Source organism: Phyllobates terribilis, unplaced genomic scaffold, assembly GCF_046119375.1.
Source record: "Phyllobates terribilis strain yellow unplaced genomic scaffold, ASM4611937v1 Scaffold_11__3_contigs__length_659146591, whole genome shotgun sequence".
Lineage (NCBI taxonomy): Eukaryota > Metazoa > Chordata > Amphibia > Anura > Dendrobatidae > Phyllobates > Phyllobates terribilis.
In genome coordinates, this window is record NW_027362771.1 from 440,962,946 (window position 1) to 441,107,124 (window position 144,179).

General features: G+C 44.3%; 1 protein-coding gene across 2 annotated transcripts; it reads left to right on the forward strand.

The window, feature by feature from the left end:
• The first annotated feature begins 19,781 nt into the window (after positions 1-19,781).
• RLBP1 (retinaldehyde binding protein 1) lies at positions 19,782-115,536 on the forward strand. 2 transcript variants are annotated; one of them, XM_073653263.1, is made up of 8 exons: positions 19,782-19,884; positions 26,535-26,574; positions 29,819-29,947; positions 33,504-33,708; positions 106,614-106,792; positions 106,945-107,103; positions 108,625-108,735; positions 112,339-115,536. In XM_073653263.1, exons 2-8 carry the CDS (start codon positions 26,563-26,565, stop codon positions 112,495-112,497), a joined length of 954 nt encoding a protein of 317 aa, XP_073509364.1. In that variant the 5' UTR covers positions 19,782-19,884; positions 26,535-26,562; the 3' UTR covers positions 112,498-115,536. The 2 variants fall into 2 exon arrangements, with proteins under 2 accessions (XP_073509364.1, XP_073509363.1); XM_073653262.1 differs by lacking the exon at positions 19,782-19,884 and adding an exon at positions 20,624-20,863.
• Positions 115,537-144,179: the final 28,643 nt, after the last annotated feature.

The window sequence follows — 144,179 nt, forward strand, 5'->3', positions numbered from 1 at the left end:
TTCTAATTTACTGAGATAATGACTTTTGTGTTTTCATTGGCTGTAAGCCATAATCATCAACATTAACAGAAATAAACACTTGAAATAGAACACTCTGTTTGTAATGACTCTATATAATATATGAGTTTCACTTTTTGTATTGAAGAACTGAAAAAAATTAACTTTTTGATGATATTTTAATTTAGTGAGATGCACCTGTATATTGTAGGCGAGTAGAAGACAAACAAATATTACATGAATAATATGAACTCTTGGATGTTTTACAAGATTCATAGACTCATTATATATATCAGACACATTTTGCTCCTTAATCCTTTAAGGACCAGGGAGTTTTCCATTTTTGCTTTTTCATTCTTTCCTCACCTTTTTCCAAGAGGCATACATTTTTTATTTTTCCATCGAAATATGAGGACCCGATTTTTGCGAGACAAGCTGTGGTTTTGAATGACACCATTCATTTTGCCATATAACGTGCCGAAAAGAGAAAAGAGATCCAAGTGGGATGAAATTGTGAAAAACATGCAATTCCACCATTGTTTTTGGGTTTTGATTTTTGTGTTCATTATGCGCTATAAATTACCTGAAAACCTGATTCTCCAGGTAAGTACAATTATGGTTATACCAAACTTGCATTGTTTTTTTTTCTATTTACAGTGTTTACCACAGAGGTCAAGTAATTTTAGATTTTGATAGATTGGACTTTTACAGACTCAGCTATATCAAATGTGTTTATTTTTTTCCTTTATTTATAACAGGGGAAAAGGAAGATGATTTGAATTTTCTTATATTTTTTAAACCTTTTTTTAACATTATTTTTAAGTCTCTGCTGTATTTCAGTATATAGTGGAAATCATGGTCTCCTATGGAGCTCAGCCAATGACTGGGCTTTATATAAGTACCAAGATGGTAGCAATGGGGGCTTTCAGCAGGCCCCCAGCTTCCATGGTATCCCACTGATTGCAGGTGGCCAATGGGAGTCGATGCACTTGAGCACCAATGCAAGCTCCATTGAAATACCACTGGAAGAGATTGTCAGCAGCATCTAAATAATTAACAGCAGCGGCCAAAGCTCAGCAATTAGGCCGGGGTCACACGAGCATATAACATGACCGAGTTTTATTGGATAGCACTTGGCCCAATTTTATACTATGGGGCAGCGCTGACCAGCGAATCAGCATGAGAAAATAATTGCAGCATTCTGCGATTGGCAGCGAGACTTGGCTCACACGCACCCGTACAAGTCTATATGTGCGTGTGCAACCCGATATACGCCAAGTCAGGCAATGGAGGAGATGGAGAAATTACTCTCTCCATCTCCTTCGCACCGAAGCTGCGATTCTCATGCGAGGTAATCAGAGCACAGAGCACTGACACTCGGATCACGCTCGCAGCAGAGCTGGAGCCGAGTGTCATTAGCATATCGAATCCGATGATCTCGCTTCGGGTGTAATACCAGCCTTACAGACAGATTCTCACTATAATAAAGCTGACATCAGTTGAGTGTGGAGGGAGCTGAGCTCCAGAGAGTCCTCTACACATATGGACCCCTTTCAAGGATGTTTAGTTAAAATCCTAATATAGGAAGGAGTTAATGGACAGTGCCTACAAAAGGCATGTGGTTTAACCCCTTAACAACATCTGATGTACTAATACGCGTCTGTGCCCTGGGACTTAAGAGCCAGACCCGTATTAGTACGTCATGGCGATCGCGCGCGCACACAGGCTGTGCGGGTGCGATCGCCGCCGGGTGTCAGCTGATTGTCACAGCTGACACCCGGTACTATGTGCAGGGAGCGGTCCTGCACCGCTCCCAGCACATTAACCCCCACAATGCTGCGATCGAAGTCGATCGAAGTCGATTGCAGCATTGCGGGGGCAAGGGGAGATGATCGCAGATACCTCCTCTTCCGGCTTCCAGCGCTGTCTGCAAAGGCTTCCCGGGTGTTGCCATGACGACCCGATGTCGTCATGACAACATCCGGGTCACCAGACAGCAGGAAGATTGTTTGGACATGCGCAGTGCATCTCCAAACAATCTTCTCCCTGTCCAGCGCTGACAGCCTGCATGACACAGGGATGGTGCTGCATTCCTGTGCCATGCAGGCGATCAGAGAAAAAAAAGTGAAAGTCCCAGAGTGGGACAAAGTAATAAAGTATATAAACTTTCAGAAAGTGAAAAAAAAAAAAAATTGCAAAAATATAAAAAAAATAAATAAATAAATAATCCACCAAAAATAAAAATATAATGTACCCATCAATAAATATTATTATAAAAAAACAACAAAAAAAAACAATAAAAGTGCACATATTTGGTATCGCTGCTTCCGGAACAACCTGACCTATAAAACTGTCCCACTAGTTAACCCCTTCAGTGAACACGGTAAAAAAAAAAAAAAATGAAGCAAAAAACAATCCTTTATCACCATACTGCCAAACAAAAAATGGAATAACACGCGATCAAAAAGACAAATATAAATAAAAATGGTACCGCTGAAAACGTCATCTCGTCCCGCAAAAAACAAGCCAACATACAGCTCCATCAGCCGAAAAATAAAAAAGTTATAGCTCTCAGAATAAAGCTATGCTAAAAAATATTTTTTTCTATAAAATTGCTTTTATGTAAAAGTGCAAAACATAGAAAAACGATATAAATGTGGTACCGCTGTAAACGTACTGACCCGAAGAATAAAGCTGCCTTATCAATTTTTCCCACACGCGGAACAGAATAAAAAAAAACAAAAAAAACAATTCCTGAATTGTTGTTTTTTGTTTATTCTGCCTCCCAAAAATCGGAATGGAAAGCGATCAAAAAATGTCACGTGCCTGAAAATGGCACCAATAACAACGTCAATTCATCCCGCAAAAAACGAGCCGTCACATGACTATCTGCCAAAATCTGGAAAAATTATAGCTCTCAAAATATGGCGATGCAAAAACTAGATTTTACAAAAAATGCGTCTTTTAGTGTGTGACAGCTGTCAGTCATAAAAACCCCATAAGATTCTGGTATTGCTGTAATCACACCGACCCGAAGAATAAAGTCGTCTAATCACTTATACCGCACGAGGAACGGCGTCAAAAATAAACTCTTGGGTTAGGATTGGGCTAGGGTTAGGGCTGGGTTTGCGGTTAGGGTTGTGCTTGGATTAGGGTTGTGCTAGGGTTAGGGTTGTGCTAGGGTTAGGGTTGTGCTAGGGTTAGGGCTGGGGTTGGGGTTAGGGTTGGGGTTAGGGTTGTGATGGGGTTGGGATTTTTTTCAAAAGTAAGAAAAAAAGATGACGATATGGTGACTAGTGTTGAGCGCAAGTGCTCGCTACTTGAGTTTGCATCGGGTGCTCTGGTATGCATTGAGTATCGTGGGTATTTGAGTGACATGCTCGAGTCTCTGCCCCATATGCTTCACGGCCAAAAAAACTTTACGGGGATTGCCTGCCATGCACGAGCGATCCCCGCATGTTTTTTTTTGGGTGTCTAATAACCGTGAAACATGCGGAGCAGGGACTCGAGCATGTCACTCGAGCACACGCTGTACATGGTGCATACCTGAGTACCCGATGCAAACTCAAGTAGCGAGCACTTGCGCTCAAGACTAATGAGAACTTATTCAATATGATGACCTAATGTAAACAAATTCTGTGTCGTACCTCTGGGTTCAAAATGTTCACTATACACCTTAATAAAATCCTTGAGGGGTATAGTTTCCAAAATGGGGTCACTTGTGGGGGAGCTCCACTGTTTGGGCACACAGGGGCTCTCCAAACGCAACATGGTGTCCGCTAACAATTTGAGCCGATTTTCCATTCAATTTGGTAGCGGATACCATGTTGCATTTGGAGAGTCCCTGTGTGCCCAAACATTGGAGCTCCCCCACAAGTGACCCCATTTTGGAAACTAGACCCCCCCCCCAAGGCACCTATCTAGATGCATAGTGAGCACTTGGAACCCCTAGGTGCTTCACAAATTGATTCGTAAAAATGAAAAAATTTAAAAAAAAACACTTTTTCATTTTTACGAATCAATTTGTGAAGCACCTAGGGGGTTCCAAGTGCTCACTATGCATCTAAATAGGTGCCTTGGGGGGTCTAGTTTCCAAAATGGGGTCACTTGTGGGGGAGCTCCAATGTTTGGGCACACAGGGGCTCTCCAAACGCAACATGGTGTCCGCTAACAATTTGAGCCGACAATTTGTTAGCGGATACCATGTTGCATTTGGAGAGTCCCTGTGTGCCCAAACATTGGAGCTCCCCCACAAATGACCCCATTTTGGAAACTAGACCTCCCAAGGCACCTATCTAGATGCATAGTGAGCACTTGAAACCCCCAGGTGCTTCACAAATTGATTCATAAAAATTAAAAAGTGTTTTTTTTTTCACTTTTTCATTTTTACAAATCAATTTGTGAAGTACCTGTCACGCTGTCTCTGTATACTGGAGGTAGGGGGCCTAAGCTGACCCTAAGCTGGGGCCCTGACTAATCCCTCAACCTGGAGGTACTGTTAAAGGTACAGAGGTCCAGGCCGCCAGCGTAACCCCTACCTCCTGAGGATCCCTGCACCTAAGTAATCTAGTCCTGAGAAGGACCCCGATCACAACAAAAGGGGACAAGTAATAATATGCCCACACACAGTACTTAGACGAACGAGACAGTACAAGGGAAAAACCAAAACCACCTTGCATACAAAAACTACACAACTACAACAGAGGGAACACCAACGGGAAAGGAGATAAATGATAAAGCGAGGAAGGGAAAAAACACTCCAAATACACTTATCACTGAAACTCCAAATACCACGATCTGCTCTGTTAGTCTGCATGAAATGCTTTCACCGACACTTCCCTAACAGACCAGCAGGCATTTGAAGGAGTCTCACTACAGCAGCATTGATTGCAGCTGGGCGAGGCTGGACCTCGTCTAGCACAGAGAGAGAGAGAATTAACTCCCTCACTGCCGAAAAACACAAAGCACCAAAAAGTCAGCTGCGAGAAGTCAGGCTGTGTAATCGTGACGATCTTCGTGGCGACACACCCGTGACAGTACCCCCCCTTCTACGAGGGGCCTCCGGACCCTCAGGGCCAGGTTTATCCGGGTGAGTCGTGTGGAAGGCCCGAACTAATCGGTCTGCGTTAATATCCGACGCAGGAACCCACATCCTCTCCTCAGGACCATACCCTTTCCAATGAACCAGGTACTGAAGGGACCGGCGATTAAAGCGTGAATCGATGACCCTCGATACCTGGAACTCCAAGTTACCCTTGACCACCACTGGAGGGGGAGGTAAAGGTGACGGTACCACCGGCGCCACATACCTCTTAAGCAACGATCTGTGGAACACGTTGTGAATTTTAAACGTAGGGGGGAGGTCAAGACGGAATGCCACCGGATTAATAATAGAACTGATTCTGTACGGCCCGATGAACCTGGGACCCAGTTTCCAGGAGGGAACCTTAAGTTTTATATTCCTGGTAGACAACCATACCCGATCGTTCACACTTAGGTCCGGACCAGACACTCTCCTCCTATCAGCCATACGTTTGTATCGGTTCCCCATAGTATTCAGATTCTTCAGCACCCCTCTCCATACTGAAGCGAGTGATGAGGAAAATCGTTCCTCCTCAGGAACCCCCGAAGAGCCCCCCCTACTGAAAGTACAAAACTGGGGGTGAAAACCATATGCCCCAAAAAACGGGGACTTACCAGTGGACTCGCTCCGCCTATTATTAAGAGCAAATTCTGCCAGAGGTAAGAAAGAAGCCCAGTCCTCCTGGTTCTCTGACACAAAACACCGGAGATATGTCTCCAAGCTCTTGATCATACGTTCCGTCTGACCATTGGTCTGAGGATGAAAAGCCGATGAGAACGACAAATGCATCCCCCGCCGTGCACAAAACGCCTTCCAGAACTTGGACACAAACTGAGACCCCCGATCAGACACCACCTCGGAGGGTACCCCGTGAAGCCTCACAATCTCCCCAATGAACACCTGCGCAAGAGTTTTAGCATTAGGGAGAGCCGGAAGAGCGATAAAATGTGCCATCTTGCTGAACCTGTCCACTACAACGAGTATGACCGTTTTACCCGAAGACGGAGGGAGGTCCGTAATAAAGTCCATAGACAGATGAGTCCAAGGACGCTCCGGGATCTTCAAAGGTAAGAGGGCCCCAGACGGCCGGGTATGTGAGGTCTTAGAGCGCGCACAAACCCCACAGGACGCGACAAAAGTTACTACCTCCTTATGTAAGTTAGGCCACCAAAACCGACGCGAGAGGAGATCCACAGTTGCTCTACTCCCCGGGTGTCCTGCAAAAACTGAGTTATGGTGTGCCTCGATCACCTTTTGTCGCAACTGATCTGGAACAAACAGTCTCCCCGGAGGTCCAACAGGGGCGTCCCCCTGAGCCTCCAATACCTCCTCCTCCAGCTCAGAGCATACTGCCGAAACCACCACCCCCTCCTGAAGGATAGGAATCGGGTCGTCCGTATTCCCGGCCCCAGGGAAACTACGAGATAAGGCATCCGCCTTTACATTTTTTGACCCAGGACGATATGTAACGACAAAATTAAACCTGGTAAAAAACAATGACCACCTAGCTTGTCTGGGATTCAGACGTTTCGCGGACTCCAGATATAGCAGGTTCTTGTGATCGGTGATGACGGTGACCGGATGGACTGCCCCCTCCAAAAAATGGCGCCACTCCTCAAAAGCTAACTTAATGGCCAAGAGTTCCCTATTGCCGACATCGTAATTCCTCTCAGCGGACGACAATTTTTTAGAGAAAAAGGCGCACGGATGCCACTTACCAGGGGACGAACCTTGTGACAATACTGCTCCCACCCCTACCTCGGAAGCGTCTACCTCTACAATGAATGGCTGTGACGCATCAGGTTGAATGAGTATGGGTGCCGAGGCAAAACATTTTTTCAAGGAGGAGAATGCTTGACAAGCCTTGTCAGACCACCTAGAAAAATCCGTCCCCTTTTTAGTCATGTCTGTGAGAGGCTTAACCATGGACGAGAAATTACGAATGAACTTCCGGTAATAATTAGCAAACCCCAGGAAACGTTGTAGTGCCTTAAGATTCTCTGGCCGATCCCACTCAAGAACTGCCCGCACTTTCCCAGGGTCCATACGAAAACCAGACGCTGAAACCAGGAAGCCTAAAAACTGAAGTTCCTGTACGGCGAACACACACTTTTCCCATTTGGCATACAGTTTATTATCCCGCAAGATCTGTAACATCTGCCTAACGTGCTCCTGATGAGACACCAGATCCGGCGAGTAAATTAAGATATCATCCAGATATATGACAACAAACTGTCCCACCAGGCGGCGAAAAATGTCATTAACAAAGTGTTGGAACACCGCCGGGGCATTAGTCAGACCGAATGGCATGACAAGGTTCTCATAATGCCCCTCCGGAGTGTTAAACGCCGTCTTCCACTCATCCCCCTCCTTCATCCTAATCAGATTGTACGCCCCCCTGAGATCCAACTTAGAGAACCATTTGGCGCCCACGATCTGATTAAAGAGATCGGGAATAAGTGGGAGCGGATACGGATCTCGGACCGTAATCCGATTAAGTTCACGGAAATCCAGGCAAGGGCGTAGGCCTCCATCTTTCTTCTTAACAAAGAAGAACCCCGCAGCCACCGGTGAAGATGAAGGTCTAATATGCCCCTTAGCCAGACTTTCTGAAATATAATCCTTCATGGCCTGCCTCTCAGGACCAGAAAGGTTATACAACCTAGCTTTAGGTAACTTGGCCTCAGGGAGCAGTTTTACAGAACAGTCATACTCGCGATGAGGAGGTAGTTCCTGACACCCTTTCTCCGAGAATACATCCTCAAAGTCCGCCAGAAATGGAGGTAAGACCCAAGGAGTAACCGCACCGATGACCGTGTTCATGCAGTTTTTATTACAGAATTTACTCCATTGGCTTATCTCTCTGGTTTGCCAATTAATAACCGGGTTATGCTTAGTTAACCAAGGAAGGCCCAACACTATAGGAGTGGGAAGACCCTCCAACACGTAGCAAGACAACAGTTCTTTATGTATCGCCCCCACTTGAAGTTTTACGTCATGCACAGCTTGCAAAAAACTTCCCTGACCGAGAGGCCTGGCATCGATCGAGAATATGGGGATGGGTTTAGCCAACTCACTCAATCGCATACCTTGAACCCGGGCAAACCGAGCATCAACCAGATTAGCCCCGGCCCCACTATCCAGAAGAACAGATATCCTCTCAGTTCTCGTACCCACCACCACCTCCGCCGGTACGAGAAACTGAGACGAACCTAGGGACGAAATACCTACTCCCAGATTGCCGTCCACCACACAACCTGGGATCAACAGTTTTCTGACGACTCTTCACTCTGCAAGGGACGGGATGGACACCCCCCAATAAAATGTCCCTTTCTCCCGCAGAAGAAACACCTTCCTGTCTTATGGCGCACCACCGGTCCCCTCCCCCGAAATGATGTCCCTCCTAATTGCATAGGCTCCTCTGGACTGACCAGGGGAACCACCATATGAGGGGACCTTGTAGGAGGTGGAGTCATCACAGGGGGTAGAGTTATCCCGCACCTCTCCCGAAGCCGTCTGTCAATGCGAATAGCAAGGGCCATAGCGGCTTCCAGTGACGCGGGAGAGTCATACTGTGCCAACACATCCTGTAATTTGTCGGATAAACCTTGACAAAACTGGCTCCTAAGAGCCGGGTCATTCCACTGGGTGTCTGTGGCCCACCTACGGAACTCCGAACAGAATTCCTCCGCCGGACGATCTCCCTGCTGGATCCTACGTAACTTAGACTCAGCAAGGGAGATCTGATCTGGGTCATCATATACGAGTCCCAGAGCAGCGAAAAACCTATCCACTGACTGGAGAGCCGGAGAGCCCGGGGGAAGAGAGAACGCCCAAGATTGTGGGTCCCCTTGTAGGAGCGAGATGACAATTCCCACCCTTTGTTCTTCACTCCCCGATGACCGAGGCCGCAGCCGAAAGTACAACTTGCATGCCTCCCGGAAAACAAAAAACTTGTCCCGCCCCCCAGTGAACCTGTCAGGGAGAGCTACTTTAGGTTCTGGTCCGGCTTGCTCCCGAGGATACAAAACCTTGGACCTAACGTCTGCCAGCTCCATGGACAAACTCTGCAACTGCCGAGCTAGACCGGCTACTGGATCCATGGTAGCTGGAGAAAAACTAAGTGGGTCGGTGAAAATGTCACGCTGTCTCTGTATACTGGAGGTAGGGGGCCTAAGCTGACCCTAAGCTGGGGCCCTGACTAATCCCTCAACCTGGAGGTTCTGTTAAAGGTACAGAGGTCCAGGCCGCCAGCGTAACCCCTACCTCCTGAGGATCCCTGCACCTAAGTAATCTAGTCCTGAGAAGGACCCCGATCACAACAAAAGGGGACAAGTAATAATATGCCCACACACAGTACTTAGATGAACGAGACAGTACAAGGGAAAAACCAAAACCACCTTGCATACAAAAACTACACAACTACAACAGAGGGAACACCAACGGGAAAGGAGATAAATGATAAAGCGAGGAAGGGAAAAAACACTCCAAATACACTTATCTCTGAAACTCCAAATACCACGATCCGCTCTGTTAGTCTGCATGAAATGCTTTCACCGACACTTCCCTAACAGACCAGCAGGCATTTGAAGGAGTCTCACTACAGCAGCATTTATTGCAGCTGGGCGAGGCTGGACCTCGTCTAGCACAGAGAGAGAGAGAATTAACTTCCTCACTGCCGAAAAACACAAAGCACCAAAAAGTCAGCTGCGAGAAGTCAGGCTGTGTAATCGTGACGATCTTCGTGGCGACACACCCGTGACAGTACCTGGGGGTTCCAAGTGATCACTATGCATCTAGATAGGTGCCTTGGGGGGTCTAGTTTCCAAAATGGGGTCACTTGTGGGGGAGTTCCAATGTTTGGGCACACAGGGCTCTCCAAACGCAACATGGTGTCCGCAAACAATTTGAGCCGATTTTATATTCAATTTGTTAGCGGATACCATGTTGAATTTGGAGAGTCCCTGTGTGCCCAAACATTGGAGCTCCCCCACAAGTGACCCCATTTTGGAAACTAGACCTCCCAAGGCACCTATCTAGATGCATAGTGAGCACTTGGAACCCCTAGGTGCTTCACAAATTGATTCGTAAAAATGAAAAAGTGAAAAAAAAAACACTTTTTCATTTTTACGAATCAATTTGTGAAGCACCTGGGGGTTCCAAGTGCTCACTATGCATCTAGATAGGTGCCTTTGGGGGTCTAGTTTCCAAAATGGGGTCACTTGTGGGGGAGCTCCAATGTTTGGGCACACAGGGGCTCTCCAAACACAACATGGTGTCCGCTAATTATTCAAGCAAATTTTACAATCAAAAAGTCAAATGGCGCTCCTTCCCTTCCGAGCCCTGCCGTGTGCCCAAACAGTGTTTTTTCCCCACATATTGCGTATCTGCGTGCCCTTGGAAATTGCACAACAAATTTTGGGGTCTATTTTTTCTTGTTACCCCTGTGAAAATAAAAAAAATTGGGTCTAAAGTAACATTTTTGTGAAAAAAGTTAAATGTTTATTTTTTTCTTCCACATTCAAAAAATTCCTGTGAAGCACCTGAAGGGTTAATAAAGTTCTTGAATGTGGTTTTGAGCACCTTGAGGGGTGCAGTTTTTAGAATGGTGTCACTTTTGGGTATTTTCTGTCATAAAGACCTCTCAAAGTGACTTCAAATGTGATGTGGTCCCTAAAATTGGTTTTGTAAATTTTGTTGGAAAAATTAGAAATCGCTGGTCAACTTTTAACCCTTATGCACCCTAAGAAAAAAAAAATTTGGTTCCAAAATTGTGCTGATGTAAAGTAGACATGTGGGAAATGTTATTTATTAACTCTTTTGTGTGACATATCTCTCTGATTTAAGGGCATAAAAATTCAAATTTTGAAAATTGCAAAATTTTCAAAATTTTTGACAAATTTCCATTTTTTTCACAAATAAACACAAGTGATATCGAAGAAATTTTACCACAATCATGAAGTACAATATGTCATGAAAAAACAATCTCAGAATCAGGGGGATCCGTTGAAGCGTTCCAGAGTAATTACCTCATAAAGTGACAGTGGTCAGAATTGTAAAAATTGGCCTGGTCATTAACGTGCAAACCACCCTCGGGGCTTAAAGGGTTAAAATGCACCAAAATTGCATCAAAATATTAGAGCAAAATATTGGCACTAAAAAGACTACCAAAAGGTAGTATAAAGAAAAGTGTCCAAACTGTCAGGCAAAATGCACCAATTTATCACCCATCACTACTGCCTGGTTTCGTTTTATAGGGTGATTTGGGTCAGGTTTAAATTAGATAGCAAATGTAACACTGGGAATTCTAATAGTCTGTAATGTACACATTGTTAGAACTCTTCTCCGTTTCTCTCTCTCTCTCATTTGCAAATCGGTCCGAGGAAAAAAATGGACATCCTTTTCATCTTGCCCATTTTAAAATAGTTTTCTATTTTTATAAATGCGACTGCTGCAGCCAATCACTCGTCTTAGCCGCAGTGGTGAGATAGATGGCACAGGGCTGCTGAGTCGAGTGACTGACTGCAGCAGTCATGTGTTGCAGACAGGATGTCATTGCTGCAATCCTGTAAATAAAGACTGGTGGGGACAAAGCATAAGCAGCATTGCTTTTTTTATTTGTTAAACTGGACAACCCATTTAATTGGTAACCAGGAAATATCCAGATGGGTGAGGACATATGGGATTTTGCTAGGTGGAACAGTAAAATTTCCCCAAATCTATCTCACCAGATAATTAGATAGATAGATAGATAGATAGATAGATAGATAGTACCATGTTCCATGACTTGGAAATCATACAATATTGTATTGCCATTGTATTTTTGCTGTCACACTGCTATGTAATCATTTTGCCTTTTTGAAGTTTGGTCCTCTCGCTCTCCCTGTAGCCCAGCTCCTATTTAAATTCTGATGTCAGTAACCCCTCCCTCCTCCTTCCCCAGATAGTGTACGTCAGCCATGTTGGAAGTTCATATCTATACAGCTCTGGTTCAGAATCGTCTTTTACCTACTGCTACCAAAATTGTGCATATTTACAAGAATTCAGCTTGAACATACACCATCCCATGGAATCTTCATATATGCCTCCTGCAGTCAAATCAAGCTATCTGATGAAATCTCTTTGTGTGAGTACTGGTTCATACAGACATCCATTGAAACGGTGTCTCAAGATCCCCACACTCGCAGCCTAGTTATGGAGTTAGAATAGATAGATTTCATTGATAGATAAATAAAGTAACAAATGGAGGCAGAACACCAAACAATATGGCAAAAACCTATGGTTTATATATACCATAGTGGCATTGGTACTATGGGCTTATAAACCACAGTTTTTTTGCCATATTGTTTGGTGTGCTGCCTCCATTTGTTACTTTTTATATGGATGGTTTGGGTTTTGCCAGGGACGCTCAGCACCCACTTTACCCTGGTGCTGCTCCTGCTTTTCTATTTTTAGATAGATATATATTATAAGGGTTCACGCACACATGACCATATTTTCGATCCGAGTGCTGTCTGTTAAAAAAGAAAAGGATCGCACTCATGCTAATGTTATTCAATGGGGCAGTGCAGATGAATGATTTTTTTCACTGACCGAATTGGCTTCTGAAGGAAATAAGGAAATCACACCATGCATGATTTCACTCCGTATCGGATGAGACTCACCCATTTAAGTGTATGGGTGTGCAAAAAAAATTTTGATGCCATAAGATAGCATCTGATTTTTACGGATACATTGCAATTCTGTAACATAGGAAACAGTAAATGGTTCTGTAAATGATTAATAGCTGCTGCTGTAAAAAAAAAAGATTGTATACGGGACTGGACACAGATGACAAGTGAGAAAAAAAATTGCCCCAGTTTTCTGGATGAAACTCTAAACCTACCCTACTGGAAAACGTATATGTTAGCTTATGTTTGCAAACATAACTTTTGATTTTTAATGGTTTTATTTTGTAAAAGCATTGTTTTGTTTTTCTCAGAGTCATAAAGAGAAGCATTATCGTTGAGCCAATTAGTTGAAGTTTCCCTTATCTTCTTACTGAGAGAACAGATACAAATGAGGATTCTGGAATTCGTCATATAGAGACAACTATTGTTCCCCTTGAATAAAGCTTCTAATCAAACAGGGTTATTTACAGAAATTGAATAGAAAAGAATTTCTTTTTGGGAACACACAAGGCCAGAGAAAGTGCTGCTAAGCTCAAAATGTATAAAATCACGTTACAATGTTTCTTTACATACTTTCCTAATGAACTGTTAACAGTTATACAACAAACACTACGACTAATAACTATGAACCAATTATTTATTGTATGAGGCTCAATTAGCAACTTTGTGAGTTTTTACTATCAGCATAAAAACAAAAACAATGGGCTCACAATTCAGTCCCTTACATGACACGCTAGAGTAGGGGTCTCAAACACGTGGCTCGCGGGCCGCATGGGGCCCCTGAGGCTGCTTTATATCTGCGTGTCGGCGCAGCGAGTATGATGTCATTGCCATACGCAGATATCAGCTGCTGGCCTCTGATTGGCCGGCGTCTGGCATTGGAAATGCTGTGCTGGGAGACAGTCTCTGTGCGGCAATGCAGCGCTGCTGTCAGCGGCTCCTCCTGGACCAGGTCGGGATCGTCAAGGGGTCGGACTCTGTGGTGCCTGTGGGCCACATCTGCAGGAAGGCCGCCGAGGGAACGGAGGACAGGTGAGAATCATCTTTTTTTTTCTATTTTATGTGTGTGAAGAACAGCACAGGGGGCACATAGCCACAAGATGGGGACCTGGATGGGGCACATAGCCACAGGATGGGGACCTGGATGGGGCACAGAGCCACAACATGGGGACCTGGATGGGGCACATAGCCACAGGATGGGGACCTGGATGGGGCACATAGCCTCAAGATGTGGACCTGGATGGGGCACAGAGCCACAAGATGGGGACCAGAGCCACAAGATGGGGACCTGGATGGGGCACATAGCCACAAGATGGGGACCTGGATGGGGCACATAGCCACAAGATGGGGACCTGGATGGGGCTCATAGCCACAAGATGGGGACCTGGATGGGGCACATAGCCACAAGATGGGGACCAGGATGGGGCACATAGCCACAAGATGGGGACCAGGATGGGGCACAGAGCCACAAGATGGGGACCTGGATGGGGCACATAGCCACAAGATGGGGACCTGGATGGGGCACAGAGCCACAAGATGGGTACCTGGTTGGCGCACATAGCCACAAGATGGGGACTTGGATGGGGAACATTGCCACAAGATGGGGACCTGGATGGGGCACAGAGCCACAAGATGGGGACCTGGATGGGGCACAGAGCCACAAGATGGGGACCTGGATGGGGCACAGAGTCACAAGATGGGGACCTGGATGGGGCACAGAGCCACAAGATGGGGACCTGGTTGGGGCACATAGCCACAAGATGGGGACTTGGATGGGGAACATTGCCACAGGATGGGGACCTGGATGGGCTACATAGCCACAAGATGTGGACCTGGATGGGGCACATAGCCACAAAATGGAGACCTGGATGAGGCACATTAGTACACGATGGGGGCCAGGATTGATTTTTAATGGTTTTATTTTGTAAAAGCATTGTTTTGTTTTTCTCAGAGTCATAAAGAGAAGCATTATCGTTGAGCCAATTAGTTGAAGTTTCCCTTATCTTCTTACTGAGAGAACAGATACAAATGAGGATTCTGGAATTCGTCATATAGAGACAACTATTGTTCCCCTTGAATAAAGCTTCTAATCAAACAGGGTTATTTACAGAAATTGAATAGAAGAGAATTTCTTTTTGGGAACACACAAGGCCAGAGAAAGTGCTGCTAAGCTCAAAATGTATAAAATCACGTTACAATGTTTCTTTACATACTTTCCTAATGAACTGTTAACAGTTATACAACAAACACTACGACTAATAACTATGAACCAATTATTTATTGTATGAGGCTCAATTAGCAACTTTGTGAGTTTTTACTATCAGCATAAAAACAAAAACAATGGGCTCACAATTCAGTCCCTTACATGACACGCTAGAGTAGGGGTCTCAAACACGTGGCTCGCGGGCCGCATGGGGCCCCTGAGGCTGCTTTATATCTGCGTGTCGGCGCAGCGAGTATGATGTCATTGCCATACGCAGATATCAGCTGCTGGCCTCTGATTGGCCAGCGTCTGGCATTGGAAATGCTGTGCTGGGAGACAGTCTCTGTGCGGCAATGCAGCGCTGCTGTCAGCGGCTCCTCCTGGACCAGGTCGGGATCGTCAAGGGGTCTGACTCTGTGGTGCCTGTGGGCCACATCTGCAGGAAGGCCGCCGAGGGAACGGAGGACAGGTGAGAATCATCTTTTTTTTTCTATTTTATGTGTGTGAAGAACAGCACAGTGGGCACAGAGCCACAACATGGGGACCGGGATGGGGCACAGAGCCACAAGAGGGGACCTGGATGGGGCACATAGCCACAAGATGGGGACCTGGATGGGGCACATAGCCACAGGATGGGGACCTGGATGGGGCACATAGCCACAAGATGTGGACCTGGATGGGGCACATAGCCACAACATGGGGACCTGGATGGGGCACAGAGCCACAACATGGGGACCTGGATGGGGCACAGAGCCACAACATGGGGACCTGGATGGGGCACATAGCCACAGGATGGGGACCTGGATGGGGCACATAGCCTCAAGATGTGGACCTGGATGGGGCACAGAGCCACAAGATGGGGACCAGAGCCACAAGATGGGGACCTGGATGGGGCACATAGCCACAAGATGGGGACCTGGATGGGGCACATAGCCACAAGATGGGGACCTGGATGGGGCTCATAGCCACAAGATGGGGACCTGGATGGGGCACATAGCCACAAGATGGGGACCAGGATGGGGCACATAGCCACAAGATGGGGACCAGGATGGGGCACAGAGCCACAAGATGGGGACCTGGATGGGGCACATAGCCACAAGATGGGGACCTGGATGGGGCACAGAGCCACAAGATGGGTACCTGGTTGGCGCACATAGCCACAAGATGGGGACTTGGATGGGGAACATTGCCACAAGATGGGGACCTGGATGGGGCACAGAGCCACAAGATGGGGACCTGGATGGGGCACAGAGCCACAAGATGGGGACCTGGATGGGGCACAGAGCCACAAGATGGGGACCTGGATGGGGCACAGAGCCACAAGATAGGGACCTGGTTGGGGCACATAGCCACAAGATGGGGACTTGGATGGGGAACATTGCCACAGGATGGGGACCTGGATGGGCTACATAGCCACAAGATGGGGACCTGGATGGGGCACATAGCCACAAAATGGAGACCTGGATGAGGCACATTAGTACACGATGGGGGCCAGGATTGATTTTTAATGGTTTTATTTTGTAAAAGCATTGTTTTGTTTTTCTCAGAGTCATAAAGAGAAGCATTATCGTTGAGCCAATTAGTTGAAGTTTCCCTTATCTTCTTACTGAGAGAACAGATACAAATGAGGATTCTGGAATTCGTCATATAGAGACAACTATTGTTCCCCTTGAATAAAGCTTCTAATCAAACAGGGTTATTTACAGAAATTGAATAGAAGAGAATTTCTTTTTGGGAACACACAAGGCCAGAGAAAGTGCTGCTAAGCTCAAAATGTATAAAATCACGTTACAATGTTTCTTTACATACTTTCCTAATGAACTGTTAACAGTTATACAACAAACACTACGACTAATAACTATGAACCAATTATTTATTGTATGAGGCTCAATTAGCAACTTTGTGAGTTTTTACTATCAGCATAAAAACAAAAACAATGGGCTCACAATTCAGTCCCTTACATGACACGCTAGAGTAGGGGTCTCAAACACGTGGCTCGCGGGCCGCATGGGGCCCCTGAGGCCCCTGAGGCTGCTTTATATCTGCGTGTCGGCGCAGCGAGTATGATGTCATTGCCATACGCAGATATCAGCTCCTGGCCTCTGATTGGCCGGCGTCTGGCATTGGAAATGCTGTGCTGGGAGACAGTCTCTGTGCGGCAATGCAGCGCTGCTGTCAGCGACTCCTCCTGGACCAGGTCGGGATCGTCAAGGGGTCTGACTCTGTGGTGCCTGTGGGCCACATCTGCAGGAAGGCCGCCGAGGGAACGGAGGACAGGTGAGAATCATCTTTTTTTTTCTATTTTATGTGTGTGAAGAACAGCACAGGGGGCACATAGCCACAAGATGGGGACCTGGATGGGGCACATAGCCACAGGATGGGGACCTGGATGGGGCACAGAGCCACAACATGGGGACCTGGATGGGGCACAGAGCCACAACATGGGGACCTGGATGGGGCACAGAGCCACAAGATGGGGACCAGAGCCACAAGATGGGGACCTGGATGGGGCACATAGCCACAAGATGGGGACCTGGATGGGGCTCATAGCCACAAGATGGGGACCTGGATGGGGCACATAGCCACAAGATGGGGACCAGGATGGGGCACATAGCCACAAGATGGGGACCAGGATGGGGCACAGAGCCACAAGATGGGGACCTGGATGGGGCACATAGCCACAAGATGGGGACCTGGATGGGGCACAGAGCCACAAGATGGGTACCTGGTTGGCGCACATAGCCACAAGATGGGGACTTGGATGGGGAACATTGCCACAAGATGGGGACCTGGATGGGGCACAGAGCCACAAGATGGGGACCTGGATGGGGCACAGAGCCACAAGATGGGGACCTGGATGGGGCACATAGCCACAAGATGGGGACCTGTATGGGGCACAGAGCCACAAGATGGGGACCTGGATGGGGCACATTAGTACAAGATGGGGACTTGGATGGGGAAAATTACTACAAGATGTTTGCCATTATTACTATATGATGCTAATTGTAAGACAATATTACTGTATGCGGCCAATTGGGGGAAACAAAATTGTAAAAATCAAAAAAAATAAAATAAAGCATGAAAAAATATTGGGCACTAAAAATGCTGTTTTATATGTAAACTAAAGTAAACACAAAAAAAGTGCATGTTTATTATCGCCACATCCATAACGACCCAAGCTATAAAAAAATAAACACGGCAAAAATGTTCAGAAGGATTATACAAAAAAAAAATAGTATCACTAAAAATGTCACATTGAACAAAGAATGCGGCCCCCCAAATTCAATTTTTTTCCATGTGCGGCCCATATACCCAGCCGGGTTTGAGACCCCTGCGCTAGAGCATGTTTATGAGACATTCACAGATCTGCTTTCCAATTATTTATATTGCATTTGTTAGAATATTGAGAATATAAGAATTAGCTGTGAATTCTGGTGACCAAACACATAAAGATAACAGCTAAAGAAGCAAAAATTATGATCATTAATAATCATTTACTACTCATCTTCTCCACTTAAAAAGCTTGTTTTACAACCTTCACCATGTCTCTCTGCTATTACTAGTATGTCAACACTGCTATTATATCATTTACTTCACAATTGCATCAGGAAAATATGTGTGGTACATAGAAAAGGTACAATATTTGCCATCGTGAGTCATTTTTCCATTGGGAAAACATTCATACTGTAGATAGTATCTTTTAACATTTCTCTTTGCATGTTTAGCAACAATTGTTGAAATGCTTATTGTTCTAATGCCCTAAGTTTTTCATATATGGAAAGCTTTAAAGGGAATCTGTCACCGGGTTTTTAGTACCCCATGTGAGATCCGCATAATGTTGGGCAGAGGTCCTGATTCCAGCGATGTATCGCTTACTCTACTGCGTGCTGCAGTTTTGATTGAAAAAAATGTATCTGCTGCAGATCTACCCGTTCTCTGAATGCTGAGCTCTGAATAACCCCGCCCACACCACTGATTGGCCACTTTCTGTGTACAATGTGCATAGGCAGACAGCTGCCAATCAGTGGTGGGAGGGCGTGGTTGGACTACATGACAGCAGGTTTACTAGTCCTCTAGTGATTATCTCCTGTTGATAAGACTATAATTTTATGAAAACTACAGCAAGCAGCCCAGTAAGTGACATATCATTGGAATCAGGGTCTTTGTCTCTACATTATGTTGCTCTCAGATTAGGTATCATAAAATAGCGACAGATTTTCTTTAACCTAGGCCAAACATCAATTTTTGATAGTGGCCCCTGATTTACTGAATAGATAATACCCTGAATTTATTTTCTTGATAAATGTGCTAAGAAGAACAGGGGTGGAGATGTTAAGCAGAAAATTCCGTTTATTACCAACTAAGTGTTAAAGGTTTTATACTGTACCATAAGGATTTTTTTTTATTGTTCTAGAGCATCTATGATAAATGAAGCAACTTTGTGAACAGTGCTCACTAAAAATGTTCACCACACCAATATACCAAGGGATCAGACTACACATGGTTCATTTGTTGTCTGTTACTATGGAAACACATACGTCTGCATAGAAGCAGTAGCCAACAAATAGTGAGTAATTTTGAATAAAGAATTTAACAAAGTTGCTTCATATTTTTTAAGATTGAATTAAAAAAAAACTTGCTGCAAAGGTGGATGTAGCTTTAACAAGTCCATAAACCAAGCAGCAACAGCACCCAATCACATAACTTTCATAGGGTTGTCCATCTCCTCTTTTGTTGTTCTGTCTGCAATAGACAGTGGATGACACCAAGCTCATTTGAATCGCACAGTGTCCGCCAGACCCCTTTTATTCCTACCCATGTTTTTCAGATTGGCAGAGGGTTGTCCAATGGCAATAAACAGCAAGTCAATGCGACAAAAAGCAGTGAAAAGACTTTGGAGGAATTTCCAGACTGTGTGGACACTAGATAAGGTAAGTGAACCACAATATTTCTCTTTTTTTGGTAGAGTTATCTTTTAACTTCAGACTTTATTTTTGAACTTTTTATTGTTGTAGTGCGTCTATAATGATAAATGAAGCAGCTTTGTAAATAGTGTTCATTACAGACGTTCTATCTGTCCACCACTCCCTTCTGCTATAGTAAATGTAAAGGATCTGACTGCAAGTGCTTTATTTTTGCACACCATTACTATATATTTAATGTCAAGCAGTCTTTGGAAGAGCAAAATTGATGTCAGGCCTGGCAATTGATGACTCCTGACTTCAGTCTATTGCTTCCGAATACTGTACAGATCAGTGCTCAAGTTAATGCTCAAAGTTCAAAATTTTTTTAGATAAATTCCACCTCTGTAATAATAATTATATATGACCTGCACAATTTCTATCTGCAGTGCAATTACAGGTCTAATGTGCCCAATTGTACCCATATAACTCCACATGGTTTATATCAATGAAGATTAAGAAATATAATTTTTGCTTTTACAACCTTGGGTTTCTGCTGTAAATCACTTAAGACTGGTATTGTGAATTCTTCGATTTGTCTCACATTCATTTTTAAACACTATTTTAAATACTAAAGACTGGAATTGTTAATATATTCTGTGCCAGATAAACTGCCAGCACAGCTCAGTAACTGCGGTACTAAGGGACACCCAGGAATCCAGGGAACCAGCCAAAGGGTTATTGTTCCAAGCCCCACTCAACCAGTTACGTTTTCTCCTCATTTTCTGTAACATCTAATGGCATCTCCTGAATGTTCTGCGCTGATTTAATTAATAAGCCTGACTGAGTACTGCCTTGTGACGCCTAATCCCAACCCGGTGACTATACAAGCTTTGGGCTGGCGTCCTCTGTGCAGAAAAATTGTGATTACAATCCATGCATCCAAACAGAACTTTTCAAGATTTCCAACACTGACTTACTTTGCTGTCTTACTTACCTCTGTTCATCGGTGAGTATGATGGGTATCATGTACTGACTCTGGTATGTGTGCCCCTCTTATTTAATCATCAGGAGACCAATTTCCAAAGTGCCCATTATCAATGGTAATAATGATAGTTTGCAGATCAAGAAACAGATGCTTTTCTGCATGTAGATAACATAACATACTGATCAGTTGGGGTTATAAGTGGAACTTGCGTTCTGTTGAAGTTGGTAGATTGTGCATTGTTTTCTATACATTATAAATATACATATATTTATAGATATTTATATATATACATATATATATATATATATATATATCACTTTATCTGTCATTGTCTTTATTTTTCTATGTGTTTCATCCATAGTGTCTGGGGTTCTAGTGTGGATGATTGTCTTACATAGAGACATAGAGAGTCACAGTGCCTGTATTACATTTGTAAGAGAACTGCAGTGCTGTTACATCATTAGTGGGGTCAGTATAGAATATATAGTTCGATGTTTGTGGAGCATTTTTACAATATTCAGTGGCTACTTTCAGATGCAGCTTGTTCATCACTATGTCTGCATTTGTTATATTCATATTCTAAAGACTTACGACTGTACTCAATGTCTACTGAACTCAATGTTCTGTAGACTTTGTATCCCAGGAATACGATATAACAGCATTATGAAGCCACATTGAGCCCAATTGTCATAGGACAGATGGATGTTAAGTGGACTGAAAGGACAAATATAAAAAAAACAAAAAAATGTTGCATGCATTTTAAGTTCTCAAATTATCAAGAAAACAAAGCAGTTTAGTAGGGCTGACATTTTAAGGACTTTATTTACCCCTGGAACTTGTTATGGTGTTTACTATCTGCAGCTACATGTTTTCCTGCAAATATGGTAGCACAGTAAAAAGTATAATCAGATCTTTTAATCTGATGTGTTCTGAGAAATATAGAATATACAGTTAGGTCCATATAAATTTTGACAGAGACAACATTTTTCTATTTTTTGCTTCTAGACATTACCACAATGAATTTTAAACAAAACAGTTCAGATGCAGTTGAAGTTCAGACTTTCAGCTTTCATTTGAGGGTATCCACATTAAAATTGGATGAAGGGTTTAGGAGTTTCAGCTCCTTAACATGTGCCACCCTGTTTTTAAAAGGACCAAAAGTAATTGGACAGATTAAATATTTGTAAATAAAATGTTCATTTCTAGTACTTGGTTGAAAACCCTTTGTTGGCAATGACTGCCTGAAGTCTTGAACTCATGGACATCACCAGACGCTGTGTTTCCTCCTTTTTGATGCTCTGCCAGGCCTTCACTGCGGTGGTTTTCAGTTGCTGTTTGTTTGTGGGCCTTTCTGTCTGAAGTTTAGTCTTTAACTAGTGAAATGCATGTTCAATTGGGTTGAGATCGGGTGACTGACTTGGCCATTCAAGAATATTCCACTTCTTTGCTTTAATAAACTCCTGGGTTGCTTTGGCGTTATGTTTTGGGTCATTGACCATCTGTAGTATGAAATGACGACCAATCAGTTTGGCTGCATTTGTCTGGATCTGAGCACACAGTATGGCTCTGAATACATCAGAATTCATTCGGCTGCTTCTGTCCTGTGTCACATCATCAATAAACACTAGTGACCCAGTGCCACTGGCAGCCATGCATCCCCAAGCCATCACACTGCCTCCGCCATGTTTTACAGATGATGTGGTATGCTTTGGATCATGAGCTGTACCACGCCTTCGCCATACTTTTCTCTTTCCATCATTCTGGTAGAGGTTGATCTTGGTTTCATCTGTCCAAAGAATGTTCTTCCTGAACTGTGCTGGCTTTTTTAGATGTTTTTTAGCAAAGTCCAGTATAGCCTTTTTATTCTTGATGCTTATGAGTGGCTTGCACCATGCAGTGAACCCTCTGTATTTACTTTCATGCAGTCTTCTCTTTATGGTAGATTTGGATATTGATACGCCTACCTCCTGGAGAGTGTTGTTCACTTGGTTGGGGTTTCTCTTCACCATGGAGATTATTATGCGATCATCCACCATTGTTGTCTTCCGTGGGCGCCCAGGTCTTTTTGCATTGATGAGTTCACCAGTGCTTTCTTTCTTTCTCAGGATGTACCAAACTGTAGATTTGGCCACTCCTAATATTGTAGCAATTTCTCGGATCGTTTTTTTCTGTTTTTGCAGCTTAAGGATGGTTTGTTTCACCTGCATGGAGAGCTCCTTTGACCGCATGTTTACGTCACAGCAAAACCTTCCAAATGCAAGCACCACACCTCAAATCAACTCCAGGCCTTTTATCTGCTTAATTGAAAATGACATAACGAAGGGATTGCCCACACCTGTCCATGAAATAGCCTTGGAGTCAATTGTCCAATTACTTTTGGTCCCTTTAAAAACAGGGTGGCACATGTTAAGGAGCTTAAACTCCTAAACCCTTCATCCAATTTTAGTGTGGATACCCTCAAATGAAAGCTGAAAGTCTGAACTTCAACTGCATCTGAATTGTTTTGTTTAAAATTCATTGTGGTAATGTCTAGAACCAAAACTAGAAAAATGTTGTCTCTGTCCAAATATATATGGACCTAACTGTATTGGTGTATTATTAGTGTATGAATGAGTGCTGCCTCATGGGTCTCCCAGTATCTGCTGGTAGGAGATAGGTGGGAATTGGATGTTTCGCCCCCAGCAGTTCGCCCCCGGGTACATTTCGCCCCCGCACATTTCGTCCCCAGCATTTGGCCCCCAGGATGTTGTGCCCCCGCACATATCACCCCCAGTTCGCCCCCGGATGTTTCGCCCCCAGCAGTTCGCCCCCGGATGTTTCGCCCCCAGCAGTTAAAACATGTTCTATCTTCCTGACGATTACCGCTGCGGTTTTAAACTGTCGCGGTAATCGCCAGGAAAACAGCAAGTCTGAAAGAGACATCAATGTGCTCCCTATGATGTATACAGGGCTGCTGGTTCACAGCCCCCTGCAAAGCTCCCCAACTCCCCATGTTCTCAGTCCTTTACTGGCTTTACACAGGGGGGGGAGCCCTCCTCTTGTCCAGGATGAAGCACATGAGGGGAGGGGGAAGGGGAACTTTCCAGAGGGCTGTGAACGAGCAGCCCTGAATGTATCACAGGAAGCCTGAATCCATCCAAGATTTCTGCTACCAAGGGGGCCCAACTTCCTTAGTAACCACTGAAATCCTGCAACACATAGAGCCTGCTGCTGTATCTTGGATGGGACCTTCCACACAAAACTAAATAAAATTTAGAAAAAAATTATATTTAAAAAAAAAAAAAAAAAAAAAAAAAGCTGCTGGAATGGGTCTCCATTGGAAAAGATCAGTGCCACAGGTACTATAACATATCAAAAAAATTTTTTTTTTTTTTTTTTGAGTTATCCTTTAAATATATTGTTCTGCAATGTTGGTTGGTTTGACCAATTGTTAATATTTTTCTGTCTGTAAAGTTACTTATCTAGAAAATTTAAAGTTTTGGAATTAAAAAAAAAACGTAACTTGACCACATTTATACATCTTAGACCCAAAATATGATTAGTGAGAAGTGAACCTGCTAAAGTTCAGTTCAGGCAGTTCTGTCCCAAACACACAAGAAAATCCGGGTTTGGGTTCAGCACCCCCAAACTATCATCTCCATTGAACTCAATTGGTATGGAGATTCAGAGGAGATTCAGAGGAGTGGAGGATCTGTCCACCACATCCTCATCACTGACCAAATAGTAAAAAGAAAATATATATATTGCTACTTACCCCATGCACTTCCACATTGTGTGAATATGTCATCGTACCCAAGGGAATCCCTTTCAGGATTCCTAGCTAGGGATCCCCTTGGTCAAGAAGACTCTCCACGCAGGTCGGGACCTTAGCAAAGGGGAGAGAAGCGATTTTTATTTTCTGATGAGCAAACTCCGAACATTGCCTGTTTGGGGTTGGTGTGGTTGAACCCGAGCAGACAATGTTTGATACGAACTCTGAACTTTCCAGATCGGGTTTGCTCATCACTAGATACAGTATGATATGTAATGGATGACAAAAAGAAGCCATTAAATGTAACACCAGATCTCATCGCGGCACTGCGCATGCGCAGCCGTGTCTTGGTGAGAGGAGAGGCATCCTGCCTCCAGGATTGACTGATAAATGGGGCAGGAGTGACGTCATGTCAGTGAGCGGCCGGAAGACATGCTTCATGGATCAGTGATCCAGGCAAGATGAAAAGACAGCCGGAAGCAGGAGAAGACGTCACAGGGAACTGCTAGACAGCACTCCGGGACCCAAGGAGCTGCAGCTGCGACAGGTAAGTATGTCAGGTTTTTTGTGTTCTAGGGTGATAATACTCCTTTAAGGCCAGCCAGAAGAGACACTGGGTGAGCGAGCTGCTGAAAAGGCAGCCACAGGTTCCACTGGAGCACAATTCTACAGCCTGCCACTGCTACTCACCGAGCCCAGGTTTTAGAAAGTTTCTTACCCAGCAATTGTGGTCCTGTATATTTTACCCCCAGGTATGTTCAGCCCTAGATGTTTTGTTCCATGCATGTTGACCCCAAAAGCTGAGGGTGAAACATCTGGGGTCAAGGAAAGACTAGAAGCAATGGGATGAAACTAAATGGGAGGAGACACAGATTAGATATTAGAAAAAACTTTTTGACAGTTAGGGTGATTAATGAGTGGAACAGGCTGCCACGAGAGGTGGTGAGTTCCCCTTCAATGGACGTCTTCAAACAGAGGCTGGACAGACATCTGTCTGAGATGATTTAGTGAATCCTGCTTTGAGCAGGGGGTTGGACCAGATGACCCAGGAGGTCCCTTCCAACTCTACCATTCTATGATTCTATGAAAATGCTAGGGGCGAAACATCAGATGGCCACACATCCAGGGACAAAATGCTGTAGGTGAAACATCCGGGGGCGAAACATCCGAAACGTGAGGGGGTGAAATGCTAGGGTGCGAAACATCCGGGCGAAAAGTGCAGGGTGAAACGTGCGGGAGGGAAACATACGGGGGCGAAAAGTGCGGGTGTGAAACATGCGGGGGCGAAATGCTGGGGGTGATACACTGGGGGCGAAACATCCGGGGGCGAAACGTGCGGGGGCGAAATGTGTGGGGCGAATCTTCCTGGGGGCGAAATGATAGGAGTGAAATGTGCGGGGTGAAATGTACCTGGGGGCGAACTGCTGGGGGCAAATTGCTGGGGGCGAAACTTCCTATAACCGAGATACGCTGAAGGGTGACAACTGATGATCTACCCCAGAAATATAATCAGCAGTTGTCACTTCTCTATCTGCAGATAGGAATAGATGAGGTAGATGGTGCATTACACCAGATTCATCATGGAGCATTTAGCACAAAAGCGTAACCCTCATTCCCTATGACACATGCCTGCTGACTGCATCCACATGTAAATTTTGATTACATGCAATATACTGGCTGTTTCTATAACATTCTGCCAATCAATATGGCCAATATGTGGTTATTAAAGATTTGAGTTATTCTATGAACACATGCTATGATTTCCAGCATTGAGTGATAATTTCATGGAAATATCCAGTTATGTTGAACCATTATATAGGAACTCAGCTGATATTTGTGGTTCCACAATTTCCACAGATTTCCATCCTTGAATTTACTAAAACTAAATGTCATTCTCACTGGGATTTTATATACTTTTATCCACTTTCATTATTTCCCCAGCTTCTTGCGTGGACAAAGAAGAAGTGAAATGTCAGACATTGTAAGTATCACCTTGTGCTCGGCCAATTGGATCAGAGAGTTTATAACATTTTAGTTGCTAATTAAATATCTAATGTGTAGTAAAATTGGCTTCCCATATCCTGAGGTACTGGCCTTTTTGGATAGGTGGTCATATGGTGAATGTACCTGGTCATAGAGTTCTACTACAGATAGGAAGTTTGTGTGGTAAGAAAAGCAATGATCATTGTAAGAGGACTGAGGCTCATAATTAGAGAGGTATTTTTTTCTTCTAGGGAGCCTTTCAGTACCAAATGACCGTTCAAGCCAAGCACAGGCACTCAGTGCACACTTAGCATCATACAGTGCACCCTCCCACATACTTGATTCCCATATATCCCTGTCCCCTCCTCCTGGATTGACAGCTCTGGTTTTACAGAAGCCAGAAAAGGACGAAATTCTTCTACACACAGCTGCAGCATACAGATTAAGACATTGTCTTTTGTTAGTGAAGTAGCCTTAGTTATGTGCCTTTCCAGTGTTCGTCCTCGTCCTGTCCTGAGACCCACCATCTTCCACTTCCTCTGCGACCCAGCTGAGAATCTCCCCATGAGGGATACAGAGGCCTGCTTCTCAGTACCTCTTGCAGGCTTTAAGCCCAGGACTGTGCCGGCGTCCAGATCGAGTATCAAACGTGTCCTCATTCTGTTCAGAAAACTTGCTCTGATAAAACACTTTCTCAACCGCTGTATCTGCTGCTGAAACCTGTCTCCCTGTCCGTTCAGCCTTCCTTCTACACTCCAGTCTCGCTCACATAGGACCTGCACCGGTCCCGTCCCATAAGGGTCGTGGACGCAGAACTCGGGTGTCCGTGTCATGGACTGCACCCTGACCAACTCCCTGACTAACTCCCTAACTCACTGTCTGCAACCCGGAAATAGTTTTCTATAAGCTGTTTTAACCCCTCCCAACTGATAATCTAAACCCTGAGTTAACTATCTAATGTCTAAGTAATGTAATGTAAACTACACTGCTAAAAAAAATAAAGGGAACACTCAAATAACACATCCTAGATCTGAATGAATGAAATATTCTCATTGAATACTTTGTTCTGTACAAAGTTGAATGTGCTGACAACAAAATCACACAAAAATCATCAATGGAAATCAAATTTATTAACCAACGGAGGCCTGGATTTGGAGTCACCCTCAAAATTAAAGTGGAAAAACACACTACAGGCTGATCCAACTTTGATGTAATGTCCTTAAAACAAGTCAAAATGAGGCTCAGTATTGTGAGTGGCCTCCACGTGCCTGTATGACCTCCCTACAATGCCTGGGCATGCTCCTGATGAGGTTGCGGATGGTCTCCTGTGGTATCTCCTCCCAGACCTGGACCAAAGCATCCGCCAACTCCTGGACAGTCTGTGGTGCAATGTGATGTTGGTGGATGGAGTGAGACATGATGTCCCAGATGTGCTCAATCGAATTCAGGTCTGGGGAACGGGTGGGCCAGTCCATAGCTTCAATGCCTTCATCTTGCAGGAACTGCTGACACACTCCAGCCACGAGGTCAGGCATTGTCCTGCATTAAGAGGAACCCAGGGCCAACCGCACCAGCATATGGTCTCACAAGGGGTCTGAGGATCTCATCTTGGTACCTAATGGCAGTCAGGCTACCTCTGGCGAGCAGATGGAGGGCTGTGCGGCCCTCCAAAGAAATGCCACCCCACAACATTACTGACCCACTGCCAAACCGGTCATGCTGAAGGATGTTGCAGGCAGCAGATTGCTCTCCATGGCATCTCCAGACTCTGTCACGTCTGTCACATGTGCTCAGTGTGAACCTGCTTTCATCTGTTAAGAGCACAGGGCGCCAGTGGCGACTTTGCCAATCCTGGTGTTCTTTGGCAAATGACAAGCGTCCTGCACAGTGTTGGGCTGTGAGCACAACCCCCATCTGTGGACGTCGGGCCCTCATACCACCCTCATGGAGTCAGTTTCTAACCATTTGTGCAGACACATGCACATTTGTGGCCTGCTGGAGGTCATTTTGCAGGGCTCTGGCAGTGCTCCTCCTGTTCCTCCTTGCACAAAGACGGAGGTAGCGGTCCTGCTACTGGGTTGTTGCCCTCCTACAGCCCCCTCCGTGTCTCCTGGTGTACTGGCCTGTCTCCTGGTAGCGCCTCCAGCCTCTGGACACTACTCTGACAGACACAGCAAACCTTCTTGCCACAGCTCGCATTGATGTGCCATCCTGGATGAGCTGCATTACCTGAGCAACTTCTGTGGGTTGTAGAGTCCGTTTCATGCTACCACGAGTGTGAAAGTACAACCAACATTCAAAAGTGACCAAAACATCAGCCAGAAAGCATTGGTACTGAGATGTGGTCGGTGGTCCCCACCTGCAGAACCACTCCTTTATTGAGGGTGTCTTGATAATTGCCAATAATTTCCATCTATTGTCTATTCCATTTGCACAACAGCATGTGAAATTGATTGTCAATCAGTGTTGCTTCCTAAGTGGACAGATTGATTTCACAGAAGTTTGATTTACTTGGAGTTATATTCTGTTGTTTAAGTGTTCCCTTTATTTTTTTGAGCAGTGTATATCCCTACCTATTGTATGGTTCCCCTAGTGGACAGATCTCCCGCATTCCCAGAGACGGCTTTAGGTAGAGCCTGTTGGAGAATCGACATACAATAATGGCCATAGGGATAGAACACAGCAAACAACTTTATCACATAACTCATAACATACACATTCAACATAATACTTTAACTCTAACAACCCACCGTTGACACGGCGTCTTTGTCAGCCCACCACCCTCTTACTCATACACTGCCACGTTGTCATCGGAGTTCATGTCAGTACCCAGTTCTCGAGATAGATGCAGATAACAGTGGTGGTACCCGCGTCCAATGGACATTTATGGCATTTCATTTAAGTATGCCATAAATGTTCCAGAGGGAGTATTTTTTTGCAATGAATGCAAGTTAGCTGTCTCCGAGAATGAAAAGAAATCTACCTTGTTAATGCCATCTATTGGAGGTAACTGCACTGTGAGTCATTGATGACCCTTTACTGAGCCTTTACTTCTGGGAGAGTGCAAATTTGTATAAAATGGGATTTAGTTTTCCGAGAAAAAAACAAACTGTAAATGTCTATTTTTGTATTTACTATAGTTTTAAACCTAATCCTTTTATGTTTATTATGTTTGTTAAAGAATTGATCATGGTATTTGGAATCCATCTTCAGTAACGCTTGTGGGTTTTGGTTTGTTTTAGACAGGAACATATCGTATTGTTTCAGAAGAGGAGCAGTCACTCCGTGCCAAGCTAGAGCGTCTGACAACCAAAGACCATGGACCCGTGTTTGGCCAATGTGACAACCTGCCAGATCACACAGTACAGAAGGTAATTCTAAAATATAAGCAGGGATGTCAAACTTAAACCCACGGAGGGCCAAAATGAAAACCTTGGGCAAAGTCGCAGGCCAACCAGTATAAAGTATAATGGGCCCCACATAGTCCTCCATACAGAATAATGGGCCTCACATAGTCCTCCATACAGAATAATGCACCTCACTGTCCTCCATACAGAATAATGGGCTTCAAATAGTCCTCTATACAGAATAATAGGCTCCACATAGTCCTCCATACAAAATAATGGGCCCCACATAGTCCTCCATAAAGTATAATGGGTCCCACATAGTCCTCCATGAAGTATAATGGGCCCCACATAGTCCTCCATACTGTGTAATGAGCCCCACATAGTCCTCCATACAGTATAATGGGCCCCACATAGTTCTCCATACAGTATAATGGGCACCACATAGTTCAACATACAGAATAATGGGCCCCACATAGTCCTCCATACAGTGTAATGGGCCCCACATAGTTCTCCATACAGTATAATGGGCACCACATAGTTCTCCATACAGTATAATGGGCCTCACATAATGCTCCATAAAGAATAATGACCCCACATAGGGATGGCATTTCTGGTGTCGGGGGTGAAATACAACCACCCAGGGGCCAGATTTGGCCCACGGGCCGGAGTTTGACATGTGTGATCTGTAGAGAGATAACTGTGTCTGTATGTACTACTAGAGCACTAAGTTCCCCTTCATCATTTGCTTTTCTTTCCTGCTTTCCAGTTACATCACCATGTCTATCCACAGGTTACTCCTAATTCTGCAGGCAGAGGGAACCAGTCAGGAGAAATTTCTATACAAAAATAAACATATGGCTTTATAGGTGCTGTAACCCTGGCCCGTGCGTTAGACTGACAGGTTAGTCCAGTCTTTGTCATCGGCCTCCCCTCTTGGTACTAACACTGATGCTTACATGAGATTTCGGTAAGAGGAAGTAGATAACAAAGGCTGGAATAACTAACTGTCAATCAAATGCAGGCGCCGAGCAGGGAATAAGGACTCAGTGCCGGAGAGCTGGAAGTGCTTTTATGTGTCCCAGAGCACTTGCAGCTAATCTGCATATAACATCAGCAGCAGATTTCTACTGTAATGGTATCGATTTACTAAGGGTAACAGCACCTATGCAGTCATATCTTTACTTTTAGGTACAAATTCCTCCTGACAGGTTCTCTATAATGTGATATGAGCTGAGCTGCGATGTCAGAGAGAAAGGCAAATCAAAGTAGTCAAAGGGGTAATGTGCCCTGGAACAGGATAAAGGTAGCCATACATCTTTAATTGTTGTCAGAAGGGCGAGAGTTCAGCCAAAAGCCATCCTTTCTGAATTGTGCACATTATATATTTATACATGACACTGAAACTTTAGAAATGCTCTTAAAGGCAATCTGTCAGTAAGGTCAAGCACCCCCCCCCACACACACCCGAAACCGCACATTTGGGCATGCAGATCTTGAAATGTAAATCCATTAACTATTTAATATCTTATAAAAATAATAATAATAATTTTTATTTATATAGCGCCAACATATTCCGCAGCACTTTACAATTAAGTAGGGATATGTACAGACAATATAAACCATACAATGAATCACATTTCAACAGTTACAGGAGGAGTGAGGGACCGGCCCGCAAGGTTACAATCTATATGGAAATGGGGGGACACAATAGGTAGAACACGGTCATCAGCCAGTATCTGTCTAAGAGCAGTTACCGTGTGGTATTTGGTGCATGGAGGATGTGGAGACAGATGAATAGGCAGCGGCAGATTAAGATTAACATTGAGGTTGGTGAGTTGAGGTGATAGGCTTGTCTAATCAGATGTGTTTTTAAAGCACGTTTGAAGACATGGGGACTAGATATCAGTCGGATCGTTTGGGGCAGTACATTCCAGAAAACTGGCGCGGCACGAGAGAAGTCTTACAGACGGAGGTGTGAGGTTCGGATTAAGGAGGATGTTAGTCTTAGATCAGTTGCAGAATGGAGGGCACGGGAGGGGTGATAGACAGAAATGAGCGATGAGATATAGGGTGGTGCAGAACTGTGGAGAGATGAGTTTGTATTGTATTCTGTGGTGAATGGGTAACCAGTGCAATGACTGGCATAGGGTAGAGGCGTCGTTGAAGCAGCCTGATAGAAATACGACCCTGGCTGCATTCAGAATGGATTGGAGAGGAGAAAGTTTGTTTAGAGGGAGACCGATCAGAAGAGAGTTAAAGAAGTCCAGATGAGAGTGAATAAGAGCGACAGTAAGAGTTTTTGCAGTATCAAAGGTGAGAAAAGGTCGGATTCTGGAGATGTTTTTAAGGTGCAGGTGACATGAGCGAGTGAGTGATTCTGCATTCTCCAGTAATTAGTGCTTTGATTCATGTGCAAATGAGGCATTAAGTGCTCTAGGGGTGACAGAGCACTTCCCTGGTCTCTGCCTCCCATGGTTGCTTCCCTGTCCAGCACGGGTCTCTTTAGCCTGATTGATAGCTCACGGTCTGATTTCCTTGCCTGGTGCCTGAGGTCACACAGACAGGGGGATAACAAGAGATATCAATCAAGCTAAAGGGGCTGGTGCTGTGTGACGGAATGGGGGAGGCTAACAACCTCAGGGGGCATTGGCTTGTTAAGACTCTGTGGCATCCAAAGTACTTAATGCCTCATTTGCATCTTAATTAAAACATTAAGTACTGAGGGACACTGCAACAGAGAGAAGATACACATATATTGATGTATTTGCATTTTAAAGACCTGCCTGCCCATATGTACAATTTATTTACTGACAAGTGCAATTTAAAACAGTGCTCATTTGTTAGTGTTCAATTTGACTGCAGCGCCACTACAGGGGAAATGAAGCATTACATGGTGGCCATTAAAAATAATTGGTTGTCTATATAATGCATGCAATTGCCAGTTTCTCTAGTGTAGACAATGCTCTTAATGCTGGGTTACATGCACATGCCGACGTTGGCCATACACAGGCCGTGCGGGCAAACATCGCAGCATGCTGTTTGCAGCATAATGTAATTGAATGAAGTCGTTTTGCGATTCGCAAGGTACAAGTCTCTGATAATGGGAACCTATGTCGCAGCCAAAGTCATCGTGTAGACCCATCCTTATAGATGCTCTCTGCTCCAACCTAAATATGGAATTTCCCACCCAGGTATTAAAATGGTTCTTTTAATCCATACAAATATTTTATTGCTTTTGAGAGATTAAAGTAAAGTATTTTCTTTAACACCAATTGGTAACAATACCTTAACATAAAGGAAAATATTCTTGTACAGCCAGATTTGGAATATGGGAGCTCTGCCATAATTGAAAAAGTGTCCCTATCATCTATAGACACCAGTCAATGTTTCATCTTTCCATCTAGTTGAAGAAAATGTAACTTTTGATTAACCTGAGCAACAAGCCTATAAGCCTGAGGCAGCTTTAATACATGAGGCCTTATGTGCTTATACATGGAAACCTTCAGTTCTTTCATCTATACAAAAACATAACCATGAAGTTTAATAGAATGTGTAATATAATGTTTTTCCACATTTGTAGGCTAAAGATGAATTAAATGAGACAGCTGAGAAGCGAGAATTAGCTGTAAAGGAACTGCGAGACCTAGTGCAGGAGAAAGCGACCACTGGTGATGACCTCTCCAGGACAGTGGCAGAGAAGGTGGTGGGGAATGATGACTTCTTTTTTCTGCGTTTTATTCGGGCCCGAAAATTTGAAATAAATCGTGCCTATGACCTTATGAAAGGTAAGTGACTGTGCCATCTGCTAGACCGGCATTTATACAGTTATATGTGTGTGTGCTGTATAGGCCTGTGCTCCAGTACTGCAAAATTGTAAGGTCTGCAAGGAGGGGTTCATCTACCAAAGACATTTATGGCATATCCAAGCTTGTCTCTGCTTCCATAACACAGACTTCAATAGAAATGTGCAGTGACTTCTCCCCTCCATTCAATCTCCTATATCGTTTCACATAGTGGATGAGAGGACCGGACCCCTGTTCTCTTGATAAGTGGGGGTGCTAGAGGCAGGGCTGCCACCAGGGCTTGCTCTCCACACCCCCACTTCATCATTATTTGCACTACCCCACTCTCAATTCATTATTTGCTCTCCCCATCCCCACTCCCAATTAATTTGCTCTCCCCAACCCCCACTACTAATTCATTATTTGCTCTCCCCACCCCCCACTCCCAGTTCATCATGTGCTCTGCCCACTCCAAAGCACCAGTTCATCATGTGCTTTGCCCACTCCCCAGTCCCAGATCATCATGTGCTCTGCCCCCCCACTCCCAGTTCATTATGTGCTCTGTCCACTCCCCAGTCATCATATGCTCTGCCCACTCCCCAGACACAGGTCATCATATGCTCTGCCCACTCCCCAGACAAAGGTCATCATATGCTCTGCCCACTCCCCAGACCCAGGTCATCATATACTCTGCCCACTTCCCAGACCCAGGTCATCATATGCTCTGCCCACTCCCCAGTCCCAGGTCATCATATGCCCTGCCCACTCCCCAGTCCCAGGTCATCATATGCTCTGCCCACTCCCCAGTCATCATATGCTCTGCCCAGTCCCAGGTCATCATATGCTCTGCCCACTCCCCAGTCATCATATGCTCTGCCCAGTCCCAGGTCATCATATGCTCTGCCCACTCCCCAGTCACAATTCATCATATGCTCTACCCACTCCCCAGACCCAGTTCATCATATGCTCTTCCCACTCCCCAGTCCCAGTTTATCATATGCTCTGCCCTGTCCCTAGTCCCAGTTTATCATATACTCCCCCACCCCCAAGATCATTTAATTAATTCTATTAAAAAAAAAAAAGTTTTCATACTTACCTCTCATACGATCACTGCAGCTCCACTTCTAGACTGGCATCCTGGCGCAGCACTCGATGCCGTTGGTACGCAATGACGTGATCGCATACGCTCCAACTTCAGTGCTTCACAGACTCGCTTGAAGCTACACGGCCATCCGGCCGTGAGAGCTCCAAAGCGGAAGCTCCCTGAGCCGTGATATACGCTGCCGCCGACACGACAGCGCACGTTACCCCAGGGCCCGGTGAGCAGAAGCACAAGAGGGGAGGGCCCGGCCGGGCACGGGCCCCTTCTCTTTACTGCTGTTCACCGGGCCGCATACAGCAGTAAGGGCATTATGGTGGCCCTGGCTAGAGGTGCCATAAAAGTCTTTGGTGAGAAAACTTGATCATACAGGTTTAAAGAAGACCCATCACCATGTCAAAAGTTGCAGTTTTTATTCTCCTGAGTATTTCTTTTCTTGTTTGTTTGTTTTATCTGCTATACAGTTTCAGATATATAGGTCTTTTAATTTAGTGCTTATTTTTAAGTCTTTTATTAAAGGTGTGGCTCACATAATTCTCTATGGGACATGTGTTAGAACCTTGCTGTTAGGTTTTTTTTCCTTTGCTGGTCACATGACCTTGTTGGCCTATTTAATCCTGCTCCGCCCTTCTGGCTTTGCTGGACTTCATTGTATATCTACTTTCTAGCTAGCCTGTGCTCTTTATCTAACTCTGTTAGTTTGCTTGGTCTACGGACCTCTATGTTCTATCTATTTTGTTTGTTCGTCTGTCTGCTACTATTTCTGTTAGGAGGTGTCCCATATTCCTCCCAGTCCTTAGTACTTGTAGGGATTCCCTCCCCACATCTATAGGTCTTCGTACAGACTAGATTAGGACTTTAGCAGGTCTGATCGCAGGATCAGGTTCCCTGTTACATCGTAGGGATTCAGCTGAGTCTTATAGTAGGGACAGATCTCCTCTCTTTCCTTAGCTTTGGTAGCAGAACATAACAGTAAGTCCAGCCTGCAAATTCTCTAAGGAAAGATTTTTCTGTTCCATCATGGTGTCGGTTCAGGATTTGGCTCATCGCCTGCAGGGACTCTCTCTGGAGGTGGCCGAGCTCCGTCAGCACGTGAGTAACTGTCCTGGAGCACATTTCTTGGAGCCTAAGGTATGTTTGCCGGATTTATTTTTTGGTGAACACCGAGAATTTTTTTCATTTAAAAATGCTTGCTTATTGTATTTTCGTTTGAGACCTAAGTCCTCTGGGGATGAATCCCAGCGCGTAGGGTTCATAATGTCACTTTTGCGCAAAGAGCCTCAGGAGTGGGCCTTTTCTTTGCAACCTAGTGATTCATGCTTCAGATCAGTGGATAGTTTTTTTTCTGCTTTGGGACTATTATATGATGATCCTGACCGTGTCGCATCAGCTGAGACTGAGTTGAGACGTCTAAAACAAGGATCGGGTAATGTGGAAAAATATTGTACACATTTTCGTCGTTGGACCACTCAAACAGGGTGGAACGATTCTGCTCTGAAAAGTCTATTTCTTGCTGGGCTCAGTGAAAGGGTTAAAGACCTGCTAATTGCTTATCCTACACCTGAGGATTTGCAACAGGCTATGCAATTAGCTATACGGGTGGATAGAAGACTGCGTGCTAGGGTTAATGAGAGCAAATCCTCTGCTATGTCAGTTTCTGGTTATGATAATGTGTGTACTAACAGTGGTGAACCGATGGAGATTGGATCGGTGGCACCTCGCTCTCAAGAAAAAGACCGTCGTTTTTCGCAAGGCTTGTGCTTCTATTGCGGAAAATCTGGTCATTTGATTAAAGGCTGTGAGCTTCGGATGAAGAAAGAAAAAAAAATGGTCAGTCACGCCCGTATTGCCTGTTTAAATTCCAAGGGTATATTTTTAGCTGCTTCCACGATTGCTCAGGAAAAATTAATGGAATTTCGGGTGTTTGTTGATTGCGGGTCTACACTGAATGTAATTGATGGGGGATTCGTGGAAAAACTCAATTTAAAACCTGAACCTTTATCATCCCCCATTGCTGTGGTTTCTGTGGATGGCTCCCCTTTGAAGAATATTACTCTCAAGGTCAGTGAATTTCCTCTCACTATTAATGGTGTTCACCATGAGAAATTGGATTTGGTAGTGTTGAATAACTTGCCTTCTCCAGTAATATTGGGTTTGCCCTGGTTAAAATTTCACAATCCTGTACTGGATTGGTCTACCAGTGAAATTAAATCCTGGAGCCATAAATGTTATGACAAGTGTTGTAATGGGCGTATTGCAGCTTTGGATAGGGGAGAATTGCCTGTTCCTATTCAGGATTTTTGGAGAGTTTTTTCTGAGAAGGAATCGCAGGTTTTGCCTCCCCATAGAGACTATGATTGTTCTATTGAATTTGTCCCTGGAGCGACTCTTCCTAAAAGTCGTTTATTTAACCTTACTATTCCTGAGAGGAAGGCTTTGGAGGAATACATACAGACAAGTTTGGCCGCCGGTCACATTAGGCCCTCTAAGTCTCCTGTGGCGGTTGGATTTTTTTTTTGTAAAAAAAAAGGACGGCGGTTTACGTCCTTGTCTGGATTTTCGTGAGATTAACAAAATTACGGTACGCAATCCTTACCCACTGCCATTGATTCCTGATCTGTTTAACCAGTTATTGGGGGCCAAGTGGTTCTCTAAAATTGACCTTAAGGGGGCATACAATCTGTTGCGCATGAAGGAGGGTGATGAATGGAAGACTGCTTTTAACACTCCTGTGGGTCATTTTGAGAATCTGGTTATGCCTTTTGGTCTTACTAATGCTCCTGCATTTTTTCAGAATCTGATTAATGACATCCTTAGACCTTTGATCGGTAAAAATGTGGTTGTGTATTTGGATGACATTTTGATTTATTCGCCAGATCTGGAGTCTCATTGGCGGAGCGTGCGTGAGGTATTACAGTTATTAATGGACAATTCGCTTTTTGCTAAGCTGGAGAAATGTGAGTTCGCTGTACAGAGAATTAGTTTTTTGGGCTACATTATCTCCAGCAAAGGTTTTGAGATGGATCCGGTTAAGGTTCAGGCTGTGCAGGAATGGCCTAGGCCTATTGGTTTGAAATCGATACAGAGGTTTTTGGGTTTCGCCAATTACTACAGAAAATTCATAAAAAATTTTTCTAGTATTGTCAAACCTCTGACTGATCTCACCAGGAAAGGTGCTGATGCGGTTCAGTGGTCTTCTGAGGCCATCGAAGCTTTTGTGTATCTCAAGGAGAGGTTCACCTCTGCTCCCATCCTTATGCAGCCTGATGTTACTAGGCCGTTTTTGGTTGAGGTTGATGCTTCCTCTGTGGGGGTTGGCGCAGTATTGTCTCAGGATAACGGGGATGGATTACATCCCTGTGCCTTTTTTTCAAAAAAATTTTCGGAGACTGAACTGAATTACGATATTGGTAATCGGGAATTATTGGCTATTAAACTCGCATTTGAACACTGGCGCCACTTCTTGGAAGGTGCGGAATTTCCCGTTCAGGTTCTTACGGATCATAAAAATCTGATATATCTTGATGCTGTCAAGCGCCTGAATGCCCGTCAGGCTAGGTGGGCACTGTTTTTCTCGCGGTTTAATTTCTCCGTTACTTACATCCCTGGTACTAAGAATGTTAAGGCGGATGCCTTGTCTCGCAGTTTTTCTCCCATAGTCGGTGCTGAGAAAGAGGAAAACATTTTACAAGAAGGTGTTGTGATAGCTGCTTTAGACTCCGTTTTGGAAGATGAGATTCTTAAAGCACAGGAGAATGCCCCATCTAACACTCCTCATGGGAGGTTGTTTGTGCCTGGGACCTTTAGGAGAGATTTGTTTGTTGAGTGTCACGAATCTCGGTTGGCAGGTCATCCCGGAATCTCTGAGACTAAGAGACTGGTGGGTCGCAGTTTTTGGTGGCCTGGATGGCAGAAGGAAGTCATTAAGTGGGTGCGCCAATGTACTATATGTGCTAGATCTAAGTCCTCACATACTCCTGCTGCGGGGTTGCTTTGTCCTTTGGAGGTCCCCAGTGCTCCTTGGACACATTTGGCTATGGACTTTATAACTGACCTTCCCCCCTCTGAGGGTTTTACTGTCATCTGGGTGGTCGTGGACCGTTTTAGCAAGATGTGTCACTTGGTTCCCTTCGTCAAACTGCCCTGCGCTAAAACTCTCGCTAAGGCCTTTGTCAAGGAAATTGTCAGACTTCATGGCGTTCCTACTGACATTGTTTCTGATAGGGGTCCTCAGTTCGTGGCTCGTTTTTGGCGTGCCTTTTGTGACAGGTTGGGAATTCATTTGTCGTTTTCGTCCGGATATCATCCTGAATCTAATGGCCAGACAGAAAGGAAAAACCAGGATGTTGAGCAGTTCTTGCGTTGTTTTGTGGCAGACAATCAAGAGGGGTGGTCTGAGTTTCTGCCACTTGCCGAATTTGCTCTGAACAATCATACATCTTCTTCTGCTGGTTGTTCGCCTTTTTTTTGTTGTTCTGGGAGACATCCGTCGTTTGGGTCGTTCTCCAAGTTGGGATCTGCCGTGCCTGAGGAGGAGAATTTTTCCGGTGATTTGGAAAGAGTTTGGACGGATGTGCGTGGTAATCTTCAGGAGGCCAACAGAAAATCTAAAGACTACTTTGATAGGAAACGACAGGAGGTTTTGTTCGCTGTTGGTGACATGGTTTGGTTGTCCTCTAGGAATCTGCGGTTGAGGATTCCTTCTAAGAAATTGGGTCCCAAGTTTGTAGGGCCCTTTAAGGTGCTTCAGGTTGTCAACCAATCTGCTGTTAGGTTGGAGGTTCCTACCTCCTGGAGAATTAATCCGGTCTTTCATGTCTCTCTGTTAAAAAAAGCTGTTGTGTCGGATGGTGACGCCTCTGCCTCTGTTCCTCCGGTGGTGGAGGACGGGGAATATGAAATTTCTCGCATCCTTGACTCTAGACGGTATAGAGGTAGTTTGCAGTATCTTGTGGCCTGGAAAGGTTTCGGACCCGAGGATAACTCTTGGGTGAGGTCAGATGATGTTTCCGCGTCCAGACTTATCAGAGCGTTTCACAGGAGATTTCCTGATAAGCCTGGTCCTAGGGGATCCGGAGGATCCTCTTAGAAGGGGGGTACTGTTAGAACCTTGCTGTTAGGTTTTTTTTCCTTTGCTGGTCACATGACCTTGTTGGCCTATTTAATCCTGCTCCGCCCTTCTGGCTTTGCTGGACTTCATTGTATATCTACTTTCTAGCTAGCCTGTGCTCTTTATCTAACTCTGTTAGTTTGCTTGGTCTACGGACCTCTATGTTCTATCTATTTTGTTTGTTCGTCTGTCTGCTACTATTTCTGTTAGGAGGTGTCCCATATTCCTCCCAGTCCTTAGTACTTGTAGGGATTCCCTCCCCACATCTATAGGTCTTCGTACAGACTAGATTAGGACTTTAGCAGGTCTGATCGCAGGATCAGGTTCCCTGTTACATCGTAGGGATTCAGCTGAGTCTTATAGTAGGGACAGATCTCCTCTCTTTCCTTAGCTTTGGTAGCAGAACATAACAACATGTCTTTAGGCTGCTTTGCATTATTAACCTGTGAACCAGGCCCCCTTGGTACAGACAAACAGACCAGAAAAATTAGCACTAAATAAAATGCCCATAACTCTGGAATTGTATGGCAGATATGCAAAAAAAACGGATTACTCAGAGGTCTAGCGGAAATAAAATAAGAGTAGAAACTGGGCACTCCTGACATGGTGACAGGTTCTCTTTAAAGCCATTTTGATGCGCTGATAATCAGCCAATTAACATCACAAGAACGTTTGTTTCCATTTACTGTCTGGTGTAAACATTATGTCAATCACCACTCAAATGAGCAACACATACAGTGGTCAGGTGGTCATATTGGTTATAAGGGCATAAGAATCATCCGAGAATGTGCTGCCAACAACATGATACTTAAAGAAGCACTCCTCCCATCAAAGTTTTTATCCTCTTACTATATTCCAATCATCATAGTATATAGCACTGTGTACTTACAATTGCTCATTTTGCCTTTTTTGCCTTTCTACCCAGCTAATTCTTCTGTTTTCTCTGCTCTTTGTAGAAACAGGAAGTCTCTTGTTCCTGCATTTATCATTCCTCTCTACAGCTCCTGTCCCAGCTGCTCCCTCCTCCCCCTGCCAGGAATTTTTGCAGTGACTCATGACTCATACAGAGAAAATTGACCTTTTGTTTCCACATTGAGCTTAGAAGGATTCAGCTAGCCAGTTTTTAATCATGCAATGTCATAAACCTAATGGAAAAGAGAAGAATTAACTAGGTAGAAAGGCAAAGTGAGCAATTGTAAGTACACAGTGCTATATAATATGATGACTGCAATATATTAAGAGGAAAAAAATTTGGATGGGAGGAGGAGTGCTTCTTGAATGGGTCAAAACAATGAAATTTTACTACCATTTTTACCTATGAAGTATTTACAGTTGAAACCAGAAGTTTACATACACTATATAAAAAGACACATATCCATGTTTTTCTCAATATCTGACATGAATTCAGAATAAACCTTTCCCGTTTTAGATCTATTAGGATTACCATAATTTTTTATATTTGCCAAATGCCAGAATAATGAGAGAGAGAGAATGTTTTAAGGCATTTTTATTACTTACTGCAAAGTCAAAAGTTTACATACATTTCATTAGTATTTGGTACCATTGCCATTAAACTGAATGACTTGGATCAAACGTTTGGGATATCCTTCCACAAGCTTCTCACAATAGTTGGTCGGAATTTGGGCCCATTCCTCCTGACAAAACTGATGTAACTGATCCAGGTTTGTAGGTCGCCTTGCTCACACCTGCCTTTTCAGCTTTGCCCATAAATTTTCAATAGGATTGAGATCAGGGCTTTGTGATGGCCACTCCAAAACATTGACTTTGTTATCTTTAAGCCACTTTGTTACCATTTTGGCAGTATGCTTCGGGTCATTGTCCATTTGGAAGACCCATTTCGGAGAGGAACTATGGGGCGAGACTATGGGCAGTGACCTGCCATTCAAACAGGAGGCAGCCGGAAGGGCCAAAGCAACAAGAAAAGACCATGCCCATAGTCTCGCCCCATAGTCCCTCCCCCATTCACGGAGACATGATTACAGCAAAACTTTAAACACTCATTACACAAGAACCACAAAACGGATTTCTTCACTGCAGGTATTACTGTAATCAGTATTACAGCACTAACATGGCCATGTAAGTAGTTTACATAGCAAAGTCCTGCTGACAGGTTCTCTTTAAAGTACAAGTTATAATTTCAATAGTGGATAATTCTTCATGCTTTTTCCACATTAATCCTTATGCCCAGTAGGTGGCACTGGTGCACTAGGTTTATATGTGTTAGCCAGACTGACTGTCAGATGTTCTAGCAATATTTTTGGGAAGAAATAAAGTAACTAACTACTAACAAGAACAAGCATATCTAAGTGTCAATGGAAAAATACACTGCTCAAAAAAATAAAGGGAACACTCAAATAACACATCCTAGATCTGAATGAATGAAATATCCTCATTGAATACTTTGTTCTGTACAAAGTTGAATGTGCTGACAACAAAATCACACAAAAATCATAAATGGAAATCAAATTTATTAACCAATGGAGGCCTGGATTTGGAGTCACCCCCAAAATTAAAGAGGAAAAACACACTTCAGGCTGATCCAACTTTGATGTAATGTCCTTAAAACAAGTCAAAATGAGGCTCAGAATTGTGTGTGGCCTCCACGTGCCTGCATGACCTCCCTACAACGCCTGATGAGGTTGTGGATGGTCTCCTGTGGGATCTCCTCCCAGACCTGGACTAAAGCATCCGCCAACTCCTGGACAGTCTGTGGTGCAACGTGACGTTGGTGGATGGAGCGAGACATAATGTCCCAGATGTGCTCAATGGATTCAGGTCTGGGGAACGGGCGGGCCAGTCCATAGCTTCAATGCCTTCATCTTGCAGGAACTGCTGACACACTCCAGCCACATGAGGTCTGGCATTGTCCTGCATTAGGAGGAACCCAGGGCCAACCGCACCAGCATATGGTCTCACACGGGGTCTGAGGATCTCATCTCGGTACCTAATGGCAGTCAGGCTACCTCTGGTGAGCACATGGAGGGCCATTACTGCACCATTACTGACCCACTGCCAAAAAAGCCATGCTGAAGGATGTTGAAGGCAGCAGATCGCTCTCCACGGCATCTCCAGACTCTGTCACGTCTGTCACATGTGCTCAGTGTGAACCTGCTTTCATCTGTGAATCTCACAGGGTGCCAGTGGCGACTTTGCCAATCCTGGTGTTCTGTAGCAAATGAAAAGCGTCCTACACGGTGTTGGGCTGTGAGCGTCGGGCCCTCATACCACCCTCATGGAGTCGGTTTCTAGCCATTTGTGCAGACACATGCACATTTGTGGCCTGCTGGAGGTCATTTTGCATTGCTCTGGCAGTGTTCCTCCTCCGGAGGTAGCGGTCCTGCTGCTGGGTTGTTGCCCTCCTACGGCCCCCTCCATGTCTCCTGGTGCACTGGCCTGTCTCCTGGTAGCGCCTGCAGCCTCTGGACACTACGCTGACAGACACAGCAAACCTTCTTGCCACAGCTCACATTGATATGCCATCCTGGATGAGCTGCACTACCTGAGCAACTTCTGTGGGTTGTAGAGTCCGTCTCATGCTACCACGAGTGTGAAAGCACAACCAACATTCAAAAGTGAGCAAAACATCAGCCAGAAAGCATTGGTACTGAGATGTGGTCTGTGGTCCCCACCTGCAAAAACACTCCTTTATTGAGTGTGGTTTGATAATTGCCAATAATTTCCATCTATTGTCTATTCCATTTGCACAACAGCATGTGAAATTGATTGTCAATCAGTGTTGCTTCCTAAGTGGACAGTTTGATTTCACAGAAGTTTGATTTACTTGGAGTTATATTCTGTTGTTTAAGTGTTCCCTTTATTTTTTTATCTAACAAGAGAGGACTCTATGTAATAAAGAGAAGGCGCTCTGAGTGACAAAAATAACAAGAATACGCTAAGTGAGGGACGATGCTATACATAACAAGAGATGATAATATGTAACAATGGGATGGCACTGTACATAGAGGACGCTATTTAATAAGGGACGTCACCATACATAGCTAGAGAGGATGCTATGTAATATGGGAAGGTAAGAGGAAAATATTTAATTGAGGATGGCGCTATATATAACGAGAAAGTACACTATATACTGAGGGACTATGCTATACATAATAAGTGAATACACTATATACTAAAGGACGGCGATATATATATACTGTATATATAACAAGAAAGTACACTATAAACTAAGGCAATAAAATATATAACAAAGAGAAAAATGGAGCCTTCAATAGCTTAGAACGATTATTCAAATTTTATTGCATATAAAGATTAAAATCAGTAACAAAAAACACCCATATAACATTTATGCACAAAAATGTGATCAACACAGACCTCAAGTTGTGAGTAGCCAGTGGCGCCAATTACAATGAGGTATCATGAATAGTGACTATGCCACAAGGGCATGCCTATACATAGTACATACTGATAGTATCTAATGAGTCCATAAGTTAAACCCTGAGCCAAAGGGGAGGTATAGTACCTAGTACATCTTGGTAGTTATCAATAGGCTCAAGGGAGAATACATATTAAATAATTGGACTCATGAACATACCCAGCAGTTGGAGACGCTAATGGGACCGTCAGCCTGGTGAGAAGATTCCCCACGTCCCCTACGCACGTTTCGCTTGTATAAATGACCGCTTCATCATGGGGGAATATATGTGGCATAGTCACTATTCATGATACCTCATTGTAATTGGAGCCACTGGCTACTCACAGCTTGAGGTCTGTGTTGATCACATTTTTGTGCATACATGTTATATGGGTGTTTTTTGTTACTGATTATAATCTTTATATGCAATAAAATTTGAATAATCGTTCTAAGCAATTGAAGGCTCCATTTTTCTATTTGTTATAAATTATGGCATGTATATGGAGTTGTTTTTGGGGGACAAAAGGGGCACTGTTCCCACTTTTGAACCTCTAATCATGATGTTTGTGATCCAAATGAGTTGTTGTATAATAAGGCAATAAAATGTAGTCAGCACTCCGCAGTCCTTCAGTGGTGCAAGTGGAAAAATAATGTATCCAAGTGAAAAACACAGGTCCCGGCACTCACGTGTGATGAATTAATCTCGTTTATTCCACATATCAAAATGTTTCAGCTCATCCAGAGCCTTTGTCAATTGACAAAGACTCTGGATGAGCTGAAACGTTTTGATATGTGGAATAAATGAGATTAATTCATCACACTATAAACTAAGGGACTGCACTATATATAACAAGGAAGTACCCTATAAACTAAGGGACTGTGCCATATATGATAAAGTTACATTCCTGTATCTGTGTGAAGTGTCGGTATGCTGCCCAATTTGTTCTCTTGGACATCACACAGACTCACTGAGTACGTCCTATTCTGATCCTCATAAACGGATCAGAACAGGACATGCTCTGAGTCTCGCAGATCTCATTCTCGGATCCGTGATTTTCATGGATATGTGAATGGATCTATAAAATTCTGAGTCCACAGAAATGTGAGAATATGGCTTAAGTTCATTTTCCAAATAGCAGAATTACTGCAAGTCATATAATACAGATGCAGAATAAATATTTCCGTCCAGGTTCTTACCGTTGTCGTTTCGTCTGATTAGAGCCATTTTCTGTAGTTTCTTCTTCATCTGGTCAGACCTTCATGTTCCTTAATAAGTGGACAAAAATGCATGTAAAAAGACGGCAAAAAAACCTCATGTTTTATGCAGCATTTTTCCTGCCAACACATTAGTATTTTCTGCTGCAAATCCTGAACTTGTGCACATAGCCTTAGTCCCTGTCCTGTGTCCATCCCCCATTTATTATAAGTCCTTGATAGCGTTATAATGAATTAGGAGATAGGAGAAAATGTTATCAGGGTTTTATAATGAATTAGGTAGTAGGAGAGGATGCTATCAGGTATTTGGAATAATTGTAACCTGGGCCCCCACATGCATGTTGGTCAGATGTATGGGCCCTCGTAGCGTTCTAGATCCTATAAAGAAATAATGTGTTTGATGATATAATGACCCAAATCCTTGGTATAACATCCCCCATCCTGTGCCCCCTCATGGTAAAATGTCCCCCATCCTGTGCCCCCTCATGGTAAAATGTCCCCCATCCTGTGTCCCCTCATGGTAAAATGTCCCCCATCCTGTGCCCCCTCATGGTAAAATGTCCCCCATCCTGTGTCCCCTCATGGTAAAATGTCCCCCATCCTGGGCTCCTTTTTGGTAAAATGTTCCTCATCCTGTGCCCCCTCATGGTATAATGTCCCCCATCCTGTGCCCCCTCATGGTAAAATGTCCCCCATCCTGTGTCCCCTCATGGTAAAATGTCCCCCATCCTGGGCTCCTTTTTGGTAAAATGTTCCTCATCCTGGGCCCCCTCATGGTATAATGTCCCCCATCCTGGGCTCCTTTTTGGTAAAATGTTCCTCATCCTGGGTCCCTTCATGGTATAATGTCCTCCATCCTGAGCCCTCTTTAGTAATAATGTTCCCTGTTCTTTTCAACACATTTTATAAAAAATAACCAATTCTTTTTACCTTCCTCAGCTGCCACGACGAATGGTGCCCTCTTCAATAAGTGGTGCAGGACCTGGCAGCTGGTGTCGGCGTGCCCGCTATTGCACATGATGCCACTGCCATGCGCCGCCTGTAATGGGCACACCAATGTCAGCTGCCAGCAGCATATATTACAGTGTAGGGAGTCGGAGGGTCTCTGCTCTACTATACATTCCAGCTGCAATAGGCACCAGTGTCGGTGAGCCCCCCTCCACTTTCGCTGCACCAGCGGTATGTCTGCCCCTTTATCCCTCTGTGTAGGTGCATAACCATTAGTGTAGCAGGCACAGCAGAGATTATGGGACCCATATGGACTTCTAAATAGCTAAATGTAAGCTAGCAGGACTCCATTGGATTCATCCAGATTAAAGGCAAAGTGACCAGGGCTGTATTGTATAACATTGACCCCAATGCAAAATCTGCAATAGATTGCAAAGATTGTATAGATTTATAGATTACATAGATTTATACTGGTGTTCTTTTATATTGGCCCTTTTTGGGCCTCTTTAGACACAAGGTCCAAGGTGTGACTGATACCTCCTGTACCTTACCTGATACCTCTGCACCCTATCTGCCACCTCTGCACCCTCTAGGTTGGGCAGTGACAGCTATCGTTCTACGTTATAGTCAACAATTAACAACTATTTTGAACTTTATTATGATCATCTTAGTAGGTTATGATTTTTTTTAAGATAACCATTTTTATTGTAGGTGTAAATTTAGAGCAGATACTTATAAGCAGAAAGCTGACTGACTGACGTACATATGCCACTGACAGACATAGTACTATGCCTGATGAAGAGACCTGAGTAGCCTCGAAAGCTTGCAATTTGTCACCATCTTTTTGGTTAGCCATTAAAAGGTATCAACCACTGAGGACTCTCAAATCTAAATATTTTTCTATCTACTGGCTAACACGGTACAAAGATATATATTTTCTCTGTATCATTTCATATCACACACTGAGAAACCTAAGCTAAGGTGGGGTTGTGTTCTTTCCCCTGACTTTTGCTGCTTACTTATGATTGAGCTACTCATACAGGGAGAAAAACTACACCCCCCAGTGAAAACTTTTCAGTCCACTTGGACTGAATAAAAGTTAAGTACCAAATACTTTGACTGCTAATATCTCTGCAAAAGTGAAAAAAAAAATTCTATGCTGAACTCAATAGTCTCGTGACTAGTGTTGAGCATTCCGATACTGAAATATCGGGTATCGGCCGATATTCGCGGTATCGGAATTCCGATACTTAATTCCGATACTATTGCAATATCGTATACCGGAATCGGAAGTTCCCATAATGCAATGAGACATTTTCATTTTATTCAGCCAATGAGGATCCTAAGAAGTGTGGGCACATCCTGTTAGGCATGTAGGCATCTTAACTAATGGCATGGCTGTGATTGGCTGCTGAAATGATGTCATGATGCACTATAAAAGCCACCGCCGCCATTTTGAGCTCACTCTGCTGTGAATTCAGTTAGGGATAGGACGCTGTTGTTCTGAGGGACAGTTTTAGCTACCTATTTGCTCTATACTGCTTTACCCAAGCTACTTTCTAAATCACTGTGCCTTGCAGTGCTAGTGCACAGTTCCCTGTGCTGTTCACCGCTATCTGCAAGGTCTGTGTGTGTGAGTGCAGCTCACCCTGTAGTGTGTGCTTCAGCCAAGTCTGGTTGTAGTGCACTCAGTGTGTGTCACTGCCTCATACATTGTCCTTTTTTGCCAATTCATAATTTTTCCTGATATCTCCTATTAGTGTGGTGGTTCCATCTGTATTCAGCTAAATTGGTTCCAAACACACTATATAGGAGTAGATAGAGAAATTTTTTTCCGTCTTGCAGCACTAGTGCACAGTGCTCTGCATCTGTACTGTTCACCGCTGTCTGCAAGGTCTGGTGTGTGAGTGCAGCTCACCCTGTAGTGTGTGCTTCAACCCCGTCTGGTTGTAGTGCACTCAGTGTGTGTCACTGCCTCATACATTGTCCTTTATTGCCAATTCATAATTTTTCCTGATATCTCCTATTAGTGTGGTGGTTCCATCTGTATTCAGCTAAATTGGTTCCAAACACACTATATAGGAGTAGATAGAGAAATTTTTTTCCGTCTTGCAGCACTAGTGCACAGTGCTCTGCATCTGTACTGTTCACCGCTGTCTGCAAGGTCTGGTGTGTGAGTGCAGCTCACCCTGTAGTGTGTGCTTCAACCCCGTCTGGTTGTAGTGCACTCAGTGTGTGTCACTGCCTCATACATTGTCCTTTATTGCCAATTCATAATTTTTCCTGATATCTCCTATTAGTGTGGTGGTTCCATCTGTATTCAGCTAAATTGGTTCCAAACACACTATATAGGAGTAGATAGAGAATTTTTTTTCCGTCTTGCAGCACTAGTGCACAGTGCTCTGCATCTGTACTGTTCACCGCTGTCTGCAAGGTCTGGTGTGTGAGTGCAGCTCACCCTGTAGTGTGTGCTTCAACCCCGTCTGGTTGTAGTGCACTCAGTGTGTGTCACTGCCTCATACATTGTCCTTTATTGCCAATTCATAATTTTTCCTGATATCTCCTATTAGTGTGGTGGTTCCATCCATATTCAGCTAAATTGATTCCAAACACACTATATAGGAGTAGATAGAGGAGCCTTTCTGCAGCATTGGGCCCTGCAGCCCCAGCCAGATTAGTATTAGCCTATTTTTTGCAGCCTCATCTATTGCATTGTAGGTTACCTTCCTACATTGTAATAGCTACAAAAAGTTTGTGATACTATCGTTATTACATCTTTAGGCACATCCAGTGTCTTTTTGTGACAAAAAAAACCTAAATAAAGTTCACCAAACACTCCACTTTACAGTTGTGTAGGCCACATTAGCTCATATTAAAGTCTAGTCCACACTTTATAAAATTAGTGTTTCTTATACCTGTTAGCAGCTGTTCAGGAATAAGCACACTAAGCCCTTAGTACTTTTCTGCCTATCTTTATCAGTCTACCAAGATGAAGAAGGCAGGGAGTAAGGCATGTGGTCGTGGTCGTGGGCGTGGGCGTGGAGTTTCTGCAGGGAGAGGACGTGAGGATTCTGTGCCTGCAGGGAGAGGACGTGGGGATTCTGTGCCTGCTGCGGGCACCAGTGACTCAGCATCCCCCAGTTTTACCAGGGAACAGTCCTTTATGCGCAGCTTTGTAGGAGCTAGCCGTACCCCACTGCTGCGCGAGGACCAAATTGAAGCCGTTGTCGGATGGATGGCAGCTAACGCATCGACTTCAATTAGTTCCAGATCCTCTCAGGTCCTGAGCACTGAAGAGCACCCATCTGTCTCTTCACCACCTGCCAAATTGCCCAGGCAGTCAGAGAGCCCTGGACAGGAGCCATCTCTACTTCTGTTCTCTGAATCTCTTGGCTTGGAAAGAGGGGGCCAGCCAAGCAGAATTCGAGAATTTGAAGAAGAGGTAGTATGCAGTGATGCGCAACCGTTTTGTCTCTCTGAATCTGAAGAGGCGGGTGGGCCAGTGCCTATGGTCAGCAGCACACCTCAGTACGCATCTGATGATGAGACTCAGGTGCCACTTTCTGGTGCGTACTGTGCTGTCGAGACTACCCAGGAGAAGCAGTTGTTTGAAGAGGGTGGTGTAGATGATGAGGTCCTTGACCCATCATGGCGTGAGGGACAGGAAGGTGGTGGGAGCAGCTCTGAGGAAGAGATTCCCCGAACGGCCCAAAAAGGAGGGAGAGGGAGGGGGCAGACTTGGTTGCCTGTAGCCTCCACTTCGGCACCCATTAGGAGCATGGCTCTTCCAAAATCCAAAGCGGGCGCTCCCAAGACTTGCAGTGCCTGGTCCTTTTTTGACACAGTTGCAGATGACATTTGCTTTGTCAAATGCAAGCTGTGTAATCAGAAGGTGAAAAGAGGGAAAAGTGTCAGCAACCTCAATACCACAAATATGTGGAAACATGTGCGGACCAAGCACGTGGTGGAGTTACACAAACACACTGAAGACCTAGGCCAACCTACAGCGCCACCTACCACCTCTTCAGCTCGTGTTGTAGCCTCTTCCTCCAGCTCACACACAGCTGGTTCGGCTTCCTCACAGGATCGCCATGGAAGAATCTCTGGCACTGTTGTACAGAGACACAGTGTAATTCCACCCACAGCACCACTTTCCCAGTCATCCTCACACTCCCAGGCCAGTCTACAGCCATCGTTAGCACAGGCATGGGAGAAAAGGCGCCCATACTCGGCAAACCACCCCCGAGCACAGGCTCTGAATGCTGGCATTGCTAAACTACTGGCCCTTGAAATGCTATCATTCAGGCTGGTGGAGACTGACACATTCCGTAACTTTATGGCATTGGCAGTCCCACAATACAACGTGCCCAGCCGCTTTTATTTCAGCAGGCAAGCCGTCCCTGCCCTGCAACATCATGTGGAGGGAAAAATTAAACATGCGCTACAAAACGCCATCAGTAGCAAGGTCCACCTGACCACTGATGCGTGGACCAGTAAGCATGGACAGGGACGATACCTTTCCCTCACTGCCCATTGGGTAAATGTTGTGGAGCCGGGTACAGATCTTGAGAGTGGCGCTGTACGTGTTCTGCCAACTCCAAGGATTGCAGGAATCCAGTCTGTACACATTGACTCCTCCTCATACTCCAGTTCCTCTGAATCAGCGCTGCAGGAGCCGTCACGGTCTACCTCCACATCGACCCGTGAACGGTTACCTGTTATGATGACCGATATGAGCACAGCCGTGGCCAAACGTCAACAGGCCGTATTAAAATTAATTTCTTTGGGGAATCGAAGCCACACAGCGCAGGAGCTCTGGAATGCCATCAAGCAGCAGAGTGACGTGTGGTTTGTGCCAGCGAATCTCCAGCCAGGCATGGTAGTGTGTGACAATGGCCGAAATCTGGTGGCAGCTCTGGGCCTAGGCAACCTCACTCACATCCCATGTCTGGCACATGTGCTCAACTTGGTCGTGCAGAGTTTTTTGAGGGACTATCCGGATCTTGATGCACTGCTTCACAAGGTCCGCATAGAGTGCGCTCACTTGCGGCGTTCCAGCAATGCAAGATCACGCATTGCAGCTCTGCAGCGCCGATTATGTCTTCCGGAACATCGCATCATATGTGACCTACCCACCAGGTGGAATTCAACGTTACATATGTTGGAGAGGTTGTGTGAGCAGCAGGCAGCAGTAATGGAGTACCAGCTGCAGCAGGCGCAAACAAGTCGCAGTGCGCGCCGTTCACACTTCACCACCACTGAGTGGGCCTCTATGAAGGACATTTGCCACGTTTTGCGTGCCTTCGATTATTCCACGCGGATGGCGAGTGCAGATGATGCACTAGTCAGCATGACTATCCCCCTTATCTGCCTGCTTGAAAAAACACTGCAAGCACTAAGGGACGAGGTTTTGGAAGAGGTGGAGGATGAGGAGTCACAAATGCCATCTGCTTCTCTACAGTCTGCGCAACGTGGTTCCTCACAAAGGCCTAGGCAGGGGACACTTTGTGAGGAGGATGAGGAGGAGTCAATGGATGAGGAAGACATCTGTCCAGAGGAGGGAGGTACACAATGCTCTAGTAGTCAGTATCTAGAGCGAGGGTGGGGTGATGCAGAGCAGGCAGAGATCACGCCTCAAGCAGGGGACAGCGTTTCTTGGCCAGTTGGCAGTCTGCAGCACATGGTTGATTTCATGCTGCAGTGCCTCAGAAACGACCGCCGCATCGCCCACATTCTCAACACGGCTGATTATTGGGTGTCCACCCTCCTAGATCCTCGCTACCGGGACAACTTACAAAGCCTCATAACACCATTGAACCGGGAGCGTAAAATGCGGGAGTACCAAGACGCACTGGTGCATTCCATCATGTTCTCCATTCCAACCGAGAGCAGTGCTGCTAGTGCTTTACAAAGCAGCTCAGTGCGTCGAGGCAGTGGAGGAAGCTCTGCACAAAGAGGGAGCAGAAGCAGCGCCTCAGCACAAGGCAAGACCAGTATGGCCGAAATGTGGCAAAGTTTTGTGTCCCCGCCGCCACAAATGTCTACACCATCACAGACAGCTCCAGTCAGCAGGAGGCAACGTTTCCGTCAGATGGTGACAGACTACATGTCTTGCCCTCTTAGTGTACTCCCAGACGGCTCTTCTCCCTTCAAGTTTTGGGTCTGTAAGCTGGATACATGGCCAGAGCTTAGTCAGTATGCACTGGAGGTGCTAGCTTGCCCTGCTGCTAGTGTATTATCGGAACGCGTCTTTAGTGCCGCAGGTGGTGTACTAACAGACCGTCGCATGCGACTATCCTCCGATAACGTTGACCGGCTTACTTTTCTCAAAATGAACAAGGCCTGGATCTCTCATGAATTTGCCAGTCCTCTTCCAGAATAAATAATTGGTTGGCAACAGTATCCAGGTCTCCTGTTCTGTTCATGTTTCTACCACCTGAACTGTAATCCCTGAGCTCCAACACCGCCAGTTGGCGCTCGGAAGTGCCGTCTGCACAGTCAACACTTGCTGCCGTGTTATTGGGGTTCAGTAACGTCAGCTGTTCTCCTGCTGTGCGGACGGCAATTTCTCCTGATTTGTCCACATCCACTGTACTACACATTTTAAAGTTGCTCCAATTACTCCTCTGGCTCCTCTGTTTTCATTCTTATCCCTGGGCTCCAGCACCGCCAGTTGGCGCTCGGAAGTGCTGTCTGCACAGTCAACACTTGCTACCATGTTATTGGGGTTCAGTAACGTCAGCTGTTCCCCTGCTGTGCGGACGGCAATTTCTCCTGCTCTGTCCACATTCTCACTACTACAGATTTTAAAGTTGCTCCAATTACACCTCTGGCTCCTCTGTTTTCATTCTTATCCCTGGGCTCCAGCACCGCCAGTTGGCGCTCGGAAGTGCCGTCTGCACAGTCAACACTTGCTGCGGTGTTATTGGGGTTCGGTAACGTCAGCTGTTCCCCTGCTGTGTTCACGGCAATTTCTCCTGCTCTGTCCATATTCACTGTGCTACTTATTTAAAACTTGCTCCAATTACACCTCTGGCTCCTCCGTTTTTAGTATTTACCCTGGGCTCCAACACCGCCAGTTGGCGCTCGGAAGTGCTGTCTGCACAGTCAACACTTGCTGCCGTGTTATTGGGGTTCAGTAACGTCAGCTGTTCTCCTGCTGTGCGGACGGCAATTTCTCCTGCTTTGTCCACATCCACTGTACTACACATTTTAAAGTTGCTCGAATTACACCTCTGGCTCCTCTGTTTTCATTCTTATCCCTGGGCTCCAGCACCGCCAGTTGGCGCTCGGAAGTGCCGTCTGCACAGTCAACACTTGCTGCGGTGTTATTGGGGTTCGGTAACGTCAGCTGTTCCCCTGCTGTGTTCACGGCAATTTCTCCTGCTCTGTCCATATTCACTGTGCTACTTATTTAAAACTTGCTCCAATTACACCTCTGGCTCCTCCGTTTTTAGTATTTACCCTGGGCTCCAATACCGCTAGTTGCTGCTCAGAAGTGCCGTCTGCACAGTCAACGCTTGCTCCAGTGTTATTGGGATTCAGTAACGTCAGCTGATCCCCAGCTGTGTGTCCGGCAAATTCTCCTGCTTTGTCCACATCCACTGTAGTACGGATTTAAAACCTCCTCCAAATACACCTCTGGCTCTTCTGTTTTTAGTATTTACCCTGGGCTCCAGCACCGCCAGCTGGTTCTCGGCAGTTCCATTGGCTCTTGTACCTTCTGCTACCCATCCGGGTTCCAGTACCGTCAGCTGGTTCTCGGCAGTGTCTTTGGCACGGGTACTCCCTCCTGCCCAGCCTGGTTCCAGCACGCCAGCTGTTTCCGGGTAGTGTCAACGTCACTTTGCCTCCAATGCGTTGTCCTGTCGTGTTGCGGTCGGGTTAGCCGACTCTATGGTGCCTGCAGTTTAGGTGACTCCTATGTGGGCTGCGGGATCTGGCAATGAAGGCTGGTTCCATAGTGCCAATAGGACAAGCACCCTCTGTAGGACTGTGGGTTTTGGTAACTGCGGCCGGCTCGCGGCCTTGAACTTTTTTTTTACATGGGTACCTTCTGCTACCCATCCGGGTTCCAGTACCGTCAGCTGGTTCTCGGCAGTGCCTTTGGATTAGGTGCCTCCTTCTCGGTATCCAAGTTCCACCAACGTCTGCTGGTCCTTGGTAGTGCTTTCTGGCACAGGTACCTCCTGCTTAGTAACCGAGTTCCAGTAACATCAGCTGGTCCTCGGTAGTTCCATTGGCTCTTGTACCTTCTGCTACCCATCCGGGTTCCAGTACCGTCAGCTGGTCCTCGGTAGTTCCATTTGCTCTTGTATCTTCTGCTACCCATCCGGGTTCCAGTACCGTCAGCTGGTCCTCGGTAGTTCCATTTGCTCTTGTATCTTCTGCTACCCATCCGGGTTCCAGTACCGTCAGCTGGTTCTCGGCAGTGCCTTTGGATTAGGTGCCTCCTTCTCGGTATCCAAGTTCCACCAACGTCTGCTGGTCCTTGGTAGTGCTTTCTGGCACAGGTACCTCCTGCTTAGTAACCGAGTTCCAGTAACATCAGCTGGTCCTCGGTAGTTCCATTGGCTCTTGTACCTTCTGCTACCCATCCGGGTTCCAGTACCGTCAGCTGGTCCTCGGTAGTTCCATTTGCTCTTGTATCTTCTGCTACCCATCCGGGTTCCAGTACCGTCAGCTGGTTCTCGGCAGTGCCTTTGGATTAGGTGCCTCCTTCTCGGTATCCAAGTTCCACCAACGTCTGCTGGTCCTTGGTAGTGCTTTCTGGCACAGGTACCTCCTGCTTAGTAACCGAGTTCCAGTAACATCAGCTGGTCCTCGGTAGTTCCATTGGCTCTTGTACCTTCTGCTACCCATCCGGGTTCCAGTACCGTCAGCTGGTCCTCGGTAGTTCCATTTGCTCTTGTATCTTCTGCTACCCATCCGGGTTCCAGTACCGTCAGCTGGTCCTCGGTAGTTCCATTTGCTCTTGTATCTTCTGCTACCCATCCGGGTTCCAGTACCGTCAGCTGGTTCTCGGCAGTGCCTTTGGATTAGGTGCCTCCTTCTCGGTATCCAAGTTCCACCAACGTCTGCTGGTCCTTGGTAGTGCTTTCTGGCACAGGTACCTCCTGCTTAGTAACCGAGTTCCAGTAACATCAGCTGGTCCTCGGTAGTTCCATTGGCTCTTGTACCTTCTGCTACCCATCCGGGTTCCAGTACCGTCAGCTGGTCCTCGGTAGTTCCATTTGCTCTTGTATCTTCTGCTACCCATCCGGGTTCCAGTACCGTCAGCTGGTTCTCGGCAGTGTCTTTGGCACGGGTACTCCCTCCTGCCCAGCCTGGTTCCAGCACGCCAGCTGTTTCCGGGTAGTGTCAACGTCACTTTGCCTCCAATGCGTTGTCCTGTCGTGTTGCGGTCGGGTTAGCCGACTCTATGGTGCCTGCAGTTTAGGTGACTCCTATGTGGGCTGCGGGATCTGGCAATGAAGGCTGGTTCCATAGTGCCAATAGGACAAGCACCCTCTGTAGGACTGTGGGTTTTGGTAACTGCGGCCGGCTCGCGGCCTTGAACTTTTTTTTTACATGGGTACCTTCTGCTACCCATCCGGGTTCCAGTACCGTCAGCTGGTTCTCGGCAGTGCCTTTGGATTAGGTGCCTCCTTCTCGGTATCCAAGTTCCACCAACGTCTGCTGGTCCTTGGTAGTGCTTTCTGGCACAGGTACCTCCTGCTTAGTAACCGAGTTCCAGTAACATCAGCTGGTCCTCGGTAGTTCCATTGGCTCTTGTACCTTCTGCTACCCATCCGGGTTCCAGTAACATCAGCTGGTCCTCGGTAGTTCCATTGGCTCTTGTACCTTCTGCTACCCATCCGGGTTCCAGTACCGTCAGCTGGTTCTCGGCAGTGCCTTTGGATTAGGTGCCTCCTTCTCGGTATCCAAGTTCCACCAACGTCTGCTGGTCCTTGGTAGTGCTTTCTGGCACAGGTACCTCCTGCTTAGTAACCGAGTTCCAGTAACATCAGCTGGTCCTCGGTAGTTCCATTGGCTCTTGTACCTTCTGCTATCCATCCGGGTTCCAGTACCGTCAGCTGGTCCTCGGTAGTTCCTCAGCTTTCTTGTACCTTCTGCTACATTTCCAAGTTCAAGCTTTTTGAAATGGTTCTTGGTAATCACTCTGGATCTCCCTGACGAGGACCCTGAAGACGAGGACCCTGAAGACCAACCCTAAGAAGACGAGGACCCCGAAGACAATGACCCTGAAGACGAGGACCCTGAAGACCACCCCGAAGAAGACGAGGACCCTGAAGACCACCCCGAAGAAGACGAGGACCCTGAAGACCACCCCGAAGAAGACGAGGACCCCGAAGACGAGGACCCAGAAGACCAACCCGAAGAAGACGAGGACCCCGAAGACGAGGACCCCCGAAGACGACGACCCTGAAGACCACCCCGAAGAAGACCAAGAAGATGACCCTGAAGAAGTTGACCAAGAAGACAAAGAAGAGAAGACAAGCACCAAGATACAGAAAAACAAGAGACAGAAAACCAAGAAGCAGAAATACAAGAAGCTGCAGAACAAAAAGCGGAAGAACATTAAGCATAAGACTAAAAATCAGAGCAAAAGATAATATCTAAATTATAAGCAGAAGATGACTAAGCAGTGTATGGGGGTGAGTCCGTTCCTCCTCGTGGTGCCCCTGGAAAAGACCTGCTGCTGCAGGCCAAACTGAACGCGGACAAATCCTGTTGTAAATCTTTTGTGACGGGCAGAACGAAAGGTGTAATGTCCAACCTTTTATAGATAACAACTACAGGAATGCCTGTCACAAATAAGAATATGATGAAGAAGAAGAATATGAAGAAGATGAAGAAGTAGAATATGAAGAATGTAAAAAAAAGAATAATACGAAGAAGGTGAAGAAGAAGAAGGTGAAGAAGAAGTGGATGAAAAAGATGCTGAGGATGATGAAGGAGAAAGTGTGGGAGAAGTAAAAAAGAAGGTGAAGAGCATGGAAGTAGTGAAACATAAATATCTGACAAAATATAAAAATACTTAACATAGTTAATATTTCCGTAACTCAGAACATAATAAAAAAATATTAATTCCTGCTATTCCATTTGACTGGGCTAAACCTCTATGCCTTTATTGTCTCCCCCACCTCCCCCAATACATTCTACATTATTCTTAGTTGTTTTCCTTCATGTAGAAATAACCTACAAGGAAAGAAAGGGTTTATTTTAATTCCGATATTTATGTCCCATTGACTTGCATTGGTTTCCGGTATCGGAATCGGCGATATCCGATACTTTTTCGGTATCGGTCCGATCCAATCCGATCCGATATTTCCCGATATCGGAAGGTATCGCTCAACACTACTCGTGACTAGTGTTGAGCGATACCTTCCGATATCGGGAAATATCGGATCGGATTGGATCAGACCGATACCGAAAAAGTATCGGATATCGCCGATTCCGATACCGGAAACCAATGCAAGTCAATGGGACATAAATATCGGAATTAAAATAAACCCTTTCTTTCCTTGTAGGTTATTTCTACATGAAGGAAAACAACTAAGAATAATGTAGAATGTATTGGGGGAGGTGGGGGAGACAATAAAGGCATAGAGGTTTAGCCCAGTCAAATGGAATAGCAGGAATTAATATTTTTTTATTATGTTCTGAGTTACGGAAATATTAACTATGTTAAGTATTTTTATATTTTGTCAGATATTTATGTTTCACTACTTCCATGCTCTTCACCTTCTTTTTTACTTCTCCCACACTTTCTCCTTCATCATCCTCAGCATCTTTTTCATCCACTTCTTCTTCACCTTCTTCTTCTTCACCTTCTTCGTATTATTCTTTTTTTTACATTCTTCATATTCTACTTCTTCATCTTCTTCATATTCTTCTTCTTCATCATATTCTTATTTGTGACAGGCATTCCTGTAGTTGTTATCTATAAAAGGTTGGACATTACACCTTTCGTTCTGCCCGTCACAAAAGATTTACAACAGGATTTGTCCGCGTTCAGTTTGGCCTGCAGCAGCAGGTCTTTTCCAGGGGCACCACGAGGAGGAACGGACTCACCCCCATACACTGCTTAGTCATCTTCTGCTTATAATTTAGATATTATCTTTTGCTCTGATTTTTAGTCTTATGCTTAATGTTCTTCCGCTTTTTGTTCTGCAGCTTCTTGTATTTCTGCTTCTTGGTTTTCTGTCTCTTGTTTTTCTGTATCTTGGTGCTTGTCTTCTCTTCTTTGTCTTCTTGGTCAACTTCTTCAGGGTCATCTTCTTGGTCTTCTTCGGGGTGGTCTTCAGGGTCGTCGTCTTCGGGGGTCCTCGTCTTCGGGGTCCTCGTCTTCTTCGGGTTGGTCTTCTGGGTCCTCGTCTTCGGGGTCCTCGTCTTCTTCGGGGTGGTCTTCAGGGTCCTCGTCTTCTTCGGGGTGGTCTTCAGGGTCCTCGTCTTCAGGGTCATTGTCTTCGGGGTCCTCGTCTTCTTAGGGTTGGTCTTCAGGGTCCTCGTCTTCAGGGTCCTCGTCAGGGAGATCCAGAGTGATTACCAAGAACCATTTCAAAAAGCTTGAACTTGGAAATGTAGCAGAAGGTACAAGAAAGCTGAGGAACTACCGAGGACCAGCTGACGGTACTGGAACCCGGATGGATAGCAGAAGGTACAAGAGCCAATGGAACTACCGAGGACCAGCTGATGTTACTGGAACTCGGTTACTAAGCAGGAGGTACCTGTGCCAGAAAGCACTACCAAGGACCAGCAGACGTTGGTGGAACTTGGATACCGAGAAGGAGGCACCTAATCCAAAGGCACTGCCGAGAACCAGCTGACGGTACTGGAACCCGGATGGGTAGCAGAAGGTACAAGAGCCAATGGAACTACCGAGGACCAGCTGATGTTACTGGAACCCGGATGGGTAGCAGAAGGTACAAGAGCCAATGGAACTACCGAGGACCAGCTGATGTTACTGGAACTCGGTTACTAAGCAGGAGGTACCTGTGCCAGAAAGCACTACCAAGGACCAGCAGACGTTGGTGGAACTTGGATACCGAGAAGGAGGCACCTAATCCAAAGGCACTGCCGAGAACCAGCTGACGGTACTGGAACCTGGATGGGTAGCAGAAGGTACCCATGTAAAAAAAAAGTTCAAGGCCGCGAGCCGGCCGCAGTTACCAAAACCCACAGTCCTACAGAGGGTGCTTGTCCTATTGGCACTATGGAACCAGCCTTCATTGCCAGATCCCGCAGCCCACATAGGAGTCACCTAAACTGCAGGCACCATAGAGTCGGCTAACCCGACCGCAACACGACAGGACAACGCATTGGAGGCAAAGTGACGTTGACACTACCCGGAAACAGCTGGCGTGCTGGAACCAGGCTGGGCAGGAGGGAGTACCCGTGCCAAAGACACTGCCGAGAACCAGCTGACGGTACTGGAACCCGGATGGGTAGCAGAAGATACAAGAGCAAATGGAACTACCGAGGACCAGCTGACGGTACTGGAACCCGGATGGGTAGCAGAAGGTACAAGAGCCAATGGAACTACCGAGGACCAGCTGATGTTACTGGAACTCGGTTACTAAGCAGGAGGTACCTGTGCCAGAAAGCACTACCAAGGACCAGCAGACGTTGGTGGAACTTGGATACCGAGAAGGAGGCACCTAATCCAAAGGCACTGCCGAGAACCAGCTGACGGTACTGGAACCCGGATGGGTAGCAGAAGGTACCCATGTAAAAAAAAAGTTCAAGGCCGCGAGCCGGCCGCAGTTACCAAAACCCACAGTCCTACAGAGGGTGCTTGTCCTATTGGCACTATGGAACCAGCCTTCATTGCCAGATCCCGCAGCCCACATAGGAGTCACCTAAACTGCAGGCACCATAGAGTCGGCTAACCCGACCGCAACACGACAGGACAACGCATTGGAGGCAAAGTGACGTTGACACTACCCGGAAACAGCTGGCGTGCTGGAACCAGGCTGGGCAGGAGGGAGTACCCGTGCCAAAGACACTGCCGAGAACCAGCTGACGGTACTGGAACCCGGATGGGTAGCAGAAGATACAAGAGCAAATGGAACTACCGAGGACCAGCTGACGGTACTGGAACCCGGATGGGTAGCAGAAGGTACAAGAGCCAATGGAACTACCGAGGACCAGCTGATGTTACTGGAACTCGGTTACTAAGCAGGAGGTACCTGTGCCAGAAAGCACTACCAAGGACCAGCAGACGTTGGTGGAACTTGGATACCGAGAAGGAGGCACCTAATCCAAAGGCACTGCCGAGAACCAGCTGACGGTACTGGAACCCGGATGGGTAGCAGAAGATACAAGAGCAAATGGAACTACCGAGGACCAGCTGACGGTACTGGAACCCGGATGGGTAGCAGAAGATACAAGAGCAAATGGAACTACCGAGGACCAGCTGACGGTACTGGAACCCGGATGGGTAGCAGAAGGTACAAGAGCCAATGGAACTACCGAGGACCAGCTGATGTTACTGGAACTCGGTTACTAAGCAGGAGGTACCTGTGCCAGAAAGCACTACCAAGGACCAGCAGACGTTGGTGGAACTTGGATACCGAGAAGGAGGCACCTAATCCAAAGGCACTGCCGAGAACCAGCTGACGGTACTGGAACCCGGATGGGTAGCAGAAGATACAAGAGCAAATGGAACTACCGAGGACCAGCTGACGGTACTGGAACCCGGATGGGTAGCAGAAGGTACAAGAGCCAATGGAACTACCGAGGACCAGCTGATGTTACTGGAACTCGGTTACTAAGCAGGAGGTACCTGTGCCAGAAAGCACTACCAAGGACCAGCAGACGTTGGTGGAACTTGGATACCGAGAAGGAGGCACCTAATCCAAAGGCACTGCCGAGAACCAGCTGACGGTACTGGAACCCGGATGGGTAGCAGAAGATACAAGAGCAAATGGAACTACCGAGGACCAGCTGACGGTACTGGAACCCGGATGGGTAGCAGAAGATACAAGAGCAAATGGAACTACCGAGGACCAGCTGACGGTACTGGAACCCGGATGGGTAGCAGAAGGTACAAGAGCCAATGGAACTACCGAGGACCAGCTGATGTTACTGGAACTCGGTTACTAAGCAGGAGGTACCTGTGCCAGAAAGCACTACCAAGGACCAGCAGACGTTGGTGGAACTTGGATACCGAGAAGGAGGCACCTAATCCAAAGGCACTGCCGAGAACCAGCTGACGGTACTGGAACCCGGATGGGTAGCAGAAGGTACCCATGTAAAAAAAAAGTTCAAGGCCGCGAGCCGGCCGCAGTTACCAAAACCCACAGTCCTACAGAGGGTGCTTGTCCTATTGGCACTATGGAACCAGCCTTCATTGCCAGATCCCGCAGCCCACATAGGAGTCACCTAAACTGCAGGCACCATAGAGTCGGCTAACCCGACCGCAACACGACAGGACAACGCATTGGAGGCAAAGTGACGTTGACACTACCCGGAAACAGCTGGCGTGCTGGAACCAGGCTGGGCAGGAGGGAGTACCCGTGCCAAAGACACTGCCGAGAACCAGCTGACGGTACTGGAACCCGGATGGGTAGCAGAAGGTACAAGAGCCAATGGAACTGCCGAGAACCAGCTGGCGGTGCTGGAGCCCAGGGTAAATACTAAAAACAGAAGAGCCAGAGGTGTATTTGGAGGAGGTTTTAAATCCGTACTACAGTGGATGTGGACAAAGCAGGAGAATTTGCCGGACACACAGCTGGGGATCAGCTGACGTTACTGAATCCCAATAACACTGGAGCAAGCGTTGACTGTGCAGACGGCACTTCTGAGCAGCAACTAGCGGTATTGGAGCCCAGGGTAAATACTAAAAACGGAGGAGCCAGAGGTGTAATTGGAGCAAGTTTTAAATAAGTAGCACAGTGAATATGGACAGAGCAGGAGAAATTGCCGTGAACACAGCAGGGGAACAGCTGACGTTACCGAACCCCAATAACACCGCAGCAAGTGTTGACTGTGCAGACGGCACTTCCGAGCGCCAACTGGCGGTGCTGGAGCCCAGGGATAAGAATGAAAACAGAGGAGCCAGAGGTGTAATTCGAGCAACTTTAAAATGTGTAGTACAGTGGATGTGGACAAAGCAGGAGAAATTGCCGTCCGCACAGCAGGAGAACAGCTGACGTTACTGAACCCCAATAACACGGCAGCAAGTGTTGACTGTGCAGACAGCACTTCCGAGCGCCAACTGGCGGTGTTGGAGCCCAGGGTAAATACTAAAAACGGAGGAGCCAGAGGTGTAATTGGAGCAAGTTTTAAATAAGTAGCACAGTGAATATGGACAGAGCAGGAGAAATTGCCGTGAACACAGCAGGGGAACAGCTGACGTTACCGAACCCCAATAACACCGCAGCAAGTGTTGACTGTGCAGACGGCACTTCCGAGCGCCAACTGGCGGTGCTGGAGCCCAGGGATAAGAATGAAAACAGAGGAGCCAGAGGTGTAATTGGAGCAACTTTAAAATCTGTAGTAGTGAGAATGTGGACAGAGCAGGAGAAATTGCCGTCCGCACAGCAGGGGAACAGCTGACGTTACTGAACCCCAATAACATGGTAGCAAGTGTTGACTGTGCAGACAGCACTTCCGAGCGCCAACTGGCGGTGCTGGAGCCCAGGGATAAGAATGAAAACAGAGGAGCCAGAGGAGTAATTGGAGCAACTTTAAAATGTGTAGTACAGTGGATGTGGACAAATCAGGAGAAATTGCCGTCCGCACAGCAGGAGAACAGCTGACGTTACTGAACCCCAATAACACGGCAGCAAGTGTTGACTGTGCAGACGGCACTTCCGAGCGCCAACTGGCGGTGTTGGAGCTCAGGGATTACAGTTCAGGTGGTAGAAACATGAACAGAACAGGAGACCTGGATACTGTTGCCAACCAATTATTTATTCTGGAAGAGGACTGGCAAATTCATGAGAGATCCAGGCCTTGTTCATTTTGAGAAAAGTAAGCCGGTCAACGTTATCGGAGGATAGTCGCATGCGACGGTCTGTTAGTACACCACCTGCGGCACTAAAGACGCGTTCCGATAATACACTAGCAGCAGGGCAAGCTAGCACCTCCAGTGCATACTGACTAAGCTCTGGCCATGTATCCAGCTTACAGACCCAAAACTTGAAGGGAGAAGAGCCGTCTGGGAGTACACTAAGAGGGCAAGACATGTAGTCTGTCACCATCTGACGGAAACGTTGCCTCCTGCTGACTGGAGCTGTCTGTGATGGTGTAGACATTTGTGGCGGCGGGGACACAAAACTTTGCCACATTTCGGCCATACTGGTCTTGCCTTGTGCTGAGGCGCTGCTTCTGCTCCCTCTTTGTGCAGAGCTTCCTCCACTGCCTCGACGCACTGAGCTGCTTTGTAAAGCACTAGCAGCACTGCTCTCGGTTGGAATGGAGAACATGATGGAATGCACCAGTGCGTCTTGGTACTCCCGCATTTTACGCTCCCGGTTCAATGGTGTTATGAGGCTTTGTAAGTTGTCCCGGTAGCGAGGATCTAGGAGGGTGGACACCCAATAATCAGCCGTGTTGAGAATGTGGGCGATGCGGCGGTCGTTTCTGAGGCACTGCAGCATGAAATCAACCATGTGCTGCAGACTGCCAACTGGCCAAGAAACGCTGTCCCCTGCTTGAGGCGTGATCTCTGCCTGCTCTGCATCACCCCACCCTCGCTCTAGATACTGACTACTAGAGCATTGTGTACCTCCCTCCTCTGGACAGATGTCTTCCTCATCCATTGACTCCTCCTCATCCTCCTCACAAAGTGTCCCCTGCCTAGGCCTTTGTGAGGAACCACGTTGCGCAGACTGTAGAGAAGCAGATGGCATTTGTGACTCCTCATCCTCCACCTCTTCCAAAACCTCGTCCCTTAGTGCTTGCAGTGTTTTTTCAAGCAGGCAGATAAGGGGGATAGTCATGCTGACTAGTGCATCATCTGCACTCGCCATCCGCGTGGAATAATCGAAGGCACGCAAAACGTGGCAAATGTCCTTCATAGAGGCCCACTCAGTGGTGGTGAAGTGTGAACGGCGCGCACTGCGACTTGTTTGCGCCTGCTGCAGCTGGTACTCCATTACTGCTGCCTGCTGCTCACACAACCTCTCCAACATATGTAACGTTGAATTCCACCTGGTGGGTAGGTCACATATGATGCGATGTTCCGGAAGACATAATCGGCGCTGCAGAGCTGCAATGCGTGATCTTGCATTGCTGGAACGCCGCAAGTGAGCGCACTCTATGCGGACCTTGTGAAGCAGTGCATCAAGATCCGGATAGTCCCTCAAAAAACTCTGCACGACCAAGTTGAGCACATGTGCCAGACATGGGATGTGAGTGAGGTTGCCTAGGCCCAGAGCTGCCACCAGATTTCGGCCATTGTCACACACTACCATGCCTGGCTGGAGATTCGCTGGCACAAACCACACGTCACTCTGCTGCTTGATGGCATTCCAGAGCTCCTGCGCTGTGTGGCTTCGATTCCCCAAAGAAATTAATTTTAATACGGCCTGTTGACGTTTGGCCACGGCTGTGCTCATATCGGTCATCATAACAGGTAACCGTTCACGGGTCGATGTGGAGGTAGACCGTGACGGCTCCTGCAGCGCTGATTCAGAGGAACTGGAGTATGAGGAGGAGTCAATGTGTACAGACTGGATTCCTGCAATCCTTGGAGTTGGCAGAACACGTACAGCGCCACTCTCAAGATCTGTACCCGGCTCCACAACATTTACCCAATGGGCAGTGAGGGAAAGGTATCGTCCCTGTCCATGCTTACTGGTCCACGCATCAGTGGTCAGGTGGACCTTGCTACTGACGGCGTTTTGTAGCGCATGTTTAATTTTTCCCTCCACATGATGTTGCAGGGCAGGGACGGCTTGCCTGCTGAAATAAAAGCGGCTGGGCACGTTGTATTGTGGGACTGCCAATGCCATAAAGTTACGGAATGTGTCAGTCTCCACCAGCCTGAATGATAGCATTTCAAGGGCCAGTAGTTTAGCAATGCCAGCATTCAGAGCCTGTGCTCGGGGGTGGTTTGCCGAGTATGGGCGCCTTTTCTCCCATGCCTGTGCTAACGATGGCTGTAGACTGGCCTGGGAGTGTGAGGATGACTGGGAAAGTGGTGCTGTGGGTGGAATTACACTGTGTCTCTGTACAACAGTGCCAGAGATTCTTCCATGGCGATCCTGTGAGGAAGCCGAACCAGCTGTGTGTGAGCTGGAGGAAGAGGCTACAACACGAGCTGAAGAGGTGGTAGGTGGCGCTGTAGGTTGGCCTAGGTCTTCAGTGTGTTTGTGTAACTCCACCACGTGCTTGGTCCGCACATGTTTCCACATATTTGTGGTATTGAGGTTGCTGACACTTTTCCCTCTTTTCACCTTCTGATTACACAGCTTGCATTTGACAAAGCAAATGTCATCTGCAACTGTGTCAAAAAAGGACCAGGCACTGCAAGTCTTGGGAGCGCCCGCTTTGGATTTTGGAAGAGCCATGCTCCTAATGGGTGCCGAAGTGGAGGCTACAGGCAACCAAGTCTGCCCCCTCCCTCTCCCTCCTTTTTGGGCCGTTCGGGGAATCTCTTCCTCAGAGCTGCTCCCACCACCTTCCTGTCCCTCACGCCATGATGGGTCAAGGACCTCATCATCTACACCACCCTCTTCAAACAACTGCTTCTCCTGGGTAGTCTCGACAGCACAGTACGCACCAGAAAGTGGCACCTGAGTCTCATCATCAGATGCGTACTGAGGTGTGCTGCTGACCATAGGCACTGGCCCACCCGCCTCTTCAGATTCAGAGAGACAAAACGGTTGCGCATCACTGCATACTACCTCTTCTTCAAATTCTCGAATTCTGCTTGGCTGGCCCCCTCTTTCCAAGCCAAGAGATTCAGAGAACAGAAGTAGAGATGGCTCCTGTCCAGGGCTCTCTGACTGCCTGGGCAATTTGGCAGGTGGTGAAGAGACAGATGGGTGCTCTTCAGTGCTCAGGACCTGAGAGGATCTGGAACTAATTGAAGTCGATGCGTTAGCTGCCATCCATCCGACAACGGCTTCAATTTGGTCCTCGCGCAGCAGTGGGGTACGGCTAGCTCCTACAAAGCTGCGCATAAAGGACTGTTCCCTGGTAAAACTGGGGGATGCTGAGTCACTGGTGCCCGCAGCAGGCACAGAATCCCCACGTCCTCTCCCTGCAGGCACAGAATCCTCACGTCCTCTCCCTGCAGAAACTCCACGCCCACGCCCACGACCACGACCACATGCCTTACTCCCTGCCTTCTTCATCTTGGTAGACTGATAAAGATAGGCAGAAAAGTACTAAGGGCTTAGTGTGCTTATTCCTGAACAGCTGCTAACAGGTATAAGAAACACTAATTTTATAAAGTGTGGACTAGACTTTAATATGAGCTAATGTGGCCTACACAACTGTAAAGTGGAGTGTTTGGTGAACTTTATTTAGGTTTTTTTTGTCACAAAAAGACACTGGATGTGCCTAAAGATGTAATAACGATAGTATCACAAACTTTTTGTAGCTATTACAATGTAGGAAGGTAACCTACAATGCAATAGATGAGGCTGCAAAAAATAGGCTAATACTAATCTGGCTGGGGCTGCAGGGCCCAATGCTGCAGAAAGGCTCCTCTATCTACTCCTATATAGTGTGTTTGGAATCAATTTAGCTGAATATGGATGGAACCACCACACTAATAGGAGATATCAGGAAAAATTATGAATTGGCAATAAAGGACAATGTATGAGGCAGTGACACACACTGAGTGCACTACAACCAGACGGGGTTGAAGCACACACTACAGGGTGAGCTGCACTCACACACCAGACCTTGCAGACAGCGGTGAACAGTACAGATGCAGAGCACTGTGCACTAGTGCTGCAAGACGGAAAAAAAATTCTCTATCTACTCCTATATAGTGTGTTTGGAACCAATTTAGCTGAATACAGATGGAACCACCACACTAATAGGAGATATCAGGAAAAATTATGAATTGGCAATAAAGGACAATGTATGAGGCAGTGACACACACTGAGTGCACTACAACCAGACGGGGTTGAAGCACACACTACAGGGTGAGCTGCACTCACACACCAGACCTTGCAGACAGCGGTGAACAGTACAGATGCAGAGCACTGTGCACTAGTGCTGCAAGACGGAAAAAAATTTCTCTATCTACTCCTATATAGTGTGTTTGGAACCAATTTAGCTGAATACAGATGGAACCACCACACTAATAGGAGATATCAGGAAAAATTATGAATTGGCAATAAAGGACAATGTATGAGGCAGTGACACACACTGAGTGCACTACAACCAGACGGGGTTGAAGCACACACTACAGGGTGAGCTGCACTCACACACCAGACCTTGCAGACAGCGGTGAACAGTACAGATGCAGAGCACTGTGCACTAGTGCTGCAAGACGGAAAAAAATTTCTCTATCTACTCCTATATAGTGTGTTTGGAACCAATTTAGCTGAATACAGATGGAACCACCACACTAATAGGAGATATCAGGAAAAATTATGAATTGGCAATAAAGGACAATGTATGAGGCAGTGACACACACTGAGTGCACTACAACCAGACTTGGCTGAAGCACACACTACAGGGTGAGCTGCACTCACACACACAGACCTTGCAGATAGCGGTGAACAGCACAGGGAACTGTGCACTAGCACTGCAAGGCACAGTGATTTAGAAAGTAGCTTGGGTAAAGCAGTATAGAGCAAATAGGTAGCTAAAACTGTCCCTCAGAACAACAGCGTCCTATCCCTAACTGAATTCACAGCAGAGTGAGCTCAAAATGGCGGCGGTGGCTTTTATAGTGCATCATGACATCATTTCAGCAGCCAATCACAGCCATGCCATTAGTTAAGATGCCTACATGCCTAACAGGATGTGCCCACACTTCTTAGGATCCTCATTGGCTGAATAAAATGAAAATGTCTCATTGCATTATGGGAACTTCCGATTCCGGTATACGATATTGCAATAGTATCGGAATTAAGTATCGGAATTCCGATACCGCGAATATCGGCCGATACCCGATATTTCAGTATCGGAATGCTCAACACTACTCGTGACTCCTCTCTTTTGTTTTCTTCACATAGTGGCTGCAGCGATTCTGTCTCTTTCCTTTCGCTCCTCTGCCCAGCACTATATGGCCCCGCACACCATTAAGTTTCTGTTGTCCACTCCTCTACCAAAATTAAAGCAGCACTGGAAAAAAGTGCTTTTTCATACTTTAAAAACGGATGAAAAAGAACAGATCATTTTTTATAATACTGCAGCCTATGGAAGACATATGCAAACCTATTGTCATACATTTGCATCTGTATTTTCAGACGTTTTTTTCTTATTAAATCAAGTTTTTTTTTCCAGAAAACAAGTGACATGATTTCTTGACACTCTTTTCTATGACTTTAAAAAAAACTGATTCTGTATTTAAAAAAAACAACCCGGATGCAACAGATATGTTAAATAAAAAGGACATACTTGCTTTAAAATACGTCCGTGAGCATCAGTTTTACAACAGATTTTTTTTTTTAGTTTATTTACCATACAAAAACGTGTTGCTTTCAAAATTTACAGAAACGTGGTGTGAGGCGGGACTAAAGTTGTTGAAGATGTAGCTGTTTCAGTATTTTATTAGAGTGAACTATTTAATTCTGGTAGCCCTATTGCATTGGCATATTTAAATGGCACAACAGATCCCAGGAATTCAGCAGATACATCGTCATTCAGAAAAGCATTAAAGAGGACCTATCACCAGGTCAAATGTGACCAGTTCTTGGTCTTATTTGCTGCTCCCCTGACTATTCCACATTTTTCTTTTTTAAAATCCACTTGACAGTTCCAGAGATATGGGCCTTTTCATTTAATGCAGCACGGTGGCTCAGTGGTTACCACTGTTACTTTACAGCCTTGGGGTCCTGGGTTAAAATCCCACCAAAGACAACATGTGCAAGGAGTTTGCATGTTTATGTTGGTTTTCTCCAGTTTCCTCCCACACTCCAAAGACATAGTGATAGGGAATTTAGATTGTGAGCCCCAATGGGGACAGTGATAACAATGTCTGTAACTTGTTGTGGAATATGATGGCACTATATAAGTAAGCATATTAAAATAATGCAAATTTTTATGGTCTTTGCCAAGGGGGGCATTGCTCACAGGGTAATAATGCAGAGCAGCCTAAAGACATGTCCACTTGTAAGTACCATAATATGCATTAAATAAAAAGTCCCCTATTTCTGGAACTGTACAGTGGATATTGAAAAATAAAAATGGAGAATACTCAGAGGAGAAACAGGAATATAATAAAAGCAAAACTGGCCACTTTTGAACTGGTGACGTCATATTTTTATTTAAGAGAGAAAAAAACACAAACAGCTGCAAGTGTTATAAAACAAAAAATATATATATTCACCTCCTCTTTCCCATGCAGATACAGTGCAGACACTAGCTGTCCAATGATTGGCGGCAGCGGTCGTGTGATGTACTACTAGCATCACTGCTCAGAGATGAGGGCTGTTATGCCAGTACGACTCATGATTAACGGACCCAGTGATTGGCTGTAATCGTCATGTTACGGCAGCTTGTAAAAATGGACCGTCCGAGCATTGGAGGGAGATAGAAGAGGTGGTTACTTTTTCTTTTTAGTTTTTTTAAAATTAGCTGCTGTTGTAAAATATAAATAAATAAAAGTTGGATAACTAGAAATATTGTTCACAAAAGCAGAAATAGAAAACCATAATATAATTCATGGCCACCAGGGAGCTCAGATTCCTTCTTACTTCTTTCTGTAGTATTTAGTGTATAGTTCACTTGGAGATGTTGGACGTGATAGTAGTAAGAAGTGACATGATGCACAATATAGGAAGAAAAAAAACATTCACCACACACCATACACATTCCCACATTCCCTATTCACTTAGGTCATTGTAATATCTGACAATTATAAGATGCTTTTTATAACATAGACATTTTTGGAATTTTTCCAGAATGGTCTAAATAATTGCCCTATCTTGACGTTCACCTGATTAGCTTATGTTGTGTCCTCATGCTGAGCTGGATGGATCTGTTATTGATTAGCTTGTGTATAACTTCTCCTTCTGGGAATTTACAAGTGACCTGTTCCCTGCATGTTGATGACCTGTTGTGTCAATTATACTCTGTGGCCACCTACAGAGCTCTGCCTCATTACACATACACAACACAGACTGAAATGTGGCCGAAGTGCTGCAGATTGCCTTGTAAACCCTTAGAACTAGTAACACAATCTCCTTGCTGATCCCTAAATTGTGCAACAAGACATAAATGATAGTAGTATTTATATCCTGGACTGCATAGCACACAACAGAACTAATGAGCTGAAGATGGCAGAAACCTCATGGTGCTGACATTCTTCTTTATATTGGATATTTTACATTCTTGGAGACTTTAAATGGTCATACCGCCGCAATAGCTGCCAACTTGCAGAAAGTCCTCCTAAGTCCCATGCACACATGTATGCTCACACAAAGAGAGTAAATGTGTTCTCAATGGGGAGAGGGGGGAAGCCACTATCAGACACCTTTGGTGACAGCTTGTCTCTCTTGAGAACAAAGGATGGCTTATGTTGAAACTAAATATTCAGACTTTTTTGCTCTGAAATCTGATTAATAAGCATCAGCCAAGCATTGGCTATATATTAGATCAGACGTGGGCAAAGTGTGGCTCACAAGCCACATGCGGCCCTTTGGCAGTTCTGATGCGGCTCGCGGACCGGGACAGCCAAATGGCTTCATGTAGTGGCGTCCCGCACCACGTCGTCGCACCCTGCCCAGCGACTCACATTCACCGCTATCTGCATCCTCTGGATGTGATACCATCAGCTCCCTCTTTCATTATTTGAGCCTGTGCGGCTGAGAACGCAGCAAGCGTGATGACGTCACTTCATACACAGCGCAGAACAGAGCTGCTGGGGAATGGGGTGGGGTGAGCAGTTTTTTTGTTTTATATATATATATATATATATATATATATATATATATATATCCCACCTACTGTATCCTCACCCATCCCCTGTAGACTATGAGCCCTCGCGGGCAGCGTCCTCTCTCCTCCTGGACCAGTCACTGACTCGTTTTGTTCAAGATCATTGTAATTGTTTTTGTATGTATAACCCGTTTTTCACATGTAAAGCGTCATGGAATAAACAGCTCTATAATTATAAATAATAATAATATATACTATAGTGTATATATCATTTTGTGTGGGGGGAAGAGGCTGTGTGGGGACATCATTGTGTAAGGGGGCTGTGTGGGGAAAGTAATTCTCCATGAGGGCTGTGTGGGGAAGTTATTTTTCATGAGGGCTGTGTGGCGTCGTCATTTTCAATGGGTACTGTGTGGGGACATCCTAATGTGTCAGGGGGCTGTGTGGGGACATTATACTGTGTAGTGAGGCTGAGTGGGGATGTCATACTGCGTGGGGGGCCCTGTGGGGACATTATACAGTATGGGAGGGTTTATGTTGACATTATACTGTGTGTTGACATTATACCTTGTTGGGGACTGTGGGGGCATCATGTTGTGTTGGAAGCTGTTGATCAAGGTACAAGGCCTGAATACCAGGAGCATAGGGTTTTGATTCACTGCTAAGAATACAATTTACAATAAGTCCTAACGTAACATGTAACACTAGCAGCTAGTCAATAGCCATACTTTAGCTCAATAATAAGTGATACAAATGAATGTAAAATAATGAAACCTAGAAAAAACTGCATTAAACAAATAAGCAAAAATGCAAACTAAATACTAAATATTAATAGAACACCAATTGACAAACTATGACAAAAAAACCATAAGGTAAGGATACAAAAAGAAATAAAAATGGAGGGGAGGAGCATGGACACCATGAACTATAAAAATAAGATGTCTGAAGACTATGTATCGCAAGAAATATAAATAGATACTGATGTGACAAAATAATATAAAAACTGAATAATAAAAAAAGGTAGATTGACCTAAAGACATGAAAATTATGATGTACAGTATGTGGTTTATAAACCCAGGTAAACACATAGAAAGTGCATTGCCCTAGAAGTAGAAGGTATATAATATCTGTAGCTGGGAAAGCTATATGAGGTAAGTACATCAAGTGCATGTGCCAATGAATACCAAAAGGGAACTAGTGAAAAGGTTATGTCAATCCTGGGGAGAAAAAGAAGGTACGAGGGAAAGTTACTGACCGGGGTTCATGCGCGTTTCACATGAGCTTCCTCAGGGAGTGATGATGCAGGAGGGCAGAATGATGCTTAAATAGGAGGGGAAGTATGAACAAACAATGGCAGGAATCTCACCTAGCTGCCAATTATCGCGCACATGGGCCGACCTCCCAGTCAAGCCATGCGTCTATCCGGCAGAAAGACGTGGTGCCGTCTGCAACTTCACTAGTGGTGTGACCGAGAGACAGCATGCGCATGCCGGGAAGACGTCATGCCAATAGCCCTGGAGAGGCCATGAGGGAGAAAGGCAAAGAAAGTGATGAACCAAAATAAATAGGAAAAAGCTGTGGAAGAAACACAAGTGTATGTAGAAAACAAATGCAGAACTAAAAAAGGCAGATGTAAATGAATAAATGTAACAGGGGAAAAGAAATGCAAAAAATATATATAAAAATGAGTGTGAAGTGAAAAACAATTGCCTAGTACCAAAGGACTAATGGCATAAAAAGGTGATGTCAAAAGGAGTGAAAAGAAGGAAATGAAAGAACAAAAGTGAAATAAACAATGAGGGGATAATTGTGTGTGTGGACAATGTAAATGGGAGAATGTGAATAGGGCTTTGCCATGCGGAAAAATGGCAAAACAAAAGAAGAATTGATTAAATAAAAGGAAGGTGGGTATGACTGTGAGAAAAGTGTAACTGAAAACAGATAAATAAGTAGCCATATTAATGAAAAATGTCTTAAAGGGGCCCTCTGCCTCTACAGATGTATTAGTAGCCATATTGATGAGAGAAGATCCAAAGGAGGATACCACAGCAAAGATAATTACTGAACGTTAATAAAATATAGAGTCAAATGGCAGTCCCAGTAGCAACAAAATATAAAGTCAATAGATATATGGCCTTCACAGTGTTTATGCTCTGTTGGTTGATTTCTTCCATAGTATACACTGGACACCAATGGGACACACAGAAGAGGGGGATCACCCCAAACCAAGTCACAGTTTCTCATGTGGCCCCTTGGAAAAAGTAATTGCCCACCCCTGCATTAGATGGTTTTCCTGTTCCGCTGCAGGTTCATGTAATGCTGGGTGATGGTGAAGTGACCCACTGGTAGCCAGTTACAGCAGTGTGTCGGTCACACTTGGCACTAGCCGTCGCACTGCCGCACGCCCTTGAGGGCGGGTATAGTCTTCACCCGCATCCCAGTCTTGGCAAGGGAGAACTTTAGCAGAGCCCTTCCCAGGCAGAGGGCAGCATGGCGGCTGGTGACAGGACACACAAACAGTATTCAGGGCAAACATACCAGAACCAAAAACCGCAGTGTAATAGCGTAAATTAAGGTGAATAGTGATTAACCAAGCACAAGCGCCAAAGCATGGACCACATCAGTAGCACAGAAACGCTGACCTTAACCACCCACCAGAACTGAAAATAATCAGAAACAAAAGGAGGAATTGGTAGGTTTATATCTGCCTCCCAGCAGTCACCTGACCACACTGGGGCAACGCCCAATCTCCACCTCCAGACCACAGAGATACCGGAGGAGAGGAGAGAAGACTGAATGGAACCTCCCACCATCTGACTGCCCCAGCAGGTATGGTGTCCCGCACCTGCTGGTAGCAGCTAACACCAGCGTCCTGGAGTCGCCGCACAGCATAATCGGTGGGAACAGCGACGTTCCGCCTCCCATCGATGCTAGGAGTGTATCTCCTAGAATGCGATATCCGTACTGAGTGAGCACCCCTGCAAGCTCCGCCCCCGAAGGTGAGACCCCACCCATCATGGCCAGTGAAGGGTGACAGAGTGACCCGCTGGAGAGCCGGAGCCCGCCAAGAAGCGTGAGGGGCCTGCTCAAGTACGGAGCTACCATTCCTGACAGTTCAGTCCAAACTATCTAATGTTTGGTGGCCTTTAGAGTGGCCATTATAGAGGGCTGGTGTTGGTGGGGTACATGCCCCAGCAACAGGTATTGGATACTGGGGATTGGATACAACCCACTCTTTTATCTAAATGCTATCAATGATAAATCAAGTTAATACTCTGCCATGATGTCATGCATCGGGGTTCGAACCCTTGACCTGTGCTTTGTGGTCAGCTTCTTTGTCCACCAAGGCACCGAGGATGCACCTTTTCTCTGGGTGTTTAGTTTCTGTAATCCTTGCTTCAGTCTTGTTAGGGTAACAGGTGTTTTCATTTACTCATTTGTCTGCCCTATCAGCTTTCAGGTGTGGCTTTGTATACTTTCCCCCGCTGGTATTTCCTGCTGGTGATAGTCTCATTTGAATGTTTAGCCATATTGCTGTAGTTTAAGCCAGGTAGTGAATGACCAGCTAGGGTTTATCTCTCTGCTGATTATGATATTTAGCCTGCACCTATCTTCTGTTTCTTCTAAGGAAGTAGGCAGCGTATTATCTAACAGTATGTACTTAATCCTTTATTTTATATTTTGTGGTTTGTTTTACTCACTCTGGAATCTCTTTCTATTTCAGCACACTTTCCCTTCTGTAGGTAATTTGCACTCTGCTCTGCCCTCCGGTTCTTTAGGAGGAATGTGAAGCGCTCGACAGTAGAGATGAGCGTTGTTCGACTCGAACTGTTCGCCAATCTCAAATTAGAGCTGTTTTGGGCGGTGTTCGAGCCGTTCGGCGAACACGAACGATTTGAGAAAAATTCGGCTGTTCGAGGTTATGTTCGATAACTGTTCGTGCACCAAAATCATAACTGGATTTTTTCTCAGTAATGATGAAAATTAATGTTAATACGCAGTTTGAGTGTACAGCGGGGTGGGGGGAGGGGCAGGGGATGGATCTCTGCAGGAACAATGAAGATCTCCATTTTTTTTTCTCTTTCCCGCATTTACAGTGGGGAGGTGCAATCTGTCAGCCTATCAGCAGCGCACACACGGAGCGAAGTGCTTTTTTTCACACAAGCAAGGGCATGTGTCATTGGCAGTGTATGTCACATGTCCTTGCCCTATAAGACCAAGCCATTTTCCCCGTCGCCACCATTTTCTCACTGCTGCAGCTGCGTGTTAGACGGCACCGCTGTTGCTGTGTGCGCTATACCTTGTTAATTTCAAGCCAATTTTCGCACAAATCTACAGATAGCTTGGGAGTAGGGAATAGTTGTGATTGCAGTCCTTTAAGGACTAGGTTACAGCATTTCCTACGACTTTTATCAGGCAGGTCTGTGCTCTTAAATAGATAGATTGTGGGAGTAAAGACTAATTGTAATTGCAGTCCTTTTCAGGACTAGGTTACATCAGTTCCTATCAGTTTTTGCCAGGCAGGTCTGTGCCAGTGCTGTGCAAGTTTTTTTCACAGTATTTGGCTGAATCTAGCAAAGCTAATCCTTTTTGGCCTATTGCAGAGTGTGTTAGTCAGTGGAGTAGCCTATCTGTGTTGCAAGATATACCACCTGTGTATAGAATACCAATTTTTTTACTGCACCTAGTGAAGTAAAATCTTTTGGGCATAGCATCATTCTATTAGTCCATCTATACTGACCTCCATCAGGTTGCAAATTGAATATAATTTTTTTCTGCATCTAGCTCTGAAAAAATATTTGGGCTTCTAGCAGTGTGTGGGACTTGTTCTATTAGTCCATCTATACTGACCTCCATCAGGTTGCAAACTGAATATAATTTTTTTCTGCATCTAGCTCTGGAAAAATATTTGGCCTTCTAGCAGTGTGTGGGACTTGTTCTATTAGTCCATCTATACTGACCTCCATCAGGTTGCAAATTAAAAATAATTTTTATCTGCATCTACCTCTGAAAAAATATTTGGGCTTCTAGCTGTGTGTGGGACTTGTTCTATTAGTCCATCTATACTGACCTCCATCAGGTTGCAAACTGAATATAATTTTTTTCTGCATCTAGCTCTGAAAAAATATTTGGCCTTCTAGCAGTGTGTGGGACTTTCTCTATTAGTCCATCTATACTGACCTCCATCAGGTTGCAAATTAAAAATAATTTTTATCTGCATCTAGCTCTGAAAAAATATTTGGCCTTCTAGCAGTGTGTGGGACTTTCTCTATTAGTCCATCTATACTGACCTCCATCAGGTTGCAAATTAAAAATAATTTTTTGTCGGCATCTAGCTCTGAAAAAATATTTGGCCTTCTAGCAGTGTGTGGGACTTTCTCTATTAGTCCATCTATACTGACCTCCATCAGGTTGCAAATTAAAAATAATTTATATCTGCATCTAGCTCTGAAAAAATATTTGGGCTTCTAGCAGTGTGTGGGACTTTCTCTATTAGTCCATCTATACTGACCTCCATCAGGTTGCAAATTAAAAATAATTTTTTGTCTGCATCTAGCTCTGAAAAAATATTTGGCCTTCTAGCAGTGTGTGGGACTTTCTCTATTAGTCCATCTATACTGACCTCCATCAGGTTGCAAACTGAATATATTTTTTTTCTGCATCTACCTCTGAAAAAATATTTGGGCTTATAGCTGTGTGTAGGACTTGTTCTATTAGTCCATCTATACTGACCTCCATCAGGTTGCAAACTGAATACAATTTTTTTCTGCATCTACCTCTGAAAAAATATTTGGGCTTCTAGCTGTGTGTGGGACTTGTTCTATTAGTCCATCTATACTGACCTCCATCAGGTTGCAAATTGAATATAATTTTTTTCTGCATCTAACCCAGCCAATAGTTTTGGCCTAATACCACAGTTTGGCCACTCAGCTCTGCTCGGTTCCCATCCATTGTTTTTTTGTGCAAACAACTCCAGAGTTGTGAATTAGTTAACCACCAAAATGAGTGGAAAAAGGCCTGCTGCTGGTGGAAAGGGGAATAGGCGTGTTGGGAAGGGGAAAAAAGGTTGTGTCCGTGGGGTAGGTGTTAAAGCAACAGTAACATCTGCAGAAGAAAGACCATCTTCCAGCCAAACTAAAATGTCTACTTCTTTTAGCGGACAGTGTGATAAGATCCCTTTCTTACGGCCACGCCAATCGCTACAAATTCCAGATGAGGCACAAAAACAGCAGGTGCTTCAACGGATATCAAGTGCTCCTTTAAGTGGGCTCTCCTCCACATCAACTTCAACATCACAAATACTCCAGTCCTCAAAGGTGTCACCCCAATCGCACTTGCTTCCTCACAGCTCCCAAATCTCCAGCTGCCCGTCTGAGTATGAGGTAGAACAGATGGTTGAGTCTGCAGAGCTGTTTACTCATACTATAGCCTGGGAATCAGAGGTCGACTCCAGCGCTTCTGTGAATCCAGACAAGGAAATGATCTGCACTGATGCCCAGAATCTTTATGAGTCGGATCCAGGACCAGACGCAGAAGGTTCTGACCATAATGTAGACCCTCATTCCCAAACTGTAACTCCTGTTGGTGGAGACAATGAGGAAGACGATGATAAGACTCAAATACCTGATTGGAGCGACAACTTTAGTTTTTTGTCAGGGCAGGAACAGGTTGGCTCTGAGGACGACGGGTGTGATAACGCACAGGGTGATGATGATGAGGTTGGAGATCCCACTTACTGTCAACCCACAGTCAGCCAAGAGATGAGGTCAGCAGAGGAGATGGAGGAAGATGCTAGTGACGACGAGGTCAGGTTGCGCCTTCCTGGACAGAGACGTAGTACTGGAAGCACGTCAACAACTGTATCCTCAAACACAACTCTGCCTCTCACCACAAGTCGTGGTGGCTCTTCAGGTCGCATGGGTGCTAAGCCTTGCATAGCCTGGGCATTTTTTCAGATCGATAAAGATGACCCAACTCGTGTTATCTGTAACATTTGTCAGCAAAAGCTAAGTAGAGGCCAAAAAATACATAGTTTGAGTACTTCATGCATGAACCGGCACATGGACATGAAGCATAAGTTGCAGTGGGAAGCTCAGTGTGCTACAATGCGGCCTAGCCGGCCGGGCCAACCACCGTCTGCCATATCTTGTGCATCCGCGGCCTCTTCATCCTCTGTGACTGGGGGGACAACAGTCACACCTGTTTTGGGGCGCAGACCTGCCACCTCTTTACCCGCAACAGCCAGCGTGATTGGCAGGTCATCATTTTCTTTGGAGGTGGTAACACCAGCTGGTGTTGAGCGCTGTCCGACATCGATAGCACCACCTTTGGATCAAGGCAACCTAACATGTCCGCCTGCATCTTCCTCACAGACCGGCAGTTTGCCGGGGACACCCTTATCAACCCCGTCTAAGCACAATAGCCAGCCCTCGGTCCCTCAGATGTGGACAAGTAAAAGACCATTTCCTCCTAGCCATGAGAAAGCTAAGAGGTTGAATTTCACCATCTGCAAGCTCTTGGCTACAGAAATGCTGCCTTTCCGCCTGGTGGACACAGAGGATTTTCGAGACCTTATGTCCGTCGCAGTGCCCCAGTACCAGATGCCCAGTCGGCACTACTTCTCAAAGAAAGGTGTGCCTGCGCTCCACCAGCATGTCGCACACAACATCACCGCTTCTTTGAGAAACTCTGTGTGTGACAGGGTGCATTTCACCACAGACACTTGGATGAGTAGGCATGGACAGGGGCGTTACATGTCGCTGACTGGGCACTGGGTAACTATGGTGACAGCAGGACAAGGGGCTGCTGTCCAAGTCTTGCCGTCCCCACGAGTTGTGCGTCAATCCTCTTTATGTCAAAGTTCCTCCACTGCTTCTGCCTCCTCAACCTCCTCTCGGTCTTCCACCTGCACCCAAAGCCTGTCTGGTCATGCCACAAGCTTTCTAACTGCGCAGAAGGGATCCTGCACACTTCCTTACTATGCTGGCAGTAGGGCTCAACGTCATCAGGCGGTTTTTACTTTGAAATGTCTGGGAAATGTGAGTCACACAGCTGAGGAGTTGTGGTCAGCTCTGGAGAACCAATTTCATGAATGGTTGTCTCCACTGGACCTGAAACCAGGGAAGGCCGTGTGCGACAATGCTGCAAACCTGGGTGCGGCCCTTCACCGGGGCAATGTCACACACGTGCCTTGTATGGCTCACGTGTTGAACCTGGTTGTCCAGCAATTTTTAGCCCACTATCCCAGACTAGATGGCCTTCTGCAGAGGGCACGGTCGCTGTGTGCTCACTTCCGCCGTTCGCATCCCGCAGCTCAGCGACTTACATCTCTACAGAAGTCGTTGGGCCTGCCACTTCACCGGCTAAAATGCGATGTGCCTACCCGGTGGAATTCAACTCTGCACATGTTGCAGCGACTGTGGCAGCACCGACAAGCCCTGGTGCAATACGTTCTGACGTATAGCCTGGGCCAATGAGATCCAGAGGTGGGGCAAATCACGCTGGAGGAGTGGTCTCAGATCAGGGACCTATGCACCCTTCTGCACAGTTTTGAAATGGCGACGAAGATGTTTAGTGCTGAAGATGCCATTATCAGCATGACTATTCCGGTGATTTACATGCTGGAGCACATGTTAAACAGAATTCGGAGTCAGGTGGTGGCACAAGAGGAGGTGGAGGAAGTAGAGGAGGAGGAGTTGTATGCGGAAGGGCTAACATCTGCAAGGTCCAGACGGTCGGCAGCACCAAGGTGGCAGGCATGTGAGGGTGGGGGAGATGGTTTTACCAGGGCGCATGGTAGCAGCCAAACTAGTGAGGAAGGTGCAGGAGCCCAGGAAGAAGTGGAGGACGAACTGATGGAAGACTCATCAGATGAGGGAGACCTTGATCACATTTCTGTTGTGCGAGGTTGGGGGGAGAGGACAGAGGAAGGAAGCATGATTGTTACCTCGCCACCAACACAACAGGGACTTGGTGCTCCTGGATGCGCAACACACATGAGTGCCTTCTTGCTGCACTACCTGCAACATGACCCTCGAATTGTGAGAATTAGAAATAATCCTGACTACTGGGTTGCCACACTGTTAGATCCCCGGTACAAAAGTAAATTTGCAGAAATTATTCCTGCCATAGAAAGGGATGCACGCATGCAGGAGTATCAGCAGAGACTGTTGCAGAATCTTACATGTGCTTTTCCACAAAACACCAGTGGTGCACGTAGTGAATCTCACAGTTCCAACTTGCCAACCGTGGGACCGTCAAGTGTTCAGCACTCAAACCGTAACAGAACCACAGTATCTGCTGGTAACATCAATTTTGCGGAATCATTTCACCACTTTTTTAGCCCATCCTTTGCAAGGCCACAGGAGACAAGAAGTCTGACACATAGTCAACGCCTAGAGACAATGGTACAGGAGTATCTCCAAGTAAACATTGAAGCCATGACTGTGTCACTGGACCCTTGCTCTTTTTGGGCTTCCAATCTGGATAAATGGCCGGAGCTAGCCACTTACGCCTTGGAGATCTTGTCATGCCCCGCAGCCAGCGTTCTGTCTGAACGTGTGTTCAGCGCTGCTGGTGGTGTGCTGACAGATAAGCGCACGCGGCTCTCCACTGATAATGTAGACAGACTCACGTTCATAAAGATGAACAAATCATGGATCCGAAACGACTTTTCTACCCCTGTGTCATCCTGGGGAGAGTAAAAGCTTGATGATTGGTTAAAATCACCCTACCAACCGTTTTAAGCTTTCAAATTACTAATCATGTTTATCTGTATCTTGGCTGGAAAATAATTTGGGCTTTGTAGCAGTGTGCAGCACTGATTCTATTAGGCCATCTATAATAAGCTCCACCAGATTTAAAATTACTAATCATGTTTATCTGTATCTTGACTGGAAAATAATTTGGGCTTTGTAGCAGTGTGCAGCACTGATCCTATTAGGCCATCTATACTAAGCTCCACCAGATTTAAAATTAATAATAATTTTTAGCTGCATCTAGCCCGGAAAATAATTTTGGGGCTCCGAGATGCGCAAGACACATAAGTGCCTTCTTGCTGCACTACCTGCAACATGACCCTAATATTGTCAGAATTCGAAGTAATCATGACTACTGGGTTGCCACACTCTTAGATCCCCCAAACTTTTCGATCAACCTTTTCATTTTAATAAAGACCAAAAAAATGGTCATTTTTGAAATTATAAGCATTAGCAGGTTATTAGAAACTGAAATCAAACAGTTTTCAACTCAAAACTTTATTCTAGGTGATGTTACATTTTCACATAGGACCCCAGATGAGACAAAACTAGAGCTTTTTGGGAAAAAGCATCAACATAGAGTGTACAGGAAAAAAAAAGAGGCATTCAAAGAAAAGAACACGGTCCCTACAGTCAAACATGGCGGAGGTTCCCTGATGTTTTGGGGTTGCTTTGCTGCCTCTGGCACTGGACTGCTTGACCGTGTGCATGGAATTATGAAGTCTGAAGACTACCAACAAATTTTGCAGCATAATGTAGGGCCCAGTGTGAGAAAGCTGGGTCTCCCTCAGAGGTCATGGGTCTTCCAGCAGGACAATGACCCAAAACACACTTCCAAAAGCACTATAAAATGGTTTGAGAGAAAGCACTGGAGATTTCTAAGGTGGCCAGCAATGAGTCCAGACCTGATTCCCATAGAACACCTGTGGAGAGATCTCAAAATGGCAGTTTGGAGAAGGCACCCTTCAAATATCAGGGACCTGGAGCAGTTTGCCAAAGAAGAATGGTCTACAATTCCAGCAGAGCATTGTAAAAACTCATTGATGGTTACCGGAAGCGGTTGTTCGCAGTTATTTTGGCTAAAGGTTGTGCAACCAAGTATTAGGCTGAGGGTGTCAATACTTTTGTCTGGCCCATTTTTGGAGTTTTGTGTGAAATGATCAATGATTTGATTTTTGCTTCATTCTCTTTTGTGTTTTTTCCTTGCAAGCAAATTAAATGAAGATAATAATACCAAAGAATTTGTGATTGCAATCATTTTCAGGAAGAAACAGTATTATCGGACAGAATTGCAGGGGTGCCAATACTTTTGGCCACCACTGTATGAAAACACAAAAGTCATTATCTCAGTAAATTATAATACTTGATAACAACAGCTTGAAAAATGATTTTAAAATCTGAAATGTTGGCCTGCTGAAATGTATGTTCAGTAAATGCTCTCAATACTTGGTCGGGGCTCCTTTTGCATCAATTACTGCATCAATGCGGCGTGGCATGGAGGTGATCAGCCTGTGGCACTGCTGAGGTGTTATGGAAGCCCAGGTTGCTTTGATAGCAGCCTTCAGCTCATCTGCATTGTTGGGTCTGGTGTCTCTCATCTTCCTCTTGACAGTACTCCATAGATTCTCTATGGGGTTAAGGTCAGGCGTGTTTGCTGGCCAATCAAGCACAGTGATATTGTTATATTTAAACAGGTATTGGTACTTTTGGCAGTGTGGACAGGTGCCAAGTCCTGCTGGTGAATGAAATTTCCATCTCCAAAAAGCTTGTTGTCAGAGGGAAGCATGAAGTGCTCTAAAATTTCCTTGTAGACGGCTGCGCTGTCTTTGGTCTTGATAAAACACAGTGGACCTACACCAGCAGATGACATGGCACTCGAAACCATCACTGATTGTGGAAACTTAACACTAGACCTCAAGCAGCTTGGATTGTGGTCTCTCCACTCTTCCTACAGACTCTGGGACCTTGATTTCCAAATGAAATGCAAAATTTACTTTCAACTGAAAACACCTTGGACCACTGAGCAGCAGTCCAGGTCTTTTTCTCCTTGGCCCAGGTAAGATGCTTCTGGTGTTGTCTATTGGTCATGAGTGGCTTGACACAATGAATGCGACACTTGTAGCCCATGTCCTGGATATGTCTGTGTGTGATGGCTCTGGAAGCAATGACTCCAGCAGCAGTCCACTCCTTGTGAATCTCCTCCAAATTTTTGAATGGCCTTTTCTTAACAATCCTTTCAAGGCTGCGGTTATCCCTGTTGCTTGTGCACCTTTTTCTACCACACTTTTTCCTTCCACTCAACTTTCCATTAATATGCTTGGATACAGTACTGTGAACAGCCAGCTTCTTTAGCAATGACTTTTTGTGGCTTACCCTCCTTGTGGAGTGTGTCAATGACTGCCTAGTCAGCAGTCTTCCCCATGATTGTGGAGCCTACTGCAACAGACTATGGGACCTTTTCAAACGTTTAGGAAGCCTTTGCAAGTGATTTTTGTTAATTCTAATTTACTGAGATAATGACTCTTGTGTTTTCATTGGCTGTAAGCCATAATCATCAACATTAACAGAAATAAACACTTGAAATAGATCACTCTGTTTGTAATGACTCTATATAATATATGAGTTTCACTTTTTCTATTGAAGAACTGAAATAAATTAACTTTTTGATGATATTCTAATTTAGAGAGATGCATCTGTATATTAATATAGAGAAAGAGAGAGACACCTCAGCCTCTAAGATCTGTATGTAACCTTGAGTGCAAAATAAAGTTTTTATTGCATTTTCTATCATTTGGTGAACTACTGAATTGTGTTATTGGTCTACAATCAGCATATTGTAAAATTTCATAACCATCAAAACATCTTGGTCTTTGTAAAAACGGTAGAAGGTGTATTCTCAAAGATATTTTTGATATAGGCACAGAAAATGCCAATTCGGCCGCTGTGAATGCTGAGGTGGCTCATAAGCAGATTTCTCTTCTCTTCTTTAAGGTCCTGTAACCAGTCAATATGCTAGAAATGTCTAAGATGGGAATAACCCTTTATTCTCAGCAGCAGTACAAGAAGTATCAATGTCATGTCTGCAACCATAATGACCTGGCTTCAGAGCTGTATCTCTGTGTCTCAACAACCATTCCGTGCCACCTGGGCTTTTTATCGCCATTAAACCTTTCCGCTCATATGTCGTTTTCATGCTCAGTCCTGGGAGTGGTTCAGTGTACAGGCATTTCCCTTCATGTCTACAGCTATAAAACATGGAATCATGAGAAGCTCATGGTTACAGAGAATCAGTCAGCTCGCTTTTTCCTGGTAGGACTGTTGCTGTTTTGCCACAATTAATATTTAACTCCTATCAGTGGGTTGAAGCTTATACTGCTTGAAGTGTCAAATATACCTAAGAGACCACTCTTAGTGAAGGCGGAATATGTAGCTGGCAAATTTAAGAAGTAAGTTGATAATCCTGTAAGGGTCATGATGGGGAAAGAACATTGTATGTGGGAGTGAGTTAGTTTTCCTTTGACATATCTGACATTGATTTCCCTATATGAAAAATGTCAATCTAACAGTTAAAAAATGAGTACAGTAAGGCTATGTGCAAATGACATCTTTTTCAGGCGGATTCCACCTCGAACTCGTCTGAAAAAGCAATCAATAAACGTTTAAAATAATGAACAAATGCAAAGTAATGTCAGATCGGCTTTGATTTAGGTCAATTAGGATCACCATAATTTTTAAAATTTGCCAAATGCCAGAATAATGAGAGAGAGAGAATGGTTTAAGGCATTTTAATTACTTACTGCAAAGTCAAAATTTTACATACATTTCATTAGTATTTGGTACCATTGCCCTTAAACTGAATGACTTGGGTCAAACGTTTGGGATATCCTTCCACAAGTTGCTCACAATAGTTGGTCAGAATTTGGGCCCATTCCTCCTGACAAAACTGGTGTAACTGATCCAGGTTTGTAAGTCGCCTTGCTGGCACCTGCCTTTTCAGCTTTGCCCATAAATTTTCAATAGGATTGAGATCAGGGCTTTGTGATGGCCACTCCAAAACATTGACTTTGTTATCCTTAAGCCACTTTGTTACCATTTTGGCAGTATGCTTTGGTTCATTGTCCATTTGGAAGACTCATTTCCGCCCAAGCTTTAACTTCCTGGCTGATGTCTTGAGATGTTGCGTCAGTATTGTCACATAATCTTTTCTCATGATGCCATCTATTTTGTGAAGTGCACCAGTCCCTCCTGCAGCAAAACAACCCCACGACATGATGCTGCCACCCCCATGTTTCCCAGTTGGGATGGTGTTTTTAGGCTTCCAAGCTTCTCCCATTTTCCTCCAAACGTAACGATGGTCATTAAAGTTCAATTTTAGTTTCATTAGACCACAGGACATGTCTCCAAAAATTAAGGTCTTTGTTCCAGTGTGCATTTGCAAACATTAATCTGGCTTTTTTATGTCTCTTTTGGAGTAATGGCTTCTTCCTGGCAGAGTGGCCTTTCAGCCCATGTTGATACAGTTATTGACACAATCTTACTAGCTTCCGCCATCATCTTCACAAGGTCTTTTCTTTTGTCCTTGGGTTGATATGCACATGTCGGACCAAAGCAAATGTTGGACGCAAATCCTGGCCCAACTGTGGATTTTATGACCTGAGCTAACTATCATAGGTATCTATGATGCTGTTTGTTCAGGTCATTGGACCCTCAGTTAGGCTGAGAATATGCTGTAATATGGATGGTATATTCACATTGCATTTTAGTATATACAGTTAGGTCCATATATATTTGGACAGAGACAACATTTTTCTTATTTTGGTTCTAGACATTACCAAAATGAATTTTAAACAAAACAATTCAGATGCAGTTGAAGTTCAGACTTTCAGCTTTCATTTGAGGGTATCCACATTAAAATTGGATAAATGGTTTAGGAGTTTCAGCTCCTTAACATGTGCCACCCACATTATATTGTGTGGAGGACGATGGGGTGCATTATACTGTATGGAGGACCATGGGGGGTGCATTATACTGTATAGAGGACCATGGGGGTGCATTATACTGTTTGGAGGACCATAAGGGGTGCATGCTACTGTATGGAGGACCATGGGGGGCACATTATATTGTGTGGAGGACCATGGGGCTGCATTATACTGCTTGGAGGATCATGGTGGGCGCATTAAATTGTGTGGATGACCATGGGAGTGCATTATACTATATTGAGGCCTATGGGGGTGTATTATACTTGTATAGAGGACCATGGGGGGTGCATTATATTGTGTGGAGGATCATGGGGGCGCAATATATTGTATGGAGGACCATGGAGTGTGCATTATATTGTATGAAGGACCATAGAGGGTGCATTATATTGTATAAAGGATCATGGGGGAGCTTTTTATTATATTGAGGACCATAGGGAGAGCATTTTATAATATGAAGGACCATGGAGGGTGCATTATATTTTATGGAGGACCATGGGGAGTGAACTATATTTTATTGAGGACCATGGAGAGAGTATTATATTCTATGGAGGACCATGGGGAGTGCATTATACTATATGGAGGGTTATGGGGGGGGCGCATTATACTATATGGAAGGCTATGTGGTGCCATTATAATATGTGGGGGTCCATTATACTGTATCCAAGCAATTATACAGTGTGAAGGTTTGTGTGGGGTCCTTCATACTGTGTGGAGGCCATTATACTGTTTGGAGGGCTAATGCGGGCCATTATACTGTATGTAGGCCCATTATACTGCATGGAGGGCTGTGTGGGAGTCACAGTTGGAGGAGCATACTGTGTTGGAGTCACCATACTTTGTCTTGGCAGTTGAGGTGGGGTACAGTAGGGTCATTATACTGTGCATGTGGAGGAACTGGCCATGGGGGTATCATACTGTACTGGAGCACTTTTGTTTGCATAATACTTTATGGGGGCAATGAAAGAGGAATCTGGGACTTCATCAGGAGGAAAATTACTATATAAAGGCTGGAAAGTTGTGAGATATCTTCTTCTGTGACTCCGACAAGTATTATTATTATTTTTTTGGGGGGCGGGGTCCAATTAGAACTTCTGCTATGATTTCTATTTACGCCCCTGGCTTATGCGCTGACAGGGCCATTGACTATTATGATGCAGACGGAGTCACAGTGTGCTCTGTCGAACATAATTTTCGGCTGTATACGCCTAGTATGCATCTCGCTGTCCGCCACCAGTAGGCTAAAAATTATGATGACAATAATGTAATAATATTCCAAAAATCTGATACATAAAGTTCTAGTTAAATATAACACATACAGTGGGTGAAATAAGTATTGAACATGTCACCAATTTTCTAAGTAAATATATATTTAAAGGTGCTATTGACTTAATTAAGTTACAGTATGTGTAATAATGAGAAATGACACAGGGAAGAAGTATTGAACACATGAAGAAAGAGATGCAAAAAGCCATGGAAAGTCATGACACCAGCTGAAATCTATCAGTAACTAAAAAGCAATCCTGCTACTTAGCAAAAAATAATATCAGCTGGTTCAACTGATGGCCTATAAAAAGATGTCTCACTACAAAGGTGCCACACAAGAAACATCCCATGAACTTGAACCAGTGAACTGTCTCAAGTCCTTCGCAACCTTATTGTTGCAAAATATACTGATGGCATTGATTACAGAAGAATTTCTAAACTACTGAATCTTCCAGTGAGCACTGTTAGGACCATAATCTGGAAGTGGAAAGAACATCATTTTACCATAAACTGGTCACAATCAGGTGCTCCCCGCAACATTTAAGACAGAGGATTGAAAAGAATTATCAGAAGAGTTGTTAAAGAGCCAATGACCACCTCAGGAGAGCTACAGAAATACTTGGAATCAGCAGGTACAGTTGTTTCAAAGAAAACCATAAGTAATGCACTCAACCTCCATGGCCTGTATGCACGCTCACCACACAAGACTTCATTGCTGAACAAAAGGCATGTTCAAGCGAGTTTAAAGTTTACTCAACCACATTTAGACAAGCCTGTGAAATACTGGGAGAATAAACTCTGTTCATATGAGACCAAAATTGAACTCTTTGGTTGCTATATTACACACCATGTTTGGAGGCCAAAAGGCACTGCATATCACCCCAAAAACACCATACCAATATTGAAGATTAGAGGTAGGAACATCATGGTGTGGGGCTGTTTTTTAGCATACGGCATTGTTAAAGGAAGGGTAAATGGACAAATGTACAAAGACATTCTTGATAAAAATCTGCTGCCATCTACCAGAATGATGAAGATGAAACGAGAGTGGACATTTCAGCCAAACAATGATCCCAACACCAGGGAAACTCTCAATTAGTTTCAGAGAAAGAAAATAAAGCTGCTAGAATGGCCCAGCCAATCATCTGACCTGAATCCAATAAAAAATTTATTGAAGGAACTAAAGCTGAGAGTTCATAGAAGGAGCCCACAGAACCTTCAGGATTTGAAGAGTGATTATGTAGAAGAATGGGTCGATATCACACCTGAGCAATGCATGCGACTAGTTTCCCCATACAGGAGGAGTCTTGTAGCTTTCTTCACTAACAAAGGCTTTTGTATGAAGTATTAATTAAATTTCAGCAAGCGTGTTAAATACTTTTTCCCTGTGTCATTTCTCATTATTACATATCACTTAATTTATGGACATCTATGGTTTGATTTCTTTGCCTGTGTGGATTGGATGGGTTACCCGACATTTGTTGAGAATTTCATGTCAATAGCACCTTTAGAAATATATTTATTTAGAAAATTGGTGACATGTTCAGTACTTATTTCACCCGCTGTATGCATCCATTGAAGAATTACTATAAAAAATCATATCCTGAGAACAAAGGAAAATAAACTGAATGATTAAAGAATTTTAAAGTTAATGGCCGGGTCCCATTAGAATAACGATTTTCTGAATAGCTTCCTTTCAAAAGTTAAACTTTTCCAAAAACCGTGTCTTAGAGTCAGATGCCCAAAGGAGCTGTTGTTATGAGTAAATCTTATGAACTAGACATAATAAAACAGAACCACAACCAGCTAAGGGGAATGAATATAAAGCCTTACTGTACGAGTGGCAGCGGCAAGACACAGTCACTTTGTAGTGAGTGTGAGGAAAGGGCCTTAGGGAGGGGAACAATTCCCCCTTCAGAAACCAGGGAACTGAGAGCTTCCCTTACTAACCAAACACTAGGCAAAAAGGAGACATTTACCATCCTTTGACCGACTTCACAGGGATTTCCTCACTCAGAAATCATTTCCTCTGTTCCTCGATTACAATTAACCCTTCCCATACTTGGTGAAGATGTGGTAAAAATAGTATAGATGCATAGGGCTCAAATAAAGTACATCTTGCAGGGGGTTAAAAAAATAAGAACCTTCATAGGACAAAACTGTACACTGTATGTGAAATGTACGGTAATGTTTTATTCAGGGTGATTTGTAGTTTTTAATTCACCATTTGGATTGTTGCAATCTAAAAGTGATTTATTTCTATTTCTTAAGCCAGGTTTCCATACATCGGTGTCATTCGTATGAGATTTTTTTTGTGCCGCAATTTATGACAACTGATGTCAAAATGGCATCAATGTCATCTTGCTTCTTCAGCAATTTTTACTGCAAAGGCAGTTAAATAAAAAAAATTCTACGTGTAGCGTTTTCTGGTATGCAACTGATGCAAAGGATGAATGTGAACAACAACATAGGAAAGTATAGGATCTGTCCTTGCATCTTCCTCCAGCATAGAAGTGCCATGCCAGAGAAAAAGAAGCTGGATGGCCAGATATGTTGAAATGAAGCTATAGTCTCACCTGAAAGAGATGGTATAATTTCATTAGGTCTCACTTAAATGGTTAGAGAGAGAGAGAGTAGAAAAAAATTTCAAAAAGGTTTTATTTTGTTTTATATGGTGAATAAATCAGATTCACCCCATTATTAATACTCTAGTCGTCCTATGCTAGCAATAAGAAAAATGCATACATTGTATAAAATATGAATCCTCGTAGCAGGGGTGTTAAACTCATTTTCACCAGGGGCCACATCAGCATTATAGTTGCCTTCAAAGAGCCGTTTGTATTTTTAAGGCTATGTGCCCACGATGCAGAAATGCTGCAGATTTTTTCCGCTTCTCCCTGGCAGGAAAAACGGATGCCGATTTTACATGCGTTTTTCCTGCCAGGTAGAAGCGTTTGTCAAGTGTTTTTGCATGCATTTCTGCATGCGGGTTATCAAGCGCTTTTTATGTTTGGGGTAATGTGCATTTTGCATGGCATGAATAGATTAATGTCACCAAGGCAAAACATACCCATGTCATACAGGAAATTTGATGATATTGGTTTACTATATTTATGTATTGGTTCATTTCTTATTGTGGGAGAAAAGGTTAGCACATTTTTTTTTATTATAAACAGATTTTTTCAATATTTTTTTAAATTACTTAAAAAAACCCTTGTATTATGTTTTTACACTGCAGAATGTATTGGTGACAATAATCTCTGCAACTCACCTGTCCGCTTCGCTGAACAAACACCAGAAGAGAATAATCAGCTCATTAGCATCATTTGTGACAGCTATATAGTATGGCTGAAGGTAGCACCACTGTACTCCTACAGATAAGGCTTTGTCAGCCGGCTTCTCTGTCTTTGGTATAAGAGCATGTACTCTATCAGTGTACGGCATTCCACCGTCAGATGAATTCCATTCATTTCAGCAGCCAGAAAGCGCAGTCACCTCAGCTGCACTGTCTATACAGGAAGTAAGGGTGTGTCTCCAGGAAAGGCTTTACAAAATAATAAAAAAAAAATGCTACAATTACAAAAAAAAGACTAACTAACTACACTAACAACTAATTATTGAAACTAAAATGGAGTGCATGACTCATCCTTATCTCAGGATGGAAATACAGTTATAAAAATAATAAAGAAAATCTAAGCTATGAAGATCAGAATATTAACAGGAACAATAACATATATAACACCATAGTAAATACCAATGCATTTATCACATAATAAGGACAATTCAAAAAAATCCAACATATCCAATACACTGACTAGCAAAAGGGTAACAATGTTTTGAACTTTTGACTTTCAGGCTCCATGTCTCACCATCCACTACTGCTTCGAAAGTGAGATTACCATAATTTTACAATCATCTTGGCTATCTTATGCATAAATTTCACTTGCAACTACGGTATTTAGCTTATGATTAGTTATGCAGATTTTGCCATGTCACTGCATTGTTAACTTTTTGCTCCTAAAAATCTAAATTTTAATTTTTCTTATTTTGTAAATCCACCTTTGGCTTTTAACACTGTCTAAATCCTTTTGGGCATGCTCTTGATCAGATTCAAGCATGTCTCGACCGAAATCTGATCCCATGTCTCTTCTACACTTTCCCAAAGTTGGTTCATACTGGTCAACTCACTTGGATATGAATACAGTTTTTTCTTCAACTCTACACACAAGTGTTCAATTGGGTTAAGGTCTGTGGACTGTGGGGGCCAATCCAGCACCTCTACTTCATTGTCATTGAACTATTTCTTCACCAATCTCAACATATGCTTCTGGTCGATGTCCTGCTGGAACACTAGGTTGTCATTATCATACTCATAGTACTTGAGTGTACGAAGTAACTCGTCTTGCAGTATACTCACATATAGCTCAGCATTGAGACCACCATCGATCCTGGTCAAGTATCCAACAATTTTGGCTGTGATACAACCCCATATCATCAGGTTTCCTTCACCGAACTTGACAGTTCCTTCAATTTCTCGATCCGTTCGCCCCTTTTTCCCCTTGTTTCTTCCAGACCCATTTGCTCCCATCAGAGTCTAGTCTATTGACTTTCGTCTCATTTTGCAAACTTGATCCAATGCTTCTTATTTTTATATTGAAGTCGAGGCTTATTCACCTTTTTTCGGGCCACCAATCCAGACTTGTGTAATGTGCATCACACATGAACGTCTGTGATCTCACTATTATGAAGCATAAGAGCCACCTCCACTGTCGTTTTTGTCGCCCCAGAATTGATAGATCTTGTGATGAATTGACTTGTTGACTCCAATATTTTGCCTGGATGTTCACCTCTTGGCTTTTGAATGGATGGATCGACTTCATTTCGTATTCTTCCAACTGTCATGGCACTCACAGTTTGGCAATTTTCTTGGCTGAGAGACCCCTATCGATGAGCTGGATGATGCTGTTTCTCTTTTCTTGGGAAATCTTCTTCATGTCTGCTTCTCGATTCGAACCAGTGACCTAGGGAATGTGAGAGCAGGTTGTAATTTGTAGTGTACAGGAAGAAAAAGATTTTTCCACTACCAGGAGAAAAACAGTAACAATGCAGTGACATGACAAGAATCTGCATAACTAATCGTATGCTAAATAGTTGCAAGTCAAATTTATGTCTGCGATAACCAAGATGATTGTCTATAAAATGATGGTATTCTCACATTCGAAGCTGTATTGGATGGTGAGATATGGAGCCTGAAAGTCAAAAGTTCAAAACATTGTTACCCTTTTGCTCGTCACTGTATATTTAAAGGGATATTCCCATTTCAAGGATCCTATCCCAATATGTAGTAGGTGTAATAATATGAATATAAGCAAATACCTCCAATTAGAAATGTAGTTCAGTTTTTATGATTCGCTATATCTCTTTCCTCATGTGCAGGCATTGCAGGACCTTAGGTATCCATGGATACGACCACTGATATAGTGACAGTTAGCTAGTTGCTAGTGGTCATAACCATGGATACCTAAGGTCCTGCAATGCCTGCATATTAGTAAAGAGACATAGCGAATCAGAAAAACTATACTACATTTCTAATTGGAGGTGTTTGCTAATACTATTATTATTATTATTATACCTACTACATATTGGGATAGGATCTTAGAGGTGGGAATACCCCTTTAAGGATCATTTCTTTACTTCTTCACTCCTTTTTTAGCTTACCTGTTTTAGAATACAAAATAGACGAAATTATAAAAAAGGTATTAACAACATTTGTGAAAAAAATATGGAGGACAAACAAACAGTGAGGCACAGCTGATGACATCTCAGTGGTCTGTAAATCCACATAAGGCCTCATTCAGACATCTGTGATTTTTAGCACACATAAAAAAACAGACCATTATTCATCACTGCTTTGGATGTGATTTCCATTAGTGATTGGTCAGTGTGTCATTTATTACCATCAGGGTTTCACCAGTAATTTTCATTTTCCCACAGAACATCAGACTAAAGTCGGCCAGATCCGCCAATATTGGAGGGATTGGCCCACATTCTAATGTGTATGGGGGCCTCCTGACTCTCCCCTGACAGATAATACTGGGGAAGATAATGATTGGTAGTTTGAGTTTTAACAACTGACTCTTTTGTTATTCAGGAAATAAGACTCTGCCAAAGTTGTTTGTCAGCATCTTTCATTGCTCTTCGCTGAACCAAGCATTTATGTTTATGGGGGACAAGCAAGAGATAGCTGATGGCCATATAAGCCCTCGACCATCAGCAATCTTATATGTGTGGCCAGCTTTACAATCTACTAAACTGAAGCAAAACTGAAGAAATGGGCCTCAACATATGTTAATATAAGTGCAATGTGTAGGTGCAAATCCACATTGTGGCCATTAAACAGATAAAATCTAAGATAAAAAAAATTAGCAAATACCCTGTAGTAAATAAATAGTAATAGTACATGTACATAACATAGGGCACTTAGCTGACACCATTTTGATCAAAAAAGTATAAAAGCCTTTTCACTGCGACAAAGTGTACCCAATCAGGATGGTCCTAACTCTTGTAGTTCACCTCACTATGTGTCAGTAGACGTCAAACTAGATGGGGGCAGAGCAGGACCCAGAACTAACTGTTCAGACACTGCATGTGGAAAGCTATATAGAAAAATGCCCAGCCTAAAAAGAAGAGCTAAGTATGTACAAAGTGCAAAAATACTAAAGCAAAACCGAAGAAATCAGCCGGAACTGCACGGTATTTGCTCATTTTGTTTATTATATTTGGTCATTCATTATTTTTTTACTATGCTTACTTATATAGCGCCATTAATTCAACCGCCAAAAGCATTACTTGGAGAACATGAGAGGCTGGAGTATCATACATTCAATAATAGAATTATGAATGTTCGATTATTATGAAGACATATGTCAGTAAACCTGTTTATTCACTTTACAGACAGTCCGGTTGACATGTGTAGCCATTGGTTTACACTTGTGCAGCTGTCATTGCGTTAATCCATGAAATTGGCCCATACTAAATACAATGTGGTTTCTGTGCCTGAAATGAGCTTTGAAAGAAATTACACATTGGAGGATTTATGGGACATTTAGCAGAAGGAGACATGAAGTATCCAGTATGCTGACAGATACACAGACACCCACAAATGAGTCACAAGTTAACACAAGTTAACAAGCTTCATGTAACCACATCACAGACCACTATGTACAGACCCTGTCCATGAACAAAAAGCAGCTTCAGACTGGTGAACGTTTAGGTAGAAGGGATCTACTCATACTTAAAGGGAACTAGTGTTGAGCGAGCACTAAAATGCTCGGGTGCTCGTTGCTCGAGCCGAGCTCACCGTGATACTCGGGTGCTCGACCCTAGCAACAAGCCCAATGTTAGTCTATGGGAGACCCGAGCAGTTTTGCGGCGGCACCCCCGGCAGTCTTTTAAAAGCCTAACAAGTGCCCAAAACGATAGTGACAGTGCTCAAATGACATGGGGACAGCATGGGGATCGCCCCAGGAAGCATTTCTGACCCCCAGGTCAATGCTGTCAACAACATGGTCAGAGGCATTAAGCCACTTTTACGGGCTCACAATAAAACGTTCAAAAACGAAACTGAAACTGCCTTCCTGTGAAATATGTTAAGGAACATCCTTTCCAGGGTAAAGACTTGTGTATAAGGTAAAATAAATAACCAAAAACAAAAATACTCCTCCATACCTTGGGCTATGTTCACAAGTAGCATTTTTTATGCGTTTTTGCACTTTTGTATTGCTTTCAACCGTGACAAATGCATTCACAGGGAAATGTCATTTTAACATTTTACAACCTTATCTGGCCATGTGCTGTGTGGCACATGCATACATGGGAATAGCATGGGGAAGACCCCTGGAAGCATCTCTGACACCCAGGTCACTGCCTAAAAGTGTGCCCATCAGAAGTGATCCTTGCCGCATCAGAAGATGCAGACTTGCAACTATCCCCGTGCAAGTCCTTGTCCCAGGGCAGTGTTCAATTGTACCTACCTCATTCCTTGCAATGCAAGCGCAAGTATGCAGCCTGACACCCACCCACCCCCAGGCTGCAATACCATACTGCTTGATTGCACTTGAAATTGGGCCTTTTAGGCATGTGGAGGCGGAATCTGGCCACCACGTCATGTCTGCGTCGGCGGCCTGGTATCCATACTTGGTCCCGAGCCGCCCCGCGGCTGGGTGCCCACACACGGTCCCCATCCGCCCCTATTTGGCCCGGTGCACCTTATACACAAGCGCGCATACCAAAACATTACCTGTGCCCTCCCCAGTGCATTTAGTGGGAAAGACAGCCTAACCACAAACACGTGGACAAGTGAATGTGGCCAGGGATGGTCCATCTCACTGACGCCTTCACACTGGGTTAATATTGTGGAAGCCAGGACACAGTTGGACACTGGGATGCAACACGTCCTCCAGACATAGAGGATTGAGGGTCCTGGGTCAATCAGGCTTCAACACAAAGTTCAGAAAGTAGACAGCAGCAGTGGTCGGCCTCCTACACAATGAGTAAATTATTCATGATCATGAGGCCATCCTACTCCTTAGCTTTCTGTTCCTTGGAATGCAAGTGCATGTATGTAGGAGCGGCTAGGCCTGAGGTGGTCAGCGTTTTGGCGCATATCCTACCTCCTCCGAGGAATGCTGGATGTTTTCCTGCTACTATCCCAGTTCTATGTCTCCCGTTAAAACAAAGCTTCAGGTGATGAATGATGGATGAGGTGGTGGCAAAGGAGAAAGAGCAGGAGGAACAGGGACCATTCACATCAATATCAGGCCAGTCAACCACACATGTCTTGTAGGATATGTTTCTGTACCAAAAGGAGCAGTTCGGCTACACAGTTATAGGGCATACAGTGAGTGCAATGCCTACCTAAAATTTTGAGGCACTCCAATGCCCCTTGGAAGTGACATGGAGATCAGAGGGCCTTAACTAAACCGTTTTTTCCATTTATAGCAACTGGGCCTCCTGTACACTGTTGGCCTAAGCAGTGAATGGAAGTCTTTCCAAAAATTATGAGGAACTGCAATGCCCCTTGAAACAGACGTGGATTACAGCGTACTAAAAACCTTCTACCCATTATTGTGGAGTGGGTCTCCCTTAGTGTTCGTCTATGCATTGAAAAGCAAAAGCTGACTAAAATTAGGAGGAAATGCAATGCCCATTGGAAGAGTCGTGGAGGTTAGAGGTAATTAAAAACAACATTTCAATGCCCCTTGGAAGAGCTGTAGAGTTCAGAGTGGTTTAACAAGACGGGTTTAATGCCCCTTGGAAGAGACGTGGAGGTCACAGTAGATTAACAAGACAGTTTTAATGCCCCTTGGAAGAGACGTGGACGTCACAGTGGCATAACAAGACGGTTTTAATGCCCCTTGGAAGAGACGTGGAGTTCAGAGTGGTTTAACAAGACGGTTTTAATGCCCCTTGGAAGAGATGTGGAGGTCACAGTAGCTTAACAAGACGGTTTTAATGCCCCTTGGAAGAGACATGGAGGTCCCAGTGGAATAAAAAGACAATATCAATGCCCCTTGGAAGAGTGGTGGAGGTTACAGTGAAATAAAAAGACAATATCAATGCCCCTTGGAAGAGTGGTGGAGGTTACAGTGGAATAAAAAGACAATATCAATGCCCCTTGGAAGAGTGGTGGAGGTCGCAGTGGAATAAAAAGACAATATCAATGCCCCTTGGAAGAGACGTGGAGGTCACAGAAGCTTAACAAGACGATTTTAATGCCCCTTGGAAGAGACGTGGAGTTCAGAGTGGTTTAACAAGACGGTTTTAATGCCCCTTGGAAGAGACATGGAGGTCACAGTAGCTTAACGAGACGGTTTTAATGCCCCTTGGAAGAGACGTGGAGTTCAGAGTGGTTTAACAAGATGGTTTTAATGCCCCTTGGAAGAGACGTGGAGGTCACAGTAGCTTAACAAGATGGTTTTAATGCCCCTTGGAAGAGACGTGGAGTTCGGAGTGGTTTAACAAGGCGGTTTTAATGCCCCTTGGAAGAGACGTGGAGGTCACAGTAGCTTAACAAGACGGTTTTAATGCCCCTTGGAAGAGACGTGGAGCTCAGAGTGGTTTAACAAGACGGTTTTAATGCCCCTTGGAAGAGACGTGGAGGTCAGAGTGGTTTAACAAGACGGTTTTAATGCCCCTTGGAAGAGACATGGAGGTCCCAGTGGAATAAAAAGACAATATCAATGCCCCTTGGAAGAGTGGTGGAGGTTACAGTGGAATAAAAAGACAATATCAATGCCCCTTGGAAGAGTGGTGGAGGTTACAGTGGAATAAAAAGACAATATCAATGACCCTTGGCAGAGACGTGGAGGTCACAGTAGCTTAACAAGACGATTTTAATGCCCCTTACAAGAGCCATGCAGTACAGCATATTAAAAACATTATTCCCATTATTGTGGAGTGGGTCTCCCATAGTCTTTGCCTATGCCTTCCAAGCAAAAGCTGCCAAAAATTAGGACGGAGGAACTTGCTATGCTGGCAACACGGACCACGGCCACCCTGGTGGTATAGTGGTGGTGGGGGCTGCGGATAAGGAGAAGAGCAAAAAACAGACAAAAAGAGGGAGCGTATACCCATGTTTGGGTGTGAAGCGGTGCATGGGAATACACCTCCCGAAATAACACAGTGGATTTGACTTTATGTTACTCTGCTGTCATTTGGTGGTGATGAGAAGTCTGGCCCAATCCAGCCCTTGTTCATTTTGATAAGGGTCAGCTTGTCAGCATTGTCAGTTGACAGGTGAGTGCGCTTTTCAGTTATAATTCCCCCAGCAGCACTAAAAACACGCTCCGATAACACGCTAGCGGCAGGGCAGGCCAGAACCTCCAAGGCGTACAGAGCGAGTTCATTCCAAGTGTCCAGCTTGGATACCCAATAATTAAAAGGCACAGAGGAATCACGGAGGACGCTGGTACAGTCGGCAAGGTACTCCCTCACCATCTTTTGAAACTTTCCACTCCTTATGAGAGTACTCCGCGCCTCAGGGCCTATAAGCTGGGCAGGTCTCAGAAAACTGTCCCAGAATGTTGACAGTGTTCCCCTGCCTCTGCTGCATTGGAGTTGTGTCTCTCTCGCCTGTATGCCTTGGTTGGGCAACGAACTGTGACCTCTGCCGCTAGCGTGTTCAGATGGGAATTTTTTTAACAGTTCTGCAGCAAGGGCCTTCTGGTACTGCCCTATTTTTGTAGACCTCTCCACCTCAGGAATAAGAGACTGAAAGTTCTCCTTGTAGCAGGTGGTCTAAAAGTGTCACCAACCAGTATTGACTGTCACCCAACATTTTGACAACGCGAGGGTCACGGTTAAGGCAGCGTAACATAAAGTCAGCCATGCGTGCCAGACTGGTAACGGGCAAAACTTCCGTGTCCTCACCAAGATGACGACTGACCATGCTCTCCTCCTCCTCCTCTTCCTCCCCCCTGTCCTCAGGCTACCCACGCTGAACCGACGGTATGACAGTTGTACAGGTACTACCGACTACAGCGCATGATACCAGCTCCTGTTCTTCCTCCTCCTCTCCCTCATTGTCCCCCAATGCACGTTGGGATGAGATGAGGCTGGGCTGTGTGTAATCGCCCGCTACGGCTTCTTGATCCATCTCATCATACTCTGGCTGCAATGCCTCTTTAATTCTCTACAGAGAGCATTGCAAAAGACAGACAAGTGGGATGCTGACTCTAATGATGGCATCATCGCCACTCACCATCTTGGTGGATTCCTCAAAGTTTGTCAGGATGGTACATATGTCAGACATCCAGGTCCACTCCTGAGGTGGAGTCTGACCTGAATATGGACGGCCTTGTTGCAGCTGGTACTCCACAACTGCTCTCTTCTGCTCACAAATCCTTTGCAACATGTGGAGGGTAGAGTTCCAACGTGTGGGGACATCACACACCAGTTAGTGTGCTGGAAGCTGCAAACGCTGCTGCAACACAGCAAGGGCGGCGGAAGCTGTAGCCGACTTCCGAAAATGAGCTGAGAGGCGGCGTACTTTGACGAGCAGATCTGGCAACTCGGGGTACGATTTAAGAAACCGCTGAACCACGAGGTTAAGCACATGAGCCAGGCATGGTACGTGTGTGATCTCGCCTCGCCTCAGAGCCACCACCAGGTTACGGCCATTGTCACACACAACCATGCCTGGATGTAGGTTCAGCGGTCTCAGCCACAGATCTGCCTGCTCTTTTACAGCTGTCCACAACTCACAAGCAGTGTGAGGTTTATCACCTAAGCTTATGAGTTTCAGCACAGCCTGTTGCCGCTTGGTTGAGGCAGTACTGCTGTGGTTCCAGCTTGTAACTGATGTGGTGATATCTGAGATGGAGGCTGAACATGAGGAGGAGGAGGAGGATGATGCGCAGGAGCTGTACACTGTGGCGGGAACTCTGACTGACATAGGGCCCGCAATCCTCGGTGTAGGGAAGATGTGTTCTGTTCCAACGTCCGACTGGGTCCCAGCTTCCACTATGTTTACCCAGTGTGCCGTCAGGGAGATGTACCGTCCCTGGCCACAAGCACTTGTCCACGTGTCCGTTGTCAGGTGGACTCTCCCAGTAACTGCGTTGTTGAGGGCACGGCAGATGTTTTGGGACACGTGCTTGTGTAGTGCGGGGATGGCACACCGGGCAAAATAGTGTCGGCTGGGGATCGAGTACTGAGGGACGGCCACCGCCATAAGGTTGCGGAAGGATTCCGTCTCCACCAGCCTAAAAGGCAGCATTTCCAACGCAAGCAGTCGTGAAATGTGCGAATTTAGGACTGTGGCCTGTAAGATAAGATAAGATAAGATAAGATAAGATATACTTTATTTATCCCGGAGGAAATTGCAGTATCACAGCAGCAGAACACAGATCTTGAACATGACACATATGATAACATAACATTTGGAATGCTTTAGACATTGCTTTTCAGACATTTGTTAAACACCCCCATAGCTGTTGGAACAAACGATCTCCTGTATTTCTCCTTTTTACACCTTAGTTGTATTAGGCGATTGCTGAATGTGCTCTTCTGTTTCGCAAACAGTTCATAAAGCGGGTGTGTGTTGTTGCCCATTATAGCTCTGCACTTCTTCTTAATCCTATCCTCTACCACCTCTTCAAAAGTCCCAAGCTGTAGGCCCACCGTCGCGCTAGCCTTCTTGATAAGTTTGTTGAGCTTGTTGGCGTCAGCAACACGCACACTGTTACCCCAGCAAATTATTGCCGCAAAGGTGGCACTAGCCACAATGGATTGGTAGAACACCTCAAGCATTTTGCCACACACATTAAACGACCTTAACTTCCTTAGGAAGTACAATCTACTCATCCCCTTCTTGTAGACCTTCTCCATGTGGCACTTCCAGTCTAGCTTGCTATCCAGGTAAACCCCCAAATATTTGAAACTGTCCACCATCTCCACATCCTGACCGTCAATGGTAACAGGTAGGCATACCTTCTTGCACCTTCCATAGCTCATCACCAACTCCCTGGTTTTCTTAACATTTAGTTCTAGATGGTTAGCCTGGCACCATACTACAAAGTCCGCAACCACCCTTCTATATTCCTCTTCATCCTGGTCCTTCCCAATACCGCCAACTATCACAGAGTCATCCGAGTACTTCTGGAGGTGACAACGGTCTGATTTATACTGAAAGTCAGCTGTGTACAATGTAAAGAGGAATGGCGACAGCACTGTTCCCTGCGGGGCTCCGACACTACTCAGTACACTATCTGATGTAGCCGTCCCCCACCTAACAAACTGTGGCCTATCCGACAGGTAGTCAATTATCCAATTCACAAGTCCCTCATCCACCGCCATTTTAATCAACTTTCGACGCAGTAAGAGTGGCTGTAATGTGTTGAACGCACTAGAGAAATCAAAGAACAAAGCACGCACTGTGGTTCCATCATTGCCCAAAAAGGAATGTACTGTTTGTAGCAGATACGCTACAGCATCGTCCACCCACAGTCCCTGCCGGTACGCAAACTGAAGAGCATCAGTATGCGCCATCACCCTCGGACACAAGTGAGCAAGTACTATTCTCTCCAAGGACTTCATTGCATGCGATGTTAAGGCTACCGGTCTATAGTCCCCCGGGGAAGCCGGGAAGGTAGTCTTGGGAACCGGCACCAGGCAGGAAGTCTTCCATAGCACTGGTACTCTCTTTGATTGTAAGCTCTGGTTAAAGAGATGCTGGAAGACAGTACACAACTCATTTGCACACACTCTGAGGACACGTGGACTGAGACCGTCAGGCCCTGCTGCTTTGCCAATTGCCAGCTTACTAAACTGGTCCCTCATGTCATTTTTGGAGACCGAGAAATGATCTATTTCACCCCCTGTTAATTTAGCTAGTTGTTCCCCGGCCTCTTCCCCCTTCCCTGCTGCTACCGCACCTTTATTGCTGAATCTATTGAAGAACTCATTCATTTCATTAGCCATTCTAAGTCCACCACCCCCCTGCTCCGACCTTGCCTTAAACCCAGTCACTAGCTTCATTCCAGCCCACACCTCTCTGGAGCTTTTTTGTGCAAATTGATTTTCTAATTTAACTCTGAATGCCTCACGGGCAATCTTAATTTTCCCCTTTAGGTCTCGCTATATAATTTTCAATGCCTCCTTGTCCTTCCTTTTAAAAGCCAGTTTTTTCATGTTTAGTAAATGTTTCAACTCTTTTGTAATCCATGGCTTATTGTTTGCATAACACCGAATCTCTTGAACAGGTACTACAATGTCCATACAGAAGTTGATGTAATCAGTAACTCTGCCAGTAACTCTGTAGGGCATTGGCTGCGAATTTGCGCTTTCGTTCAAAGGTCTAGGATATGGACAATTGAACGCTGCGGTGGGACGTGGACATCGACGTTGATGCTGTTTCTTGAGAAACTGCCATAACAAGTGAAGACTGAGAGGAGGGGGCAGTATGGACAGGGGATTGCCTTGCACGCACAACAGGGGGTTCTCTTACACGCACAACAGCGGAAGAAGCAGTGGTGACCCCCGCTGACACTGGTCGTGGACCCTGGGGTTTGCCCCACAAAGTCGGGTGCTTTGCTGACATGTGCCTGATCATGCTGGTGGTGGTCAGGCTGGTAGTTTTGTCACCCCTGTTGATGCTGGCCTGGCAGGTGGTACAAATGGCCTTTTTGGGGTTATCAGCAGAGTCTTTAAAAAAATTCCAGACTCTGGAAGACCTACCGGTTGTACTGGCAACGTCCCTCGTGTTGGTGTTACGCGGAACGGTTGCCCGCCTTCTGTCTGCGGCTACCACACTGCTTCTTCCTGCCTGTTGGGGTACTCTGCCTCCCTCCCCCTGTGTGCTGCTGGCCTCGCTCTGCGTGTCCTCCTGCCACATTGGGTCAGTTACTAGATCATCCACCACCTCCTCCTCTTCCACTTCCACACCACGGTCCTCCTCCTCACTTCGTGGCAATTGTGTCTCATCATCGTCCACCTCTTGTGACAAATTGCCAGTGTCACCTTCCTGTGGCCGTGGCTGTTTAAATATTTGGCCATCGCTACACGGGATCTCCTCTTCCACCACTTCAAGCGGAGCAGGCAAGGGGCCCAAATATGGAAATGGACCAGTGAACAGCTCTTCAGAGTGTCCAACTGTGGGATCAGTTGCTGTCTGACGACACTTGGCATGGTGGGAGGAAGGAGCCTCAGAGTGAGGAGGAGTATGCAATCGAGACTCATGGCTACTAACACTTGACCGTGTGGAAGACAAACCAGAGGTGGTGGTGCCCAGGTGAGTGGAAGTATTATCTGCTATCCAATTAATAACCTGTTCACTCTGATCAGCTTGCAATAGTGGTGCTGTTGTGGGCTTCCCTAGTAATTCGGTCAAGAACTGGGAGTGAGAAGATGTGGCTGTTGGTTGTGGCACACTTTCACCTTGGCCACGGCCCCGTCCTCTACACGCACCATCACCAGAATGTCCAGTTCCACGTCCCTTGCCACGTGCCTTGCCCATTGTAAATGAAGTAAAATAGCTTACACTCGCACTATCAATGGCAAAAGGGTAATAAAAAGGAGATTTGAACCGTGGAAGAGGAAAACTACAGTTCTAGTTATCTGGCCTACACCAGACTCTTTTAAACAGATATATTTGTGTCTGAACAGTCAGTGAAACACTCAAAATGTTTTTTTTTATGCAAAAAGGTGGATTACACCCAGATTTGAACCGTGGAAGAGGAAAACCGCAGTTCTAGTTATCTGGCCTACACCAGAATCTTTTAACCCTAGAACGCATGACCATAAAAATCTACACTTTCACATACCTGGGGCCTTTTAGGCCCGTGTGCAAATAACATGGAATAACTCAAACAAAAATGACAAACAACTATATACCTGACGAATACCTACAGTTTCAAAATTCTAACTAAAGTAATCTTGCAGAAAATAGAAAACAATTAACAGGGCAGGCCGGCGAGGCCCCAGGTATGCGTTCTAGGGTTAAACAGATATATTTGTGTCTGAACAGTCAGCGAGACACTCAAAATGTTTTTTATGCAAAAAGGCAAAAAAGTGGATAATACAGAGATGTGATCCGTGGAAGAGGAAAACCACAGTTCTAGTTATCTGGCCTACACCAGACTCTTTTAAACAGATATATTTGTGTGTGAACAGTCAGCGAGACACTCAAAATGTTTTTTTTTATGCAAAAAGGTGAATTACACCCAGATTTGAACCGTGGAAGAAGAAAACCAAAGCTCTAGTTATCTGGCCTATACCAGACTTTTTTAAACCAGTATATTTGTATCTGAACAGTCAGCGAGACACTCAAAATGTTTTTTTTTATTGAAAAAAGGCAAAAAAGTGGATAATACAGAGATTTGAACCGTGGAAGAGGAAAACCACAGTTCTAATTATCTGGCCTACACCAGAATCATTTAAACAGATATATTTGTGCCTGAACAGTCAGCGAGACACTGAAACTGTTTTATTTTATGCAAAAAGGTGGATTACCCTGATTTGAACCGTGGAAGAGGAAAACCACAGTTCTAGTTATCTGGCCTACACCAGAATCTTTTAAACAGATATATTTGTGTCTGAACAGTCAACGAGACACTGAAACTGTTTTATTTTATGCAAAAAGGTGGATTACCCTGATTTGAATCGTGGAAGAGGAAAACCACAGTTCTAGTTTTCTGGCCTACACCAGAATCTTTTAAACAGATATATTTGTGCCTGAACAGTCAGCGAGACACTGAAACTGTTTTATTTTATGCAAAAAGGTGGATTACCCTGATTTGAACCGTGGAAGAGGAAAACCACAGTTCTAGTTATCTGGCCTACACCAGAATCTTTTAAACAGATATATTTGTGTCTGAACAGTCAACGAGACACTTAAAATGTTTTTTTTATGGAAAAAAAGGCAAAAAAGTGGATAATACAGAGATTTGAACCGTGGAACTGCAAAACCACAATTCTAGTTATCTGGCCTACACCAGACTCTTTTAAACAGATATATTTGTGTCTGAACACTCACAGACACACTCAATTTCTTTTTTGGGGAGGAAAAATACCAAAAGGTTAATAAGACGGGTATTTGTACAGTCTGACTGAGGAAAAAATAAAAAAAGAGGATTTAGATGAAAAAAATTATTTTTCCTGGCCCCTGAGACCTGGGGCTAAGTCTAGCAATTTGAAAAGCAGCACACAGGACGGTAATGCAGTATTTGTTGGCATAACCACTGCATCTCCTATACAGCCTGCCTGCCTGCCTGATATCTGGGATGGATATTAGTCCTGAGAAGGACTGTTTGTTTGATTTTTCAGGCTTTAAAGACCCTACACTACCTATTTCGCAGTATAAATCTCTCCCTAGCTCAGCAGCACTCTCCCTACACCGTCTGATCTGGAGCGACTGTGTCCAAGATGGCGGCGCCCGGTTTTAAATACTCGAGGTGACGCTATGCGGCCAACCAATCACTGTAATGCCCACAACCATCATGGCTGTGACTGGCTGGCAATCCCTGCATGTTCCTTGGCTCTGTAAAGAGCGCCAAACATGCAGGGCGGAGACCCGAGCTCCCGCCCGAGTAACCCGGAAATGCTCGGTGCTCGCCGAACATCCCGAGTAGTGAGATGCTCGGGCGAGTACCGAGCAGTGACGAGCATGCTCGCTCAACACTAAAGGGAACCTGTCACCAGGTTTGCCCCATATGAGATAAAGCCACCACCTTTCAGCTCTGATATACAGTATTCTACAATGCTGTATATAAGCCCCCCGATCCGGCCTGCAACAAAAGAAAAACTCCTTTTATTATACTCACCTGCTGGGCCGTCCGATCCGATGGGCATCGCTGGTCTTGGTCCGGTGCTTCCTTTCTTCTTGTGATTCCGTCCTCCTTCTTCCTATGTGATCCACACAATGTCCCCAGCCTCGCGCTCCTGCGCAGGCATACTTCTCTGACCTGACTAGGGCAGAGTAAAGTACTGCAGTGTACATGCGCTGGAGCTCTCTGACCTTTCACAGCACATGCGCACTGCAGTACTTTGCTCTGTCCTAGTCAAGGCGGAGAAGTACGCCTGCGCAGGAGCACGAGGTCAGGGTCATTGTGTGGGTGACGTAGGGACGCGTCATCCACGTGAAGGAAGAAGGAGGCGGCATCAAAAGAAGAAAGGAAAGCGCTGGACCAAGACCAGCGATGCCCCTCTGACCGAACCGCCCAGCAGGTGAGTAAAGTAAAAGGTGTTTTCTTTTCTTGCAAGCCGGATCAGGGGCTTATACTCAGCATATTGGTATGTTGTATATCAGGGCCGAAAGGTGGTGGTCTTACCTCATATGGTAAAAACCAGGTGACAGGTTCCCTTTAAATAGTTACTTAGGTAAAAAAAACTCATATGTTGTTCGAATTCATCATTTATTGCTCAAATATATAATTTATGGCTAAATATTCTTAGCTGTTAATATTGTGCTTTTTTGAAGTCATATGCCAGTTTATTTTTGCATTGACCACTCATATAGATGTGAATGAGATTGATCAAGTTACGTCATTGTTAAGTCACAACATCATTTATAAAAAAGTATGTATTATGACTAATAAATATGAATCTACAATTTTTCCAACAGGCTATGTAAATTTCCGTCAGCAATACCCCGAGCTTTTTGAAAACCTTACACCGGAGGCTGTTAGGAGCACCATAGAGGCTGGTTATCCTGGGATCTTAACCAGCAGAGACAAGAATGGCAGAGTGATTCTACTTTTTAATATTGAGAACTGGGACTACGAGGAGATCACATTTGATGAGGTTTGTGGGGCTCCCTTGTGTCAGTGCTCTCTTGTGGACTATGAATGTGCCATGAAGACCAGCTGCATTGTTATGGTGCATATGCTGAACGTGTATGGAGAATATTCCATTGATTGCTATGGTGCATATAAGCTACTAACATTGTGTTTCAGATCCTCCGTGCATACTGCATTATCCTAGAAAACCTTTTAGAGAATGAGGAGACCCAGATTAATGGCTTCTGCATTATCGAAAACTTCAAAGGATTTACAATGCAACAGGCATCCGGCATTAAACCTTATGAACTGAAAAAAATGGTTGACATGTTACAGGTAATATAAATATAGAAAATGTGTTAAACCATTTTTTAATGTAGATATAATATAAACCACTTTCCAAATTGAAGCCCACCTTGTGGTTGCTGTTCTATTGCCTATAATTGGAATATTCCTGGAATATAAAATTATAGAATTAGTCTAAAAAGTTTTCTTCCTCCTAATGGATATCTACTACCCCAGGGAGGGAGGCGACTCTTCACCAAGAGCAGTCCAGCTTTACATTTTGCAATCATGTCCCTCTTGGATGTTATTGACGTCATCCAGACTCAACGTGTCTTCTCTCCTGTGCCTCAAATCTTATGCGTATGTAAGACCACCTGCCTCCCTCAGCATGTGCAGTGCACCGGTGACAGCTTCAATGTACATGCTCAAAAAAGAAGGTAGTCTTACATGGGATTTCAAGCACAGAAGAAAAGACGCAGAGAGTAAGGAGGACATCAATCTAAGGGGCATGATTGTATTTAATGCTGGACTGCCCTGGATGAAGCGACACCCCCTTCCCAGACTGGTGAGGCTAATTTGCATATGCCAAGGATGGCATTAAAAGGTTATTTTTGCTATACTAAAGGGTATCTGTCAGTAAGATCAACCCTCCAAAGCCGTCTATATGGGTACAAAGGTCATAGGAAGCTGAATAAAATGATAGCTTGATATCTGCGATCTGTCTTATCCTAGAGAAATCCATGTTTATCTTATATGTAAATGAGCTGTTCCCGGCTATGGGCGGACACTGATCTGCATGAGAATCTCCCTCCAGAGATTATTATACATGAAGGGTGAGTTCCCAGTGTGATGTGTAATGGTTACCAGTGTTCCCAGTGTGATGTGTAATGGTTACCAGTGTTCCCAGTGTGATGTGTGATGGCCGCTCTCTGCTCTCCTGATCTCACTGCAGAGCTGTGTGTGATTATACCTGACACATCTGCAGGTTCCTCTCAGCTTCAGCTTCTATTTCACAGTCAGACAGGGTTGCAATACAGCAGAGCTGTGAGAGCTGCAGCAAAATGTTTTGTAAGAAGTTACATGTTAGTTACATGTCTCACACTGGTAACGCCCCTTTCATTTAAAATAATATCTGGAGGCAGATTCTCCTGCAGATCAGTGTCCGGCCCATAGCCTGGAACAGCTCATTACATATAAGAAAAATGTGGATTTCTCTAGAATAAAAGATGAGATCGTAGCTATCAAAGTATAATTTGTATTTATCTTTCTATTACCTACATGCCCATATAGACAGCTTAGGAGGGTTGATCTTACTGACAGATTTCCTTTAAGTACTATTTTAGAGGTATCAGGGGCCTTATTGGGGAGCTGGATTATCTTCTAAATGGTACTGGGGAGTGGTTTATGAGGCCTGGGGGCCCTTTAAAAGTAAGCCTTGGGACAGCACCACAAGTGATTTATGTAACAGGTAGTGGCATATTTTTTTCTTTGTAATGAACATCTGTTTGGGATGAATTAGATAATTTTATTTTGTATTTTGCCTTTATTTTTTTCTTTGTATTTTAACTTTAGGATTCTTTTCCAGCAAGATTTAAGGCTGTTCACTTCATACACCAACCATGGTACTTCACCACCACTTACAATGTTGTAAAGCCATTTCTAAAGAGCAAGCTACTAGAAAGGGTGAGTTTTGCATTATACAGACAGGGCTGGCGTTAGGGGATTGAAGACTGGACAATTGCCCAGAGCCCCCACTTCCTTGGGGGCTCCCTGCATCCACAGCAGGAGCTTCACTGATGATAGCATTATCAGTGAAGCTTCCGATGTGGAGACTGGTTCAGGACCTTTGGTGACATTATGATCATGTGACGGTGATGTCACCACAGGCCCTGAACCCTGTGGGGGTCAGAAGGACTGAAGAAAAGATGGATTGGCGGTAAGTCCAAGTGTGTATCTGTGTGCCTCTCTCTCTCTCTCTCTCTGTCTCTCTGTGTATGTGGGTGTCTCTGTGTGTGGTTGAGCCTATGATATATGGGCGCCTGGTAGGTCCTCTCTGCTGCCCATACAGATGGATACCTGTGGATGGATGTTCTTCAATTACTAAACTTAAACCCTTCACGACCTTTCACTTCATATGTTGTGTCCCTGTATTTGATGCGGGCTTACACGCCGAGCCCACATCTTTCTCCCACACATGATGACTGATTTAATCAGCCATCATGTGCCGCTAACAGCCGAGGGTGGAGTGGAGTGATACCCGCAGCTGTTAACCTGTTAAATGCCGCTGTCAATCTCTGAAAGCGGCATTTAACACATGCCGGCAGGGGGAACGTCATTCCACCCGCCCATCAGCGCGCCTGCGACGTGATCGTGGGGCGCCAATGGGTCGCCATGATAGTGGGGGTTCAGCTGAAGACCCCTGTGCATGTCATTATGATACTCCTGTGAAAGCTGGCGTTTAGCTGGCGTTCATAGGAGATTGCGATGTTTGCTATACATCGCAGTGCTGATGCTGCTACACTGCTATGTATAGCACAAGCGATCAGATGATCGTAGCTTCAAGTTCCCTAAGAGGACTATTAAATACAGTAAAAAATGAGAAGAAAAAAAAGATTTAAAAAATATTAAAAAAAACAAAAAAGTTCAAATCACCCCCCTTTTGCCTCATTAAAAGAAAAAAAAATACAGATATTTGGTATCACTGCGTTCAGTAATGTGCAATCTATGAAAATATTAACTAAATTAATCGGATTGGTAAACGGCGTAACAAGAAAAAAAAGAGAAAACAGAATTACTTTTTTTGGCCACCGCAACATTGCAATAAAATGCAATAAAAGCCAATCAAAACATTGTATGTACCCCATAATGGTATCAGTAAAAACGTCAGCTCAGGGCACAAAAACAAGCCCCCACACAGCCCCATATCCAGATAAATGAAAACATTACGGGTCTCTGAAAATGGCGACAAAAGCAACATTTTTTTATTTTATTTTACAAAATTCTGAATTACTGAAACTTAATTAAAAAAAAAACTATATGTTTAATATCTGCATAATTGTACACACCTGGACAATCATATGGCCCAGCCAGTTTTGCCATATAGTGAACATGGTAAATAAAAAAATAAAAAAATTGTAGAATTGGACTTTTTTTGAAATTTTACTACACTTGGAATTTTTTTCCCGTTTTCCAGTACACTATTTGGTAAAATAAAAGGTGGCATTCAAAAGTACAACTTGTCCCGCAAAAAACAAGCTCTCATATGGCTATGTGGATTGAAAAATAAAGTTATGGCCCTTGGAAGAAAAGGAGGAAAAAAACAAAAACTAAAAAAAAAAATGGAAAATCACCTGGAGGTGAAGGGATTGAAATCCTTGTTATAGCCATGTAATAGCAGCATGAGCACACCCTGCAGGCTTCATTTTTCAGATGTTCATGATGTGTTTAGTAACAAACTAAAAAAATAATCACATCTATAAAATGTCACTAGGGTCAGGGTACCTCCTTAATTCCTAAATATGTTGACCGTTATCAGACAGAACTTACAAGGCATTAAGTTCAACATTTCCACTAGTGACCACTAGTGTTGAGCGAGTAGATTTCATTAACCCTTTCGGTGAGCATGCTCGGGTATTTTGGCGTGCTCGGCATTTCTTTTACGGTCACCGCAGCTGCAATTGTCACGGCTGTTAGACAGCTGTGCCACATACAGAGATTGGCTGTTTGACAGGCAATCTCTGCATGTGTCACAGGTGTCTAACAGCCGTGACACTTACAGCCGCTGCGACAGTAAAAGAAATGCCGAGCGTGCTCTCCGAAAGGGTTAATGAAATCTACTCGCTCAACACTAGTGACCACCCTAGTGACCCTATAACAACACAAGATAGATAGTGTTGTCACCTGTTTAATCCAATTTATAATCATAATATGTTGATGTAGAAGAAGGCAAAACACCCAAGAGACAGTTCCTTATTGCCTCACAATAGGGGTAAAAAATCCTCCAAAATCTAAATATAGCAATCAGAATAAATCCCAAGATCAACAACCCATCCCCAGAAATCTACAAACCATATTTTTTCAAGAAAGGAATTTAGACCTCTCTTGAACTCTTCCAACAAACTATCCATCCTGTGGCAGAGCTTATAGCTAAACAATTACAATTAAAGAAAAAAAAAAAGTTTATGCAAATTACAGTAATAAAACAAATAGAAAAATGTAAATTAGTCACGTAATGTTGATTTGAGTCTTCCTCCCATCTATACTCAGTATTTTATGAAGTACAGTACCTGAGCTCACTTTCCTATTAATGTGCCATCAAATAGTCTTTAGACTCCAGAAAAACAATAACCATTGCTGCTCACTCCAGAAATGGCAGCAGTAGTTGACAAAACTACTCTTCTTAGTTGATGCTCTGCATTTTTGGCTACAGTAACAGAGCTGATGTCTCTACTACATGTGCCACTCACTCTTTATATTATGGAATTTTGTGCTCTGCCTTCCTTCTGTGTTCGAATAGAAGTATTTTTTTAAGGGTAACTTGTAAGGTCCCAAAAACTTTCAAAGGTGCCATCATTACAATATAGATCCTTTTTCTTGGAGACTAAACATATTCTTGATACCTCAAAAAGTGTTATAATTTGTGCAAAAACACCATATGCTGATTATCTGTCACTAGTCTGTGAGCTTCACCATGAACCTGGCCTCGGTCAATGTAATTGCTTTTCGTCCTACCCCCGGGTGCGGTTGGTGTCCTACTCACTTGCTACATCATCCTGGCACGACTTGAAATCTTGCCAGGCCTGCTTCCTCCCTGAGCTTGTGCCATGAAGTTTAGTGTACTTTCCCTCCTGGGCATGCTCATTGTGCTGATAAAGCTCTGCCAGGATGTCGTGGCAAGACAGGAGGACGTCTACTGTGCCTGAGGCATGCCCACTCCCCTTCCTCCGGAATTGCATAATTTGCGTATAATGAACAACCGCAATCAGCTGCAGTCATAATACACGTGATCACTGATTACGGAGTCACCGCCCGGTAATTTAGACGCTGGTGATTCTTGGGTTTTATAACAAGCAGCACTGAACTTGTCCTTTGGCACTCGGCCTAAAAGTGCCCATACACCTTAGATAATTTTCGGCCAAATGACCAAACTCCCACATACACTTAAACCCTTGGCTGAGACTTTGGAATGGGGAGAGCTGAGAAAGCCTTTGTCAGACTCTTTAGGAACTTTTTTTCTCCCGTTTTAAAACACTAAGATGATTTATTTTTGGAATAACATCTAACCAGGTTTTTGTACACGGGGAGGACCTGGAGACTTTCTATAAGGAAATTGATGCTGACATCCTGCCGGCTGACTTTGGAGGAAGCTTGCCAAAATACGACGGACGAATAATTGCCGAGAAGCTTTTTGGGAATAGAAGTGAAGCTGAGGATACTGCTCTTTAGAGAAATGTATACATTTTACTATATGTATGTAAAAGTCAGTAAAAATGCTGAAAATGTATTACAACTCCTAGCTATGGTAGAGATAATAAATCTTAATTAAACACTACATTATATATTATATCCATTACTAAACATTTTAGGGTTGTTAGAATTTTTATAGGAATTATTTAATCATTATAGAGTTATTTCAGCGACAACTATGTGTGGCGTATCTGTGCTATCCACAATTGGCAGAGCAAGTATCCATGTCTCTAAGGTTACGTTCCCACAATGAGCTTTTGTTGAGTTTTTGATGTTGCACAATTTCTGCACCTAGTATTTAATTTCAGTTACTTGCGTTTCTTATTGTGTTTGTGTGCATTTTTTTTTAACATGCGTTTTTATCATGGTTTTGACACTGCGGTTTTTGTCTCTTGCTGGTGTGTCATGCTTTAAATAAAGTTGCTTTGTTTTTGATACTCTCTGGTATTTGGTTTTGACAAAACTTTGACATACTTAGGTGCGGATTACATGCATTTTTTATGCGTTTCCACTGTGGAAATGCACTAAAAACACACGTGCGTTTATGACCTGCGGAATTTCTGCGCCTAATGTAAGTCTAAGGAGAAAATCTGCATGTAAAACTCAAGAGAAACTGATACGCTGCGGATTTGAAACATGCACTGCAGATCAGTTTATGCTGCATTAAAAAGAAGCGCATGGGCAGGAGATTTGTATAAATCCTATCCACTTTGCTAGAACTGTAAGGCTATGTTCACACATGTTGGGTTTTTCAGCATTTTTTGCTGCAGATTTTTATGCAAATTTTCAACTGCGTTTTGCAGTACCAGCAAAGTCTATGAGAAACTAGAATTCTCTGTTCACACGTCATGGTTTTTTTGTTGTTGCGTATTTTGTGCCTTGGTTGGGTTTTTGGAAAGTAGGGCATGTGACTTCTTTCAGCATTTTTTCAGAGTTTTGTCACCCATAGGAAGTAATGGGTGGTGAAAAAAACGCTGAAAAAATGCATAAAAAAGCACCAAAATTTGCATCAGCGTTTTTTCAGCATTTTTGATGGCAAAATAGAATGGGGTTCTTTTTTTCACAGAACTTTATGTATATGCATAAATAGAGACAGAAGGACAGTGAAAAAAACGCCGCAAAACCTGCGTTTTTGACGCAGCTTATTTCCTGCCAGAGAAATCTGTTTTGCTGCAGATTTGTGATGCTGAAAAACCCAACATGTGTGAACATAGCCTAAGACACTGTGTTTTTGATGCAGCAAAAATACACAGAGTCAAAATGCACCAAAAGCTCATCGTAGGAACGTAGCCTAATACTTCCATAGACTACTAGAGGAACTGCCACATGTTCGATGTATTCTTCGTCCTTCTGCCCATTTTCAATGGGGAGAAGGATCCCGCGTGCTGCCAATCAAGCATTCATAACCCCATGGATCAGACTTTTAAAACCAATCTGGTAGAATGTGAAATACCCATTTAAAGCTCAAAATGGTGTCTAGTTGCATTTATACAGAAATCCAGCGACTTCCAATATTTGATATATAATGCCATGAGAACATGATTTCACAGCGAAAGCTCCTATTACATTCTGATATATCACTGAGAACATATCAGTCGTAGATATGGATGTGTCCCTCATGATTACTAGAAGGCTGGGCCTTGGACGTCTCCAGACCCAGCTCAAAACATGGACATATTAGAAGATATGTAAAAGTCAACTTGTAGATTGCTAGGAATATAAGCCACATGGGGGTGTTATTTACAAGTCATTTTTTACTTTTCATCACCCTTTGTGTATTACATCTAATGTTTATCTAGAAAAAAAGAACAGTATGAAAGATGTAGCAAGATAAAAAACATAGAGAAAGAAAACAAATGCAGAAAGGGCCGATTTATAAAAATTGTCTAAAAGAAAAATTGTCTTTGTTGCCAATTGCAACCAATCACAGCACAGTTTTCAATTTACCAGAGCAGTCTAAGAAATGAAAGCTGAATTCTGATTGGTTGCTATGGGCAGCAAGAACAGTGTTTCTTTTAGTCAGTTTTAAGTCCATTGCCATAGTTGTATATGACCAAGGGTGTAATTTGGCTGCTGGGACATGCGCCAGGGGGGCTATAGGGTGGTGGAAGGGGTAATGGGTGTCAACAAGCCACAGCGCCATGAAAGTTTTAGATGTGAAAACTGTATCTTTGCCCCTAGTCAGTAAAAGCCTAGCTAAGGCTATGGTCACACATTCAGTATTTGGTCAGTTTTTTACCACAGTATTTATAAGAAAAAAGGAACAATCAGAGGAAACGTATAATAGAAACACGTCACCACTTCTGTATTTATCACCCACTCCTGGTTTTGGGTTACTGAGGTAAAATACTGACTAAATACTGAACGTGTGACTGTGGCCTAAGGCTGCGATCCTGACAACTATCACTTGTGGATGAAACAGCCGATTTAATGAGCTCCGGCCTCTTCTTCATATCAAAGTCTTGTGAACGGGTTTATTGCCCGCATGGGACTGCAGATGAATCACTTGGCTTTGTGAAATGAGTGGGGCTATAAGGGACAGGTTTGTAGGGTTCAACACTCATCTGTTTCACATAAAGGAGAGACCTAGCAGCTGTGACACATAATGATCTCAATCTCCTGGCCGAGCTTGTAGTCGCAATGCCTTCCAGGCACATCCATACTGCAGCAGATAGTAGATTCTGGTTCTCATGTATAGTACCGATGTAATTAACGGTGATAGTAAGCGCCGGGTGTTTCTTAAGATGGATGATAAAATTTGTATAGAATGATCCTGGCCGATCAGGTGATTGTTCTGCAGAATACATAGTCAAGTGCTTCCATCAGCCTTCATTACAAGTATGTGCCTGATATTCATGATCATTAGCTTTACCATGATGGTGCATTCCAACTCTGAAATTGTAACTCAACAATTAGATATTTGTAGAGAGGTCCAGGATGAGGATAATGGACACAATTTTCCATAGACTCCTCAGTATGTTTTGTATGGGCTTCTTCTTGAATAAAGTCTTTCAAGTACTGTGTGTACTGTGTTTTTCTGTTTTTTATTTTTTATTTTCCCCAAAATATGAAGCAGTGTGGACAGTCTTATGCATATCACACATAACAATGATTGACCAAAGATGTTTGATGGAATAAGCCACTTAGTACATAGCCGTCAGACATGGGGAAATTTTAATACACGTTAATCATAGGAAACATAACGGCCAGATTATAGGGACACAAGCCCCAAGATTTCCATGACCCACAAAGTGTGACACTACTAGTAAAGGCCCATGAAAAACATTTATTAACAATTAACTACTCAAGCACTGGAGAGCCTATTTGCTAGGACACCCACATATTAAGAAAAAGAGGTTCTTTGACCCCCTTTGAATGGAGAAGTTGCCATGTTTGCATATTACTGCTTAATTTAAAGGGGTTGTCTACTACTCGAACAACCCCTTCTCAATCTATATATTTGTCCTCAGTAAAATTATAACAATTAGGCTCACCTCCGGTCCCAACGCCATTCCAGTGGTGCCTGCAGTGACTCTCCTGGGGATCCGCGTAACATTGTTACTTCATGTGATCCCTGCTGCCAATGAGCACCTGTTTCACTCTCCTGCCTCCAGATGCCTCACATATATCCGGAGGAAGTGAAGTTGTTGCTCTCTCACTTCCCCTTGATGTATGTGATACGTCTGAAGGCGGGGAGAGTGAAGCGACCATTCATTGGCTACAAGAACCATGTGACATAATGTCACGCGATCACTGGGAGAGCCAGTGCCGACACCACTAGAATGGCGCTGGCACCAGAGGTGAGTCTAAGTGTTATTATTTTACTGGGGGCAAATATACGGATTGAGAAGGGGTTGTCCGAGTAGTCGACAACCCCTTTAATGTTTATAGGACTGATGGATATAGCTGAGCACTATACTTCGGTACTTCCTCCAGTTCCGTATACAATGAGTGAAGAAGTAGTGTGCATTTTTAACTGCCGCTCCATTCCAATGGGAAACCTGGGTCACTTTCGTAACTTAATAGTGGAACAAAGAGCCAAAGAAATATGGCAGCAAACTTTTCAAAGGCAAGTTGTGACAGCGAGGAGTCTACAATTCACCACTTCCATGGGTAGTGTATACAATACTTACCATTGGGACCCACACCTCATGAAAATGAATGTCCTGTGTTGTCCATTTAGCAACAAGAAGTGGAGAAGAGATAGACTTCAAAAGAGAGAGCTACATGCATGTATAGCTAAGATAGAGAGAAGTACGCAAGAAACTATTACTTCTATAGACTTCAACAGAAAGCGCCACCTCTCCTATATATAACTGCCCTAGTAGGTCAAATAAAATCAGGCTCCTCCAACCTTAAAGGGAATCTGTCACCAGGTATTTGCTACCCTACTGAGAGCAGCATGATGTAGGAGCAGAAACCCAGATTCCAGCAAAGTATCACTTACTGGGCTGCTTGCTGAATTATTATTTTTTTTTATAAATCACTCTTTTATTTGCTGCAGATCTAGCATTTCTCTGAATGCTGAGATCTGAATAACCCCGCCGACACCACTCATTTACAGCTATCTGTATACACTGTGCATAGGCAGGAAGATGATAATTGTGGGGGGCGGGGTTATACAGAGATCATGAATATGGAAGACTACATGGCAGCAGGTTTACTAGTTCACTAATTGAAAAACGGAATAAGGAAACTTGGCACTTCCAAGACAAGTTAAAACTTGACTTTATTTCAACACCATTAAAATGTTACATGCATTACGCCTTTAGAACCTCTAACGCGTTTCTGGCGTTGTTCCACGCCCTTAATCGTAGATGTTCTGCCTCTGTTTTGTAACCTATTTAAAACCAATGCGGACCAATCGTGTATTGTTTTGATTGTTTTAGAATGCATACAGGTATATAATCTGAATCACAGATTTAGAATTATTTAAACACTGAAATGACAGGCAATTTAGCTTTAAACACCATTCATACAATCATGTATCGGAAGCCCATTAGTGGCAATACAACATTATTAGCAAATAGCTGCCATCCCAAACACACCACTAAAGCAATTCCCTATGATGAATTTATAATCGCAAAATGCATATGTTCAGATAATCAAACATTTACTAACGAAAGACATCAAATAAAAAACATTAGGTAACCACTTATCACCAAGTCTATTTAAAAACCATTAAAAAAAATACAACAGAATGTGGTTAGCCCAAAAAGGTTTCCACAAATGTGGCAAAAATGCATGGAATATTTGTCGATATGAAACAAAAAATAAAACTATTCAAATACTGCATAAAAGCAATGCAATATTAGTAGTTTTATGAATTGTGACATTGATCATATAGTCTATTGTATTGAATGCACTAGCTGTAATATGAAATATATAAGATGTACTATAAGAAAATTTAAAATCCGGAACTCAGAACATATATTTAATATAGTCCAGGTGCGGCAAAACACTTTGTAGAAGCACATAACAAGAGTATAAAAACCTTACATGTTATGGAATAGAGAAGGTAACAAGCCGAGAAAGAGGAGGTAAACGGCAAAAAAAACCACGTTTGGTCTCAGAATTGGATTTGATTTTATTATTAAATACCAAACAACCTATAAGTTTAAACTTTAGAAATGACATAATGTATTTATACTGAATATTTGTCCGTGTATACAATATAATTAAAGGGAATCTGTCAGCAGGTTTTTGCTACCTCATCTGAGAGCAGCCTGATGTAGGGAAAGAGAAGCTGAATCCAACAATGTGTGACTTAGATTACTGGGCGCAGCCGTTCTCACACAATCAGAGCTTTTAGATTTAGAATGAAGCAGAGCTGAGAAAGCTAACTCCGCCCACGCCTGGCTCTCCATGTACAATGTCTATGGACAGTGAGATGCTCATCACAGGAGGGGGCGTGTCAGATCAGGGCTCACATGCCCAGCTAGTCACAGCAATGATAAGCTCCTGGTGCTAAAACAATAATTGTAAGCAACCAAAACCTTGGAGCTTGATAAGAGAGGCATTGCTGAAGTCTGTGTTTTAACCCCTACTTTATGCTGTCTTCAGCTTACATAGCAAAAACCTGCTGACAGATTCCCTTTAGGCTGTGTGCCCATGATGCGTTTTTTAAGTGTTTCCGCAGCGGCAAAAACGCTGCAGAAACGCTTAAAAAATGCATGGTAGAAGGCCTGCCATGTCCCCCAATGATAATCCGCATGTGCTGTGCACATGCTGTGGAAATTTCCGTTGCGGATTATCATTGCAGAAAAAAACGCAGCACTACCAATTATCTTGCAGAAGCGCTGCGTTTTCGCCGCCATTGACTTGCATTAGAACGCGCCAATTCCGCAAGACTGCATCTGTACTTGCATAATTGGCGCGTTCTAATGTGCGGATGGTACCCGGGTGTAGAGGAGAGGAGAGTCTCATCCACACCCAGGTACCATTAAAAAAGCTGTAAAAAATGAATAAAATAAAAAATAAATGTATACTTACCTTCTGGCGGCCCACGCTGCGCTCCTCCTTGCTTCCCGGCTGACGTCAGAGTCATGTGACGGGTCACTCGACGCTGACGTCGGCAGGTCCTTCACTCTACCGCTGCCGGCAGCCGTGACGGTGAAGCAAGACAGCGCGGGCCATCGGAGGGTAAGTATAGATTTATTTTTTTATTTTTTGACATTCTCTCGGTCACACTATATAAATCCATGCCGGTTGCCCTTTGCATGGAGTTATATAGTGTGACCAAGTTGTCAAGCACTTTCCAAGTGATGCTAATCGCTTGGAAAGCGCTTGTCAACCCGCATGCGGAAATGCATGTGAAGAACGCTTCACATCCGCATGTCCCTGGCAGGAAAACGCATGTGCAATCCGCATGTACAATCCGCATGCATTTTTTTCTGCCAGGGAGATGCAGAAACGCTCAGGAAAAAATCCTGAGCATTTCTGCATCGTGGGCACATAGCCTTAAGGGGTTTTTCGAAATCATACAGGTATACAATCAAAACAATACACATGATTAATCCGCATTGGTTTTAAATAGGTCACAGATCAGAGGCAGAACATCTCTATGATTAAGGGCGTGCAACAACGCCAGAAAAGCATCAGAGGTTCTAAGGGGGCAATGTATGTAATATTTTAACCCCTTTACCCCCGAAGGTAGTTTGCACGTTATTGACCAGGCCAATTTTTACAATTATGACTACTGTCACTTTATGAGATAATAACTCTGGAACGCTTCAATGAATCCTACTGGTAAAATTTCTTCAATATGACTTGTGTTTATTTGTGAAAAAATTTAAAATTTAGAAAATTTTGCAATTTTCAAAATTTGAATTTTCATGCCCTTAAATCAGAGAGATATGTCACACAAAATAGTTAATAAATAACATTTCCCACATGTCTACTTTACATCAGCACAATTTTGGAACCCAAATTTTTTTTGTTAGGAAGGTATAAAGGTTAAAAGTTGACCAGCGATTTCAAATTTTTCCAACAAAATTTACAAAACCATTTTTTAGGGACCACATCACATTTGAAGTGACTTTGAAGGATCTATATGACAGAAAATACCCAAAAGTGACACTATTCTAAAAACTGCACCCCTCAAGGTGCTCAAAACCACATTCAAGAAGTTTATTAACCCTTCAAGTGCTTCACAGGAATTTTTGGAATGTGGAAGAAAACAATGAGCATTTAACTTTTTTCACAAAAATGTTACTTTAGACCCCAATTTTTTTTATTTTAATAGGAAAAAATAGACCCCAAAATTTGTTGTGAAATTTCTCCTAAGCACGCCAATACCCCTTATGTGGGGGAAAACCACTATTTGGGCATGTGGCAGGGTTCGGAAGGGAAGGAGCGCCATTTGACTTTTTGAATGTAAAATTTGCTTGAATAATTAGCAGACGCCATGTTGCATTTGGGGAGCCCCTGATGTGCATAAACAGTGGAAATCCCCTAAACTGACACCATTTTGGAAACTAGACCCCTCAGGGAACTTATCTAGATGTGTGGTGAGCACCTTGAACCCCCCGGTGCTTCACAGAAGTTTATAACATTGAGCCGTCAAAATAAAATTTTCACATTTTTCCCAGCCTCCAATTTTTCATTTTCATAAGGGTAACAGAAGAAACTGCACCATGCAATTTGTTGTGCAATTTCTCCTGAGTAAGCCAATTCCCTATATGTGGGGAAAAACTACTTTTTGGGCGCATGGCAGGGTTCTCAAGGGAAGGCGCGTCATTTGACTTTTTGAATGTAAAATTTGCTTGAATAATTAGCGGATGCCATGCTGCTTTTGGGAGCCCCTGATGTGCCTAAACAGTGGAAACCCCCCACAAGTGACACCATCTTGGAAACTAGACCCCTCAGAGAACTTATCTAGATGTGTGGTGAGCACCCTGAACCCCCCAAGTGCTTCACAGAAGTTTATAACGTAGAGCCGTGAAAATAAAAAAATCTAACTTTTTCCACAAAAATGATCTTTTAGCCCCAATTTTTTTATTTTCTTAAGGGTTAGAAGAGAAAATGGACCCCAAAAACTGTTGTGCAATTTCTCCTGAGTACGTAGATACCCCATATGTGGGAAAAAAAACACTGTGCACACGGCAGAGTTCAGAAGGGAAAGAGCACTGGGTGACTTTTTGAACGTAAAATTGGCTGGAATCAAGAGCGGACGCCATGTCGCGTTTGGAGAGCCCCTGATGCACCTAAACAGTGGAAACCCCTCACAAGTGACCATGTATTGGAAACTAGACCACACAAGCATTTTATTAAGGGGTATAGTGAACATTTTGAACACGGAGGTACAACACAGAATTTGATAACATTAGGTCATTATACTGAATATGTTGTCATTCGTCTTGAGCGCAAGTGTTTGCTACTTGAGTTTGCATCGGGTACTCGGGTATACACCAAGTATCGTGAGTGCTCGAGTGACATGCTCAAGTCCCCGCCCTGCATGTTTCAAGGTTGTTAGACACCCAAAAAAAAACATGCGGGGATTGCCTGTGCATGGCAATCATTTTTCCATATATTGGCCTACAGAGTCATGTAAGGGTCTGTTTTTGCAGGACAAGTTGATGTTTTTATTGGTACCATTTTCAGGCACGTGATATTTTATGATCGCTTTCTATTCCGATTTTTGGGAGGCAGAGTAAACAAAACCCAACAATTCAGGAATTGTTTTTTTTGTTTGTTTTTTTTATGCCGTTCCGCGTGTGGTACAATTGATAAGGCAGCGTTATTCTTCAGGTCAGTACGTTTACAGCAATACTACATTTATATAATTTTTTTATGTTTTGGCGCTTTTACACAATAAAAACTATTTTAGAGAAAAAATATTTTTTTTTGCATTGCTTTATTCTGAGAGCTATAACTTTTTTATTTTTTGGCTGATGGAGCTGTATGGCGTCTTTTTTTTTTGAGGGACAAGATGATGTTTTTAGCGGTAACATTTTTATTTACATTCGTCTTTTTGATTGCGTTTTATTCCTTTTTTTGTTTGGCGGTATGATGATAAAGCATTGTTTTTTGCTTCATTTTTTTTTATTTTTTACCGTGTTTACTAAAGGGGTTAACTAGTGAGCAGTTTCATAGGTCAGGTCATTCCAGACTAGGGCGTTACCAAATATGTGTACTTTTATTGTTTGTTTGTTTGCTATTTTTTCATAATAATATTTATTTATGGGTACAAAATATATTTTTATTTTTTTTAATTATTTTTTCATTTATTTTTAAATATTTTTTTAACTTTTTTTTTCACTTTCTGACAATTTTTTTTCCCTTTTACACTTTGTCCCGCTATGGAACTTTCATTTTTTGCAGGCTGATCGCTTGCATAGCATAGAGATACAGCAGCATCCTTGTGCTACGCAGGCTGTCAGCCCTGCAGGCACAAGTTAGACAGATGGTGCACTGCTGCGCACAATCTATCTAACTTCCTGATGCCTGGTGACCCCGAAGTCATCATGACGACATTTAGTCACCATGGCAACTATCAGGACCCCACGACACAGCAAAGGGGTCTCCGATCCAAGGTAAGAGGGGTGCTCTTACCTTTGCCTGCCCCGTAAATGCTGCGATCGACTTCTATCGCAGCATTTTGGGAGTTAATGTGGTAGGAGAGGTGCGGGACCGCTCCCGGCACATAGTACCGGGTGTCAGTTGTTAGAATCAGCTGACACCCGGTGGCATTCGCGCCCGCACAGCCACTCTGTGGGCGCGATCGCCAGGGCGTAATAATACGTTCCTGGTCAATAAGGCCCATGGCGCAGGTATGTATTATTACGCCCCACGTCAGAATGGGGTTAATGGAGTTGAAATAAAGAAAACCAAGTTTTAATTTATCTTGGAAGTGCAGTTTCCATATCTCTTTTTTCCTGATGTACTGCAGGCCAGCAGTGGAACGGCACACACATATACGAACCTTGTTGAAACTGAATTATATGCAGTGAGTCCGGAAAAAACTCTCTATGCACTTAGTCCTCTAATGATTATACAGCAAGCAGCCCAGTAAGTGACGCATTCTTGGAATCAGGATCTCTGTCTCTACATTATGCTGTTTCCAAATTAGTTGGCATAAACCTGGTTATAGATTCCCTTTAACATGACCATGGATAGCATATATACTATCCAAAATACTAGAGGTTTAGTTTAGCAATACCTTTAAAGGGTTATTCCCATCTCCAAGATCCTATCCCAATATGTGGGAGGTGTAATAATAATAATAATAATAATAATAATAATAATAATAGCAAATACCCCCAATTAAAAATGTAATATAGTTCTCCTGATTTGCTATGTCACTTATCTCATGTGCAGGGCATTACAGTAGCTTAGACCACTCATTTAGTGACAGTTAGTTAGTTGCTGGTGGTCGTAACCATGGATACCTAAGCTACTGCAATGCAAGCACATGGGGTAAGCAACATAGCGAATCAGAAGAATTATACTATATTTATAATTGGAAGTATTTACTAATATTATTGTTATTACACCTACCACATATTGGGATAGGATCTTGGAGATGGAAATATCCCTTCAAAAAAATGTAGTTTGTTTTACCTTTAAGTAAATGGAGTCTGTACCACAGTAATGTAAAAGATGATATCAGGGGCGGACACAGACTGTAGTGGGCCCCTGTGCAAGAAATTTTTGCCCCCCCCCCTGCCCTTCATAGGGCAACAAAGTTATGTAAACATAACCCCCCCATGTGCATCTCTCACCCTCCATGTGCAGCTCTCATCCCCCCCATGTGCAGCTCTCATCCCCCCATGTGCAGCTCTCATCCCCCCCATGTGCAGCTCTCATCCCCCCATGTGCAGCTCTCATCCCCCCCATGTGCAGCTCTCATCCCCCCATGTGCAGCTCTCATCCCCCCCATGTGCATCTCATCCCCCCGTGCATCTCTCATCCCCCCCATGTGTAGCTCTCATCCCCCATGTGCAGCTCTCATCCCCCCATGTGCAGTTCTCATTCCCCCATGTGCAGCTCTCATCCCCCCCCATGTGCAGCTCTCATCCCCCCATGTGCAGCTCTCAACCCTCCCCCGTGCATCTCATCCCCCCCGTGCATCTCATCCCCCCGTGCATTTCATCCCCCCGTGCATCTCATCCCCCCGTGCTTCTCACCCCCCGTGCATCTCACCCCCCCGTGCATCTCTCATCCCCCCCATGTGCATCTCATCCCCCCCGTGCATCTCTCATCCCCCCATGCAACTGATTCCCCCCACTCCTAGTTAATTAATTGTATTAAAATAAAACTTGTTATACTTACCCCCATGCGATCCCTGCAGAATCCTGGCTCTCGTCCACGTCGCTGCCACCAGGTTCTCCTGACTTCCGGTCAAGTGACGGCGCTGTCACATGACCGGAAGTCAGGGGAATCATGAAGGCGCTGCCGCAGCAGCGCTGCGCTGCTACACAGAGGAAAGCAGCGCTGAGATGTCCCGGCGCTTAGCGCTCAGCATGGGGCCGGCTCCAGGTTTTTGTGGCCCCGGGCGAAAGAGTCTCAGTGGGCCCCTTTAACACATACCACGATTCATGATGCACAGATACCGAAGAGAAATATATATATAGTACAATGCAAAGATTTCACTTCTTACATTACATGAGTGATATCTATTGTAAATTCTACAATAGCTTAGAAACCAGCGAATCGCTCCACACAGTATACTGGCCCCCATAAAATGCTCCATACAGGAGACTGGCCCCCATAAAATGCTTCATACAGAATACTGGCCCCCATAAAATGCTCCATACAGGATACTGGTCCTCATATAACGCTCCATACAGGATACTGGCCCCCATATAACGCTCCATACAGAATACTGGCTCCTATATAATGCTCCATACAGGATACTGGCCCCCATATAACGCTCCATACAGAATACTGGCTCCCATAAAATGCTCCATACAGAATACTGGCCCCCATATAACGCTCCATACGGAATACTGGCCCCCATATAACACTCCATACAGGATACTGGCTCCCATATAACACTCCATACGGAATACTGGCCCCCATATAACGCTCCATACAGGATACTGGCCCCCATATCACGCTCCATATAGAATAATGGCCCCCATATAACGCTCCATGCAGGATACTGACCCCCATATAACGCTCCATGCAGGATACTGGCGCCCATATAACACTCCATGCAGGATACTGGCCCCCATATAACGCTCCATACAGAATACTGGCCCCCATATAACGCTCCATGCAGGCTGTTCCCCCCACATAATGCCCCACGCAGGCTGTTCCCCCCACATAATGCCCCATGCAGGCTGTTCCCCCCATATAGGATGTCACCCCTCCTTATAATGCCCCATGCAGGATGACACCCCCCCTCCCTTGTAATGCCCCATGCAGGATGTCACCCCCCCCTCCCTTATAATGCCCCATGCAGGATGTCACACCCCCCCTCCCTTATAATGCCCCATGCAGGATGTCACACCCCCCCTCCCTTATAATGCCCCATGCAGGGTGTCACACAAACACCCTCCCTTATAATTCCCCATGCAGGATGTCACACCCCCCTCCCTTATAATGCCCCAAGCAGGATGTCACACACACCCACTTTACCCCCTCCCTTATACTGCCACAGGCCTCCATACAATAAAAAATAAATCAAATACTCACCGCACGTCTTACGTGCTACCGCTGCTCTGGACTCCTCAGCGTCGCCGACCTGTAAAGACATCACCGCGCCCTCTGACCTGAGACGTCACAGTGCAGCAGCCGCGGAGGATGCAGGAGCTGCTGCGGAGGCACGGGGAGAGGTAAGTATCGTGCTGGATGCCGGGGCCCTGAGCAAGCGGGGGAGCGGGCGCTGACACCGCTCTCCTCCGCTCACGGGTCCCATAGCGCGCGGGGTGCCCGACGGTGAGGGTCCCCCCGCCTGCTCATGGCACCGGCACTTGCCCCAGTGCGCCGGGTGCTGACGACGGCACTGCGGGGGCCCCATGAGGAGATGCACAAGAGGGGGGCCCCAACGGGGCTCCGAGGGGGCCCCGACCGGCCAGGCCCCATACTGGAGTCAGGACAGTCATGCCCTGATGGCGGCCCTGCTGGAAGCTGGAGGGGCCCCCTTTCCCTCGGGGCCCCCGTTCAATGAACGGGCAACACGGGTGGTAGATCCGCCCCTGGATGACATCCAATGTTAAGCAATAGAAATATACTCTGGCACTAGGTCATTGAATCTGAAACATATTTAAAAGATATTTTCTGGGAGAACTTTTGACACTTGAACTCTACGCCGAAACTAGTTAAGTGTCAGCTTAGTTCCAGGTGTTTTGTTTCTTTTATAAAGCACTAGATACTTTACTGACATATGGTAGAGTTGCTTTAGATTATGTACATATGGAAAAAATAATAAAGGTTAAGTAAGACAACGTGCGGGGGATGGGAACACAGCATCTTATCATGTCTGTGCAATATATACTTTGTATCCTCAGGTTATGGGCTGGTAAAGGGAAAAAGAAAATAATGAATATGGTGATGGGAAAACTGGGTAAATTCCATTTATGTGACAACATTTGAGGAGTCTTCAAATAAATATAAATGAAAAGTAATGGTTATGGTCTGTTCTAGAAAGATGGTCACGTAATCAGGTGGGGTACACGTACAGAAAGAGTCAGACAGTATATTATGTTTTTCAAGAAACCATGGAGATCTGGCATTAAATGTGGAAAAGCGTAAATTGAGTGAAAAGTTTAAAAACATTTCAAATATAAAGTTATTGTGGCAAAGCCAAAAGTGTAACTAATCCCAGTGATTTATAGAGTTTAACCATTTTGTAATGTGTCTACAATGTTCATGCCAGAAATTAAATGAAAAGAAAAAAATCTAAATATAAACTTCAAATTAATTTATTACTTAGCACAGATATTAAGCCTGCAGCTCTGCAAGACCACAAGCTAAGCAATAGGGATTGAGCGTATGAATGTGCAGGACCCTTGTCCAGCAGCAACAACAGTATTCCATGGCTGCCACACGTGAGCCCTGGAAACTGCCTCCTTCCCGGTTCCTCTTTTCATTAGCTGACCTACGTGACGTTGTGTGTGCATCAGAATACAACTCTAATGTAACTTATCAAAAGAGGAGCGAGTATGCCAGCTGGTAGGAGGTGGTCCATAGGGCTACCAATAGGTGGCCATGGAATACTGGTGTTGCTACTAGACCAGGATCCTGCAAATCGATTCGCTCATCTCTACAAAGCAATAGTGACATTGCTTGCCAAAGAGAGGAGACCTCTCCTAATGATTGCCTTTGTGTCTTTTGGATGCTAAGAGTCAAAGCAACTGAATAAAAGTTGCAGAGCGCCGCCACATAACGTAATATTGTAGTAATTGATACACCACATGCGGTGGAGGTGATTGTATGAGTAACAACAACTGTATTCACTTGATATAATTTTGGGTTAATTAGCAGCAAGTGCCTTCAGGGACAAAACCTTCAGGTACAGAAACTTTGGGCTTTTTTTTTTTTTTACAAGTGCCGCAATTAAAATTACAATTATTAGGCAATTAGTATTTTTGATGATCAATTTTAATATTGAACAACGCGCTGTCGGTCAATCCAAAAGGTTAAGAAACCTGAATATGTAAGAAAGTATAAGTGAGGTTTTGTCTTTCATAGGAGAATATCTGTGTGTGCAGAAAAACGTAAATTTTCCCTTCTCAGTTGTATATTTCCATCTGTTAAACTGAGAACAATAACGAAACAACTCAAATGTACAAAAATACATTTCTGACATTTCAAAAAAAATATCTTTGCCCAATATAGTCACCCTTCTTTTCAATACCAAACATACAGTGGGTACGGAAAGTATTCAGACCCCTTTAAATTTTTCACTCTTTGTTTCATTGCAGCCATTTGGTAAATTCTAAAAAGTTCATTTTTTTCTCATTAAAGTATACTCTGCACCCCATCTTGACTGCAAAAAAACAGAAATGTAGACATTTTTGCAAATTTATTAAAAAAGAAAAACTGAAATATCACATGGTCATAAGTATTCAGACCCTTTGCTCAGACACTCATATTTAAGTCACATGCTATCAATTTCCTTGTGATCCTTCTTGAGATGGTTCTACTCCTTCATTGGAGTCCAGCTGTGTTTAATTAAACTGATAGGACTTGATTTGGAAAGGCACACACCTGTCTATATAAGACCTCACAGCTCACAGTGCATGTCAGACCAAATGAGAATCATGAGCTCCAAGGAACTGCCCAAGGAGCTAAGAGACAGAATTGTGGCAAGGCACAGATCTGGCAAAGGTTACAAAAGAATTTCTGCATTACTCAAGGTTCCTAAGAGCACAGTGGCATCCAAAATCCTTGAATGGAAGAAGTTTGGGACCACCAGAAGTCTTCCTAGACCTGGCCGTCCAGCCAAACTGAGCAATCGTGGGAGAGCCTTGGCGAGAGAGGTAAAGAAGAACCCCAAGATCACTGTGGCTGAGCTCCAGAGATGCAGTAAGGAGATGGGAGAAAGTTCCACAAACTCAAGTAACACTGCAGCCCTCCACCAATTGGGCCTTTATGGCAGAGTAGCCCGACGGAAGCCTCTCCTCAATGGCAGACATATGAAAGCCTGCATAGAGTTTGCTCAGAAACACATGAAGGACTCCAAGACTATGAGAAATAAGATTCTCTGGTCTGATTAGACGAAGATAGAACATTTTGGTGATAATTCTAAACGGTATGTGTGGAGAAAACCAGGCACTGCTCATCACCTGCCCAATACAATCCCAACAGTGAAACATGGTGGTGGCAGCATCATGCTATGGGGGTGTTTTTCAGCTGCAGGGACAGGACGACTGGTTGCAATTGAAGGAAACATGAATGCGACCAAGTACAGAGATATCCTGGATGAAAACCTCTTCCAGAGTGCTCTGGACCTCAGACTTGGCCGAAGGTTCACCTTCCAACAAGACAATGACCCTAAGCACACAGCTAAAATAACAAAGAAGTGGCTTCAGAACAACCCTGTGACCATTCTTGACTGGCCCAGCCAGAGTCCTGACATAAACCCAATTGAGCATCTCTGGAGAGACCTGAAAATGGCTGTCTAAATACTTTCCGTACCCACTGTAAGCCTTTCTTCCGTGGAGTCTGAGAGTTGACTGTTTTCCTTCACTGAGAAAGGCCCACAAGTTCTCAATAGGGTTTAGGTCAGGGGAGGAAGGGACTAAGTCATTATTCTTTCATATTTAAGGCTTTTACTGGTTAGCGATGCAGTGGAGACTTTGATGCTATGATGAAGCATTGTCCTGCATAAAAATCATAGTTTTCTTGAAAGATGCAGACTTTTTCCTGTTCCACTGCTTGAGTAAAGTGTTTTTTTGAAAACTGGCAGCAGGTTTGGGAGTTGATATTGGGTCCATCTTCAACCCTGAAAAGGTCCAACAAGTTAATCTTTAATAATAGCAGCCCATAGCAGTTCCCCACCTCCACCTTGCTGGCATTGGAGTTAAAGTGGAGGTCTGTGCCCATTACTGACCCATCCATATGGTACATCAAAAGTCACTCATCTCATCAGTCCATAAAACCTTTGAAAAATTAGTTTCAAATTCTGTGTTTTGTTCAGTGGTGGTCGGGCCTCAGACTTCCTTACCTTGGCCGTGTGACTGAAAAACCTTGTACTTCTGGGCTCTCCAGGGAGGTGGCAGTTCTGGAATATGACAGCACTGGAGGATAATGGGTTCCTGAACACTTAACATTTGATTCTTCTCAAATCTTGGGCAGTTAATGTGAGTCTTTTTTTTCTCAACACATTTTTTTGTGCCCTGTTGACTATTTGCAACAAAACTTTTGATGGTTTTGTGATCACAGCTCAATATCTTAGCAATTTCTGGAGTGCCGATTCCTCTGTAAGACTCGTAACAATTTTTAACTTTTCAGTCAGTTAAATCTCTTTTTTGGCCCATTTTGCCTGAGGAAAACAAGCTGCCTAAAATTCTGCACACCTGGATAAAATTAGTTATATCCTTAGGACTCACCCTCCTTCATTACACAAATACACATCACCTGATCTGCTTCATCCAATAAGCATTCAAGTTTATACAGCGTCAGAGTTGGAAAATCTGCATAAAAATTATGGTATGGCCAAAATATTCACTTGCCTAATAATTCTCCACACAGTGTAAGATAAAATAACCATAGGGTAAAAAAAAATCCCAGGCTCCAGTGCTTTAAAACTAAGGACTAGAGTTCAATGTCTTCTATATAACATTTTGGCGGATTAAAAAAAAAGACACATCTACCATCATAAGGGGCATTATAGACTTAAATAGTACTACTAATGGCTCCAAACACGTGGGTAGCAGGGAAGATGGTGACATCTTAATTGACATAAAGAAGTGGGAGGCAGAGGGGTGACAACATGATTGACAGGACATATATCAAATACAGTACATAAAAAGCTCATTTAATCACTAAATATTACAATTGTATATTAAAATCCATTTTTTTAAAGACTATTGCAGCACTTTTGGATGCTAAGGAAGATTTTTTAGACTGCAGTTTTCCATTGGTGGTTTTAAAAATGGATCCATGTAAATTCGTGTTTCCCAAACTCCAGCCCCCATAGCCCCCCACAGGTCATGTTTTCAGAATTTCCTTAGTATTGCACAGGTGATGGAATTAGTATTAACGAATCAGAAATTGCCACAGGCTCTCACCTGTACAGTACTAAGAAAATCCTGAAAACATGACCTGTGGGGGTCGTGAGGACTGGAGTTTGGGAAAGGCCACGTCCCCACTATCAGTATTTGGGGTCAGTATTCAGTCAGTATTTTTTTCTCAGCATTGGGAGCCAAAACCAGGTGAGGAACAACAAGAGAAAAGGTGTAATAGAAAGAAGTCACCAATTCTGCATTTATCACCCACTCCTGGTTTTGGCTCCCACTCCTGAGGAAAAATACTGACCGAATACTGACCAAATACTGATAGTGGGACCGTGGCCAAACACTGATGATCTGTAGAAATGACCAAATTTTGATTAGACTGTGATCAGACACAGCTCTAACTTCAGTAGGTCGACTATTCTAAATTATGACATGAAGATTACTTCGGTCATCTACTGATTTGTACAATGTTCTAGTTACCTACACTTCTTGAATAACCTGATATTAATGTGTTACATTTAACACTTGCACATATATTCTAGAAGAGCTAAATGGGTAATCTAGGAATAAATTCACTCTGGGGAACTGTTCAGCTACCTACAAATCATAAAATTCCTTTCACCCTTGCTCAAACATATTTCTTCGCCAATTGCATGAAAACAATCTGAGTTGTGCTTCCGCCAGTCCCTTTACTTTCCAGGGATATTTCACTTTTTTATTCTAGCTCCTCTCAGACCCAAACTTCTTGTCACTTGCAATATGTTCAGAAATGGGAGACAGATTTGTGCCAGAAGTCGAATAGTTACAATTCTGGCTCTCCGGTACTATGGGGAATTGAATACCATGATGTTGGAACCCAACATCTAGGTCCTGATAAGGTGGTACTTGCCAAGATGGTCCCTTCATGTATGGTGGCTCTGCCCTTGGCTGCAGAGGCTTTAGAAATGGGCATAGTTTCCATAATAACTCTGATGGGACACAATGTGGTTAAAAACTGCTGAGATCCTTTGCGTAACGAGACACCTTGTGAAAGCAGACCTTTGACTTCTGTGGACTTAAAATGCATATGTACTGGTACATGATTACTGAAAAATTTACTGTAAAATACTTACATTTCAATCAATATGACCCCCCTCCCCCAGGCTGCTTATGTCAGTGACACATCCTTTTCCTGTCCTTCTCTTCCTTTCCATTTTTGAGTTGAGATGATTTTCTGGTGAGTGTCCGGCAACCCCTTCCCCCACATTTCTTTCTCCCTTCAATCCATTTTACTACATATCTTTTGTGGCACCTCCAATAGTACCTGACAAGCATTTCCTCAGTATACATATTACACACCACTTTAGGATTTTTTATACAGCCTGTGCTAATAAATGTGAACCTAGTTCTACTCCCTTTTCCACCAAATCTCATCGGCGTAGTCTTGTGCATTGGAGACCTCCTTTATATCTAAAGCCCCTGAGATTAGGGATGACACCTGCACAGGTTAGTTCCATAGCACTAGTCTACAGTGCTAAGCAATATTTCGGATACCCTGGGCTGTGCTACATCTGTTCTATAGTGCTGGAGCACAAATGGAAGGAAGAAGAAATAATGCTTACAAAACAATGAATATTAGAAAGTATGTCTGTAAATTAGTAATTATCTATATACCAATTCAATAACGATGTGGAAAGTATGCCATAATGCAGACTTATAGGGGGCAGTCCGTGCATTGAAGTGAATAGCTCCAGGATACAAGAGAAGCATTCTGCACCCATCCCCTGGCTTCACATCAAATCCAACAGGATGTCTGACATGTGGTCACTGACTCAGGAGGTGAAAGACAAGTGGTGAGGAGCCATTCTGTGTAAAAGGGGGTTCAGCTCTGAAAGAATATGATGTAAATATCTATGTAGAAGAACAATGTTACACGCACGCTGCTAGGTTCAGATAGGGGCGAGACAGGTTACATGAATTCTTTGGAATCCTGGGGGAACCGTTACTCAGGGCGACCATAGACCATGTGCTACAGCTTCTCTCAGGCACACAGGGGTATTGACCCTCAGGCACAGACATGTAGGTTGTTTCACTTGTTGACCAGACACACTTGACAAGAGTCCTCATAAACGGTATAACAGTAGCATTTAATAAGAAGCCGCACAGCCAGTGCAAGTTAAGTCTTATGAGCAACAGGCTCCAGTGACAAACAGTACAGTTTCCTTAGCAGCACAGCAGTTCACAGTCTTCCCAATAGTACAGGACAGCACAGTTCTAATGCAAAGGCACATTAATGAACACAGCATTCTTTACAGCACAGTGAGATGGAGGAAGGGGGGAGGGTTTGCTGAGGGAGATGATCCCTGTGACACCATTTCTTACAGTCCTTATCTTTCTGCTTGACAATACTCTGCACTACTAGTTCAGGAATTCTACGTGACCTGTGCTTAGCTACACTCCTGACTTGAATCCTTTTCACTTGCAGGGGCCTTCAGTGAGATACAGAACACACACACCACCTTTCTCTTCAGCCCCAGCCAGACAGTAAACAACTTCCCCACAATCCCCCTGGGGCTCTGCTAAAACATTCCGCTTCTCCTGTGACTGTGTTAACCCCTCTAGTTGCTGGATGCTTCTGGAGCACAACACTTCCTGTCTCATGTGCTCATGTTACTGCTAATAGTTGCTGAATGCTTTTAAAGCAACAGCACTACTTCAGCATGTCACACCTGCAACAGCACTACTTCTGCATGTCACAGCAATATAACTAGCAGAGGAATCAGAGCTGGGAAACCAATTCTCATAATTTACTGGAACCCAGACATACCAATAAAACAAGTTCATACAGCGAAATATGAGGGCCCATGCAAACACTCCATCATGGAGATTTTTTATTGGCAACATTAATAATGAAGCTGGTAATTTGGGGACTCCTGCTCTGTTCATAACACCCCAGATCTGGAGCAGCGAAGTTCAGAACTACAGTATGGTAAAAAAGGAAAAAAATCCAGGATCATAAAAAACATATTTTGATGGCTTTGTTATTCCTTTTGAATAGTGAATGGCCACTAACATACAGCAGTGATTGGAGCTGTCCATGTTTAGCATTAATCTGAATAAACGTGTGTAATACTTCATCCGATTTGGAGGTGCTGGAGAAATGAAAGGATAGCGGCACATTATACAGCAAAATCAACTGAAATTATTATATGATAAGGATCTTTGAATGTGCAACTTGAAGAAGATCATGATTTAAGGGAACCTGTCATGTAAAATAACGTTATTAACCTGCAGATACAGGGTAAATCTGCAGGTTAATAGTGTTCTGAGAGCCCCGCTGTCGGGAGGAAATGAACTTTATCCCCCCCTGGCAGCATTCAAATCATAAGGTTGGCGCCGGCATGAGTTCAGTCACCGCTCAGTGCATAGAGAGCGGCAGATGTAACCGTGTCCCCAGCACTGACTGACAGCAGGCTCAGCATTAGAAACAGCTGTCAGTCAGTGTCGGAGGCGCTGATAGAGCCACCACTCTCTATGCACAGAACAGTGACTGAAACCCTGTGACTGGAAGTTGAACGCTACTGGGGGATAAAAAGGGGAGAGGGGCTCTCAGTGCCAGCACCGCACGGTGTTAGAACGCTATTAACCTGCAGATTAACCCCATATATGCAGGTTAACAGCATTATTTGAGATGACAGGTTCCCTTTAGGAGCGTTTTGCTTGAAACGCGAAGAGCAGTCGTTTGGACACCTTCTGCCATGATTTTATTTGTTCCCAGTTTTTAATGTTAATTCAAATAAATGTGAAGTTTTATATATTTTTTTTATATATAACAGCTGCTGAATGAACACCCTTCTCTCCTGCAACTTAAAGATGGTGACCATGAGGGACTCTGAAGTCAGCTACAGTAAATCATTGTGGGGAAAAACACTTTTTAGCAGATTGGCTAAAGTAGTTAAAAGTAGTTTGGTAAAGAAGTCTCACAATTACAGAGGTTTTCCCATCTCATAAAGTGACGGCACATGCCACGGTAAAAGAAATAGGGTATGCCATGACTTATTATTGGTAGGGATTCAACTTTTTGATACTAACTGATCCACGGTAAGTGAATGAAGGGGATGCAAAATTGAGGTGGTGCTACATCAACTTCTAAATGAAAAAGTTTTGTTTTGTGCAATCCAAAAATAGAAATTCAATATTTATTCATAACAAGTGTGTTACAGCATGAGTGCTGCATACAAAACCCACATCCCATCTATGGCGACCTTTTGATGAAGCGTCAGACTAGGTCCATGCTCATACAAGTTTTTTCTTGAGGCATTGATAAATGGCAAATTTTTTTCAAGAGAAAACCGCTCAGAAAAGTTCTTATTTTGAGAAACTTTTATTTACCATAAGCAGGTTTTAAAAAGTTTTTTCCTGGAGCATTCTTTGTAGCACTTTATCAATTCAAAGAGTTTTCCAAGCACTTTTGAGTCAAATTTTTGGAGAGGATTCCTTCCAAAAAAAAATAAAAAAATTCACTGTGAACATAGCCTAAAGAGGTCTAGTAATTAGTAATTAGTCTGTCTATAGGAAATAAATTAAATTTCTAACAGTTTAAGGACATGGAAGTAAAAAGAGGTTAAAGAGCTCTTTAAATGTTAATATTCCCGTAGGCAAGACTGGCAACTTACAGCCACTTAGAGCCTTGGAATTTCTGGAATTTACCATTATCTGCTTAAATATTGAGACAAAATAACTATCAATGAACAAGAGAGCAAAGACCTGAAAGACACAGCTGGTTTTTCCTGAGTGCATATAATACTTCTGCAAACTCTCTTTCAAAGATTAGGAAATTCCACTGGTGATAAAAAATAGATAAGGGAACAATAAGTCTCTGTCATGTGCAGAGAATAGATGTGTCCTCCATATATTCTAATAAAGAATTACATACAATAGGGATCATTCAGTATAGCCAGTGGATTAATAAAAGCATTATAAAAATAGAAAAAAAAGTAATAAAAAAATATTATTTACATTCACCTCTACTTCCTGAGGTATTGCGACTGCTACCAGAGTGAATCTGCAATGCTGAAGATAAGAACATAGGTCTTAAAGGAGGTGTCCACTACTTTCACATTGATGACCTATTCATAGGATAAGGCATCAATGTATGATCGGCACGCGGCACCCCCGCCGATCAGCTGTTATCGGTGCCAGCGGCTTACCTGCGGTGCTTGGCCGTCCATCTGTAGTGGTCGCAGTGGGGTACTACACATCCGCCTCCCATTGAATTGAATAGGAGGCGGATGTGCAGTAACAAGCGCTGGCTATTGCAACTTGACGGCCAAGCACCGCAGGTAAGTACTTCCGGCCTGTGGCCGCCGCCGGCACCTATAACAGCTGATGCCACGATGCCAAGTCCACCCACCAAATTCATCATAGTTTTCTGCCGCATACATCACATGGGACGCACACCCAGACCCTGCCATATACATAGCACGTGACGAGCACAGACCCTGCCTCATACATCACACAAAACGTGCACCCAGACCTTGCCACATACAGTTGAAACCAGATGTTTACATACACTATATAAAAAGACACATATCCATGTTTTTCTCAATATCTGACATGAAATCAGAATAAACCTTTCCCGTTTTAGGTCACTTAGGATTACCATCATTTTTAATATTTGCCAAATGCCAGAATAATGAGAGAGAGAGAATGTTTTAAGGCATTCTTATTACTTACTATAGAGTCAAAAGTTTACATACACTAAGATTACTATTCCTTTAAACAATTATGGACTGCCCATATGATGGTGTCATGTGTTTGGAAGCGTCTGGTATTTTGGCAACATCTGAGTTAATTAGAAACACACCTGTGGGTGTATTTAAATGCACACCTGAAACACACTGCTACTTTGTGTAGCATCATGGGAAAGTCTAAAGAAATCAGCCAAGAAAGAGAATTGTGGACTTGCACAAGTCTGGCTCATCCTTGGGTACAATTTCAAGATACCTGAACGTGCCTCGTTAATCTGTACAAACAATTATACGCAAGTACAAAAAAGATGGGAATGTCCAGCCATCATACCATTCAGGAAGGAGACAGGTTCTGTGTCCCAGAAATGAACGTGCTTTGGTCCGACATGTGCATATCAACCCAAGGACAAAAGCAAAAGACCTTGTGAAGATGATGGCGGAAACTGGTAAGATTGTGTCAATAACTACAGTGAAACAAGTACAGTATCAACATGGGCTGAAAAGCCACTCTGCCAGGAAGAAGCCATTACTCCAAAAGAAACAAAAAAAAGCCAATTAATGTTTGAAAATGCACACAGGAACAAAGAATATAATTTTTGGAGACATGTAATGTGGTCTGATGAAACTAAAATGTAACTGTTTGGGCATAATGTCCATCATTACGTTTGGAGGAAAAAGGGAGAAGCTTGGAAGCCTAAGAACACCATCCTAACTGTGAAACGTGGGGGGCAGCATCATGTTGTGGGGTTGTTTTGCTGCAGGAGAGACTGGTGCACTTCACAAAATAGATGGCATCATGAGAAAAGAAGATTATGTGGCAATACTGAAGCAACAGCTCAAGACATCAGCCAGGATGTTAAAGCTTGCGCGGAAATGGGTCTTCGAAATGGACAATGACCTGAAGCATACTGCCAAAATGGTAACAAAGTGGCTTAAGGATAACAAAGTCAATGTTTTGGAGTGGCCATCACAAAGCCCTGATCTCAATCCTATTGAAAATGTATGGGCAAAGCTGAAAAGGCAGGTGAAAGCAAGGCGACCTACAAACCTGGATCAGTTACACCAGTTTTGTCAGGCGGAATGGGCCCAAATTCCGACCAACTATTGTGAGAAGCTTGTGGAAGGATATCCCAAACGTTTGACCCAAGTCATTCAGTTTAAGGGCAATGGTACCAAATACTAATGAAATGTATGTAAACTTTTGACTTTGCAGTAATAAAAAATGCCTTAAAAACATTCTCTCTCTCTCATTATTCTGGCATTAGGCAAAAATTAAAAATTATGGTGATCCTAATTGACCTAAAACGGGAAAGGTTTATTCTGATTTCATGTCAGATATTGAGAAAAACATGCATATGTGTCTTTTTATATAGTATATGTAAACTTCTGGTTTCAACAGTACATTACATAGTATATACACTGAAATTGCTGTGTATACATCACATAGGATACACTGTGACTACTGAGCATACATCACAAAGTATACAGTGAGACTGTGCCATATACATTACATACACCATGTATTAATTTAAACCACTGTAAAAATTTTGAAAGAAAAAAAAAATCATAGGGTTGGCCAATCCCTGCAAGATAGCAAATGAAAACCATTACATAAAGCTACTATGCTAATATGCAGCAGATGTTGTTCCTGATCTTTGATAGACACTTCCTTGATCGTTCACAGTACCATAAATGGAGATTCCCATCTGTGGTAGATTTCACAATATGTTGGTTTGTGTCTTTTGGTATATGAGAAATATTCTCAGCTAAAATTATTTTGACATTGTAAAACATTTATTTTACAGGTTAGTTTGCTAATAAAGCAAATGTTAATTTCAAAATAATGAACAGTTATACAGATTCAGAAAATATACTGGAAAATTGTATAATACATACGGCATGTGTTATTAAATAAATCTCTTTGACCTGATGAGGCAATTGTACTTACATTGAAAAGCCATTGTGTAATGGATATATAATCCTTTGAAAAATTTTGCTATACAATTTTCAAATGAGCATTTAACAAGTCCAGCTTTAGACTAAGGAACCATTGCCCCACAGATGTTGTTTTACCCAGCAAAACAAATTCACTCTGAAATAGATTTTTAAGTAAGTCCACCAGCCCCAACAGCATTGTCTCACAGCACATAAGTAGCATTTACCACCACTCCTAATAGCTTGATTCATTTTCAGTTTGGCTCAGTGCCCGCTCATGTTTATAGAATTTCTTTGGCTATTGCTCAGTAAATTAGTCGTCGGAATGTAGGCTAAAAATCTAAGAAAAGTGCTTTTTCGTATTGTAGATACAGTGACATGTAAAGGTTTGGGCACCACTGGTCAAAATTATTGTTATTGTGAACAGTTAAGCAAGTTGAAGAAGAAATGATCTCTAAAAGGCCTAACGGTAAAGATGACACATTTCTTTTGTATTTTAGGCAAAAAAAAAATATTATTTTCATGTTTTACATTTTAAAAATTACTAAAAAGGAAAATGGGTTGATGCAAGAGTTTGGGCACCCTGCATGGTTAGTACCTAGTAGCACGCCCTTTTGAAAGTATCAGAGCTTGTAAACGTTTTTTGTAACCAGACAAGAGTCTTTCAATTCTTGCTTGAGGGATTTCCATCCATTCTTCCTTGGGAAATTCTTCCAGTTCTGTGAGATTCCTTGGTCGTCTTGCATGCACTGCTATTTTGAGGTCTAGCCACAGATTTTCAATGATGTTCAGATCAGGGGACTGTGGGGGCCATTGTAAAACCTTCAGCTTGCGCCTTTTGAGGTAGTCTATTGTGGATTTTGACGTGTTTAGGATCATTATCCATTTGTAGAAGACATCCTCTTTTCAGCTTCAGCTTTTTACAGATGGTGCTATGATCATCAAGAATTTGTTGACATTTAATTGAATCCATTCTTCCTTATACCCGAAGAATGTTCCTTGTGCCATTGACTGCAGCACAACCCCAAAGCATGATTGATCCACCCCCATGCTTATTGGTTGGTGAGATGCTCTATTCCTGAAATTCTGTGCCCCTTTTTCTCCACACATACCTTTGATCATTGTGGCCAAAGAGTTCTATTTTAACCTCATTGGTCCACAGGACTTGTCTCCAAAATGCATCAGGCTTGTTTAGATGTTCTTTTGCATACTTCTGATGCTGAATTTTATGGTGAGGATGCAGGAGAGGTTTTCTTCTGATGACTCTTCCATGAAGGCCATATTTGTGCAGCTGTCTCTGAGCAGTAGAAAAATGTACCACAACTCCAGAGTCTGTTAAATTTTTCTGAAGATCTTTTGCAGTCAAGTGGGGGTTCTGATTTGCCTCTCTAGTAGTGATGAGCGAAAACGAACTGTAAAGTTCGGGGTCCGTACCGGGCTCCTAGCGTCCGTGCACAGACCCTGAACATGGACCTTTTCCCGGAAGTCTGTCATAATGTTCAGGTTCGCCATTCGAATAAAGTTTGTTGAAAAGCTGCTGCACAGCCAATCAACAAGATTTTACGCTGTGGGCACTTCCGGAGCCTTCACAGCCATGCCAAGTACTGATATGGCTGTGATTGGCAGGCGCACCATGTGACCCTGCCTGTATAAAGGCTGGGTCACGGGTTGTGCAACCATTCTCTTCCTCGTGCATTATCAGTGTGGTTCTCTGTGCCATATCATCCTAGTGTTCTGTGCCATATAAGCCTCGTGCTCTGTGCCCGAAAAGACTGTTCCTGTGTGCCATAGCAGCGTTGTGTAGACTGTCCAAAAAGCCAGCAAATAGAGGACGAGAACGTGGTTGTGGTGCTGCTGGTGGTGATGGTGTAGCTGCTGCAGGGAGAAGACGTGGTCGATCTGCACCTGTTACATGTCCATCTGCAACACCTTCTTCAGGTGCATGCAGGCGACAGGATGTTCAGCATTATTTAGTAGGCCCCAGTACCACAGAATGAATTTGGAGGTCAGAACATGTAGAGGCCGTGTTAGATTGGGTGGCTGAGAGTACCTCCAGTACCTTCGCATTTTATTCCACCCTGTCCTTTACAGAAAGCATTCAGTTGGCACCTGAGGATTTTAGTCATCGTTCTTTCACCTCACCCCCTTGCAAATCGTCCAAGCAGTCTGAGCCCCAAGTCATGCAGCAGTCTCTTCTGCTGTTTGAGGATTCCGCTGGCTGGGGTTTCGTGGCGCATCCATCTGGCCCTGCTTGAGAAATGGAAGAGACTGAGTGCACTGATGCCCAATCATTCGTTATGTCGGAGGATGGGTATATGGGAGTGCCAGTGCACAACCACAGCACATCTCTGGGAATGAGGAAACACTGTCAACTGCTGCAGCTTTCTGCAGTGTGCTGACCGTCAAGGAGGGCAGGGGTCAGGACTGGGTGGAAGATGATGGGGGAGGATGATGAGGTCCTCAACCCCCACATGGATCGAAGAGCCTCATAGTGACGTATGCAGTTCGGAGGAAGAGGAAGTGGTCACGCTTTCCAATCAGCACAGCAGAAAAGGGAGCAAGGTGGAAAAGCACAGTGGCTGGCCCATAGCCAGTATGTTGTCTGATACTGCTTCATGCTCCAAGGGAATGAGCCCCCAAAGCAAGCTCAAAGGAGCTCCCTGGCGTGGGACTTCTTCACCCAATGTAGTGAAGGCAAGCGGCAGGTCATTTGACCGCTATGCCATCAGAGGCTTAAATATTCTAAACCTGAGCACCACCTGCATGATCAGATATCTCAAATGGAAGCATGAGTTGCAGTAGAGTACACATTTATCGTAAAAAGCATAACAAATCTGAGCCTCCTCCTGCTCCCTCTTTTGCTGTGCTCTCGGCCTCTTCCTCTCAGTCACGTTCAACATGGCCACCTGCCTCCCCGCAAAGAGAGGATGTGACAGCAACACCACCAACAGCAGTGTCACTGACCATGTCTACACCGTCCCATGGAAGTTTTCAGCTCCTCATGTGAGGGTCGTGATGACATTCCACTCGTCCTCCAGTCACTCCAAATTCAAACTATGAGCATGGGTCAACCATTCAAAGAATGAGTCAGACAACAAGCTGGTTCAAACTCAGAGCACGCTCAAAAGACTACTACAGACAACGTTCTCAGCAATGTTCTGTGTTTATTCCTACATACACAAACCTAAATACACTACATAATGGGGAGGGGAAAGGGGTTGTCCGGGGCGGGGTAAGCCATGAAAGTCCAGTGTCTGGCCACTCCTGATTGGTCCACATCTCCTTATCTCAGTCTCTGGGCAGATATTGCAGCCGTCAGCTTATAATCTTGTTTCGTTTCTCTGAAATAAGTCTTGGCAACACTGGAACTGTCTTAGTTTAAATTTTGATTTGAGTAATATGTAGCAAGGAAAGCTTATTGTTATAAGACACAAAATGGTGGTTAGTACATTAGCAAAAAAACGTATAAAAGTTACAAAAGTATAAAAGTTACAAAAATATATATTCTCTTTTACCCCGACATTCCCCCCTAAACACTAAGCTTTCCCTTGCTTCAGGGCCTTTGAGACTGTCCATGTGTGGGGAGAGGGGAGGTGGATTTCTTCACCCAATCATCTTAGAAGCTGCCCCCTTATGGGACGCCCCCAGACAATCGAGCCCTATCCTGGGTGACACATGGAGTTCTCCCAACTGTCCCTAAACTAAATCTCTCAATTGGACTTTGTCATGGGGGGGCTGGTCAGGCTTGTTCAAAGGAGTGTATTTCTCCATATCTTCTCTTGATTCAGAAAGGTCCCGGAGGTTGGGACAGCATTGGTTATAGCTTTCCTGTATAAGGGGACTATGCAGCACAGGACCACCAGGCCCAATACTAATAGACCTCCCATTACTAGACAAACTTGTTGGAGGAATCCCTTGAGCCCTCCCAACCAACCTGAAAAGAAGGAGATATCTACCCCTGTGTGGTAGCTGTCCACCCTGGGACAGACAGTAAGCATATGGAAAGGATATAGAAGAAGGTAGTCATCTTTTATAGACTCGTTCTGTCTCTCTTGCAGTGGGAGGCGTGAATCCAGGTGCTCTTGCCCTCAAGCTTCAGAGCCGTCGGGGTGGTGAGAAGCACAGTGTACGGTCCCTCGAACCGCGGCTGGAGGCAGTCTTTCCGGACAAACTTCTTCACATACACTTGATCGCCTGGGATGAAATCATGTACTGCATCACCTGTAGATTCTGGGAGAGAAGCAGATACTGGAGAGCGGGTGTTAGTCAATTCTCTAGACAAGGCAATCACAAATTTTACCACTCTATCATGTGTTTCAGACAACTCTTGGGGCCTAATCTCTCCTATCTTGGGTGGGGTCCCAAACAAAATTTTATAGGGAGTCAGCCCATGTTTGGCCTGAGGAGTGTGTGTGATATGATACAATACTATGGGGAGTAGGTCGGGCCAGGGGACGGGATGATCTTAGGTCATTTTCAAGAGCTGGGTCTTGAGTGTGGAATTCATTCTCTCCACTTTGCCTGAACTGGCAGGATGGTATGGAGTGTGGAGGCCCAAATCTGTTCCCAACATGTTCCAGAGTTCTTCGTAGATATTTGCTGTGAAAGCTGGTCCTTGATCCGATTCTATGACTTGGGGAACTCCAAATCTGTAGGCAATTTCGGTGATCAGTTTCTTGGCTGTGACTTTAGCAGTCATGTTGACAACCGGGTAGGCCTCGGGCCAGGCTGAGAACATATCCACGGCTACCAAAACGTACTCCTATTTTCCTGCTTTAGGCATTTGGATATGGTCGACTTGTATTCTCTGCCAAGGGTAGTCTGGTTTAGCCAGGTGTTGGAGAGGGACCCGTGCCGTACACGTTGGGTTGCAGGTAGCGCAGACAGAGCAGGATTTTGAGTATGCAGTCACAGTGGAAGAGATTCCGGGTGCAAAATACAGTTTCTTGATACATGCCAAGGCTTGATTCTTTCCTCTGTGTGTAGGCCCGTGAGCCCATGCTGCCACAGCTGAGTACATGCGTCTAGGCAAGCAAGGCTTCCCATCCACTTGGTAAAGAGTCGAGTTGACCTTTGAATCTTTGCGACCTGCCAGCACAGCTCCTGCCGCTTTCCATTGCTTGACTTCTTCAGTGGGGGGGTCTTCCTTTGTTCCTCACACAATTTTTCTTCAGGCATCCTGACCCCCCTGGATTCCACTCGTGTCTCCGCTGGACTTGTATGGTCTTCCGCCGGCTGTTCTTTGGCTCTTGCTCTAGTGAGCGCCACAGCTACGGTTTGCAGGGTTTCCCCCATCTCTTCTTCCTTTTCCTGCCACTTTGATGACACATTCTCCACTGCTGCAGTCTTGGCTGCTTGGTCAGCTAGGTGGTTGCCCCTGGCTTCTCTGGATTCTAGTCTTCCAAGAGCCTTGACCTTGATAACAGCAACCTGAATGGGTAGTTCCAGGGCCTTCATTAGGGCCTTAATCCATGAGACATGTTTCACTGGTGTACCTGCAGCTGTGATGAATCCTCTAGACTTCCACAAGAGTCCAGAATCATTGCAAATTCCATGTCCATACCTGGAATCGGTATATATATATTCGCCTTTGTTCCTGCTGCCAGGTGGCAGGCCTCTGTGAGAGCCACAAGTTCAGCTTCTTGTGCAGACATGTATGGTGGTAGAGCTTCTGCCTTGAGGACTGTTAGGTCCATTGTGACAGCATATCCCGTGTGGAACTTCCCTTGAGGGTCTGCGAGCCGGGATCCATCAGTCCATAGGTGCAAGGCAGGGTCTGCGAGCGGATGTGCCACCATATTCTCTGGAGCAGAAGTCTCTTCCTGCAAAATTTTTATACAATCATGAGGTTTCACCAATGGACCTTCAC

Bases quoted from the DNA above. Each gene is read 5' to 3' on its own strand.
- RLBP1 (XM_073653263.1), top strand. The intron at 33,709-106,613 runs GTAAGTGACTGT...TTTTTCCAACAG, and splicing joins TGCCTATGACCTTATGAAAG to GCTATGTAAATTTCCGTCAG. The intron at 106,793-106,944 runs GTTTGTGGGGCT...ATTGTGTTTCAG, and splicing joins AGGAGATCACATTTGATGAG to ATCCTCCGTGCATACTGCAT.